This window comes from Numenius arquata, chromosome Z (genome assembly GCF_964106895.1).
Source record: "Numenius arquata chromosome Z, bNumArq3.hap1.1, whole genome shotgun sequence".
Lineage (NCBI taxonomy): Eukaryota > Metazoa > Chordata > Aves > Charadriiformes > Scolopacidae > Numenius > Numenius arquata.
In genome coordinates this window covers 53758092-53900832 of record NC_133616.1, presented here as the reverse complement: position 1 = coordinate 53900832, position 142741 = coordinate 53758092, and the positions used below count along the sequence as shown (strand labels likewise).

The 142741-nt window shown below is 46.4% G+C and overlaps 1 protein-coding gene across 1 annotated transcript; it reads left to right on the top strand.

The window, feature by feature from the left end:
* Nucleotides 1–27524: 27524 nt before the first annotated feature.
* On the top strand, nucleotides 27525–111036 carry PSD3 (pleckstrin and Sec7 domain containing 3). The gene is made up of 15 exons (XM_074166401.1): nucleotides 27525–27559; nucleotides 31315–32382; nucleotides 33784–34176; nucleotides 47467–47673; nucleotides 47778–47858; nucleotides 51019–51131; nucleotides 53714–53772; nucleotides 57523–57612; nucleotides 79706–79749; nucleotides 88197–88390; nucleotides 91015–91085; nucleotides 97250–97407; nucleotides 98282–98426; nucleotides 101672–101815; nucleotides 107945–111036. Exons 1-15 carry the CDS (start codon nucleotides 27525–27527, stop codon nucleotides 108155–108157), a joined length of 3015 nt encoding a protein of 1004 aa, XP_074022502.1. The 3' UTR covers nucleotides 108158–111036.
* The last annotated feature ends 31705 nt before the right edge of the window (nucleotides 111037–142741 follow it).

Genomic DNA, 142741 nt, shown 5'->3' with positions numbered 1-142741 from the left:
AGATGACGCCTTGAATCCTGCACGGGGCTGCCACTTTTCAAGGGAGTTGGCAAGGAAAAGATTTCATGACCTGTCCCTGCTGTGGGCTTATCAGTCCCACCAAAGTCCAAGGAGCTGTGGCTGTTTGCTGGGCAGGGGATGATGTTTTTGGATATCACTGATGGCCTGCTCAGAAGGTACAGACCCACTGCAGATGGGCTGATTTCAAGACCATGCAGCCCTTTGCCAAAGAAAATGACAAAAAGAGAGATTTGCTGGAGATGGGGAAGGGCAAAGGTGCAGGTGACAAAAGAGAGGAGGTGACGGCAGAGACCCAGGAAGTAACTGTGAACCTGCCAAAAGCAGGGACATTCAGCAGGGTTTTCTATGTCCTTCAGCTTGGCTTGGGCTAATAAGGCGATTTCTAAAGACTTGCCCAGCAGGGGAGACACCTGTGCTGTGAAGAGTAGGATATCCCCAAAGTCTGATGGGTGGAATAACAAGCCTCTGAGATTTCCCATCAAATGCTCTAATTTTGGCCAGTTACAGGGCTCCCCAAGCAGGGAATGTTGGTCATTTCCTTTCCTCCCAAGGAGCATGTCAGAAGGAGGAGGGAGTGAAGTGAAATCTCTGGAGACGGAAGACGGAGCATCTGGAAAAATTATGTTTCCTGGAGTCCTGGGCACAGCAAGACCCTTGAGAATTGTCAATGGGGGAAGGAGCAAGACACAAGTCAGTTAACCCCTTAAAGGGAGGTTTGCAGGAGCTTTGGGTGGGAGGTCAACCCAACCTGACAGCCTGCAAGGAAAGAGCCACATGAAGAACAATGATGCTGGCACAGCCTGCAGAGTACCCCTCCTCACAGCAATGCTAGGTAACTAGCCCCTGCGTGCACTAACCCGTTGCCTGCTGTGGCGTTCACCGTGGGCATTACTACAGTGCTTTACTAGCTTTATTATCTTACTCTTCTTCAGAAATAACAGAAAGGTTGTCCTCTTTACACACACCCAGTTGTTTCTTAGTCTGCATCTTATCTCCAAAGCTGCTGTTCCCCTTGTGCTGTTGCAGCTACTTCCCACCCTTAACTCAGAAAGAAAGGGTTCTGATGGTGACTGTTTTTCTGAGTAAAACAAGAAAAAAAACCCCCACTTTTCCCAGCTGTGTCCAGAGAAATCCAGACACACAGAAGAAAATCCAGTAAATTATTAACTCAGTCTTTCCATCTGTGGATAATGGTATTTCTGGTTGAGTTTTTTATCATTATAATTTTTTTTTTTTTTATTGCTAGCCTTCTTCTCCCTCATGGAAAGAGAGAATATCTATTTGATTTGAAATGCGATGTCCTGAGCCGTTTTCTGGCAAGTACCTGGATGATGGCTTACATGTAGTTTTTTGCCTTTTGAATGAAGAGGAATAAGCTGGAAGTGTTTCAGTACTTCTCTCATCTCTCTGTGAGAGGAGAATAATGACCAAGAGAGCACCTTTATAGGCAAATAATTACAGAGTTTATGCATTGGTTATTCTTCACAGACCACTGATTATGATACACTCCTTTTTTTTTTTTTTCTTTTTTTTTTTTCTTGAGGGGTTGGGCTGGTGAGAGAAGGTATTTTCAGCCATGAAAAGGTATTTTGATCCAGACAATTAATGTATGTCTTAGGAAGTGGTGGGAAGAGGCTGGTGCCAGCTGCCTGGAACAGGCACTGACACAGAAATGCCGTGATGCTCAATCCATGCTTCCACCCAGGCGCTGCTCTCCTGGCAAGGGAAAGCACCCTGTGGTACCACGTTGTGACCAAAGGCAGGTTTGATACATGTGGTATGGTCAGAAAAATTGGTTCAGTTTGCTGCCCTGCTCCTACTCTGGTGACCAAGTGTGGGGCTGCTTGACAGGCACACCTCAGCAGCCCGTTGGCACTATGTAACTTACCCATTTTCCTGTTTCTTGACCTCCCGTTTTCCACGCAAGACTCCTTGCAAACAAGCAATCTACCATAATTACTGTTTTGCCTCGGATCCCAGTTTTGCTACATGGCATACCCAAGCTTCCTGTTTTCAGTACCATTACCTAGGCAACCTCAGGATTAGTGGGCCACCACTGGTCTTGCCAGGTTCTGCTCCCCAAAATAACCCCAGCAACTGCCGGTGCAGTTTGGCCACTTCTCACACAACTCCCGCTTGACCCAGCTGTGAGATCCAGCCGTCCCTCGTGGTGCTTTCACACTGCTATCTGCCACGGCCAGCAACTTCTGGCACTGTCTCTGCTTTCCCATGCCCTGTTTGCCAGCCCAGGTCACAACTGGGTTGCTTGCCTGGTGTCGGCTCCCTGCTCCCCATCGCTGCCCTCGGCTTAGCCACTGACCCAGGCTGGACATTCCTGCAGAGCTGAGTGTTTACCATCGTCAAAGAGGCTAACTGGTGGGTGCTTCCCTCTGCCTTTTTATTTATTTTTTTTTTCTACTCTAGGTTGGGTTGTGTCAAAATACATGCTGTACGCTGTACGCTCGAACTTAAATCCTTAAGCAATTCGGAGTGCTCTGTAGATGTGACAAGCCCTCATGACTACCTAGCAAGCCGCCAGTTTTTGTGTCAGCTTTTGCTGCAATCATTTTTTTGATATGACTAACTGGAAACTTAGATCAAGCCTTTGGACAAAGAATACAAATTTCCTTCACAATTGCACTAAAACCACCCCATTTCTCTGCTGATTGTCTGTTCACAGTAATGGTTTTGAGATTTAATACGACCCTCGTGCAGAAGGCGATGATTGATGGTGTAAGAAATACTGCCTTCCCTTGTGCACATCCCAGGATGGGTGGTGCCAAACCCCACCACCCTCCTTTGCAGTGATCTAGGGTGATCTAGCAAACCAACAGCTAGATGCCAGCGTGGCAGAGGCTTGCAGGATCATCCTCCCCCAGGCTAGCAAGTGCTCTCCTCTCCCAGTCCTGGGGCACAGAGCATATTCCTGGCAGCCTAAATGTCTGGGTGACTCAGGCCAGATGCCTGGATCGGAGAGAAAAGGTCAAATTCTTCTCAACTGAACATAAACAGTGGGGAGAAAAAAACCCAAATTGGAGTGCGGTGACTGCAGCTGCCACCCAGGTGCCCAGGGCTGGGAGAAGGGCAGCTGCCTTGCAAGGGGGCAGCATCAACCCTCCCCTCAAACCCGTTCTTGCCTCCCAGCTGCCTGCTGGCCTGCAGCGGCATTACCTCAGCCCTGCCAGGGAGGAGGGAGGCAGAGCACATCACCTCCTCAGAGACCCAGGCGCCGGGTGGATTCTTTTTCCGCTGCATTAGCCAGCTCAGATGTGGCACAGATGGGGAATCTGCAGCCTGTGCCCCTGCTGTGCCCCTGCTGTGCCCCACTGGCTCCCGGTGGCCTCAGAGGCGCCTGAAACAGATGGGACAAAACTCTGCTGGGGACCAAATGTGCTTGGCATCGCAGCCCTGGCTGGGGGAGAGGGGTGAAGCCCTCCAGCACATCACCCTGTCCTGCCAGGGCACTGCAGTCCGTGGTGTGTGTTGGCCACGGACGGATGGGGACAAGGCTGCATCACAGGGAGATGCTCCTCCTGTGGGTGCCAGGCTCAGCCCTGGCAGATGGGGCAGAGGTGGATGAGGCAGTGCCTGCAGGCCTGTGGAGGGACCTCTTCAGGACCCGTGCCAGCCATTTTGGGGGATGGAAAGCCAGGTTTCCATCCAGCTCTTCCCAGAGGACAGAAATGACTGGAGTGGAAGGCTGGTGAGCATGGCAGGAGGTGGATCCTGTGCTGCTCCTGGGATACGCGGGCAAGCATGGCTTGTGGTGCTGGGGAGCAGGCGGGAGGCTTGGGATGGGGAGAGGGGAAGCTGCAGTGAAAGAGCAGGATGCCTTCTAAGACACAGGGTATGGCGGGCCTGGGGCACCCACGCAACAGTGGCAGCGCAGTCTCCTGCAGGGTGGCACAGGTGGAGAGCAGGAACAGCACTGCTCGGGTAAGTACGGACCTGCAGGTGGTGAGAAAGAGGGGGTTCAGGTTAGGGGGAGCAGCGTAAGCTCTGTGTGCCGCAGCCCTCTTGGGAGTAGCACGGGGAGATGCTGGTGGACGGAGCCTCCAGATGAGCCTGAAGGGCAGAGGGATGGTACTGCCATCGCCATCTTACAGCCGAACAGGGAAAGCTCCAGGCCAGGGTCCATCACATTTAATGCCCGGACTTACCTTTAGCTTGCCAGAAATGGATGGTTTTTAATTTTTTTTAAATTTTTTTGTTGGTGCTGGAGAACTGAAAGCGTGAGGCTGCTCTGGGCTGTGAGGCAGCATGTCTCCGGCGGTGAGCCAGGGGGGGCTGATGGGGAGCAAGGCAGGGCTACCCTTTCCTCCCCAGGCGTGGAGATGCTGCCGTGTCCTGGCGTTGTACGCTCATGCCAGTGACTTCACGGCCATGCACTTCCACCAGCAGGACTGCCCGGAGCCTTTCCTAACAGGAAAGCAGCTGGAACAACCTTGCCTTCCAACTAACACGCAGCTTCGTTTTCCAGCGCAGGGGAAGGAGCAAGCATGAAGCGTGTAGCAGGTCCTGGTCCTTGCTCCAGGTTGCTCCAGAAAACCTATCCTCAATTTTGGCAGGTTAGAAAAAAAAAAAGAAGAAAGCTTTTAACTGCTACTCAACAAAACGCAAATATGCTGAAAATACAGAAACTAACATCCTTCTTCCTCCACCCTGTCAGCTACTTGTGTAGCTAACCCCTGTAACTGGGCCCAGGAGATTTGGGGGTACTTTTTAAAGCGCAGCTTCCGACGGGGAAACCCCGCTTTCGTTAGAAAGGACAACTAGCAGAGCTCCTGGTTAGAGAAATCCTGACAACGTGACTGCACGCTCAGAAACGTGACGGCGCAAGAGACCTCCCAGTGAACTGTGAAAAAATCATGAAAAATCAGTTTTGAACATACGGATGGGGTCACTCCGAAGACATCTGTGCTCTTTTGAAGCCGGGCTGCGAAAGGAAAGCCCCGGGGCTGGAAAAGGATTTGGGGTCGGCTTATTTTTTGTTTCTTTCTTTTTTTTTTTTTTTTTTTTTTTCAGTAACTGCGAGCCACACTGAAGGGATTTAGGAGCAGAGCAGAGTACGGCATGTCCTGGCCCCCACGGGCTTGGGACACGTCCCTCCCCAGCGCCGTTGCCGTGGGCACACAGCCTGGCTTGTGTTTTGCACTCTGCTGCTTTCGCTAATCCTGAAATAATTCCTCTTTTTTTTTTTTTTTGGTTTGTTTTTGGGTTTTGTTTTTTTTAAATCTTTTTGAGGAGCACGTGGTGCACTCCCCTTCCCTCCCCTTCCATCCCCCTATCTCCTCCCCTCCCCTCCCGGGCAGCCCCCCTCCCCACCCCGCCCCTCGGGCCCAGCCCCGCCCTCCCCGCACCGCCCCGCTCCGGGTCCCGCTGCCGCCGCGCCCACCCTGCCGGGGCCGCCCGCCGCCGCGCTGCCCGGCTCCGCCGCCGGCGGAGGCTGCGGGCCGGCAGGGCGCCACGGCCCGGCGCGGCACGGCGCGGCACGGCACGGCACGGCACGGCACGGCACGGCAGGGCCTGGCGGGAGGGCGGCTGCGATCCGCCGCGGCCGGCGATGGGAGATGGAAGGAGCCGGCGGTGCGGTAAGGGGCGGCGTGTGCCCTGCGGTGCGGGGGGTGCGCTCAGACGGGGGTACTTTCTTCCTTTCATTTTGCCTTTTGTTTTCTTTCATTTCCTTTTCTTTTTTATTCTGCCCTTTTCTTTTCTTTTTTATTCTTCTCTTTTCTTTTTTCCCTTTAGTTTTCTTTTTCTTTTATTTTTCTTTATTTCCATTTCCTTTTTGTTTTCCCTTTCCCTTCTTATCTTTTCTCTTTCCCTTTTCCCTTTTTTCTTTTCCCTTTTCCTTTTTTCCGCTTTTCCTCTTTTATGTCTTCCTTTTTTTTCTTTTTCCTTTTTCCTTTTTTTCTCCTTCCTTTTTTTTTTTTCCCCTTCTTTTCACGCTTCCCTAAGGGAAAAAAGCTCAGAGCCCGCATCTGCCCTCATTACTGCTAGATCCCCAGAGACACCAACGGCACCAGGGAGGCTGCACTGGGACCCTCACCCCAGGGCTGGGACCCCCAGCCTGTATCACTTAGAGTTGGTTTTACATCTGTCTCCATGTAACTTGTCTGTGTAATAAATCAGCACTGTTGCTGCACTGGCAAACTCTCTTCATCATACCAAATTCTCGAATTAAATACAATGTTGTGAAAAAGCCAGCGTTTTTGGCTGAGTAGCAGCATTGTGCTTTCTGTGGAGGAGTGGGGTTGAGATGAATTCACCAAAGGTGTAAAAGTTTTAGAACACTAAACGTACACAGGGACTCTTCTGTGCAACTGTGTTGTTATCTTCATCCTTGCTACCAGGGACTGGAGCTGTGCTTCGCAATGGGAACATAAACATAGAGTTGTAATGAGCTTGAACTTCACACAAACTCACTGAAGATGCTAACTTCCCATACAGACGCAGTATTTCCATGCCATAAACAACAATTACCTGGCTCCCACAGGGTGCCAGTTAGTACTTTGTCAGGCCGAGCACATCGGTGTGTTATTGAAGTGATTTAGGTGTGTAATAGGCAACTGCAATTACTGCTGCTTTTGCAGCTTCAGTCACGCTTTAATTCTGTCTGTGCCATTAAAACAGAAAGTCAAACGCAGTATTTCTAATGAAACTACTGGTGGTTGCACACGCACTGTTTGAAGCCATTGTAATGGGCTGCTGAGAATCATCCAAGCCTTTCTGGTTTAGCTAGTAGAAAGAAACTTCTTTCTACTCCAAATGCGTTTCCATCAGTCATATCCTCAGTTGATGTGTTTCAGCAGATGTTACCAGTTTAATGCTAGCTGTGAATCTGACCTAGTTCTCTTGATTTACACAGACTTGAGAGTTTGGCTATAGAGATGTTGGTTTTGGGGTATGCCTTTGGTGGGAGAGAAGGTGAGGTTAAACCATGTAGGAGGCCTTGTGCTCCCCTTCAATTTCAGCCTTGGTTCATTGCAGAAAAGAGCATCAGAAAATCCTGTGCGGTGGTGGTAGTGGTGTTAAAAATATTTCCAAGAAAGTTTCACACTGCTCTCTTCAAAACTTGATACAACAAAAAACTTTGGACTTCTTGATACATGAAGAAAATTCTTGCACAACTTGCCTCTGTGAAAGGGGTGCTATTGGTGCTTGAGCAGGTTATCTGATTTACTATTGCCATTTCTATTAACATCAAATTGAGAAGGGAAAGAGCAGTGAGGATCCTGATGAACACACTAGTTGTTTTGTTCAGCAAGAATTTCTTTGCTGTTGTCACACTGCATAGCTGAAAGACCTGGATGTCATTTGAAGCATTTCCCTTTCCCACCTCGTTCCCCAAATGGACCTTTCTATTCTTGCCCGTCTTACTAGGAAAGTTTGGCATTTGTTTTCGCAGCTTTGATTTAAGAGATGGTTTGGGGTTTGATTCCTGTGGGATGAAGCAGCAGTCTGTCTGTGGGACTACTGTGGCCCAGTGCCACGGAGCATCTCTGCAGACAAGTGGTTGTTTCCATGGGTGTGCTTTGAGCCAAGTGCTGAGAGCTTCAGCGTTGGGGCTGGTGGTGAAGGTGGCACAAGTCACACCCCGCACACGGCTGTCAAGACGAAAGATGCTTTGGCCGTGGCTGATAAACTGTCCTTGAGCACGCGACACAGCTGATTGCTTGAAACAATCCCTTCTCCATGGAGAGACAGGCTGGCAGCCCTGGGAACCAGGGTGATTTTTTCTGAGGTGTTGCATGTGTTTCTTTGCAGAGTTCCTCTGTTTAGTTGCAAGGGTCCTGAGAGAGAGCAAGAGCCTGGGGTACTGCTGGGTGTTGGATTAAAGATTAATTTAGAGGTAGCACAATGTAGTGGCTTAGGGAAGGGAGCATAAGGAAAGGAGAGAGGGATCAACATCTGGAGAGTAAGATTAGGTGGGTCCCCAGGGCACCAGAGAGCCATCTGCCAAGCTGCTGTGCTCCAGCTGCCAAAATTCAAAGGTAAGTCAGCCACCAGCCAGAGTATTCCCCTCCACATCAGCTCTGCGACGCGGGTGCCGGGGATCTCTGGGGTGCAGCAGCTGGTAGAGGTGCGAGGTTTGTGGGCTCAACCAGAAAGGGTGGGAGCGGCATCCCTGGGCTCTGCGACACGTGCCACCCGTTCTCCATGAAGGGAACTTCCCTTGCAGCTGGTTCCTCACTGAAAGCAGCATCTAGCTTCTGGCGGAGCGGGGATTCTCTGGCTCTCCCACCCAGACCCGCCGTCTGGCCTGGGGGGTTCATCACATCCCAGTGGGTCATAAAACTGTGTTGTGTGGGTCCTTCCCTTTGGAGCTTTGGCTGATGTGTGATAGGGAGCTGCTCCAGATCATCACCATGTAGAGATAGACAAATTTAGGTCTTGAGCAATTTGTGTCTTAAACATAAATATCTGAATCTCTTTCTGAGAGGATTCTTGTCCTCTGACACTGATGGTAACAGAGGCTATTTACAGTCCTTTTTTTCCTGTTTGCACTGAGATGAGGTTGGTGGGGGGGTAGAAATTGTATTCTTCTGTGGGATGAAAAAGCTGTTTGAGACCAGCTCTAAGTATCTGCCTGATACTTTCAGTGCAGCCCTAAGTGCCCTGTTCCTCTCAGTGATGGCACTGTTTGAAGTACGCTTCTGCAGTATGTTTCCAGGTGCTTTTCCTGACCACAGCCCCTCCTTGCTCCGAGATGCCTCTTGCTGTTGTGCCAGCTCTTGTCAGAGACCACAGGCTCCTGGGATGCTAATGCATTTATCCTCTACATTACAGAGATGAGGAAGGCTGGTCGTGGATGGGGCTTAAAAGCAGGGTGGGGTGAGGGCTAGCCCTCTGGGTGCGGGCTAGGTTGCTACAGAGTTGAATCAGGAGTCAGAGGAGCTCAGGTATTATCTAGCCCTTGAAGCCTGAATTGCTCCTGGATTGACTGTACTTCCTGGATGCAGTAACCAAACAAACCTGCCGGGGCACTGGATCAAGCTGTCCGTCAGGGATCAGGCTGTGAGTCAAAGTAGGAACTCTGCATTTCCATTTCCACGTCCACCGAGTGCTTCGGCCACCAGCTCCAGCAAGTGCGTGGTGCTTGCTCTGACAACTGTATGAAAAGATTTTCAGTGCCGTGACCACTGGGCCAAGCCTAAGGAGACGGGGCTGGAGCTGGCGTTTGAGGGTGGGCTGCTGAGGCAGACAGACCAAGGCAGTGGTCACTGTCATGCTTGCCAAGCGCTTCATGTTGCAGCCACAGCAATTTTTTGGACACCTGTTGAAAGGGCTGAATAAGAGGGCATTGTCTTGAGTTTGTGATACAGTAGCTCGCGAGCAGTAAGAAAACAACCCAAACAGCACAGATTACACAGTGCAAGCCTCCCTTTTTGCACGAGTGGTGAATGGGGCTTGCTTTCTCTTGTGAGTGTGAAATGGCACAGCGGAAGAGGTGGCTCGTCTCCAAAGTGTACTCATTATTTTTTTACAATAGTTTTCAAACAGGAAGTGTCATTGGGGTAATAACCGCATCTCCCAGGCTGAACAAATGCCAAATGTGATGGCAAGATGCACTTAAGCCTGAGATATGGCTGCATTTCAGCGTTAAAGGAAGAACCCTTACCAGGAAAGCCCTTTTCTCAAAAGAAAACAAATTCTGGTACCAGCGAGTTCTGGTTTTCATCAGCTTTCTTGTCTGTGGACTTGCTGTGACCTAATGAGGAAAAAAGTAGTAGTATTAACTTCTGCAATAATGGGACACTAGCCTATGTTGTGCTGCTTCTGGGGGATGTATCACCTTTGGTGTCTTCTGCCTTCCTACCATGGCTGAAACTCCCTGGTGGTTCCTGTCCATTTGTGGGGCTACAGCTGCCTGAGGATGCTGGTGTGGGCACTACTTAATTTGCACTTTCTTAGCAAGCAAGCAAACGGTCTGCTCTTGCAACACCATCTTTTCAACCCCCCAGTGCTTGCACAGCAGGTGGCTTACATGAAATTTGTTGGTGTGACTTCTTCTAGCTTCTGCCTCAGTTGTGCTGGGGAGAAGATGGCTCGGATCACACTTCAGTCAATTTCTGATCCAAATAGCTTCTGTTAAATCTAGTTAAGAACCAGAAAGAACAGTTTAGTTGAAAGCTGTAAAACTAATTTAAATATGTGGTATGAAATAGTCATGCAGAGTCAATGAGCTATGTCTAAATTAGAGGGACATATACTCCCCTTTTTGCATGCTCTGTCACTGTGTTGTAGCTCTACAGTTTGCCCTTGCCACAGATGAAATGCAGGTTTTCACACCTTTTTTTGGATTTTGGATGGTTTTGTTTTGTGGGGTTTTTTTGGTTTGGGTTTTTTTTTTCTTTTTTTTTTTTTTTACTGTTCACAGAATTTGAGGTGCAATGAATATTTTTATCATGTTGGGATACTAGCTTAAACCATGTTTCTAATATTGATTTGAAAAAGGAAGATGAGCTGTCCTTATATCCCATCCTTTTTTACTTCCGTCCATAAAAACAGCACTTACTTAGCTGGACATAGAGAATGTACAGCACATGGGAAAAGATGCGCCTTGCAGGTTCTCAAGTCTTAGCAGATGTTGGCTTGAGTTTTGGAAAGAATTTAGTTGCTTAAAGATACAGATGTAACTCCTGGTAGGCTCATGAGGCACTTAGGCATATTCAAATTTTTGCTTCTGTGGAGTTGAAATCCACGTGGGGCAGACCTGTCTAAATGTTGTTCTGTCATCGGAATTACCTAAAGATGATGGAAGCACACTACTTGCGGAAAAGAAGCAGTCTGTCAGTTTGCTAATTATATTCGGAACAGATTGAACAAAAAAAGTAAATGCAAGATGTCTAGTACATGCACCACTGAATTCTCTGAATAAAATATGCTGTCTTTGTGCAGTTTTTCTTAAAACAGACCCCTGACCTAATGCTGTTTGACATTACTCAGGAAAAATACTTTCACTGTGGCTTTTAGTGTTTTGGATCTTTTTTGCTATCTTTATGTTTTATAGCGAAGTTTATGCGGAGAGCTCAAGCCTAGCTTTCAATTGGCTTGCTTTGATTCTTGCACATACCTTAGAAATAATGCATAGACATCCAGAGGCCCTTACAGCACACACCAAAAATCACTGACTTGGCAAATAGAAAATGCTGAGTGACCTTTGAAGGTAAAGTGTAATCATACAGACTTTGAATTAATATGCTGTTCACATTCACGCAGTTACAGCTCAGACAGTGTCAGCCTTTGCATAATAAAAAGCATTTAATTCAGTATAACAGCTGATTGCTTCCTAACAATTCAACCAAACAGCAAAGCAAACGTTTCTTTAAAGGAGAAAAACTCAGGCACAGGTGTAAAACAAGATGACCAGACTGAAAAAAAATTTTACCTGCAACTCCTTGATACTGCTGCTAAGGCATCCATTTTTTGTCACTGTTCCCATGCCTTTTTCTAAGCGGCAACTCTTTTGCTTGGTTTCTGAATTGAGCCTCTCATCAGACACTGAACTTTTGTGAAGTCTGCCTTTGAGCGGGGAGAGCAGCTCCGATGGTATCTGCGCCCTTTCAGTTTTGCTCTCTCCAGCCTGACTGCTTCCCGGGAGGCTGCTCCTGGTGAACACGTCCCATGGCCCTGGCAGCAGGACGGGAAGCCTGCAGTGCCCCTGTGCCTTTTGGTGAATCCCTGGGGGTGAAGGTGTGGGGTGCCTTGCGGTGAGGACTGAGGAGTGGAGCTGGCTGGGGGTACCGAGCCTGAGGTCTGCTGGGTCCAGGGCCATGCCAAAGCCCGGTGAGCAGGTAAGAGTGGCTGGCTGCACCAGTTTGGACCCAAGGTCACTTCAGCCCAGGAGCATGTATGTGATCGTGGATGTTGGCAGATGTGTGAGAGCTTCATCAGAAGGTTATGTTCAGCTTGGAGCTTCATCAGAAGGTTATGGTTTCTATGTATGTTGTGGATTTGTATCCCTTGAGCTTGTTCACCCTCCTTTTCAGCTCCCATAGGATTTTAGTTTCCATGACATTGCTTTGCAGGGAGGTGTGTGGTTTTGAGTACAAACTGTGTGAGGAACCATCTCCTGTTTGATGTGATGCTGACTCTTAATACCTTCTTTTGATGTCCTCTGGCTGTTGTATTAAAAGAGGCGGTGAATCACTCATTGCTCTTTGCCTTTTTCAGACCCCTTGTGACTGTATGCATCTCTGCCACGTGTCTCTCAGCTGCCTCTTTCCTTCAGCTGAAAAGTTCCAGCTACCTTGGTTATCCTTTTCTATAATCCGAACTCCTCTGCTGGACAATGGCTATAGGCAGTGCCCTCACACAAGCCCCTCTCCTTCTTCCACCACCTTCTCGCTCTCTACACATCTCCCTGCAACTCCTGATAGCTAGCAATTAATTTAAAACCCAAGCTGAGATTTCTTCTCTTCCAAAACCTTTGCTAGCATTAACTTTTGGCAGATTCAGATGAGATTAAGCCATGCAAAACTCCTTTCTTTTGAGTCTTAATATATTTTACTAATGCTTTAATTTAAGAATTGCAATCATATATTAGTGTGTGAGGAAAACACAAACATGGCGTATGGGGTCACAGGGAAGTAAAAACTACAAATCTTGCTAGCAGTCTTTTTGTGAGCACCAGCCCTCTCTCTGCCCCTCTCTGTGCTGTTGGTGCATTAGCTTTCACCAGCTAGCAAGTTTATTTTAACTCCAGTTTTCTGCATTTCATCCTGTAACTTAGGAAAGTGACTTAAGAAAAGCTCAAGAAATAGCTTAAGAAAGCTTAAGCTCAAGAAAGCTTAAGAAATAGTCTTTTCAGAAAAATTAGTACGATGTGTCAAAAGCAGCGAGGCTTGCTAAGCTCTTGCCCACATAGGAATGATAACAGTGCTTAAAAACAAGGACTGGCCACTAGTTGTGCCATGCTGTTTGGGGGGTTGTCCGTCCGTGACAGCAGAGGCAGAGCCCTCAGTGTGCGACTCCGTAAAGACTTGACCATGGCCTTGCAGCTTGACTCACATGGTCCTTTTGCTCTGCTATGAACTTGCTGGAGAAGATTGTAAATCTGTGGAAACCTTCTATCCATCATTCCTGCCTTTTTTTTTTTTTCTCCCTTTTATTTTTTATGCTTACCAGCATTACTAGTTACTGTATTTCTGTCAGTCTCTGAGGGAACTCCTAGGGTGGAGAAGACAAGATGATGGTAGATGTTTAAACTCTTCTTGAGACAATAAGCTTGCTGCGTCAGGGTATATGATAAGCTGCTGAGAGGCATTTGGCTTTTTTTGCTGCTAGAGATGTTGGTGAAACAATGAGAATGGAACAAGCACAGCTTGGGATAAGAAACAGTCCATGTGTGTCTGTGAAGCCCTCCTTAGCTGGTTGTGCTTTACAGGAGTCCTGCAGTGGCTTTTTCTTGCTTCCTTGCAGTAGCGCTGGGGGCTCCTCTGTGGCCTCTGTGGCATCTGCCCACTAGTCTGTGTGAAACCTCCAGAAAGCCCTGTGCCACCGGTGCAGGGGCTGTTGCCCCACCAGCTGCGCAGCTGAGAGTGGGGGTGGTCAACTCTGGGAAAAAGAGCTGTGAACGTGCAAAAGCGTGCAAAACTGGGGCTCCCCTGAGGCTGCCTCATGGCATGGCTCAGTTGTGGCGACCCCCACCCAACTAGCCAGTTTCCTCCAGGTTTTCTAGTAAGCCTGGAAGAACTGGAGTAGCGTTACTTTCTGGCTGTAGAGTGGCTAGGTTTTGTTAAGAAAGCTTGCAGGGGTCCCCCTGAGGATGCTTTGACCTCTCTGTCCTGGCTGATGGCCCTTTGTGAAAGGTTCTCAGACCCCTTCCTGCTGATGTTTTCCTTTAGCATGGCTGGTCTCCTGCTGTCCAGCATTTCAGCTGACTCTTGCTCCCTGGAGGCTCAAACTTGGGCACCCATCCCATTCTGCTTTTTCCCAAGCGCCATTTTCCCAGGTCTCCTGTGGGCAGTCAGTCTGTCTAACAGCATCTGTCCTCTCAGGGGGTCTGAGAAACTCCAGACTGACATTTGCCAGTGAATTATCTGCTCCTTTGAACACTTCCTCCTTATTAGACGTTTTCAAAGAAAACACATGACCTTAAATGTGAATGCTTCAGGAAGCATGAGTTCACACCGGCTCTTTGTACTCAGACTCACCCATTCCTTGTCCCAGCAGCTGTGGACAATGTCATCCCCTTCACTGAGACCCACAGAGATGGAGCCCAGCTCTCCTCTCAGCTCAGCTGCAAATGGTGGTGAGAGAACAAGACTATGACATTCCTCAATTAGTGCTCTCTGGGACGTGGGTATTTAAAAAAAAAAAAAAAAAGTCCCAAGAAGAAAACTGTCCCAAAAAAGGCCCCAGCCAGAACTTCCGCTAAATTCAAAAGAGGATGCTTCAGTGCTTTCCTTCCACAGAGGAAGGAGAAGCATTTGCTTCAAGCTTGGATGACTCTCCATGCCTACCTAAAAACCACAGGATTTTTAGGGGGCGGTTTGAGGGGAACTCTTGACTGGAGTTGAAACCAGAGAGACATTGTACTTCAGGAAAGGCAGCAGCCAACTCTCATCAGGGGCCTGCCTAAAGCCACCTCTCAGGGGTGAACTGTGGCAATGGTTTCTCCTTGCAGCTAGTGGTCCTATCCTCTGGTTTGCACGTTCAGACAGCAGAGTGGAGTTCAGAGGCAGCGTGTGCTTCATGCTGGGCTGACTTATCTGTCCTTGGCAGCTCCTGCTGGAGGAGCAGGATCCCTGAGGTCTTAGCATCATGCTGCTGTTCAGTTCAGTGCTGAGACACAGATTCAGCAGCTTCATTTCCCATGCTAGCCTGAAACCACCACGAGCGCCATGGGCATGACCTAAACAATCTCAGCTCCCTCAGCAAAAGGGACAAAAGCCCAGCGAGGTGGGACCTCTGCTGACCCATGCCAATGCCTTGTGCGAAGTCAAAAAAAACAGGTCCAGCATGTTGGCAGGAGGTCTGAGGGGTGAGGACTGCCATATCCAAGCTAACCCAGCCCTATGGATGTTATACAAAGTTCACCCAAGAGGCAAATGCAGCCTCCCCAGCTCCCAACCAAGAACTGTGACCTAGAGAAGTAGGCTTGATCAAACATGTTCAAACAGGCAGAAAGTACTGCAGGAGTGGTGAATGAATGGGCAGGAACTCACTGCCGCTCTGCCCAGAGCGTAATTGGACTGAAAAACAGTGTGTATGTGGCTCATGAGAAATGTATGGCCAGCTGGGCTGATTTAAGGGGATTGATGCTCTGAGCGAGCGTCACCCTCTCTGGCAGTGACAAACACCAGATGCATCAAAGGTGGTGGTTAAAGCCCTCTGAGGGAAGCAATTATGAAATGAGCTGACCCGGATGCAGATTTCTTTGCCCTTGAGCTGAGGGGGAAGGCTTAAGCAGGAGTTTTATATCCCTTCCAATCTTGATTGTATTTAATCCTTGCTAATGCAGCTTGGAAAGCACCATGAACTTTTGTCCAGCCCTTTTCTGGGCTCCTGGTTTCAGGGCATGATGACTTCTGCAAGGTTGCATGAGTGGCAGATTGAAAGAAGAAAAGGAGAGCACGTGTTCTCTTTCAATTTTCTGGGGTTTCTTGGTTGTGGGGTTTTGGTTTTGGTGTTTTTTTTTTTTTTTTTTTTTTTGTTTTTTCTGTTTGGTCTCTAAGGAAGGGCAACAGTAAAGCAAGAGTCTTAAAAGCCAGCTCTGACCTCATAAGCATCCTAATTATTTCCCCCTCTTGCTTTCTTGTTTTAGTATCTCTTGTTTGGATGAAATATCATAAACTTATCCTGGATCTGGAGGCTCTGAATTGCTTTATCTTTACACATCCTTATAGTGCTCTGACAACCTAAATAGATGTTAGGTTCAGTGTTCCCATGCACAAGCCAGTATCTGTAATTCTCATCAGTGGTGCTGAGCACTTCTGAAAATCAAGTTATCCCTTTCAGATGCCAAGACAAAGGTCTTGCAGTCTCCGCTTAGGCACCAAAGTCTGATAAATGCTGCCTTGTACACTGCAAAACCATTAATTGAGCCATTAATTCCTGCCTGTTACTGGATGATGCAGAAGGTGCTGTGAACCAGACTCTTCTTCATTGCATTACAGTAAGGTACAGGCAAATATATATCCTTGGAAAACGTGCTCAGGGGCACGGAAGCTCAGATGTCTGTGAAGCCTGGAAGAGCATGGCTGAGGGATGGAGGTGCTGTGTCCCAGAGGTGTGCAGATCAGAAATTTCTGATTGCTTAAGAACTGGATGCCTCTGTTCATTTTATTTTCCATTTCATTCATCTGTGAGTGGGATTTGGCACCAGCTAGATGTTTAGCTTTCCCTCCCTTCACATCCATCTAGGTAGGCTGAATTTTTGTCTGGCTTCGTTAAGCTACTCCTGTCCAGGCTATTGCAGACCAAGAGGCCTCCTCCTGTGTGCCCTGGGTCCAGATGTTCCCTTTCTAGACCTTCCTGCCCTGCTTCCTGCAAATGAATGCAGACCTGAGACATGGAGGCTTCTTCCAAGCTCGTTTCATCATGCTCGTGACAGTCATCTTTGTGCTAGAAAGCCCTTCATCTGTTTCATCACATTTTTCCCTAAGTATTTGGTAGGCTACTGTTAGCAGGTTCATCAAAGTACCCATTGGAGGCCTAGTGATGGACAGCTGGATCAGTGAATGGTAAATATATACGAGACCCCTGCAGAGGTTCTACTGCCCACTTATTACAGCGCTTTGTTGGACTAAATCCTGCAGAACTGCTGCAGTGCAGAAAGGTGGGAGAAGAAGTAAGGTTGAAAAGCCAGGAAAACCTGGAGTAAAACACTTCTAGGGCATGGGGCAAAATAGTTATTTGTCAATATGCTCTTGGAAGAAACTGTAATTGCTGGAGAGCTGGCCTTGGAGGTATGTATGGATCTGTGATTCCATCCATCTCTGATTAAAAAGCCTTGACCTTGTGTTCCTTTAAATTACGTGTCTCCTGTACTTTGAGTTTCTGTTTGTAGTTGACGCTTACCCTAAGGTATTTGGTGGAAGTGCATAAAAGTTATTATTGTCCTGGGGGGCAGAGTGTTCCATCTGGCTTTTTTTTTAAAGAGTATTTTTGTAAGCTAAGGCCTTTTGCCAGTGTGAACCATGCAGTGACTTGCTATGCCGTAACAACTGGCTGCCTCAAACATAGGGTATGAATTTAAAGGTCACTGAAGAATTTATAGAGTTAATGATTTATTTCATCTGTCACTTCAGACAGAAGAATTACAGGCTCCGTCTTGCCCAGCTGGGAAGAAACTTAATGCTGACTGCAGACAGTTTTTGCACTACAGTTTATTGCTGGTGTGTGCTTTATCTTGGAGATTTGATTTGTCCCCACCTGTTCAGAAAACTAATTGTAATCTTTGCAGTCCTGCTGCCTTTCTCTCCTCTGAGAAACGGGACCTTTCCTGTGCCAAACTGCTTCTTATGAGTAGGAAGCAGTGGTAAGGTGCCTGTATGGCACTGGGATGCTTGATCTGTCCCTTTGTCCGTCCCCCCAGGTGCTCCCCAACTAGCTGTGGCGACCACCCTGTGCCCACTCCCTGCCTCATGGCCACAGAAGGTTTGACTTCTGTGGTATGGTCATAAAAACAGGTTGGGCAATTGTTCGGATCTAGATGGTGCTAGTCAGGCATGGGCTACCCAACGGGGACCCTCAGACAGCACTTGCCACACATTTGCGTACCTTAGTATCTTTTTTCCCATTTTTGATCATCCTTGTTGTACCCTTGCTCCTCCTTTTCTCAGGCCCACTCTCCTCCCAAAGAAACTGCCTGCCCCATTTATGGTTTTCCCATGGGTCCCTGTTCTGTGACATCCATACTCAAATTTGCTATTTCTGATACTATTCCCTAGGCATTTTTAACCCTAACAGGTATTACTGAGATGGTTGCTCAGTGCTGCTGGCCTTGCAGTGGGTAAACTGACTAAAGATATGAGGGGTTGGGTGCTCCAACATCACTGCTTGGTACTGAACTGCTTGTGTTTGAAGACAGAGAGGTGAGCTCTTCAAAAGCACTTTGAGTTGCCCCATGTCTGCTCTGGGTGATCTTGATGGTGACTGAGTTAAATGAACAGTCTGAAAATTCTACCTGACAGCACACCTGGAGGGATTTCATGTTCCTGCTACTGTTTTTTCACTGAAAGGTAGATAACTTTGTTTATTTTGACTCTACAGGCAGAAGCGCTTGTGTGGGATAATGATGTATCGGCTCACGCCCAGACTGTTGCCAAGGCCAAATATGAGTTTTTATTTGGCTTGGAAGAAGACAAGCCTTCAGAAATGGGTAAGTGCTATGTATTGCTATTGCGTGCAAAAAAAAAAAAATTAAAAAAAAAATCTCTTAAGCCACTCAGGAAAGTTTTGAAAGTTTTGGAGAAGCTGCTCCCTAATGACCCCACCAGGGCTTGCGCACTGTGCTGTGCTGCCCTTCGCTGGACCACAGTGCAAGCACCAGACTAAAGGACCCTGATGCTGTGGCCCCAGAAAATGACAGCGGTTCCCTGTCTTGCAGCCCCACCTTTCTCTTTGGCTCACCTGGGCCACCTCGATGTGACAGTGGGGACTCGTGTGCTGGAGACGCATTGGTGGAGGGAGTCCCAGCACTTCTTTGCAGCGGAGTCGTTTCAGCCACGTGTTCTGCAATTGCGCGTGCTGGAACACGGCCATCTCTGCCTGGAGGTCCTTCCAGGAATGCCCTTCGTGGTCTGCGTTTTGCTCGTCCTACAGCTAGAGGTAGAAAAGATTTTAATTTAGATACTTGAGGTGGTACCTGAACTGCTCCGTTCTCTGTAGTTAGTAATTCAAAAAATCCAGGTGCAGTATGTAATATTATGCCTAAGGATCAATCTTGTTTCTGTTCTTTTCTTGTAAATAGAGGGTGTTTTCTACCTTTTCACAGCCCAAGCTTAGAAGAAAAGAAAGGTAGTTACTATACCTATTTCTCTTGCCCCATCGTAATTCTCAACAATTCCTGCCCTCTTTGCAAAAGTATTTCCTCAGGCTGTTCTCTTTGCACCTTGATCCTTTCTAATTGCGAACTTTCTGGGACGTCATTTTTAATTAAAGAAGACTCCCTTCTTGCTGGAGAAAGGCAGCACTCTGCACAGAAACAAACTGTGTAGGCTCCTCCACTTCAGTGAGGAAAGGGGAAAAAAAAAAAAGCAGAACTGAAGACTGGAAAGTGAGTAAACAGTTTCCCCCTGGATTTTCTAAAGTTTGGTCTTCCACTTGGGAAATCCTTATTGCAGAGTGGAGGGGGAAAAAAACCAAAACAACCAAAATGTCCTCATTTAGGAATTTTAAAAACTTTTACAGATTGCCACAAAATGTGTATCAGATTATTACATGAATCACGATGACCTCATTTCTTGTTTGGAGAGGCACAGTGTGAGAGCACTGTCAGCAGGCATTAGTACATTTCCGGAGATTGGCATTAAATAAAGTATGCTGTGTCTAATAAATCCAAGTGAATCTATTGTTATTACTAACCAAAACAATTATCAAATGTGATGGGTAATCTGAGCTGACCAAGTACTGAGCCCTAAAATAAAGGGTGACAAAGAATAAGCCAGATATATGAGTTTATGTGTGTAGTTTTCTGTATTTCTCCTGTGCTGCTTCTTGCCTGAATCTCCTTCTGTTCCTGTATTAAATCAGAAGCTACCATTAGGGGCTAATAATTAGTGAAATACAAGTGACTTCAAGGGAGTGTTTCCAAATCTTTAGCGGTGGTTAACACATAACATTTGTGAGTTGTACCTGAAAATTGGGTGATGTTGTGCCTACCTAGGCTGGCTTCATGCTGTCACACACAAATGCATCCTCTTCCAGGAAGATGTTTACCCACAATGGATAAATGAGAGTGGTGTGGCCCCTTCTACTTTTTTTTCTTCAAGTGAGCAGGTTTTAACTGCTTATTAACTGGAGATGAATGAGGACAGTGTGACTTGGGGGCACAGTAGTACAAACCCAGGGCTCTGCACACCAAATCCTGGCTTCCTTTGATTTGATATATGTGGACATGTATGCCATGTTTTGGGAGGAAGCAGCTATGCCTGAAAGTCTTGAGGTCCTGCTCTGGGAGGAGTTTAGATGGGGAGGGGAAAAACGCCACCAAAAATCCAGACAAACCCACTATCTTCTAAAGCTGCCTTTGAAAGAAAGAAGACATACTTTTTGTGGGTCCAAGTGTGAAATATTTCAAGCAAATGAGTGACAGGGGCAGGGCCAGGAGAACTACTGGTGTTTAAACTTGATCAAGAGAACAGCTTGTTACCATGGGAAGTAAAGCTGAACTTTAATTTATCTAACCCAAAGCAGTTCACCTGTGCCTTGGCTGGCCTCAGAAACTGAGTGTAACGTGTAAGCTGCTGAAGGGCTTAATTACTTCTGCCTCCTAGTTTATCCTTTCCCTTTCAGCCACAACCATATTACTAAAGCCCTGATGGATGCTCTTGAGGGTATAAATTTTTTAATTGGGTACTAAAATACTTGCATTGGACAAGCCAGTTCACAAAGAAGGAAGAGTAACTGGGGGTGACTGTGGCAAACACTTCTCTTTGCCTAGATGGGAGTCTACAGACTTTGTTAATAAGGTGCTGTGCTGATTTTTACCTTCCATGTTGAAGCTTGTGGTCATTTTTGTAGGTGAGAGGAGGGGGAAAAAAAAGTTAAATGCCTGTAGAAGACCTGTTTCATCGCTGATATTCAAATGCTAATAAAGCTGCCACATTACAAACAATTCCTCCTCCTTTCTCTTCTTTGCTGCTCTCAGTCTGTTTTTCTCTGGGGTATTTGTGATCCCTGACGTGCTCTCATCTTTACTGGGCGATGCCTTTTGTCTGGCTCCTCTCCTCTCTCATCTGTTGCCCATCCCCCTGCCCTGGATACATCACTCGGAGCAGAAGCAGGTCCAGGCCCCCGGGACCCTCAGCGCGTCACTGGAGGGCTTGGAGCCACATGTCTCCCTGCAGACCCCTGCTCATGGGGCTGCTCCTCGCTGCTGTGGGAGCGGGAAGGATGCACCACGTGTGGCCGCACACCCTTGGGCCGACTGGCTGCCTTCCTTGGCCAAACCCCAGCCTTCTGCCTTCCAGCAAAAGAAAATATTTTTCAACGACTGCATTTGTCTGGTTTGGACAGGACGTTTTCTCAGCCTTGTTGACATAAAGGGCACTTGTTGTATGTGGAAACATACCCTCCTCTGGAACCGGCAGTGGAAACAGTGATCTCTATTGAGCAGCCTTATCTTTAGGCTTGAGCACGCTACAGAGTACTGATTTTTATGCCTTTGCAGTTAATACACTTAAATATCAAAAAGACAAAGAAGTCCCAACAACATGATTTAGGCCTAAAAAGTGCTTCCTTGGGGAAAAAAAAAAGGAAATGCTTCAAAATAATTGCTTAAGTAAACATGAAAGCCAAGTACCCTGTAATTCCTGTTACATGAGAAAATAAATCCAAGACAGTTGTTAGGAAGAAAATAGCTTCTTAAGACTTATAAGCGTGTTTTCTCTGATGCTTCTAGGAGGAGAAAGCTTTCACCCCTCCTGTGTAACAGAAGGTTTAATCTCATCCTTCACAAAAAAGCCCTGTACAAATAGTCCCCGGGTTGCTATGCAAATCTGGTCTTTCCCAACAGCTGCTGGAAGAAGCTTGTTTTTGAATTCCTGGTGAAACAAATAGCTTTTTGGAAAGCCTGTCACTTGCTGTTTTGTGTACAGTGAGGTGTCATGAGGCAACTGAGCTCATTTAACAGCTTCCTTCTGCCAAAAGTGATGGTCCCAGCCGCACGCTGCCGCGGATTGTCTCATGCTAGTTCTTGTGCTCATCTGTTTTCTTACCAAGCTCAAGCAAGCAAAAACTGAGTAATAAAAACTTCCAAAACAACGCCAAAAAAACAATTCTAAAAAAAAAAAAAGTTTACTTTCTCCTGGCAACGTGTGCTGAATCATTTCTGCAAGGGGTAAAATAGCGCCAGAGCTGACACATGAAGGAGAATGAAATGCATACTTTAACCCATGCAACTTTCCCATTCCTGAACCTGAATCATGGAAATGATTGCTTTTGCTGTAGAATTTCTTGAACTTGTTTCAGGAGCAAAGGAAGCACACAATGGCTGGGTTTTTTTGTATAAGCAAAGCCTTTTCGTGGTCCTATGATACTGATTTAAGCGGCCTTAAGAAAATTACCCCAGTAACTTTCTGTAAAATGAGTATCACTAACTTACTAGGTCGTCCTTTGCTCTTACGCCTTGCTTGCTTTCCCTCTGTCACTTCAAGTCATGCGTATCCAGCTCTGTTGCACCCTCCTTGCATTGTATGGATGTGGCACCTTCCTAATCCTCACTCTAAAAACTGCCCTTAGAACAAGGTCATTCACATGTTGCATCGTTCTCATGCTAGCCCAGGTTGCTGACTGTAGCCTTGCCCAGTGCTTCAGCTGCATCGCTTTCCATTTTGATGCACCACCCTTTGTCATATTTTCATCTCTTGCTCTTTCCATCTCTAGGCAATCCTGAAAGTTCCTGGTCTGGTATCTTCCTCCCTAGCTCTGCTTTCCTGAAAAGGTGCAAAATAGGATTTTCTGAGGGCCTGATTTTCACATTGGTGTTGCTTAATTACAGTGGACAGAGCCTGTGAGGATAGGTACATCAGATGTGCATTTATGAGTATGTCCTGCAACATTTACAAGAGACACATGCGAAGCTGGAATCCGGAAAGTTCAGACCTGTGGTGCCCTCACACACTTAATTAAAATTCCATCATCCTGTGGTCTGTACTTGGGTCTATCAGCTTTTTTCTTAGTTGTTTTCTAGTGTCCCACTGCATTTTTTGACACACTGAAGACCTGTAGGAGTTTTTAAATAGTAGTGTGTAATAGGTAAGTTTTCTCATAGATATCCCTGCTGTTGCTGTGTTGCTTGTTGGCAACGATGTAAAGAGAAGGTTAACTTTTGAAATTTAGGTCTTTGGGGGTACGGTATTAAAAGGTACTTTTCTGGTTGAGTTTGTGCACTCTAAGCAGTGATTACGTCTCCAGCACCAGCATGTTGACCAGCTGTGCTGAGCGCTCCTCTTTCACGCCAATGCGGAGTAAACCAGGTCATTTTGAACTACTGCTTGGATGCTCTGAGGACCAGCAAGTTCACACAGCCCTGTCAGAAGAGCACATCTGACTGTGCATATGGAAGAATTAATGCCAATGAAGGAGGACCGCTTGTACTGTGCTCTGCATCTCGGCTGCATGAGGTGGAGCTGTCTTTCTGTCTCTCCCTTTGAATTTCTGAGTCCCTCTTCCCGGGGCTGAGTGAAGCTGGGGCATGCTCCAGAACCGTCAGGTGTGGTGTGATGGATGTCTGCGTTTCCAGTCCCAGGGAAAGGAAGACTAAAGGGGCGTGAGGCATTATGCTAAGTCCCTTGCTCTGCAGGAGGAAATTGGATGTCTTGTGACCTGCACTTGAAAGCTGGCTAGTTCAAGTTATCATAACCTACAGCTGCAGGGAGGAGATTACCACATCCTCGACTTGGTAAACAACGAAGTTGTTTGAAGGCCAAGGTTTTAGTACAAATAGTTGTTAAAACATGGGCTGTTTGTTTATTGTTTTTTTAAGGTGCAGAATTAAGCACTCAGAAGTTAGGAAATGCCAGAGTTAAGGCAGTAATTACCTCCCTGTCTGTGGGCTGTCAGCTGAATCCAGGAGCTGCCCTGACGTGAGTGCACAAATATTTGGGGTCCTGGTGATGGTGGCAGCCCCTTGGTGGTGTCTGGCCGCTTCAGACACTCTGAGCACACGTGGCGCAGCCTGAGCTCAGCTGAAGCTGGCAGGGGTCAGGAACACTTTACTGGAGGTGGTCGGGCCCTTCCCTTCTGTCAGGCAGACAAAAAACGACGCATCCAGGTCACTGGACACAACAGGAGAGGCTCAGCCGGGTACAATGGGGCACAGATGTATTTTTTGGGCTCCTCTCCTCTCTTTGGCTTCAGCTCCATCACCTGGTGAGACAGGCAGCATACCCAACACAAGCCCTCCATTGTGGTGTAGCCTCGATTCATCTCTGAAGCTTTCTGAAGGAAAAGATGCATGTTATCCTGGTACGGGAGATGGCTTGGTAATGAACATGGAGAAGGTGTTTAATAACATTATGTGGGTAGATGCCGTTCTGGCCTGGTATCGCATGGAAAAAGTGTAACACAGGGTATGGCAAGTATTTTTCCTGTTCGCAGTTCACCGCTTTAACAAGTGCCTTCTGCTGTAGACCCCCGCGTTGTTTATTTAACTCTGTCCAGTTTCCTGAGGAAGGGAATCTCATTCACTGTGCGAGCTTGCTCAAAAGTTACCATGCAACGTCCAGCTATGCCTTTAGCAGCGAGTACTTGGGAGCCTGGGAGATGCACGTGTCCCTCTGTGCCCTATTTTTGTTTTAGCTGCGTGTGTAAGTTGATATCCAGCCCCTAGGGTGCTTTGAGGACTGCTTAGCAAGCTGTCTCTTAGCCTGGCTAATTGGTCCCAAACCCTGAAATGCAGTAAAGGACATCCTCGATTCTTCAGCAGCTGCTGCGAAGATCCAGAGTTTCTGGGATCTGTGAGTAGTACTGTGGGATTTTTTAAGCCATTGCTGCTTGCTCAAAGTCTGGTGATAAATTTTTTTATCTGAAGAGATCTTTCTGTTTGAAGGACTTCTTGAGGGTTTTAAAAAGATTCTTGAAAAATACCATATTTTAAATATGCAACATAAAGGACAAGCAGAGAGGCTGTAAAGTCTTTCTAGATGCTGCAAGTAGCTGTCACTGCTCCAGAAGTTTGCTCTTTCAGCTGAAGGCTCTTCGGGGGCTTTTAAAGTAACTCTTGCTATCACTGTGTGTATCTACACTTAGAAGATCATTTGTTAGCTGCTTCCTTTCTAAATCACAGCAGTGGAAAAATAGAAAATGTTGGATTCTATTTGAATCTGTCTTTTGAACTTTGCATTTCAGACTTTTCCAAACATAAGTCTTAAACCAAAACTTGCGATTCTTGCAGCCACGTCACTCTAGTGGGTGGGGCTTTAAAGAAGAAAAGTGCAAAGACTCATCCACACTTTTACATCAGGGTAGGGAGCCCAGATACTCCCTTTGTATTCCCTCCTGTTCCCACTCATGCTAGCAGCTGTTTCACTCTATCCTTTTGCTTTCCAGGGTAATGACTCTTGGGACCGAGCTATCTCGCTGACCATCTGTGGCCCATGCAGCAATTTGTAGTGGATAATCCCTCACACTAAACCCTCCTAGCACCTGCTGCATGTTAGTTTTGGACTTTGTCCTGTTCTGAGCTCACTGTAGGCCTGGGAGCTGCTGCGGCAAGGTGCCATCCTTCTTGCAGCTGGAGGAAAGGTACGGGGCTCCCCAGACGACTCTCAGTTCAGTGGGGTTGTTGTGACGCAAGTGCTCCCAAACCCTGCTTACCACTGGAAAATAGTTAAAATGTGTGGGGAAAAAAAATTTGCAACTGAGTCACAGCATTGCTTACATCAGGGTGTCCAGCAGGAACAGGGTTACAAGGTTTGCATTTGTTAAAAAAAACCCGCACACACTCAAACAGACATACAGTGACCTGGGTATTTTACATGCTGGCTTGGTCATTACTTTTGTAATGGGCAGGATTTACATGCTTAACCTAGCAGCTTTTCTCACTCTCTGTTTTTCAATCTGTGACCCCTCGGGCATCACATCACCTCCCGACTCCAGGTGCTGGAACTTGGCTAGCAGAGAGATTCGTGATGAATTTACCTACTGTAGGCATGTGTGTCCAGTGGCAGACTGAAGGTTCACCTAACACAGCCTCTGGTTTCCCAAAAAACCCCAGAATTTAAGGAACTATGCAGGAGCAGCAGTGAGCAGTACTGTTCTGATAACTTCTTCCAGTATGCAGCAAGCCGTAGGTGCATGATTTCCTGGGTGACACACTGCCCCTGAGTGCTTGCAGGGGGATTATTTTCTTCCCTGAACTGGTCAGTTTCATTTCTGGGTAACCCTGTGCTGCCCACACCGCTGCCTCGCTGTTTGAGCACAGTGAGGGGAAGGCAGATGCTGCCAGGTCTGTGTCAAACCTCCCGCTGGCAGCAGCAGGGATCTGCTCCCATCAACTCGTTTTGGGGTGAAGGATCTTGGCCAACGTGGTCACTTTTGCAGTGTAGGCTCTGCCAGGTCTCTGATCCTCTCCACCTTCCCTGCATGTTTGCTAAGGCAGCAGAGGCATTTAACCAGGGCTTATTTTCTAGTCAGCTCTCCCCTCCCTCTTCCCTCTGCTGCCCCCCTGCCTTCGCTCAGCTTCCCCATTTTCACCAGCTTATTTTTACATAGTGCTGGTGTAACTTTGCAGGGATGAAGGCCTGGCTCTGCTTCCCCTGGCAAGCAAACTGCCCAAAAGCCCGGATTGGCTGCAAGCTGCCAAAAACCCTGTGCCCAGTCCAGCATGGACGTTTGCAGTCCGGTAACAAAAGCACCGTGCTTGCATTATGCTAATCCCCCAGCTTTGGCTAATGAAGGACCTCCGCGGGCCAGGGAGGACCTATCGCAGCACGGAGAATGACATCATTTGGAAAAAGGGCTGCTGCGCAAGGCTGCCAGTGATTGTGCAGCATCCCTCCCCTCTCATAGGGGGAGGCCGCTTCGTCTTGGCGTGCACAGGCACTGCCTTATAAATCGGAATAGTTTTAGTTACCACAGAAGTTGTAACCCAAGGGAGCGCTGGACCACGAGACACGTGTGACACACACACCCCCCACCCCCCCTGCCTCTGGCAGGCTGCCATAATGATACAATGGCATAAATCCTGCCATTTGTTCATTAAGCTCTGTCACCTAGCGGTTCATTTCCTCTTAACGCATGCATTGTTTTCACTTTTCCTAATTTGCCTGTTACAAATAATGGCAAGAAATGCCAGTACCAAGAAAACACAACTGGTCTGACGCTGCATGCAGGCTCACCCACGTGCTGCTGGTGGTCGGCGCAAGGAGATGGGGAGAAATAGAATACAAGATTGACTGGGCTGCTTTGTGAAGCCTTCCAGCTCAGTAATGCCGAAACGCCGCCAGGCACCCCGCGCTCTAAAGCTAGCACACGACTCTCAGCATCGCCATTCTGCCCGTTTCTTCCCTTATGGATGCGGCAGCTAAGCGCAGACGTCTCCCTGGCATACCGTCAGGCAGCCTTGCTGGAGGAAATTTTTTTTCCCCCCTGCAAGCTGCCAAGGTGGACTTCTTAGCTCCTGCGATAGACTGAATGAGACTGCAGTTCCCCCATCAGTTTCATAATACTCAGAAAGCATCCATTTACATCATTGTGTGCAGTGCAGGGCAGCAGCTGCCAGGAAATTTGAAACTATTTTGATTCCAGTTGACTAGAACAGCAGCAATTGAATTAGCTGGTATCGCTATAGATAAACTGATGATCTGTGCATTTTATTTCTTTGACCAATGGGTAACTGCTGGAGCTACAGTAACCTCTGTGAGTAAGGAGACTGTTCAAGCAAATATATCTAATTTCTGGAGCTAGCTAATATATATATATATACTGTATAGAGAGAGACACTCACACCATTCTTTTGTAAAATGTACCTGTAAACAAAATGTCTGTCTATGCTTGTAACTTGTGTTTTGCTTCCTAGAATTTCCTTTTATTATGCTGTAGACAAGCTTGCTTGAAATGGAATGGTTATTTACCTATGAAATATCATATCTATGCCTGATTTAAGTCATGAATTCTTTCAACGTCTAGTCATCAGAAAGGCTGCCAACTGCTGTTAGGTTATATTTGCCCGGTCTCAATTTTCTAGCCACTCACCCCCTTTCTCTTTTAGCTTTTTCTCTCTCCATTTAATTCTCTCTTTTTTTTTTTTCCTTTTTCCTTTCCTTTCCTTTTTTTTTCCTTTGTTGAAAGAAGCCACCTTCAATGCAAAGTAGAAATTGGTGTTACCTGAGAGTGTGTGTCCTTTCTTTGTTTGTTTGGTGATGGGTATTTTTTTTTCCCTGCTCATCTTCAGTGCAGTCCTTAAATTTTGTGGTTGCCTTTCTAGCCTTGTTTGTAATGCAGTCATATTGGGGGATGGGGTTGGACAGGATGTGCCAGTAGCTGCAGCAAGACATGATGCTGTGGTGGTGGATGGGAATAAGGGAGGAGTTTTCCTTAAAGAGCTCAAGCTCCGCTAAGCTCTGGTACCTGAAATTAGCTCTCTGAGCAAAGGCAAAGGCTTTGCACCTTTTAGGAGCGGGGAGTTTACTGCACGAAAGTGGAGACCTCAGTCGTGTGCATGGTGGTACCTAATGTAATGGGGACAATCTTCTGCTTTGTTGCCATATGTGAAGTTTTTTTTTAATCAGGCGGTGAATTAGGCAATGTTCCTGCAGGATGTCGTGAAAGCGAGAATCCCGCTGACTTGTGCTCTCCTACGGCAGCAGCAGCAGCAGTCCTTCCAGAGCAGGGCTGCTGGCACCTCACTGTAGAAAAAAGGCTTTAAATTTCTATTGTGAAAGTGCTCCTCTTGCCCAGGTGAAACGTGGCTTGCAAGTGTGGCAGAGAGGAGTACCTGTGTGCATGCTCCCTCCTCCTGCGCGTCTCTCTGTGCCCATATACGCGTGTATGTGCTCTGTACGTGTACCTCTTGAAGAGCCTGCTGGGCTTGCCAGAGGGTAAAGTTTGCTTGGGATGAAGTTCAGGAGGAGAAGTGAATCAGAAACTTGCCTGGGATTACTTACTGCCGTCAGCAGCGGCTGTCGGTGGCAGATGGGGACGCGCAGCAGTGCATTTAGCCTTCACCGCCAGAAACAGGGGCGCCTCTGTTTCCCTCATTTCAGTTCAGAAGCTAAGATAGCAATTAGCAGAGATGAGCCTGGCCCCTTTGGCAGGGTCTGTGTGCAGTGCCTTGTCAGGGCTTGGCCTCCAGTGCACGTTGGCTGCTTCCCAGACCCATGGGGGGCCTGGGGACGATGCTCTGGGCTTCCTTCCAGCGAGGCGGGGTGCCTGGGTTGGAGGGAGGTGCAGGGGGTTCTGGCTCGTCGTGCATCGTCTTCCTTCAGGATGTGGCCGGAGCGTGCGGCCCGGGCAATGCCACGGCCAAGGTGCTGGGGGCGTGAGGCAGTCCCAGCCGGGACACCTTCCGCTTGCAGCTCTACAAGCTGAGGGTTGCTGTAGCTGGAGCTGTGTCCACCTGTGTCCACCAGGAGGGGTTTTCCTTAGCATCCATAGTGGCTGGCTCCCTGTTGGCAGTTCTTCTCTCTCAAGACGTCCTGTCTCTGGACACACACTGAGAGAGCAGCAAGCACTAATGGCGCTGCATTAGAGCAGAGCAGGGCTGCGGGGTGGGGAGCCGGGGCCTTTTGCTGGCCTGGGCTGGTCCCGGTGCAGGTGCAGGGACATTGCAGCCACACAGCATCGTTCCCATCCGTGAGTCCGTCCCGGTGGAAATGTGTCCCTGCAGCAACCTGGCACCTGTGCCATGAAGCGGGTGGGCTTGGGATGCACCTAAGCACTGTGTGGCTGAATTGTGGGCAAAGAGGGCTGTTTGTCTGAGGCTTTGGGCACTTAGAAAAAGCACCATGCCTGGAAACGCTCACATGGGGAGGGGGACCTTGCTCTCTTCTTCAGACTCCCCCAATGTACCCACACCTGTGTGTTGGAAACCCTGCCATGAAGGCAGGCTGGTAATGCAGGAGTGGAGAGGGCATCCATGCTCCTCACAACTCCCTCGGCCCTTGCAGCAAGGAAAAGGTCCCTGCTTTGTCCAGTCACTGTCCGTACCAGCAACCAAGTCATCTAGGTGAAACCTGACCCGCTGAAGTTTTACTATGGAGCGATTAAATCAACAGCATGGAGACATCTGACAAACCTATTGGGGAAGAGACTGTGGTTTGGCATGGTCCGAGTCTGTCACTTTGATTCTGCACCACACGCAGTGATGTGCGGTATTTACCCTGCGGCTAGATATACCGGATAGTGAGCTGGCAGGTGTGAGCTGCTGCTTGTCTTTACAAACCACTGGCAGATAGATAGCCACGTTAGTCTGGTGCTGAGCTCACGTTAAGTTATTCTCCCTTTCACCTTGAACTCAGCCTGTCGTTAACCACAGCTGCATGGCTTCCTCCTCAGAAATAGCTTGTGGCCAGCCTGCTAGGAGTGGGGCTGGGGACCGGTTCGCAATGCAACACCTAGAGATGCACCTCAAGTGGGGCAAAGCATCCAAGTGCAAGTTGGTGTCCAGTTTCAGAGCTGTCACCCCTGACATTTTTCAGAGTAGGTGTTTGGATCTGGTCCCCCTGTTGTTTGTTTTAAAGCACTTTTATACTCCAGGCCAGTTTTTTTCCAGAAGGGTGCAGCAAATGCAGCTGTTGCTATTTTGTTTGTTTTCCCAAAAGCGCAGATCCTCATTGGGCTGTGATATAAGGTGGCCAAGCATCCGTCATTGTGTCATCCATGAGGTCCCTCTGAAGACAGCTGGCTCTCTGTTACCCTATAACAATGGGAGCCACTGGGTGCTCGGCACTTGGAAGATGGGACCATCCATTTTTGCTCCTGCTTTGTTTACATCAGTTGGAAAAGCAGCAGGAGGAGGGGAAGGGTAGCAAGCTTTTTGTGCAGTGGTGAGTTTGCTGCAACAGAATATGTGAGCTGCTCGGCATGCATGCATCACTGCAACACAACCTGCAGTTACCTGAGTTGCTAAAGGAAGAAGGTAGTGCTGGCTGAAAGTTAAATTGCTCATTAATTGCTTTATAATTTAGCTAATTGGTTTTGTCAAGGCTGTGGAATATATGGGGTGTGGCTGATTGTCTTCCCAGTGGTTCATCTTTACAAGGGAAAATGACCTAAATACGTTTTTTTTTAAAAATAAAACCAACATGTATGGCGCATGCTGTGGATGGATATCAGACTTCTGAATATCTGCTTTCTTCAGCCTTTGCGCCTGGCCTGTGGCCTCAGACTGCTCACGGGCCACTGGGACCCTTTCTGAAGTGTAGCAGACATTTCTGGCATTCCTTCCTCCACAGTACACACTCCCAAAGTAGGCCTGCCCAAAAACTCCTGTGTAAAAGGACCAGCTCTGGATAACTGCAGTGTGAGAGCGTGCAGAAGTGAGTTCAACTGAACGGTATTTTCCCTGCAGGGGAGAGCTTAGTTACTCTGTTAGGAGAGGGCTGGGAAGGGAGGTCAGGCTTTTTGCTTCTGCACGCAGTGGATAAACCCACGCTCTCTTTTTTTCTTTGCAGGTAGTGGCCATGGAAGCAACACTTTGCTCCCTCATACCATCATCAATGAATTTCCAGAGTATGGCACGGTAGAGCCAAGTGTAGAGGCACTGAGGGCTCCATCACCGCGCCAGGCAAAGCCTGTGACACGCAGTCCAGAAAGACAGGACGGTCACCACCGGGTACCTGGCAAGACCCTTCCTCAGCGTGCGGCTCCTGCAGACAATTCGAGACCTGATGCAGGGGCAGCACAGCTGCACACCCCAGAAGAAGGTTTGCAACCTGCGGGTAACCTGCCAGAGATTATGAAAATCTCTCGACGGCTGGAAGCAACAAAGGTGCAAGAAAGAGCAAATACTTCTCTTGATTCAGAGACGCAAATGGAAAAAAAGAGCGTTACTGGCAGCCAAAATGCGCAGGCAGCCAGAGAATCAGTTCCAGCAGGCCAAGAAAAACCCTCAGACATGCCTCTTCCATCTGAACGAACAGCTGAGGAAAAAATGCATTTGATCGTAGAGAAAGATCTGGCTGCAATATGGACTGGGGAAAAGCAGTCCGAGTCCTTGCAAGCCATCAGTAATAAAGCTGAGGAGGTCCACGCAGCACAGGAGACGAGCTGTCATAGACCATCTGTGACAAACCTGGAAACAGCCAGCAGAGTGGAGGGGTGGGTGCATTTTGAGGAGTTTTCAGCATACAGTCAAGGCAAAATGCAAATGGGTCCTGAGAGGAGGCTCTCTAAAGAGGCAGCTGTGAGCAAACATGTAGAATTTCAAGGGGTGGAGATTTTATGGCTGCAAAAAGCCGAGGAGCAGAAAAGAAAGAAGCACTCACTGCTGGAGACTGTGTCCGTGGAGAGGAAGACGTTCCCCAAAACGTCCAGCCACCCTGCACCACTGGTGGTCTCCCCAGGCTTGGTCTCCTCACCGGACAGCACATGGAGGGAGGCTTGTGAGGACCCAAGGCTGGGACCTGCTGCCTCTGGAGCTACTCCTCTTGCGCTGCTTGATGAAAGTGGGGAGGATGAAGTTTTTGTGAAGGACGAGAAGTGCGGCGAGAAGGAGACGGCTGTGCTAGCGAGAGGCCAGGGCAGGTGAGATGGCGCTTGAGGGGTAACAAGGGGCAGGTGGGGTTTCCTTTGTCCCAAGTAAGGGACAAAGCTTGTGCCTACCCCTTTAGGAGCTCATGACAAACAAGGAATGTTTATCTGCTGCCTGCAGCATGGTGGCAGTGGTAGCACCTCATGCCTGTTGGTGCCTAGTGCGTGAAGTTGGGACTGAACCCCAGCCACACCACCTTGCTGAAGTTTGAAGTCCATATCAGATTTAGAAACACCGAGGTATCTCTTGCTGTTTGCAGAGTAATGGCCATGTGATGAAGCATCTGTAGCAGGTGTAGTTGGAATCCAGACATGGCATGTAGTTAATTATAGGCAGCATGCAGGCCTGGACGTATGTGCTTGGCCAGATTTTCTGGTTTTGGGCAGAGTTCATGCAAGGACTGTGCGTGCACCTCTGAGAGTTCAGATAATGAAGACGTTTTACCCAAGGTCTTGTATGTTATAAGAGAGTAAATGCTGTGATGAACTTTCTAAGTTATCTATCTATGTGTGTTTATATAATTTTAGCTATATATATTGAAAAAATTGTGTGCTGTTTTTTACAAGACCATCCCGATTTGCTCACTTGTCTTTCCTGATGCACACCTGTAACAAAGCAAAGGGTCCCACCAGTGCTCACTGAGCAAACGGTGCCCGCTCTGACCTGGCGGGCTGTTTGCTGCTGAAACAACAGGGTCTCCGCAACAGAGGCGCTCCTGCATCTGCACCTCGGGATCCGCAGAGTTTTGCCTTGGTGAGCGTGTGGAATCACTCGGGCGGACAGCCCTGAAGTATTTGGTGCAGCAGAGAAGAAAACTTTCCACAGGGAGGATGCTGGACCTTCCCCTCTGCATCTGCAAGCAGGCTGAGTCTTCCCCCTTCAAATTTGGTTCTTCTGGCTCTGGGTTTTCATTTGCATTTACTTCGCTTTGCATTTTGGTGGGATTTCCATCAGCCTTTCCCTGAAGACCCCAGCCTTGGGACTGCAGAGCCAGCAAACTGTCCTCTGGGGGCAGAGGCTCCATCTGGGTGTACGTCTCTGACCTGTGCAGCCTCTGGTGTGACAGTGCTGCTAGCGGAGACCTTACGTGTTTGTGAGTGCTGTTCTCCTTTGCACATAAGCAGCTGATGATATCTTTTAGGCAATATTAGGCTTTCCTCTGGCCCCCCTCTTTTACCCAGAAGATCGTTTATTTTTATGTCCCTAGAGAGAGAGAGAGTGCCAATCATGAGCAGAGGTGGTGCAAGGACAAACCAGCGTTTTACCCCCAGTGTCCTCTCTTGCACAAAGCCACGCTGACCTTTCTGTTTGCAAAGGTGGAAGGCAAGGAGGTTCACCCAGAGGTCTAAACCTTGCCCCCGAGCTGAAATGCGCTGTTTCTGATTAATTTCCAGGGTGATGGAAGAGGGAGAAGCAGCCACGGGAGGATGCGAAGATGTCCTTGGGCAGAGGCACTCTGACGTCTCCACTGATCTGTACAGCTCACAGTTCGAAAACATCCTGGACAATGCATCTTTATACTACAGCGCAGAGTCGCTGGAGACGTTGTACTCGGAGCCCGATAGCTACTTCAGCTTTGAGATGCCACTCACGCCCATGATCCAGCAGCGCATGAAAGAGGGCAGCCAGTTTTTAGATCGGACGCCAGCCTCCGCGCAGCCAGAGTTCCTGCAGCTTCCCGCTGATGGGGAGGTGAAGGGCTGCAGTGAAGGCATCGCCAACGGCTTAAGGGATGTTAGCGAAGCACTCTTCAGAGGAGACGTCACGGAAGTCCCTCGTTTGGCAAGGTAAAAGCACTGGGTGATCTTTCTGTGTGCCTCTGATTTTTCCCCCGATGTCTGTTTACGTCAGTGGACTGTCCTAGAGTGTAGTTTTGCCTCTTTCAACACTGCTCATTTTCTACAGAGAATAATTTCCAGTGTAAAAGAGTGAGCGGCAGGAAAGAAGTGACCTGTCCAAACGTGCCCATCATTAAAAAAGTGCAAGTTTACTTTACGAAGGTTTTGTAGGTGATACTTGTGTTGGTAAAAGGCTGACCGGTATTGTCACATCTTTGGGACCTGTTGCTGGAGGAGTTAGTTACCAGTTACAGATGGACCACATTCAGCTCCTGTTGTGCCTGAATTTGTTAGCAGCAATTTTAGGAACAGTTAACACCCTGTGCTCACAGACGAGTTGTCCAAATGTAGTTTGTGATTTGGATGTTAAAGGTGTATCTCTGGGCATAGCTTTTTTTCTCCTGAGGTCAGTGGAGTTTTGCCGGTTACTTAAGCTGGGGCAAGGTTTTGCTCCCACCACGTTCACGGGATTAGAGAGTGTTAGCTGCTTCTTTCGTTTGTGCACTAGTTACTGATTGAGAGAGGAGGGAGCGTTGCAAAAATGTTAATAATTTCCATTTAGGTAGAGAGATAAAAAAACCTATTAAGAGAAGAGTCATGTGAAAAGCAAAAACTAGTCTAAGTGGTCAGAAAATACTGTGTAATTGTGGAAACTCACTCTATGAGCAAACTTTCCTCACTGTGTGTTGTCAAAGGGGGTGGGGAGAGTGAAAGGCAGTGACAGGCAAAGTGGGGAGTCGAGCCAAAAGCAGTAATCTGTGGAGAGGTGAGGCACCTTGTGACAAAGATGCCTCACGTCTCCATCTTCCAGGGACGGGATGTTATCTAAGAGTCCTTAGACTACTCCTGTAGATGGGGCTAGACTACTCGTGAGTTTTCCTGGGAGTCAGCGGTGGGAGGTCTTTTATCTGTTTTATTTCTTTTGTGCTAGTGTGAAAGAAGTCCTTTGAGCAGAAGTAGCTTTGTTAACTGTATGGATTAAGGTACAGTTTGCCCTTAATAGAACAGCCAGAAGGACTTTGCAGTTTAGAACGGTTTTTTCCATCAATCCTGGAAAAAAGGTGTTTAAGCCTTGTGTGACCCTGAGCTGCTTGGTGCCAATAGGCAATAATTGACTGCTAATCTGCTACAACCAGTATGTAGCCAGAAACTGAGGTCAGTCTTGACACTTGCAGCTCCTTACCTGTACTGAACCCAGAGACTGCTGTGAGACTGGGCAGTGGGGGACATACAGACCCTCCACATACAGACCCTGCTTCTGTTAGCCTGTAGTTGTAGCTTTCAGTATCTAAAAAGTACTGTCAAGTAAGGCCCACAATGGCTCATGGAGACAGAAGTTATCATGAAGACAAAGTGTGCTTAGATAATGCTTAGAGACACTTTAGGTGCCTGCCTAGTGTGGATTCATTAGGAATTAAGTTATGTTTAGCTTAAATTTGCAGCCATAGTAATAAACCAACAGAGGATTTTTAAATTCTTCTTTTTTCCCCTAAATGAAAAAATGAAGAGAAGTGTCCCCAACAGCAGGTTTGTTAGGAAACTCTGCTGTTGTAGTCTGCAGGGGTGTTTTAGGGATGAGCCCCAAAGGCACGCTCTGGTAAGGTGGCTGCCGGTGAAGGGCGTAGCTGCAGCAGTACAGCCAGGGACGGATGTGCCCAACAGGGTAATCCTCCAGATAGTAACCTTATTAACCATCCTTCCCCCCACCCATGATATTCTAATGTCATGTATTGCACGGGGGCACAGGTGACTGACAGATCGTGTGTGCCATAGTCACGGTGTTACAGTGCGTGGGTGAGGATTGCTGCCTGCGTGCTGGGGGCTGCATGGGGTTTATTTGCAAGAGTGGTCAAGACGGTGTGTTGCTGTGATGATGCTCAGGTGAACCAGAAATAGCCACCTGAGCCATGGCTGCTGTTTCTAAGAGTCCGCATGCATAGTTGCATTGCCTGAAGCAATTCCAGGCTTGTTCTGAGAACCGAAAGTCCACATGTATGATACGTTCGGTGGGCACCTTGGTGCCTTCTCTTGTAAATCACAGAATCACGTCAGAGTTGGAAGGGACCTCTAGAGATCATTTAGTCCAACTCCCCTGCTAAAGCAGGATTGACTAGAGCACGTTACGCAGGACTGCATCCCTTGTTTCCTATGTTGCCCCGAACCTGCGGTTGTGTTGGGGCTGTAGCTTCCCATGCCCAGCGCCTGCCTGGCGCTGGCAGAGCATGGAAGGGCTCCCGCTGGAGTGGTCCGGCTCTCCCGGAGAGCGAGGTGGGGACGGCAAGCCCGCCGCCCCGCCGGACGCCGGCAGCGCTCCCTGGCCCCGCATCCCGCAGCCGCCGGCCGGGGCTGGCAGGCAGCAGCTTGCCTGCCATACATCGCCGAGCCACCGGAGGTCTCTCTGCCCGCTGCCGAGCTGCCGGCCCTCCCCGAAGCCGGGGGCTCCCGCAGCTCCCTCTGCCCACCCTGGAGGGTGGGTGCAGGCAGGAGAGCAGCTGGAGGACCCCGTCCTGTAGGGATGGAGGCAGGTGTGGGGTCCCAGCAGTGTGAATAGCGGCAAGTGCAAAGCGCAGTGGGGGAATTTGGGGTGCAGAGGGGCTTGGGAGCAAAGCAATGCAACATTGCAGTGCGGTGCTAGAAGCATACTCCCCCCCCCCCCCTTTTCCAGAAACCACAATGCCAACCCAAGCGAACAAAAACTGAACCCAAAGCCTCAGCAGCTCCCTGTGCCGTGGTATTTTGGCGACATAAGAGACGCGTGGGAAAGCGTGTGGGGAGAAAGTACACTTCCAAGTACCAGTACTAATTTATGGGGGAAAGAGAGTGTGAAACGCTGGCAGTTCTTCACGGTCTGGTACAGAATGGGAGGATGGATTTGAGAGCAAAGAGTTAATGGTTTACACCTACAAATTGAAAGCCGTGTGCCAATTAGTAAATGAGGAGCAGGTGTTCCCTGTGACCATGTCCTCCTGATATCAGGTAGCTGAGCATCAGCACTTTTTGCATCTCTCTGGAGGGATCCTGAGCGTAACTGACACGCGGACCCTAGATGGCGTAAGGTTTTAATGTGTAACGGCAAGGAAACATAGTCTTGTAATGAATAAGCGGGAGGGTAACATCCTTCTCTGCTCTTAGGAAATCACTGGCTCTGGGAGGGGTCAGCTCTGGTATGTGAAGGCTGGTCACATGCCTTCAGAATTGAAAAAAAAAAAAAAAAAAGTAGGAAAAGAAAATTATTAGAGGCTTGTGGGCTGCAAGTTCCTATGGGCTCCTGGGTGTCTGGATGTTTCGTCCCTGCTGTCCTCCCTGTCAGCTGCTGGCCGTGGTTAAACGCAGTAAGTCCTGGCGAGAGCCGTGTGACGTGCCTGCTCTTGGCAGCCACCCGCTGCGCTTCCTTAGCGCAGGGGGACGTCAGCTGGCCCCTGGGTTTTCCTGCAGGACAGGCTGGCTTGCTTTTGCAAGTAGTCTTTTCCTAGCACAGGTTAGGTGCCTTTTGTGTCTGGCCAGTGGAGGAGGGATGCTTGGGAAGAAGGGTGTACAGCTTGCCTTCCTTTGGGAACCATTCCAGCTCTTGATGTCTTTTGAGGGGGTTTCATCTCTTCCCCCCTCGTCCCCACCTCTGGGGGAAAAACAAATTTCTGCAGCTCAAGTAGCCTTAAGTTTCCCCGGGTGGGGAAACTGGGGGAGGAGGGAGAGTGTGTGAGTTTTCAGAAGCTTAGGGACAGCTTCGCTGTGTATAAGGGCACCGTGGGTCTATGTGAAACGTGCGGAGCCACGGGTTGCAAGTGTAATCAAGCTTTGCAGTGGCAATAAAGATACTACACTTGAGCTGCAATTGATCCCCTCGCCTGTTATCCCTGTAGAGGCGTACAGTCCCCACCGTCACACCTGATGTCCCAAATGTTCTGCACTCCTCCCTTCTCCTGCCGGGGCCTTGTGTTGAGATGGAACGAGGCTCAGCCTTCATATGTGAGAGTTTAGTCTTACTCGCAGAGGCAATAAGGAAGACTGCAAGGTGGTACCCAGACATAGAGCCTGAGTTTGCATCACCTGAACTAGGTGTAATCATTTACACCAAATCAGAGTAGGATGAAGGCGATGCATTTCCAAAGCAGTAAGATTTGTCTGAGGGAAAAGTGAGTTATCTTTGTGAGTCAGTTATCTACAGTGAGTGACAGAGCATTGGTGTGTCTAAAACTAAAGTAGGAAGTTCTCTCAGTGATGATCCCCATCTTTCCTTTCTACTTTCAGACTTTAAAGATAGAATTTCTTTTAATCTTTCTTTTTCTGCATTCTTTATAGCAGACTTCCTGTTCCCTTTTCCCTTGTATGCTGCAGTCAGAACAAGAAATTAAAAAAACAAAACCAACAACAAACCCAAAAAAACTTCTGGCATTTCTTTTCCTGAGTTGTCTTGGAAGGTGTGGTCTCTGTTAGTAGGACATCGCCCAAGATTTTTTGAAATCTGGAGAGAAATTAAAAAAATCTGTATTGCAGCTCCTAATCCTCAAAAATGCTAAATATTTGCCACCTGCCATCATCTTCAAGAAATTGCTGGTGCTCAGCAAATCCTGAAAGTCCTGTTATTTTAATATTTTTTTTCCTAGGGATGCAAACACAAATTTAGTCACATATGTATTCTTTTGTAATTCAAGGGGGGAAGAAGACAAACTCCCTAAAGCAATCTGGTGGTTGTCAGAATAAGTGCACAAGAATGTAAACTGCAGTTCCCAATGGCTGCCACGTTTCTCTCAATGGTTTGGGCCTCTCATAGTATTTCCCATAGTTGTATTCTTTCTTCTGCATATGTGTAATTTCCAGCAACTTCTTAGTTGGCACTCTGCTTATTCTTTCTTTGGGACAACAACCTTTGTTGACAGATAACCCCAGTTTTGATCCCTTTCTCCAGATTGATTCTCTAAGTCTCCTTCCAGTTTATCAGTATCCTGCATGCCAGTTATACTTCTGGTTTTCAGTTCTCACTCTGGTATTTTTGTCCAAGGTACTTGTATTTGATTTTCAAGGTAGACATCAGACTCAGTACTTACATATCTAACACATAACCTTTATTCATTCATTTTATTAGTCTGTCCAATTGCAGTCTGGTAGAACTTTCTTCCTCTTCAAAGACCCACCTTGCGACCTGGTTGAATTTTTTCGTTTAGAGTGGAATCTGCCAAGATCCCCGTGTTCCTATGCAGATGTTTTTTGGCCTTTGGACATGCCTCAGCTTGTGACAAACTCTGGGACCTGGGAGAACTATGGCTGTCAGAAGGTGGTCCTTTATATTTGTGGCCATCCATATGCCCAGGATAAGAAAAGTTATTCAGAAGAATGCCAATGGAAGTGTCAAATGCATCTGCAGCCAGTGGGGAGGCAAGCACACATGGGAGCCCATATGCCTGCACGTGGGCTACTGCACCTGTCAGTTGTTGAGCCACTAGTAAGCACGATATGCTGGCAGGGATATGTTAAATCCAGGTAAAGATAAGTGGCACAATACACAAGGGTAAATTTCTGAAACTGGTGGCATTTTGCAGCTGGGGATTTGACCCTTTATCTCACAGTCTACTAACTTCAAAAATGTTGGTATTCACCTTGGTATTCCCTGCAGGAAGGTGGTAACGCTTTGTCAAGGCCCTGGAAGTACAGAGTTTGCCTTTGCTCTGGCTAAGGAGGTGTTTGCAACACCAGTTTAGTGAGAGTTCGTACAACTGCTTCTAGTTCCTAAATAAACCGTTGTTTTAGGGAAAAAAGGGCTGATGACTTTTCGCCTCTTCAGTTCCCAGCCTCCTCTGAAAATTAAACAAACAAAACAAAAATCCAGGAGCTGACAGAGACAGAAAAGAAAATGAAGAAGGAAAAAAAAAGTGGAGCAGCTGATCAGTTCACTGCACAAAGCGCCTCAGTATAATGCTGTCAGCAACTTGACTTCTAAGCTGGCATCTGTTGGCACATCTCCATTAAAGTCAAAGCCATTTAGGTCAGGAAGCCTTCATTCACTGAAACGGAGGTATCTCTGCCAGCTCCGAGTCGGTCCCGAAGTGCAGCCTGCCGTCTCATCCATTAGCCACGACTGGCTGCCACGCAAGCCCCCCTGTCCACGTTATTGCCGGTTAACTCTCTTCTTCCTCCGTCCGTCCGTCTGTCTGTGGGGATAGAGAGAGGCAGAGCCTGGCGGCTGGCAGGGCGTCGTAGAGGCATGTTTAGCTTCGGACGTGATGCGGGAGCACCGGTGGAGAACAGGGCACTTCTTAGCGTGCAGACTCCTTGCTAGCACAGCTGGGTGAGCTGTGGGTTGATTGGTGGTTGGTTTTCCTTTATTGCGGAAGTCTGTCTTTTATTATTATTAACTGTTCTTTTTGAGGACAGGCAGTTCATTTTGCTGCATGATTGCAACGTAAAGCTCCTGTGCAATACTGCTGCCAGTGTTGAAATGCTCCTTCTGCACATCTGCAGGGGAGCCTTAACCAAGAGGCGTAAACACCTGTATTTTCATGTGTTTGTTTTGTTCCCTGCCAGGGAGGACCAGCTGGACTAGCTGCCCTGTTCATATGCACTCCCAGGGCCAGTCTCCAAAGAGTTAAACCGAGCCTGAGGAGGGGGGAAGTACTCTGCTGGCTTCCCAGTTTTGCTGCTCTCCCCCGGGACCCTGCAGGAGCCTCATGGGGAAATGTCATGCTGGCACTGAGCGCAGGGATGGCTCTTGCCACCCACAGCGTGCGGGGGGGCAGGTGGGCTCGGGGGAGAGAGCCCAAGGGCTCCCAAAACACTTGGGGGCTGAGTGTTTTCTGAGCAAGGCTATGGGTGTATAATGCATTCTTTGGGTCTGGTTTTTACTCATGTCTGGGGGCAAGTGGGCCAGATCCTGAGCATGGGACTCTCCTGATGTACCCAAGAGACCGGTTTCTATGCCAATGCATCTGCCAGAAATATCCATTGCGGGGGGAGCCCTTGGACACCCTCTGTGGCAAGGGCCAGGTTTTCACTTTCTAGGCATGGGGGCATTAATGTGGTGAGATTCCCTTTGCCATCGCTAACCCCTGCCACAGCGATGTAAGGCGCCTGAGGTCACAAGGGAATCAAACCTGAAGTATTTTTAGCAAAACATTTGTACTTCAGGTGGCAACAGGCCAGCGTGTCTGTGTAATAAAGGACACACTGTATCTCGGAAGGGTTGCAATGCCCTCCCTGCGTGTGGTGGGACTTTTTGTCCAAATGCTGTGATCCCACAACGATAGCATTTGCATTTGCTGTAATGCAAGCCTACCAGAAATGGCATTTTCTAACGCTTTAGCTGTTAGCTCCCTACTTACGGTCAGCGGGAATTCTTTTAGTCAAAGAAAAAGGCCGATGATTACAGGGAGCAAGAGGTTATTTTTAAGCAGCATCGTGCATTTCAGCCCCTGAAATTGACTTTGCATATGCATTTTATTGATAACCAATAGGAGATTACAGGGCTTGTTTGTTTATTTTTTACTTTGCTCCTCTCTGTGTGACATGAAAAGGCTGAAGTACTTTTTAATGGATCCTCAGTGGGTACTCGGGGTAGTAGAAATCATCCTCCCTTCATGTGTCCTGGCTGATGCTGTGCTCGTGAGACACCCACTGAATCGAGTTGCAGCAAAGTGCAGCTGTGTCAGTCCTCAAAGAGGGATCTACTTCAAAGCGTGTCTTTGAAGAGAATCCATACGTAGGACTTCAAAGCTGCTTAAACCATTCAGAGTAAAATAGCACAGTGAGTCATCTGCTAGGAAAGGGCATTATCTTTATTTTTATTATTTTTCTCCCCTTCCTACAGTGGTATCTTGGAAGATCCCTGGAGCTTCAGGTAACTGGCAAGGTAAATCTTTGCTTGATGTGATTTTGTGCTCTCTCTCTCCTGGCCCTGGAGAAGCTGGTTCAGAACTGCAGCAAGGCTGCAGCAGAGCTGTTCCCAGCCCATCTGTGTGGTCGGTCATTTGTAGCAGGAACTGAGTCACCACGTCCACTGCTGCTGGGATTTCTTCACTTTCTCTGGTGGGGCTACTCCATTCAGAGACAGGCAGTTCAAGCATGGCTTTTCAGCTCCCTGGAAAAAAATTCAGCCTGTGCCACTGATCATTTCTGGTCAGCTCTGAAATGTGGAAGGGTATCACTGGCTGGGCATCCATGTCTCTCTGAAGAGTTGTTGGGCAGGGATTTGTTCCCTCGGGGCAGGACTTTTCACAGAGGGAAGTGCACTCCCCTGCAGTCCAGGCTGGTGTCAGCAGCATCTGAGAGCTTCTGCCTTTTTGATGTCCCTGCCATGCTGCCAGGTGAGAGCTGCTGCTGAGGGTCTGTTGAATTAGAAATAGAGCACGCTTTTCACAGCCGGAGTTGATGGTTATGGTTGACGGGATGGTGTCCTCTGCTTTGGAACCAAGAGGAGAAGAAAGCTTGGTGTGAAGGCATTCAAAACAAGAGGGCCAGCACAGTGCTGCAGAGGGTGATTATCAGCCCCAGCGTGGCTCCCTGGCGGATGCTGTACCCCTGCTGAAAACAACATTTGTTCTGGCCCTAGCTTCAGCGTGCCAGAACGCCTCTCCACCCTTCCTTATTTTTAATCGTTGCTGCGTTTTGCTGTGATGGGCTTTGCTGGCAAATGCCTGACTTTTAGCCTGCCTTGAAGTTGAGTTGATGTTAAAGGTGTGCAGATTTATTTGAGAGAAAAAGTTTGTTTTCCTCCTGTTTCCTCCTCCTCTCTTTCCAGAAAGGCCTTGGAAGGTCCCAGCCCTGCCTCATCCAAGCTCCCCATGTAGTCGGTGCATCCAGTGCACTCCCTCCATGCCAGATGGATTAGTGTTCCATGTGCATCCAGGGGAGACCGTGTGCCACAGAGCGTATGCTGTGCTTCGGTCCGGCAAGAGCTGCAGGCAGTGACAAGCTGGGATTGCTGCTGTGGCTGGGCTGAGGGGACAACACTTGGGCTGAGTTGTCATACCTTGCCACTCAGTGTCAACTCCAAAGGCCTTCTTGTTAGCGGCTGGGGCAGTTGCTTTGTGCTGGATCTGAGCTCTTCTCCCGTAAAGCAAAATGCTAACATGCTTTTCCACCTTGGGACAAACCAGATAATTTTTTTTTCCCCATAAGTTTGCTAAAAATGAAGAATATCCCAAGGTTTAAGGCACCTGAAACTTCAGTTATTCATGCCAAGGTTACCAGTTGCAGCCTAGGAGACTGGGAGAGTGGACCTCTGAGGTATGCGGTGCCTGTATCCTTACCATTATGCTACTGGCCTTGTTCTGTTTTTGTCTGGAAGCTGCAGCCATTCCCTGACCCTACGTTGCTGTGGAGGTTGTCAATTTTGGTAAAACCCAGGATAGGGAGGGTGGGAAAAGTGAATCTAGAATATTCTTAAACAGATCAAGTGTGCTAAGTGCTGAGCACGACACAGGTTGAGATATCTTGGAATTGGGAGCTAAATCACTGTAGACCTGGTCGATAATGGAATAAGTGAAGAAAACGGTATAAAATGTTTCGGACTCTGCCTAGCTCTTACAGTGTGTTAGGGGAAACCAGCTTTACAGATGTTACAGTCTGCCCATGTTTCATATGTGAGTGTGGAGGGATGGCTGCTGCTGTTAGAAGGTATTGAATTTACCGTAGCAGCTGTTTACTGAGTTGCTGTAATTTCTTCTTGGATATGGAGGTCACAGTCTATGTGCGTTCACTGTGAACCTGGGGATGCTTTGGCAGAAAGAGGGAGGATGTGTCAGGAGTGCATTGATGGAGACAGAAATAAGAAGGTCTAAGCACCTGGTTTCTGGCTGCAGCTCATGCACTGTGAGACCAAAGAGGTCTGGTTTGTTGTAGCTTCTGTTTCCTGTGTTTTCTGATAGCAGAGATTAATGTAAGAGTCTCTGGATGAAAATCAGCAGCCGCTGCTGTACAGGCAATTACCAGTAGTATCGTTACAGTCCCTTTTGACCTTGAATCCAGGATTAGGGGGAATATAATCTATTACCTTTTCAGCCTACTTTTGTCAGTGGAGGTGTCTCATTTTTTTGTGATAGAGTAAAGCTGCATGAGAAATCCGTGTCCAGTCTTGCTCTGCATCACAATGCCCTTTCTTGGCTCTGTGTAGCTGATAATGCTGCTGTGGACTCTTTATGTGTAGAAACTGTAGACTGCAGAAGACAGACCTATTTGTAGCTTTGGTCGCCCCTAGCCCTTGATTACAGTCCATTATAAGCACTTTACAGAGGGAGGCAGGTATTATTGTCTGTGTTCAGCACCTGGGGAAACTGAGGCACAGAATGAAAACGGTGCACCCAGAGAGACTTGGAGGTAAGAAGGGATGTCAGCCTTTCCACTGAGGTACACTCCCCTGGATCCTGATAAAATGACCTGTCCAGAAAGCAGCTTGCAGCAGTCATGCACAGAGTGTTTGTATTTCCTAAGCCTTCAGTGACATGGGCACTGAGTCTTCCCACCACCTAAAAAACTTGAGAAATGAAGTCTCTCTTTAATGTTAACAATCTGGTATTTTCTCTCAACAAGAGGCTTATATTACAGCCAACCTTTATTGTTGATTTGATTGCCTTCTCATACCTATTAAGTAATAAGCTGATTAACTGTCAGCATAACTGAAAGAAGCATCCCTTATTCTTTGACCTGATACACGTACAGGCTCGCCACCCCCACCCCCCCGCATCAGGATGAAGTTTTAAATCAGGGGAGGATGCAAGATAAGATTTCTTCCACAGCCTTCTTGGCTAGTTTTGGTGAGCCGGGTAAAGAGCATGCTATCCTTCTTGCTGGGTGTTCTCCCCCAGCCGCAGCTCCAAGCGGCAAAACAGAAACTGGAAGCTGCCGTACTGTTTATTTCACTAACTGGCAGATGCTGGCACTTGCTTTCTTTCTAAACTTATAGTGGTTTGCGGTAACGTTGACTCTTGTAGTGCGCTAGCTCCTAGCAGGGTGCAGATGTTTCTTGTCAGCTTTGGCCATCTTTCAGGGCTATAAATATTGCCTTTAATAAAGAGCAGTGGTGAAACAGGGCTGTGATTTATGAGGGAGGCTCTACAAGTTGTCGTGGCTTTCGAAGCAGCATTTGTACGTGGAAGGCTTCGTAGATGTGTTAGCTCACCTGGTTGTCCTTTGCTCTTGTCAATTGTTAGAGCGGGGAGTTTGAAACCAGTCATGCCTGATTTGAATGGACAAGGTGTTGCTTGGGGCGTGTGTCAGAGGACTCTTGGATTTGGTTTCTTTGCAAGTTTGGAATAGACCAAATTTAGAGAATTTCAGACATTAGCTGGTGCTTTTGGAAAAGGCTGAGGAGGCATTTCCCACAACAGCAGTATCAGGAGGGGCTTTTTTGTTTCTTAGGGTAGATGGTGGTCAGTGGTGTCAATGCTGTTGGAATTGTAGTTGCAGTATTAATTCCCTGCTAGAGCACTGAGACTGAGACCCTTTTGCTATAGCACCTTATTATTTACACTGAAATAAATGCAAAATCAAATCCCCAGTACCTGTAGGAACAGGTTAGATGTCTGTAGCTATAGACATCTATAGCACCTTATTGTTTACACTGAAATAAATGCAAAAGCAAATCCCCAGTACCTGTAGGAACAGGTTAGATGTCTGTTGTCCCCAATACTTGCTTAAAAAAAATTCACTCACAGTGTGGAGTGAGGGGTCTGACTCCCAGGAGGCTGTGGCAGACCCCAAGGTGATACTTTTGCTGTTGTAGCAGCACTAGGAGGATGAAAACGGAGGTGAAATGGGCAAGTCTCCTTCCTGTAGGAGCACCATACACCTCCTTCTCTTAAACCATTCACAGGAAGAGAGGTAGAGCACAGGTGATGATATGTGTGGAAGGAGGCATGCGGAATAGCAAATATTTTTATTTTAAGCTCACATTATATGACAATCTCATCTTTAAAGGGTTAATAAGTGGCTCGCAGACATTTCAGTAAATGGCGAGATAATTGTTATTGGAGCGCAGCGATCGGTTGTTCTAACCGTGTCTTGTCAAGCCTGAAGATTACAGGGGTGTATGAAACCATGGTATGTTGAAGTGTTGTGCTTGAAAACATCTTTAACTCATTCCTCTCATATCTGCCCTGTGCATGACCCCTGCTGATCGTTCATTAGCCCTGTGTAAATGAGGATTCAGGGGAAAGAACTTCTGTATAGTATTTTTTTTTTAAATAGAAATGCTGTCATGCGCGCGCACACACACACACAGAGTTGAAATTTTGCAAGAATTCTCATGCCAGTGTGAGAGAAAAGCTTTTCCAAAGCGAAAAGTCTGCCAGTGTGCAGGGGTGTGTATGTGGGGGAGCACTTTGGGGTGTGGAGGGCTCTTGCCTCTTTGAGGGTAGAAGCAAAGCAGGCGCACAGCTCAGCCAGAGCTTTCCTACTGTAGTAGAGGTGGGAGGAATCTATAAATGCATGATTTATGTAAAGTGCCCTGGGATTGCCATGCTGCACATCCTGACTTTGAGTAGCCGGTGAGGGAAATTGTTGCCACCATGAGAGAGCAGGTGGAAAACAAGCAGTTCTCCAGACTGGCCTGGGTGGCTTGTGCCTCTCTCCAGTTCCCCAAACTGGAGTTCCTTGCTCAGAGTCCTGATTATTCTAGTGGTGCCTCCCCGTGGGATGCCCACTGCTCATGGGCGGCATGGAAGCCGCTGAGACTTCTGTAGATGTTATTTTAGATTTGGGGAGTTGTATTGTTTCCAGGACAACTGGGGAAGAATGAGGAAGGGACTTGTGCGGAATCAGCGTGGAGCTACTGAACACCCTGTCTTGCTAGCTGCCTTTTCCCCTGGAACATGGCTAATGGCCTACTTTTACAGGTACCCGTTTAAGCCAAGCAAGCAATTGAGTTAAAAAATACTAGTGCAAGAAGCAAATGAGGAGCCAGTGTTGTCAGGTGCCGTTGTAGGCTGGTAATAGCAAACAGCTCTCTGTGAAGTGAGCACAAGTTGTGGACACTCAGCACACTCAGAAGGTGAGTGCAGAGCAGAATGTGTTTCTCGGCTGGAAAGCCCATATTTGGGTCTCCATGTTTAACTCTCTTAACCTCTGATGACTGCTAAATAAATGTTCCTGTTCTACACAGTTCCTTCAATTAAGTGGATTTTGCTATATTGTGTAATCTTGCCTCTGTAGCATTAATTGCCTTCTATTCTAAGAGGAATTAAATCCTTCTTGAACCTGTAATGTCATCTTTTTTTTTTTTCTTCTTCTTTCCATATTCTTCCTGTCTCATAGCAATGCTGAGCTGCAGAATATGGTGTTAGACTCCAGTGCTGCCATGGGGAGCAATGAACTTCAGGAGAAAGATGCCACCGGAGCCCTTGGCCATGATCTCAGCAATGGCGGCAGCAGCAATTTGGAAGCAGCCAGGCGCCTGGCTAAGCGCCTCTATCATCTGGACAGATTCAAACGCTCCGATGTGGCAAAGCATTTGGGTAAAAAGTATGTGCCGATATGAGGCCTTTGGCCATGTTGATTTTCTTGCTGGTTCTGGAGGGGTTCACTCTTGAATGATAACCTTTACTTGTTTATCTGTTTGTTTAAAGCAATGAATTCAGCAAGCTTGTGGCTGAAGAATACCTTAAGTTTTTTGACTTCACGGGCATGACGCTGGACTACTCACTCAGGTACATGCCTGTTTGCTGACCTTATGTTCTTGTGTTAGTACTGGTGCTGTTTGCTGTGTTGTCCTGATTGAAGTGGTTGCCCTGTGGGGGCTTAAGAAGGTGAAGAGAGGGATGTGACGCATTTCTGGGATGGAGCTTTTCTCTTCTGTTTGGCTTGGCTTGCTGCCGTACTCCAGAGTCCTGTTGGAGCGGTGGCATTTCCTGGAGAGGGAAGTCTTTGGGAGGACCTGTTTAGAGATGGTCCTTGACTCAGAGGAGATGGAGAAAAATAACCAGTCACTCAGTAAACAGGGAACTTTAGTCTGATAGGTGCTGCTGGGGAATGAAGGTGCTGCTCACAACTGAGCTGGACGGACTTTTTGGCTGATGCCTTGTGGAGCTTGCTCTGCCCAGCTGCAGTGCACAAAGCCAGGGCTGGGGTTTGATGTAGCTCAGCAGCCCCCCTTGCTGCATCTCCCTGAGGCACCCAAAAATGTGCAGAACAGCAAAAGCTTCCATGTGGAAAATGCTGTTGAGAGTTTGGTAGCTGCCAGCGTGGGTATTTGAAAACCCAGCCCTTCAATTTTCCTTACTTTTTTACGCTGCAATTAACCCTCAACAATGTTTGTTTTCGGTATTTTTTTTCTTAGGAGGCAAAACACCAAGTTTGTGTAGTAGTGGCCTGTTAGCGTGGTTGCTGGCATTCTGGTATTTAAAGGAGTTTAAAGTGAGTTTAAATCATCTGGCTGAGGTTACTCAAGTGGATTATTGTTTTTTGCTACTGGTATAAAACCAGGAGGCCCGCAATCACTTGCCAGTCCCCTTGCAAATGCATTTCCCAGGGGTCTGACTCCAGGAGACTGTGGCGGACACCAGGGAAAACCCAGAGTCCTGCCTGCTGAAGGTGGAGGAAAGGAAGCGCACCAGTGGAAGAGTGGACCGCCTGCTCCCGCGGCAGGGTGATCGGAGCCGAGCCGGAGCACCCGCTCAGCACAGGGCGGGAGCAGACAGGGTGGTGGGAGGTCTCCTGCTCCTTCCGGGTTTTAGCAGCCCTGAAGCACGATGCTAAATATACCCATCTTTTAAATTGTGTAATCCAACACCTAATTGCTTTGTGGCACATATTTAAGAGGTCTCTGCTCCCGGTAGATCTCCTGTTAATATTAATAGTCATGACCTCTAAAATATGCCTTGCCTCATGTGGGACTTGGACACCCCGGTGGTTTGCTGGGGTTTCAGAGTAGGTGCAGTGACTGTTGGCTGCAGGCCCTGCATGCACAGCCAAGGCTGGGGACAAAGCATCGTCCCGAGGCATGGGGGAGCCCAGGCAAGCTGCCTCACGCTTGCAGAGAGCGAGAGGTAACCTCCCTGTTGCTGCTGGCTTGCTGACAAGCTGTGGTTTGTCAAGCATTTTGGAGCTCACGGCGGCAGCCCAGACCCTGCTACCCCGCCAGGCTGTGGGAGTCTGTTGTGCAGTGCGTGTCACTGTTGGTGGCAAGTCTGGGACATAGGGAGGATTGTTCCTTCATCGTCCTGCTCTGCTTCCACACCCTGGACCCACATTGCCCATGCATCTCTGGAATGCATCTCTCACATCCTCCACAGGACCGCAGGAGGGGAGGAGGTAGAACCACTGCTTCAGCCCCTCTGAGAGTCCATCCTGGTCCTCCCAGTGGGCAGAAACTCGCCCCAGTAGCCTTTACTGAATGTTGTTTCATCAGTTACCTCTCCAAGCTGGCTTCCAAGGGGGTAAAGGTGCTGAAGAGGTAGAGAGGGTGTAGCTTGGTGTTGCCTGGCATTGCCAGGGGGTGTTGCTGGAAAGAGCCTGGGCTGGAGGAGGAGAAGGAAGAAAGATGGGTAGTTGTCAAAATGTGCCATGGGGGCATGAAGAAGGGAAATGAAACCCTGCAAAGATTCAGTTGTATCTACTTGTGAATAGGGTTATTTGCAATACATTACATGTGAAATTAAGTTATTACCAGGCAGATCACACTCTATATGGGTGTGAGATCGCTGCAAGTACAGCCCGTTTCTGACCTTACATCAAAGAGAAAAAATTTATGTTTATTCGTCCAGGCTAGATAGATGTGAATGTTCCAGCAACATATTCCACGCCTCACAGATCTGGTGTTAGTTTCAGTCTCGTGGGATATTTAGAATTTGTCTATTAGGCACTCATTTTGTATGCCGTCTTTCTTCGGACCCAGAAGATTTGTGCTTTCAGGCTTTTCTTAGAAGCGTCCTGACAAATGAGAGCAGGCTGATACCACTGAGGTCTCATCTGTTGGCTCCAGGGTGTGGGGGTTTTGGGAAGTGCAGTTCTTCTTTGGCTGTGTGGCGAGTTTTTCTAGCATGAAGAGTAGCAGCATGGTTAAAAGGCGGGGTGGTCAATTGTTGGATGAAGAGTCGAAGAACTGCGTGTGTCCCACCCCTTTGCAGAGGCTTGCTGGTTGTGTCTTAATGAGCATTCTGCAGTGTGCACCAGCCCTGTGCCCCAGACTGTCATGAGCAGGAACCCAGGAGGTCTAGGTTGCTCCTCCCGCTGTTGACGCTCAGTGGGAGCTGTTGAGACTCTTCTCTCTTCCCCAGATGTTTTCTGCAGGTCAGGTAGTCACACTGCCTCCTGCAAGGAGACTGGTGTAGTCCTGGCCACTCTGTTAGGTGACTCTCCAGAAGGAGGACCGCACATTTGGTGTGGGTTCTGAGTCTGCAGTGCAGCTGCTTGACTACACCGCCTGGAGTAGCTCCTCTGCTTTGGATGGGAATTCTGATGAGTGTAAAGTTAAAACGTGCAGGGGTGACAGACAATTAGAAAAGGACAGAGAACACCCTGGATATCTGTCATGCATAAGCAACACCTGCTTCAGTTCCTTCCCCAAAGAAAATAAAAACATTAAAAGTAAGAACAGCTCTTTCAAATGGTGTAATTGCTTATTAGTTTGTATATTCCGTGACTGAGACCTGTGGTAATTTAACTCCTGTTTCATTTACTATAAAGTTGAGATTAACTGCACATGGGATAATAATCAGTTTTCCTAGAAAGGCTTCTTGGAACCACATATCTGGTGTGTGCTTATGTACTCCCTGCTCTGAAGTGTATTTTGCTCTGTGCGCTGTGTGAGGCAAAAAAAAAATAATTTATGAGTTTAATTTCACCTTCTTCTGCTCTTCTAACTTTTAGGACTTTCTTTAAAGCCTTTTCACTTATTGGAGAAACTCAGGAACGCGAGAGAGTTTTAATCCACTTCTCCAGCAGATACTACCAGTGCAACCCGAACACCATTTCTTCTCAAGGTAACTTTGTTTCTGATGTGAAGGTCTTTGGTTGTCTCCCTGTTCCTTCATTCTTGCCTTCAATAACATGTGTGGTAGCATATCTGGGAACTGAAGGTGTGTAACTGCCATGTCACATTTTAGAGACTGACTGTGGTGAGCACTGAAACCCTACATGTTCTCCACACGTAATCATGGTAAGGCAGTAAAAAATTTGTATATATCCCCAATCAGGAAAGGTGTTTAGTCCTTCTCGGTGTAGAGCCTCAGTTGTAACATCTCCAAATTTGAATGTCCTCACTTGTAGTTTCTCTTTGGCTTCCAGCGTGTATGGGTACCTGTACTCTAGCTACACACACGTGGATGAGAATAGATCCCATTTCAGGTGTAAAAGAAGCTGTTTGCTTTCCATGCTCCATTCAATGCTTGTCTCTCTGCATGCACTGGCAGCAGGCATGCCAGTTCTTGCCAGTTGTGGGGGTGAATTTTGGGTGCTGTATCCAGACCCTGGCATGGTTTCATCTCGACTAGCTAACATCAGTCGGAGTGCTGCCTCCTTGCCAATGTTTTCAGTCATTTTGGAAATGGATGAGGGAAACAAACAAGCACACGGATCAAACCTCAGAAGGTTGGCATTGGAGAAGGGGACAAACTGTCCACGGGCATAGCTACTGCATTCAGCCAGCCACGCCGGCAGAGGCGTGTGGCCCTGTGATTGCAGCACGGGCTGATCACTCCCTGAGAAAGGGGAGGAGGGCAAGAGAGAAACACAGGCTAAACTGTGCCTTTAGCCTCAAATGTAGGTGAGAAGGAGTTGCTACACACGGAGGTAGTGCCGCACCTCCTTACCCCTTGCTTTGTGACCTGCCGCTGTTGCAGTGAGGTGATGTTTGTCCACTTTGTGCCTGTTCGGCTTTACTGGCTGGCATGCCGGGGAGGGGAATAGGTAGCAGTAAGACAGGCTCTGCTCCCATGCTATTTCTGTCCTCTTCCTAATGCCTTTCTTGTTTCAGGACACCACGGACAGTCAGGTAGAATAGGTGTGTCATGTCCAGGTTGCAGTAATGTCTTGCATGTTGATGTGGTAGCCTTACTCTAGAGTGCAGGAGGGACATTGCCACTTCTGAGCCTGAGTAAGCATTTAGATTAAAGTGATCCGGGCAGACTTTGCCCAGGTTTCTACGTAATTTTGATGCTGTATTTCTACTGTCAGTAACGGAGTACTACACTGCAGAAGTATGGTGGTTGCTCCTTTCAGTGGAAATCCAGGATTACATTTGCCTTTCTCTTTTTCCCCTTTCCCTTTTCCATCCTCTGGATGCATTTGCGGTTTGGAAATGAGAGAATTTCTCTCTAGAGAAATGCATAGACCTGAACTGAAGCACCACAGCCCCAAATTCAAGTGGCTTCAGACTTACTAAGGCTAGTGGTAATAGTTCTTGCATTTCATGCTGTGCTACAGCTTGGGCACATTGCTTGGGTACTGGGGCCTGTACAAATGTCTTAAGAAAACATGGTCCTTACCTTGGGGAACATCTCTTTGTAATGGCTTCATCTTGCACAGATTTAAGCCTGTGATAATCACGTTGAGTGTGAGATATATTTATCCTCATCCCCCACTCCTTTTCATTCACAGCACAGAGGGATTTGTGTGTGGTCATTATCTGGAGTCGGTTACAAAGAATTTTACGTGCATATCCCTGCAGTGTGTGCCTGTCTCATAAATGAGTTTGTGTCTTTAACACCCGTGTGAGAGAAGGGAAGGTGGCACCATGTGTTTACGAACAAGAGAATGGAGAAAATATTTTTCCTAATGTTTGGAAGCTGGATAGAGGCATTTGGATTTTCAGGGGTGATAAATAGCACTATGGGCACTGTCACCTTCATCTGGATTTGTGCACAGCCAATACATTTAGGGTTTTGAAAGGAGTGCCTGGAAAGCGAGGAATATGAAATTGGTGTCCACTGTTGCAAATGACAGTCTACGCTGACTTTCCCAAGCCTGTCACAGTGACTTCAGGGATATAGCTACAGATACAATCTCTCTCTTCTGGCTCATTGTTGCGGATTTTTGCAACAGGACCACCTTAGAAATTGCTGGAGCACACTCTACCCAATCTGGAGCCAACGCAATGTAAATAGCTGACCAAAATACTCAAAACTCGGCCTAATTGAGCCTTGAATGAGGGGCCAGGGGGAAAGGAAAACCAGATAACGTGCTGTATCCATGCTGCACACAAGAATGGGCCTATTTTACTCTTCCCTTCCTGCCCTGAAATAAATGAAGAAGAGGGAGCTGATTCAGGCTGTGGTATTGGTATTACCAAGCAAAGGATGACAGCGTGGTTTCCTGTCTAGTTTGTCTCATCCATGGGTGCTGCAAGATAAGTTTTGACAGTCATTAAAAGATGAAAGAAAGGCTGTTCTGGCTTGGCAGCTGCGGGATGACCTCACTGTTCATTTATTTAATTATGTGTATTTCTTGATAAAACAGATTCTCATTAAGGGAACAGACTCAATTAGGCTATGAGGCTCAGTTTCAGCTGTTCTTGAAGGTCCAGTTGGGGGATTGCATGTGACTCTGGTTATGTCTCTTTCTGCAGATGGAGTTCACTGTCTCACGTGTGCCATGATGCTGCTGAACACAGACCTGCATGGCCACGTGAGTATGCACAGCTTTGTGTAGACTGCTCCTATTGACACTGCGCTTGCAGGGAGTGGTCTTCTGGCAGCAGAGTCCCCTGGCTGGTGGGCTGCACCCTTACAGACAGCAGTGAGAACACTGCACTCCCAGGCTGTTGTCCTGGGCAGGGCTTCCCAGATCAGTCGTGTAAGCCTGGCGTTGTGCCTGGTTTTGCCATAATGTGTGAGGACGCTCCTTGTCCTCAGGCCCCTGTCTTTCTGGTATGCTTCCCATCCTTCCCTGGTTACAGCAGCTGGCCCTGGCCAGGAAGCTGTGGTTGGGATTGGCTTCCCTTTTCTGGTGTGTAAAAACATTTGGGAAGGCAGAAGAAAGGAGGGAGGTGAAGAATTGCTGGAAAGGTCACAAGGGGAAGGTGATGTTTGCAGGCATCCAGTGGCAGAGGGGAGATCTGGTGGAAGTAGAGTTCTGCTCAGCCAGGGTAATGACAAGTGTGCCCAGAGCCAAGAGAGCAGAGGGGGAACACAGGCATCCTGAGTGGGAGCACTGTGTTGCCCCACTGCATGTCTCTCCACTGCTTGCCCAGGGGAAATAGTATTCCAGTTTGAGCCCTCTTAGTCACACTGGTGCAGGGTGCCAGCAGCCCTAGGACATGTATTTCAGCACTCATGGCATAGTACATCTGCTATGTATGGTATTCCCAGACTGATAGGAGACTTCCGCTATCCTGGAGTCAGGATGGAGAGGGAAAAACACAGGGAGCATGGCATGATAGCATGCAGGAGCAGTGGCTTCAGCCAAGTGGCTTTGGGGCTTCTCTCTGGCTGAGACTCTCTGCTGCACAGCTAAGGGCTCTTCCAGGAGGGCCTCAGTTGGGAGCTCTTTTGCAGCAAGGGTGCTGCGTTGGGCAGCAGGAGATGGAAGTGCCTTGGGTCTGTCTCCAAGGGCTGCTTGGCCCCTGTGGGTGCTGCTCTGCGGTGGGTGCAGGTAATGAAGCCAAGGCTTGTGTGTGGTTCCCCAGGGGGTTTGACACCCACCTCCTGTTAATTGAATGCCTTTGTCTGAAAATTGTAGAAACGGGAGGGGGAAGGGAGTTGTGAAGAATTTTTTCTCTGAAGGCTGAGCCTTCCCTGACTGAGGAGCATGTCATTCGCATGGGAGGGTGAGCAAATGTACAGGAACATGCTCCGATGTGCCTTTTAGCATACATAGCTTCTCTTGAGCACACCTGAAACCACCTGCACAGATACCCTGCTCCCCAGAGCAATAGCAGCCTGGGGCACCTGCTCTCCAGCCTGTCTGGCCTTGCAGTCCAGGGAGGGAGACTAAATGGTTGAGCATCATCCTGACAGCATTTCCAAGTTTCCTGTTGCTCCCTGTGATGCTTTAGTGGGCCCTACTGTCTTCATTGGGTGCTTGAGTAAATGATTTGGATCTGACCCATCATTGCTGCTGCTGATTTGCAGCTGAAGCTAGGATGACTCTGGCTGGTGCAGTGTGTGACTTTGGAGGCGTATCCTACTGGCAGCCGTTAGTGTGTTTTTATATGTACGCAGCTGTAATATTTGCCAGACTCCTGCATGTGTCTCCTCTCTCTCCTCCCTCCCCTCCCCGCCCCCCCCCCCCCCCCGCCCCGCTTTCCTGTAATTTTGATCTTCCTCTTATTGCTTTGCATTTTTCCACATAGGTGGTAAGTTGGGCTTTTTTGACTTGGAATGCAGCCCCTTGTAGATATACACTAATTGCCTGTTTCCTAACAAAGATAATGCTCTAACCCATCCTTTGCATGATTCTGCTGGAGCAGGAAGCAAATGAGTCACAGGGCTTGTCTACACTGAGCTGTTTGTTGCTGACATACTGATCATAAGTGCGGACTCTTTTATTTCACAATAAGCTCAACTGCTTGTAGGGCTGTCGTGCAGCTGCTCTGCCTTCATTTCACACTTTCCCTTAACTCTTGTAGACAAACTCTTATCCCTTTACTTATCCCTGCCTTGCCACGTTTCATTATCTTTTTAACTAACGCATTTTTGCTAGTTGTGTCTTGGAGATGTGTGTTCAGTTCTCTGCAGGGAGGTCATCCCCCAGACTGTGGTGGTAGAGACTTTTAAGGTATCTCTAGACTGCCAGACACATCTTCTGGAACATGTTTGGCGCTGTGTGGAGATGTTAGCTTTGGTCCTGGAGCAAAACAGCCATTTGTCTGCAATGCCAGTTATCTCAGTGGGTGAAATGAGCTACACTGCTGTTGGTTTTGGTCAGTGTGGGGAAGCTGCAAACTGCTGCATGGAGGAAACAAACAGAAATAGGCTGAAGTCTGTCTCAGGGAGGAAAGAAAACATTTGCAAGTCTAGAAGAACAGCTCTAGCCTTTACCAAAGACTGCAATTATGAGCTGTCTTCTGCAAGCTTAGCAACCAGAGAGACAGGGTTACAGCCAGACTGTGTTGTCGGGAGCCTTCATGATGTGGGAAGCACTGCATCGTGTGCCCCTCCAGAAGTATCTCCTCTCTTGTGGAAGGCAGTGTTCCTGCCTGCCTTCTTTCTGCTTGTCTGTGCTGGCCACAGGCTGCAGGATCTTCCTTTGTGGCTAGATGAGGCTGACAGCCAAGGTTTGCTGTTTTTCCATGTCTCCCTGATCATACTTTATGGAAGGGAAGTAGATGTGCTGTCCAAGCTGTCATGCAACTGTAACATTGAATGGCCTGTATTACTGACTGGTGCCCTTCTTTGGGCTCCACTCCTGTGTTAATTTGGGCTCTTGCTCCTAACCCAAGTCACTGTCTGTCCACAAAGCTCTTCTGCTGTATTTCTGCAGCCAGGGCATACCCTGACCGTAGAGAAGTTGTCTTCACCTCCTTCTCCTGACTGGCAGCAGTGACATCCCCAAAGATACCATGGTCATCACAGGGCCCTGTTTTCCCTCTGACTTTACTATGTCTCACAGCTCATCCCAAGCTACTTCCCTTTCCTCAAATCTCTCTGGGTGCCTTTTACACCACCTCAGTGTTGTCATTGCTGCCTGCTCACAAGCTTCCCACAGCCAAGTGTGGGACTTCTGGCATCTAGGGTACCAAGTACAGACACCTCTGAGGGGTGATGAAGACTGGGATCCAAGACCTGTTTAGGGCAGCCTCAAGCCTCCAAATGGAGCAGTTTGGGTCCTACATGAACATAGCCATTCCTTTCCAGTTGGTGGCTCAGTTGGGCAACTTTCAGTCTGAGAAATAGATGGAAAGAGAGAAAAAAGAGAATCCTATGGAAGTGTGAAGGCAACCTCAGCCTGTGAATCAGAAAAGGTAGAAGCTGCTCCTGGGCATCTTAATGCAACTCAGGGCAGTTGGTGTTGGAAGGGGGCGTTGGAAATTGTAAGAGAAAGGTCTGGAAAGGGCCTCATTTGGCTGCTTCCTTATGTCCCACAGGAGCATCAGGTAGAGCTTTTTCATCAGAGGCTGGTAGAGCCCTGGAAGTATAAGGCACCATGCAGATATTAGAGCGCTTCATCGTCACTCTCTTCAGTACCCTCCACTGTTCAGCTCTTTTTCTTTTTTGATGGGTATGTGGTGCTTGGGATCCAAATGGACCTACCCTTTCCTAACTATATTCACACCAGAATGCTTGTCTCTGAGTAAGCTTGGGAATGCCTTCTTAGTGCTGCCTGCCTTGGGCTTAAATGAGAGCAGGGAAATGCAATTTATCTGATGTTGCTTGTTTATGTCATTTTGGAAAGCAGCATGTATATGATGCTGTACTTTTCTGCCATCCCTTCCAGAACATTGGGAAAAAGATGACCTGCCAAGAGTTCATTGCTAACCTCCAGGGGATGAATGATGGCAAAGACTTCCCGAAAGGGCTTTTGAAGGTAAGGAATGAACTGCAGAACATAGGTTTTGTTTTTAGTGAGAGATGGTTCAAAACAGAATGCCCTGCTTGCATTTTCTGAATCTAATTGTCAAGCAGGACAAGTGATGGGCATGCTTCTCCTCCCAGAACATATATAATATCTACAGTGTTCATGCTGTTGTTTTCCCTCTTGCCTTCACTTGATTGTGATCGAAACTCTCTGCAGCATGGAGAGGTGAGGCTGAACACTGGTGGGGCTGGCTCCAGAGCCGGGTGTCTTGTAAGCTCATGCAGGCATGCTGTCCCAGAGTGCTGTTTCCTGATTAAAGTGGACAGAAGCAGCCAGTTGATTATGACTATTGAATATGTAAGGACTAATCCCGAGCTCTGCGTATCTGGAAGGCGTATGTGTTTATTCATCAAAGGTGCTTTGGGGTTTTCACATTAGAGCAGGAGATGTAATTTCAGATTAGAATGTGTTGTCTGGCACAGGCTGCTTTTCTTCAGGTTTTGTTCATTAAGTTTGTGCCAGGAGTTAAATCTGAAGAACAAGGAAAGTGGCTAAGCAGGACGAATCTTGTTTCATTGTCAATAATAATGAGAATGTTTCATTTCTCTTCTGCCTGATTGCTGGCATGAAACAGCAGTCTGTTTGAATGAAGAGAGGAGTGCATACACTAGGATTCATAATTTTTTTTTTTTGGTAATGGAAATAAAAATGAGAGGTTGCTGCATCTAAGAGCTGACCGAAAGCCTATTGAAGTAAATCAAAAGAATTGCTGTGTTTTCTGTGGGTTTTATGTCAGGCCCATTGTGAAATGCAGATGTACCTGCATAGTTACAAGTGGCAGATTTTGTTTTCTAGTATTGGTAGTTTCTTCAGTTTCTTCAGCTTCTTCGGAGAGCTTTTTGTTGGGCCCTCCTGCCTAAGTTCTTTCTAAAGAGTTAGGAATATAAACTTAACACTCTTGTTTTCAGATGTAATGTCTTTATTTTTTAAATCTGGCTGCAGAGTATTTATCTGTCAGCAGCAACATTTAATATGTTGGGTTTTTTTCCCAAGGAATCTCATTTATCACTCTGCCATAGAGAGATGTGTTTAGATTAATTTGCAGGCTAATTACAGCCTTTATTGAATAAATAGGTCTCCAGACTGTGTTTAAATAACCTTCTGAGTGTACTGATGAGAGACTTCCACTGGTGCTCACCTGCTGTTTATTTTCCTGCTGACAGAATTACGCAGTTGGGGCTGTATCTTGGTGTTTAGCACTGACCTGCTAATGCTAAGGCTTGCCTGGCTCTTTGCCAGCCCACCCAAAGTGAGGACAGGGGATTGGGATTTTTTGGATGTAGCAGGATGGAGGTAACCTGCTGTTGGTGTCCTGCCTCTTTGAGGCTTTCTGCCCTTTTCTGTGTGCTGCCCTGATGCCTTGGGGACAGAAGTGGCACACCGCCTCAGTTTCTTATCTGGCTTGGCTAAAGATTTGCTGATGATCTGCCCCTTGCTGTTTTAATTTGTCAGTGGAGGGGAGCGGAGTGAGTGGCAGTAACTGCATTTCAGTAGCTACATCACTGTGTCCGCAGCAGCCACCTTGCCACTAGATATGTGATTACAAAGACTTAGCAGAAATTAAATTTGCATTAGTTTCAATAAATTAAATTCTCAGAGCCCTCCTACAGCACAGCGCCAAAGTGCATATGGCTTGCCTGTGCATTAGCAGTGTAGCTAATGATCACTGGAGAGGCTGTGAGCCATCTCCCCGTATCCTTCCCCAGCCGCCTGGGAGAGGAAGGACCATTTCCACAGGGTGGCAGTGTGCCCCTATGGGAGCGAGGTCCTGAGCACCCACTGGTGAACAGTGCAGACTCGGGGGGAAGCTAGGGGCTTTTCTGCCTTGCAGGTCTTTCTGTGTTCCCCTCATGGCTCTGCTGCACCCCTGTGTGAAGCTCTGCAACTCTGCTGAGTCCTGGAGCAAAGCTGACTGGTGCTGGAGGGGAAAGGAGGGGGATTGTTTTCGCAAGTGCTTACATCTTTGCAGGCAGTGTTCACCCAGGGCTTGGGAAGCTCTCTGCAGCACTTAGCCTGGATCCAGTTCACAGAGTCAGGGCTGCAAATACTGCTTGGGCTATCCAGGACTCTCACCAGACAGGCAGAAATCAAACATTACCTTCAGTCAATCCCATTAACCTTATTGCTACTGAACGCAGAGTGTGGCCCGGAGCGTTTGGTTTGTCTGGATAGGAAAATAACCCTTCAAGGGTCAGACATCAACATGTGAGGAGGGACACTTCTGTCTTCTGTGTGATCAGCCTCAGAAAACTTCTGATATGAGAGATCTGATTGCTCCTTTCCACTCCTATGGGGGAGCTTTGTTTTATTAAGTTTTTTCCCAACAATAAGTATGCTTTGGTAAACACCATAAGGCCTTCAGGATGTGATTCTCAGTGTGTCACTGATAGTGCTTTGAGAACAGAGATTTTACTCGGGCTAGAGATAGAAATGAGAAATGCTAGTATGAGCTTGCTTACCTTGTGTCTTTCTGTGTGCTCATTAACACTGAAAAGAGTTTTGCTTTTGTACACCCATCTGCACAAAAACTCATCTCTTTTTCTTCTTCCTCATTCCTTTTGTCAGATCTGAGGTTGCTTTTAAAGTCAGGACCCATAAAGGCAAATATACCAAACTGCGATTAAAAGCATGGTTCTCCCCATGGGATCTGCTCACAGTATTCATTTATTCAGTACTTTGCCAGGTGGGCAGATAGATGTACCTTCCCTTTTATTCTGTGTTAGCTCCGGTTCAACCGTCTGTCACACATCCCATTAATCTGCCACTGGCTACTAGTAAAGACTAGATGTGGAGACAGTAGCCTGATTTCCAGTTCTGTACTGTCAGTGGATGATGACCTGAGAGCAGTGGTTTATACTTACTGCAGGGTTCTTGTATACCTTCAAACTGGGGCAAATTCCTTGTAAATAGGAACCAGCATCCCAAGCTCTGATTCTCTTCTCCGGTGTAAATCAGAACCATCTATCTCTGTGGGTCTGTCTGGTGTAGGAAGTGAGTCAGGTCTGCTAAATCCAAGCGGATTAAAGTTACTGAAAGTGAAACTTCTCAAAGGCAAGAAAACTTTTTGAAACTCCTGTCCTTTGACTGAGTTGTCACGCTCCAAGCACACAATTTTGTATTGTATCAAGCTGTGATCAGGCGAGCTGGTCCTGGATTTCAGCTTTGATCTTATACTTCCCTGTAGTAAAAGTCCCTTTTTCCTGGTGAGCTGAAGCCCTGGAGGGAGTGCTAAATACCAAGAGTTGTGACAGCCCATGTTTTAGTTAGTGCAGCAGTACTCTGCTGTGGATGGGCTCAGTGCTCGCTCCTAAGGCTGTTAGTGAATCACACATTTACCAGCGTTTACAGGGCCTGAGAGAGAGAAAGGCACCCAGCACCGTAGTGCTCATCTCCTCAGAGCGGATGTACCTGACATCCCGGATTAGATGCTGCAGATGCTGCTGCGTATGGTGAGGGAACCTGGAGGAGAAATGCAGCACCACCATGAGTGAGAGAAAGATGAACACGTCAGAAGCAGTTAATACGACTAAGTCCAGTCTGTGGTTGTTAGCCTAAGAGAATCATGACCAGACCGTTGTTCGATTAGTCCTGTAGAAAGGGAGGCCATGGCTAGGGTCTCCCTGCTTGGAAGGGAGACGGCATCAGTCTGCGGCAATGTCAGGAACCTCCTGACTACAGTGTGGGGAGCAGTTCATCTGCAGGCTGGTTCCTTTCTCCTGTGCTCACACCGGCATTAGTCTGGTGCATTGATACCATCCTCACTGATAATACTCTGGGTTTGCATTATTGACTATAGGTTTCTTCAAACCTGGGCTTCATGAGATTGTCTGGAATGAGAAGAGGAGGCGGAGAAGAGGCTTGAAAAGAGCCTAATTTTGGCCATGCACAGTTGCTTCATTTCCTGTAGGCAGCGTGGTCCCCATAAATGAAGTGGCTATTGTGTCTTCCTCTGATCAACTTGTGGCAAGGTGTGTGAGACTCTGCTTGTGCAAGGTGACAGGGACAAGGCCTTTCTTATGCAAGGAAAGAAAACGTCTTCCCTGGCCCACAGAAAGCCTCCAAGGAGTCACCTCTGAGGAAACGGATCCCTGCTTTTGTTAGGCAGCATCATGGGAAGGCTACTCTGTCATTAGGCAGTGTGCTAAGTACCACCTGCCCATATTGTTCTGCATAAGTAAATGCCCTCTGCATCTGCAGTGTCCGAGGTACCTCGTTCACAGAGTCAAGAGCATCACCCGACCTCTGACGTGTGCTGACTCTGTGTTGCCCCGTGACATGAACACTAGGTGTGAGGGTGCTGTACTTGGCTGTGTGTCTCCTGGTAGGAGGTGGTAGCTCTTTGCTGATCCATGATGCTGTCAGGGAGTCCCTCCATCATGCTGAGGAACCTGGGATGCTCCACAGGGACCTGGCTAGAGCCATCCTGGCAGTGGCTGCTGATGAAGATAAGTCAGTCCTACGTAAAAGATCTGCTTTTTCTCAAAGGCTGTTTTTTGCTTAGGCCTTATCTCCTGGAGAAGCACTGTAATGAAGTGACCAAATTAAGTGGGAGTTGCTGGTGCTGAACTCTTCTGAAGAACCAGTCTCCCTTAATTTCCTAAATGATCTGAATTCTTGATCAGGATTGCTGGGATATGCAATTTCCTATAGAAGCTGCAAGGTAGGGTTTATCTCATTTTGCTGTCAGTTCCCTGCACTTTAATTAAGGATATTATTTTTTTTGCCACTGTCTTTCTACCTCCTCTCTTCTTTTTTTTTTTTTTTTTTTTTTTCCCCAGTTTTTTTCCTTTAAAAGCCATGCAAAGTAAACACTCAATTTAAAGAGAATTACTGGCATCTTGCTTCATCCATTCCAATCACTTCAGGTATTTAGCGGAGAGAAGGGAGTGAACATCAGGTGGCTAACCTCCCTCCTCCCCCCCATTTACTCAGAGGAAATCACACTAATCAGACTGCTGTGTACACCCTAATTGCTCTCATCTGCAGTCTCCACACTTCCTCCATTTCATGGCTGAGGCTCTTCGACAAGGAATTCCCACCTTCCTGCTACTGCTGAATGGGGACGGGAGCCTAATGGATCTGGGGAGATGGGAGCATGTGGCGGCGTGACAGAAGGGCCCCCGGAGAACCGCTTTGACTTCTGGAGCACCCTGCGTCTGCGGGCAGAGGGCACCAACTATCTCTGCTCCACTAAAGAAGCCACAGCACTGCTCAGCAGAAACAGAACTTGCCTCCTTGTTTCTCCCCCCAAATGAAGTTTTTCCTGTTAAAAATATTTCTCTTGGGATAATGTTTCTGGGGCAGCCATTTCTTGTCTGTTTGAAATGAAAGATCTGTTACTGAAGGTCCCTTTCAGCTGCTAGGAGACAACAGAGTCTAATCTGGCAGTATAAAAGTCAGGGAACGCAGGATAAAACCATTAATCCTTGTCTTAAACAGTTGTTTGCAAAAGCATACTTTCCTTTCGCTCTCTGAAGAGCCACAGAGCCATAGCGACTGAAGGGAACACCCAGCTTGTCTTTGCTCTCCTCCATCCCCAGCAAGGACCTTCCTGCTGTGATAACCTTTGCTTCCTTTGGCTTGCAATTTTTGGGCTTGTCCTGTCTGAGAGTAATAACCAGTTAAAGCAGGCCTGTGCAGAATTGTGAATAAAATCAGGTTATGATAGCGCGTGCATTGCTTTGGGTCCCATGAGTAACAGAGATTCTGACACCCCCCTGCCTGTTGAAATGCAAATGTATTTTCTTTTTGTGTTCCAGGAACTTTCTTCAATGCATATAAAGAGAAAAAATTCTGAAATCTATGCACTTCTCTCAAGTCAAATAAGCCCAGGTGTTGTGTTGAGGAAAGCAACATAAGATAGTGGCAAAAGCCTAATGCTCTACACCAACTCTCTGTCCCTGAGCAGGGAAATTAGAACATTAGAAAAGGCTTAGAACGTAAAATTTTGTGATGGTGGTGCAGGAATAAGATTTTCTCTGCATGGTCTAGGGGCAGTACTAGGGATTGCTTGTCTTGCTAGGAAGCAGCAATAACAGCATGGGCCTGTGCATATGTGCCTTTCTCTGAATTATTTTTGCTCCTCCAACCTTTCATCTGTTTGCTTTCCGATTGTTAATCAGAAGATCTCACCTTTTGTGTCAGCAAGGACTGAAACCCAAGCAGAGTCAGCTAAGAATTTCCATTACTACTAGCTGCAATTACGTGGCTCAATACCAGGCTCTTAATGAATGTTTAGGGGTTTAATTTTCATCTGTGGAGGCAAGGTCTCCATAGTATCTTGTCCAGGTTGATCAGGTAAGTGAATCATTTGATGTTTAGCTTATCTAGCTTGTCAGATAGCCAAGGCTGTCAGTAGTCCCCTGGTTTAACTGAAATGCTTAGCAGCTCCCGAGGATGAATGTCACCATTCAGAGCTTCCTATTTACTGTACTGTCAGCGTGGAGGATACAGACTGGTAGTCTCCAGGAATGATGCGCTCTGCCACTTTAAAGGAGGAATTTTGGGCTCTTTTCGAGCTGGGAAATCTCTAATACAATGTCACACATACATTTTGGTCCCTATGACATATTACTCCCACCTCCATGTAGGTAGAAAACAAATTCTGAAAAACATTCTTTGATCTTCCACCCACTGATCTGCTTGAAATTTAAGTTCTGTGCTGCAACACGAGGGAAGGAGGAGTAGGAATATAATTTATACCATATTTTTAAAAAAAAAAGAGAGAAGAGGAGAAAACATTGGTTCCACCAGTTTTAGAATTATTGCTGTGTAGATCTTTGGTACTCCTTCCTTCTGTTTGTCACCCCACTTTCCAACTGACACTGCACTATTCTCTTTTGGACTGAGTTACACTGTTTTCTTTCAAGCAAGAGTGCTTGGTTGCTCCTTAAATTTTGATGATTTTTTTTTTTCCTCCTTTCCTATGATGTTACGTGGAACATGTAGTTTCCTTCTGGGGTCATACTTCATTGGGTGATGAAGTATTTGTAAGTTCCTGGTACAAACATGGGGAAAATGCAAGCCAGCTATTTTCTGCCCTGCTGACAGATGGTTTCTGTTGAGAGTCATGACAGTTAGGAAGGATTTCTCCTGCTTTTGGGACAAGATAGCTGGCCGTTGCTTCATAGGTACATGCATTTGTGGAGGAAAGGGATGTCAAAGCTTATGCCTGTTTTCCCCTGTGGAGCTGCTGCTTCCATGGTGCAACGCTTCCAAGTGCAGGTGACACCCACATGAAACCTGTGTGGTTCCCAGTGTGGCATGGATTCCCTTTTTTCCTTCACCCTTTTCCTTCTTGTTGTTATTGTGTTTGCTGTCTGAAATCAGAAAGAAGCATAGTTGTTTTTCTCTTTTTATGCACATCTTTGGCGGAGTGCTGGGTGGCGTGGGGTTTATTTCAGTGATGTTGACTCTATGGAGGAACAGAGGCAGGGGTTGTTTGCAGCTGATCTGAGAGAGTTGGTGGGCTTTGCACCAATGCTTGGTTCGCCTCCCTGTGGGTTTCTGTCACAGCCATGCCAAATTTTAGGGTTTTGGTGCTTTTATGGATTTGCTCAAGGTACTGCGGTTTTCTGTAGCTACATTTGGCAGCTTTAGCTTAAGGAACCTGGTGGTCTGTGTTAGTTGGTGCTTACTATGTGGCTCACAGTTTCTCTCAGACCTGTTGGAAGTAGATGGTAGTTCCTAAAAGAAGCAATGCAAGAGGAGAAACTTTTTTCCCTGGAGACTATGGTGCTTTGCCAGGAAACACAACAGCTAGTCTGTGACACAGAGCTGTTTTCAGATATACTGCAAGGAAAATGAAGATGGGTGATGCCATCTCTTCACTTGCAATGCTAATCAGGATAAAGGGGGCATGGTTTCTTTGCATCCCTGTTATTATCAAAGAGGTGGTCTCCCACCATTCTCAGCAGGACACTTATCTTAGGAGTGGTTTCTTTTAGCTCAAGATGCAGCATGGATCCCAGAGAGGTACAGTGATACCAGGATTGATTTGGTCTTCCACCGGCCAATATGGTTTTCTCTCTCTGCTTGCTTTTAGGGGCTTGCTGATATAAAAAGTCAGTCACTTGTGTTGGTGACCACAAGCCAGCTGGTTTTGGATGTGCTTTTAGCCTGTTAAAGTAAAACATACAGACTTCAGTTGCCCTCATGGGGACATAGGAGCAAAGCTTGTGTTTTTCTGGTGCTATGAGTTGATGTGCTTTGCTTCATGGTTGAGGTGGTCTAAAAGCACATGCTTATGCAGCTACAATAGCCTAGTTGACATGGGATAGCTTTCTAGACTGTAGTAATTTGACCGCTTTCCATTGTAAGGATTACTTTCCGTATTGTAAGAGAAATCAGTCATCCCCAGGGATTCCTTCAGAGCCTATAGCACAGGTATAGGTACTAGAATATAAACCATAAGAAAACGAAGGATTCTTTCTCAAAGACATAACAAATGGGTTTTTTTCTGGTAAATTCAGATTGGGATAAAACCCAGAATTTCTGCAAATGTCTGGTAATAATGTACAGTGGTTGGTTGAAAATAGGAGTATTTCATAGGGAAAGCTAGGTGGATACTTTTGGAATTTTCTGTCAATATCCTTCATTCTCCCACCATACCTGCTGTTACCCTGTTAGGGTTTCTGTTGACCTTGTTGCTTGTGCATGTAGAAACGAAGTGGCTGCTCTAGTGTTTCTGCCGTTTACAGGGATGGCAGTTGGAGACATTTAGATTTAATCTTGATTGTCAACTCCCCATGGGCAGCAGACCTCTGAAATCATTATCTTAATATCACAGGAATGTCAGTTCAATAATGTTACTGTTGGTCATCTGTTCAACTGTAGTTCTGTATGTATGAGTAGCTTATCCAGCAGAATTAACTTCCCCCTCCTTGTCCATTTTGGGGAGAAGAACAAACAAGGATGAAGGAAGAAAGAAAGCAGTCTTATGAAAGATTTAATGTTGTTTATTTAACAAACAGTATTTAATAGCAGCATTAAATAGTGCTGCTTTTCTGTGCTACACAAATAGCAAACTGGCTCTTGAGAGCGTATTTCAGGTAATTGATGTGTGTGTGTTTATGTATTTTGTTAGCTTTTGTTGTTGTTATTTTTGTCACTGGGATCAGGCTTAAATGATGCTAATGGATTCTTGCGGCTTTGTGTGAGGACATTGGAGTTCTTCAGACACAATAACGTGGTCCTTGGGTTTGGTCCCTAAAAGCCAGTATTGATTTCACTTTGAACTCCATAGCTTTTCTTCTTGTGTTGTTGATTTTCTTCTTGTGTTGAATGATGTTAGGGGGACCAAACAAGGAGTGAGTACATTTGACCTCCCAGGGAAACTTGACAGGGCGGAGGAAGAGATGGGAGGACCTTATTGCGCTGTAAGTTGAAAAGATTGCCTGTTTCCTCTATGGGTGATGTAATCTGCCATGGTGCCTGTGACAGGTGAAAAGCTTTTGGGTTGCTTTAAAAGGATGACATGGAAGGAAGAACAGAGGCTCTGGTTTTTCCCACCTGCAACTGTTTTGGTCCAAAGTTTCAAATTCTGCTGCTGGTTTATGGTTTGCTCCTTAGAGGTGCTGGTAGGGAAGGTCTGTAAATAGGAACCACCATTCTTTCGGCCAGCCCAGTGGTGTCACTGGCTCTTCAGACTAAAGACTGACTGAATATCTGCTTTCTGCCCCTTTCCCACCACCTTTTTGCTGGTCTCTGATCAAGGGGAAGATCATGGCTTCTTGACGCACCTGGAGGGTCCCCTGAGTGTGGATGGTTTTGTTTTTTCTGGTATTGCACAGCCGTATCAGCCTCTCTTTAAAAAAAAATCCTTTCTATCCCTCTACTTAGGTTAACAATCCACTTGTCCCTAAGAAATCTCTGTTGCTCAGTTACAGACAGAAATCAATCCTGTGTACATGGTAATTTCTAAAATGGTGGGACTTCTCTAATGTTGAAGAGTGGTGTTTCCCCTGAAGAAGCCAGTCACTGTGTACACAGGGCTACTGGCTCAGTCAGGAGTACAAGATTGTATTAGCATTTGCAGATGAAAATCAGGGGCACTGGTGAAATCTGAGCTACATCCCTTAGCTGAAGACATTTAAGGCTTTAAAAACATGATCTCAGGAGGCTCTCTCTTTTGGAGAGTGTGAGCTGGGAGAGAATTGTTTTCCATACTCCATTGGAGAACAAAAAAAAAAAAAAAAATGAACAAGATGCAACCTGTCATTCTTGGTGTTTTGCCGTACTGCTTGGTTACAGCTGAACCAGACCTGTTCCCTCATGAATTGAGGTTCCTGTCCTGCCTGAGGATCTGCTAACCTCAGCTCAGAGGATGCTCAGTGGAGAGCTGCTGCACTTAGACAGCAGCAATGGTGCTGTGCTGTGGGCAACAGAAGAGAAATGTTGCTGTGATTCAGTCTATCTTGTATTTAATAATGAAATTGCTTTGCGTAATTCACATTGGCCTAGGTCTGCGTGTGATATTTAGGGAATATAATTATTTTTGATGTGTTGAGGGTGCTTGGGGAGGTGGCCTTATAAATCTGAGAGCAAGAATAATCTGCTAGGCAGGGGGCTGGTAGGATAGGGAGTGATTTGTGGCCATTTACGTAGCACCTGTCGGGACCTGCTGCTTAGCTCATCTGGAGCTGTTTGATTGCAGTGAAAATTTCCTCTAAGAAGAGATTTTCTTTGAAAAGCTTTTCCACTAGCAGTGGATAATTTCAGACAGGTTAAGTAGCATAAAACCTTTTCTGGGAAGTGGCACAAGTAACTTAGAGCATGCAATTGCTTGTTGCCGGAGAAAAAGGGTCCTCTGTTCCTTCAGGCACCCCCTAGCAATGACAGGTTTGTGTAAAAAGGTTGGAGCACGCCTGGGATTTGATCTTAATATGTGAGGTTGGGGTGAGGTTGCTAGACCCAACTGTTGTGGAAATGAGAATGCATTTTGCTTTTTTGCCAAGTGGGAAGAAACCTGTACCTCAAGTAGGACAGAGGCAGGGTCTGTGGAGAATCAGAAGTTGGTCACCCCAGGAACACTTCGTGTTGATACTTAGGTCCCTTTTTGCCTGTTCCACTGACTGTGTCCTTCAGCGTCGTCCACACCAATAGCAATCTGTGGGTAGGATTTGCATCTGTAGCATCCGTGGTGGTAACAAGCAAAGGGTGACTGCTGACCAAAGGCCTGCTGCGTACTGGGGAGGCAGCAATGTCTGTTACAAGAAAAAATGCACCTAGAATGATAATGTGGGTGTCCAGCCATTTGCCCACTAAGGATGTAAATCCCTGCTTGCAAGAGGCTGAGAAGGTGTAACCAGGGGAAAAGCCCACTCAACTCATCTGCTTCTTATCTGCTCCTGGGTGCTGTCATGCATGTGATGTAGGGTGGGCAAGCTCTCACTCTGCCTTAACGTAGCTCAGCTGACACGAATGGGCATGAATAGCTGCGGGGTTGGAGCCCCTTCACCCAGCCTTTGGCCAGCTGTGTTTCAGCGTGGGACGTTCATGTCGGTGTGCTAGGGCAGCAACCCTTCGTCCCTAGCCACACATGCAGACTTGCAGCTCCCTGTGCATCGTGGTGGGAGTGGGATGAGAGGCTCTGGTGTCCTTCCAGACCGTGACCCCACTGCTGCTGGCCTTGCCCTGCCTGGTGGGCTGGTGGCACGGGGCAAGTTGCCAGACCCAGTGTTAGCCCGTGGTGAGGTCCCTGTGCCGCAGAGTCTTTCAGCTCCTCATGCTCCTTCTGCACAAGCTGTTTGACCCTTCTGAGTTCAGGATGATGTCCCCTTTGTCCACTTCTACCATGGTGCTTGCTTGAGCTGCTCCACCTGCCCCGGCATGTGCCGGCAGCTGCCACGACCCCGTGCCGAGCGGAGCAGAGATCTCTCTCTCTCATCGGAGCAGGTTGCCATGGCAATGCACAGTCTGCTGCGCTCTGGGTCTCCAGGAGCCAGAAATGATGGTGCTTTTGCAACACTGAGGTAAACATCTCTTTTCCCTTATATAGCACATCCACCCCTGGTAAGAGGGCTGGCTGCCGATGGCACAGGCCTCCCCTCACCCCCTGCGTGGGGGGGGAGCAGCTCCAGGCGCTGGGAACACGCCTGACCTGCAGAGCTGGGCTCCTGTAGGTTGGAGCAGTGCCTCTGGCGTGCGTGGGCCATGGCAGCGGCCCTCCCATCGCTGGGTGGTGTGGGTTTCCCACTGGTGAGGAACAGGGTACTGCTCGGGAGCAGCATCGCTTGTGGGGTCAGCCGCTGGAGCATGGGGTTTGCTCGTGGAGGGGTACCGGCTACAGCTCTCCTAGATGCCCAGGGGGAAGATGGGTCCCCAGCTGCTTGCTCACAGCTCTGCCACTGGTTTGCACTGCCCACCTTGGGAAAGTCATCTCGTTTGTGCTAAGCATCTCTTAAAGTGTGGAAGTGGTCTTGCTCTCCCTTGCCTGCTGGAAAGGCACCCCAAGGACTCTGGCTAATGAGTGCAAATGCTTAGAGTTGTGAAAATTTGCTGGGGGATTTCTCTGGGGCTTGCTGGAACATCGTTATGGTGCTGTGGGCTTTCACTTGTTTCTCCAGTGCTTTGGGAATCCATCAGTATTTCTCACATCCAGAAGCCTGTAACTGGCAGGTGATTGAAGACTTTTTACAGTGTCCTTTGTTATTGCAGGCAGTAATGAGCATGGCAGGCTGTTGCAGGCAGGGAAGTGTGGCCGTGTGAACTGAAAACGAATCTCTTGCTTGATCTGCTGGCATTTGTTCCAGCATCTTTCTCTCCACCTCTCTCCCTCTCGCTGTTGGTGTGTGTGTGAAGGGGGGAGTCAATGCTGGAGAGGGGAGTGGAGCAGGGGAGGAGTTTCTATCAGCTTCTTCTTTTCCTTTTTTTTTTTTCCTTCCCTTTTTTTTTTTTTCCCCCCTGTCCAGTGACGTGAGCAATGCCTGGAACAATCAGGCTGGCTCCAAACAGTGTGCCTGAAGATGCTGGAGAAAACAGCCTAGTGCGCTTTAAGCAAACACTGATTGCTTGAGCCTGGGCTCTCCAGACGTAACCTTTTCCAGTTCCTCTGCAGGGGATTGGGAAGTGCCATTAGCTTTCTTCTCCTCCATCCCATACACTCACTTTTGGAAATGATCGGAGTTAACAGTGTTCAGAGCACCAGCAAAGTCCGGGTGAGAGCCACAGGTTCGGTGAAATACTCCCGAGAAGAATCTCTCTGGCGACAGTCCCATCGGTCAAAATCTATGAAAATCTCCAACTCCTCTGAGTTTTCTACTAAAGAAAGCAAGGTAAATAGCTAAATATTCATAGTGTTTCTCTTTGTTATGAGTGGAGGTGGTGGTCTTGAAAAGGTTACGCTCTGCAAGAATTAAAGGCTCTGGATGATCTGCAGTGATCACAGAACTGCTGTCAGGTCAGAAAAAAGAATCTGTAGGCTTGAGGAGAGACTTGAAGGTGAAATAGGTCTGGTGTGTGATAGCAATCAGGTCTTAGAGGAATGCCCTATCACCAACTGAGCTTGGTGCAATAGTAAACAGTGAAAACTTGCTCTGCTCTCAGGAAAGGTGCCAGAGTTGGCAAGAGATGTCCTTGCGATTATGTGTTTAATGGGAATGGTTTTGCGTAGAAAAATAGTTTTTGCTCCTTCTCTACAGCTTTGTGGGTTAGTAGGTGTGGGTGGTAGGTAAAACTATCATCTCACTTGCATGCATGATTAAATATTGCCATCAAGTATTTATTAGTAAGGCATCACTGGTGCGTTTATAGGAATACATTAGTGTGTTGTAGTGGTCGGTAGCACAGGCTATGCCCAGCTGCTACAGTGGCTGTGCTGCATCTCCTTGCTCAGCCCAGCCTGGTTGTTCGGTTCCTAGGCAAACAACCCCCACTCCATGCAGTATTGCTTCTTTCCTCATTCCTTCCTTCTGCTCAATAACTGAGAGGCACCTGGGAACCCCCGGCAAGAGCCTTAATAGCCATCTTCCTCCCAAAGGTGCCCTGTGTTTCTAAAGGTTGGGTGAACTTTATTTAGTGACCGAATGTACCTTTAATTGATTCTGTCTCGGGATTCGAGGATATAACCATTTGCAAAGGTGTGTTGAATGAGGCTGAAATATTGCAGAGCATCAGCCAAAAGGTGTTTAACCATGTCTCGTGTCCGTGTGCATGAAAACAAGCAGGTACATGCATGGATCTTTCTTTATTGTCCCCTAAATCTCATATCTGTCCTGAGAGAAACCTCCTCTGCTATGGTGAAAAGATCCCGATACTGCACAGTAGTTCCTAGCAGATCACTCTCTGCTGACTTACAGGTTGTATGGTATTTCAGAGCCTCAGCTGCAGGGTTTTAATCACAGAGTAATGCAAATGGAAATAGATATTTTGTTCAGTTCAGTTTCAGGAATCTCTGTTTTGAGGGCCTTATTGACCATAATTGAGAAATAGTGTACTGCTAAGGTTGTGGCAGAGAAATAGCATGGCCATCATTCTCAAGCTGTTGCTGATGCAGTATCTGCTACTCCAGCAAATGCCAAAGTAAAGGCTGCATCTTGCAGGTGCTCTGAGACCCTGCTCTTGTGATCACTTGCATCCTCTGCATGGGAATAATCACGGTATTCAGTGGGAGAATTTATGTATGAAAAGTCTCAGCACATGGTGGAAACGTGTCTTTTGACACTGGGTGAATCACTTAATCTCTGTACCCTCTCCCAGGCTTTGTGTCCATTGTATATGCATGGTGTAATGTCCTCAGGGCAAGGACTTTCTCCCAGGGAGGTGTCTGACACAGTTAGTTAGCTACTGCAGTAATCGACACTCTGTATTCATCCCTCCGTGGGATTCACATTTCTACCTTCTGAGTGCTGTAGGTTGTTGTGCGAGAGACACCCACTTCTCCTGCCTAGCCCAGTAAGTTGGGAAGCATACTGCAGCTTTGTTTTTGTTAGTAGTGCTATTTCCATGTTTCATACAAAGGTATTTGTGTCTGTGGAGCATTTAAGACCTGTAAAAGCTGTGTTACGGAGGGCTGAGAAGATCCCTACGTGCCCATCAGTGATGCCTGCCCAGTTGACAAGATGACAAGCAGCTCTTCCACTGATTGGTATTGTGATTTTGGGCAGCCCTGTTCTTTCCATATGTCTGTTCCCCTTCTGTTCTTTGTCTGCTGATCTATTTTGCTAAGACGTCACTGATTTGAAGAACAAATTTATATTTGAGCTTTAGTTCTTCTGTTGTGTTGGTGGAAGACACTTGGAAGTTCTTGCCAATGTGTAGCATTGCAAAGGAGGTCTTTTTATCAGTATAAGCCTGAGTATGTGCTTGTGCATCACCTCTCATGAAATATCTTCAGTTCTAGGCTGGGCTTTCTGGACAGTGGTGCTGTGTAGATCCCCTTGGTGTGAAGCAGGCCTTTATGTGTAGACTTGTCCTCTTCTGTATTTCTGTGGGTGTGTTTCCCCTTTTGTGTCTGGACTGCCTTGCATTTTATCTGCTCCACATACAAAGTAATTACAATGCTCAAAACCTGTTTCTGTGATGGCTTCAGCTGATTTGGGGCAGGAGACAGATTTAACCCATTTGTGCCTCAGCAACATACTTTGCACTTACATGACTCAGCCTGTTTTGCTGAGCTAGAGAGTATTACATACCCTCATGCTCTAGCCAGTATGAACAAGGCACCAACATGGTGCCTGCACATGAGGTCTGCCTGCTGTCGGTGTCAAAGAAGACAGGCAGCCCAAGGACCATCATCTTATTGAAAAACGCCAGGTAGTGCTTCTGCGCACATATATATACACCCATGCACCTGTAGGTACGTATCCAGGCTCCGCTGGGTGGTGCATCCCGGGTGTGTACTACAGGCAGGTATTGCAGCCTTGGGCCAGCAGGAGAACCTGCGAAAAGGATACTGTGGATTGATGTACTGTTGTTCTCGGGACAGTAGCCTCAAACCCAGGCTGCATGCAAGGTGAGTCAGAGGACCTTAGGGTCGTCCCTGTGACCCAGCGTGCTCAGCAGTCTCGCCTCCCGAGAGGCTCTGGTTTCCCGCAGCCATGGGCTGAATTGCAGAGTGAGTGCCTGTGCCTGTCCTGCCTGCAAATGCGCAGAGCCAATAAAACAATTTCTGAAATGGGCTGTGTAGGTGCTCCACTATCAAAAAACACTTCTCTAGCCTTTTCTCTTTTCACCCATAATAATTCAATATGCTGCCTTTACCAGTAACACTGATGAAACACTCCACCAAGTACAGAACAAATCTTTTCTAGCAACCCCCATGTATCAATTTTACAGAGGACGCGTTTCTTGTGTGGCATTAATTTCTTGGCTCTCAGGAGCCCCAGCTAACCATCCTTTTCTATTTTATGATGATATATCTGGCACAATCTTTCTTTCCTTTTTTCTTTCTCTCCCTCCCCCCTCCTCCTTCTCCATACAAACCAGATTTTTCACAGAGGAGTTTCTCTTAGAAATGTTCTCCTCCAGTTGGTGACGCACTTGAAATTCCCTGGGTGAAATGATCTCCTTTCCTTCCCCCTAAAACATTCCTATCAACCCTATCTCCACCCACACCAAAACAACATTCATCGGTTCCATATGCTGCTGAACAGCTCTGTGCTGTTTTATGAATAATGTATGCCGGCTTGTTAGGAGAACGTTTGTTGTACAAACCAGTAGAATTTGAAATTGAGAGTGATATCAGCAGACATGCCATGCCATGCACTAACCCATGGGCTTCTTGGGGTACTACTTTGGCATACTTGCTGCATCCTCATCAGAAGGGGCAAAATGTGTGAGACACTGGGGACGTGGGCTTTGAGCCTGACAAGGAGCTACAGGCACTCAGTGATCAGAGCCCTTATCCTCGTCTCACCAGGTGTTACAGATCCATGCATGAGGAGAGGAGAAAAATTTCAAGATCTGGATTTTGGGGGAGAGTGGCAAATAGGAGGTGGTGAAGTAATGTAGATCTGTATGCACGCAAGAGTTCTTGGGGAGGGTCAACCTAAGCAGCAAATGGGGAGTAGTATATAGCAATGTGGCGTCCAAACCTGGCACAAGGCAATGATACAGAGACACAGCCGGGTCCAAAGGACAGGCACATTAACACCTTTCAGGACGGCATGCAGACGCTGGTGATGTCTGGTATCCGTTGTCTCTGTAACCTGGTTGGTTGTGGGGGTTTTTTTGTAGGGTTCTGATTCTTTTGTGGTTTTCCTCCCTCTAATAAACCACGAATGGTGGGAGCTGTGGGTGGTGCCTGCCTGCCTGCTGTGGTCCCAGGAGCAGAGCTGATGGGCTGGTGCTGGGTGACTGGGGGAGATGCAGAACTTATGACTGAGCACTTCTTACTGCAGAGACTGAGGAAATCTTTGCCCAGAGGTGTGACTGGGGCTTCCTTGGATGCCTGGGATCAACCACGCCACTACCAGCTGGAGGTGAAGAAGAAATGCGGCCAGGCAGGGCTTCTTCTAACAGTGGCTGCAGGGTCCTGGGTCCTGAGCACAAGCGCATTCCTGTCCTGGGGGCTGCATAAGCCAACCAGGGTATCTCCTGTAGTAGTCAGATGGTCATTCCCCCAACAAATGACACCAGAAATCAGGGTGGGACTGGGAGTGAGCAGGGAGTCTGGAGAAGACAGTCTAGGTCATCCCTGCTGGCTCTCTGAACTCGGTTTTGATTTTGCCTGTTTACCTGCTCACGGCACGCCTTTCTGGCTCCTTCTCTTTTCTGCACGGAGCAGGTATAAGAAATACCTGCCGTGTATTCCTTTCCGTCTTGGCTGGTGTATACAGAAAGTCAGTAGTCTGGTTCAAGAGCCAGCCTTACGTTGCCTTTCAGAGGAAGGGTTCGCACAGTGCCCTGGGACCTCTTGCACCCTGCTGGCCAGGCTTTGGGGACTCTGTGTCTACTTGTGACCTAGATGATGTACTGAGATGAGTATCTGGGTAATTTGTTGTGTCTCTGTCCCTGTGTGCACACCTGGTTGTGCCTTTCTCACGTTTGCTGCTGCTGCATGCAGAGGCTGAATCACAGCGTGGCCGGCAGTCGGCAGGTGCCCAGAGCAGCCTGTTTAAATGGGTCCAACGACTCATGCCTGTGGACAAGGTTTTGAGGGAGGCGAGGATGGTGAGTGACATCTTCTTCTTGGCAGCTTTGTGAAATAAACAGGAGTTCTCAGAAGCTCTCCCTGCATAGTTTTGCTTTTCTTTCCAATTGGAATAAAAGTACCAAGTGGTGAGAGCTTGTCAAAATGTGGACTTTTAGTTGCCGTACATGTTCACCAAAGGGAAAATGGAGATGGAATTCAACAGCTTCTTACAGAGTTACAGGCTTCCACTTAAAAAGGGTTCTCGGCCCAGTTTATGAAAAAATACAAACAAATCCCACAAATGCATAACGAATCCCATTGTTTTGTTATATTGCTGTCTGCTAAGGGTCAAATTGGGGCTGTAGAAAACAGCATTCGACTTAAAATAAGGAAGTTGTCTAGGATGTTGCCTGCTACTCTGTTTTATGCAGCAGTTAATTTCTTTCATTCTCCCTTCAAAACTGCATTTGTTTCTCCAGGGAGGTTAGAGCAGTGCTGGGCTTCAGGTGTAGTGGACCTAGAGATCAGCAATTCTCAGAAAAGCAAGAGCTGTAAGGAGTGGGTTTCTGTGCTCTGGGTAATAGAGCTTAAGAGGTGAAGCAGTGAAGTTGGATACTGCTGAGTAGTTGGTAGCTGGGGGGTTTGGATCCTGCCTACAGTAGCCTTGGGTGCCAAAAGAGATAGAAGTCTCTCCCTGTCCAAGTGGTATCACTCCAGCTTGGAAGATGAGACCTGTGCAGTGTTCGTTCTGGCATTCCCTGCTGTAGTCCAGCCTCCAGTTTCCTGGCTTAGGTAGCAAATTTGCCAAGCACTTCCCAGGCTAGCAGGTAAGAAGCTGTGATTGTTGTTAAACTGTAACAGTGCTTTAAATCAGAGCTGCTTTTTTTTTTTTTTTTTTTTTTTTTCCTTCCGTTTACCAGAGAGAAAACGTGGGTTAATAAAACCTGTCCTTGCGGTTAGTTAAGTACGGTGAAAGTCATGTCCTCACCATAATCTCTGATCAGTTTTGTTGTAATTTAGTGAAGCATTTAACTGCTTGTCTCCAAGTTTGTTTGATTTAATCATACTCTGGAGAAACGTCTGCTGAAAAGAGCTGCTGTCTGAATCGGGGCCTTGGGAAACAGCCATGAAATAAATGATAGAGCAGGTGCTGGGCTGTACACGTCTGCTACTGGTTGCAAAACATGGGAGGAGGAAATTTTTGTTCTCCAGATCATGCGAGAGCCCAGTAGACATCAGGAAAATGTTAAAGCATAAATTGCTTTGGAGAAGGAGCATAAAGCAGCTCTAAAAGGCTGGTGAGTACAGTGGCAAGTGCACAGCCCGGCAGCAGTCTCTGCAACAGAGGTGGGCCAGGGGCATGAGAACTCATGTGTCTCCACCCCTTGAGAGGTCTACGCAGTGAGGTCTCACTGAACATGCTTGGTAGATGCACCGAGCATGCCCTGTATACAGCTGCCAAGACTCTGGGACCCCTCTAGGGTTTTCTCTTTCATTTTTGTAAATAGCAGAGACTTTCTGAGAGGCTATATTTGATGCTTTGTGGGGGACACTCTGTCCTTTGTCAGATGTATGCCATATGACTGGGTTGGTATCTGTTACTCCCTAAAGAAGGAAGATGGAGTCTGGCTCATTAGTAAAGATCGGGGCGAACACATGTCACTTTCCACAAGGCAAAAGCCTGGGGCATTTGTTGTTCCTGCACCAATCTGGAGTGCTGCTTTTGTATGTCCTGCTCTTTGGCTGTAGTGATCCCTTGAGAATTCCTTAGCGGTAAAATCCCATAAAAAGCAGTACCGCACCGGGCAGGTGTTCATTTTCAGAGGTTGTGACTCAATCTTGTAGGCATTTAGGCCAGAGAGTAACAAAAGGCATTTCTGATACCCCAGGCCAGATTATTGCTATGTTTCAAAAGCTCATCCAACCAGCTGGGGAAAAAAATGCTGCTTCTGAAAAAAATGGGGAGGTAACTGGGAAAAAATGTAGCCTCTTTGCGTTATGTGTGGAAGTTGTTCCCTGGCTCAAAATGCAAGAGAATATTTTAATCATAGTAGGAAGAAAAAGACAAGTCAAAGAATAAGAGGGGGCTTTGGCCAAATCGTTAGAAACATATTGGCTTCTAATAGAACATACTGGGTGACCCCAGGGAATCAGTGTCAGCATCAGCTTTGCAGAAAAATGAAGGTGCGTCTACTTCTGCTGGACCGCTGGCTGCATGGTAGGAGAAATGTTAGCCCTTTCTTTTGCTTTATTCCTGCAGGGTGGTCTTAAAATCTCTTCATAGCTCTCACCTGAAAATTAAGCAAAGTGCATACAAACTGCCAGCAATGCCCTTTACCTTTTTCTGACTGTTTGCCTTTGGATCAGAGCTCCTTATACAAGTTTGGAGAAGACAGGATAAATAGAAATAGACAGTGAAAACTCCAGAATTGGAAATATTTTATCTTATTGCTGTGAGTAACGCAGCAAGCCCTGTTAGCAGTGGGGACCTCTCTCTGTTAGCTCACTGTAAGTAGGTTGTGGGGTGATTCCTCCTGGTGGTCGTATCTGTAATGTTGTTTTCAGAAACCTACTTTTATGGAACACTGACTAAAAGTTGCTGCATGTGTAGCATGAGGCAAGTTGTAGCAGTATGTTTGACCTGCTTGTGTATGGTTCAAGCGAGCCAGATTTTCACTGAACTGAATATTAAGGATCTTCAAATAGACCGTGCAAGATTCGGAAAGGAACCAGTGGATCACAGGATGAGCAGCGGTATACTCTCATGGGATTCTTGTTGCATGTTTAGCTGTGGCATATGCAGAAGACTAGTTTCAACTCTTCAATTTTCCAAATTATTTTTGTTTTGGGTCAGAGTTAAGGCTATTTAAATGCTAATGTTTCTGTTGAGTATGTCATAGCTATTATAGTATGTGATTTTCAGGCTTGTTCATACTTGATGTGCTACTTTTTTGTAATCATGTGCATCAACAGTTCTTCTACACGTTAACATATTTTGAGGCTGTGTAGGAGTTATGTGCCAGAGGGAGTAAATCTAGCTATGTATATAAGGTAAATTACAAATGTGGATTATAAGTGTGAGAATCAGGGACATTCCATACCAAAATACTTCACTTGAGTCAAGTGGCCTATTTGAAGAACTCCATTAGCTTGTAGTAATAGCAGGCATTTATCCATTGTATGCATCAGATACTGCAGGGCTAAAATCAGACAGTTATCCAAGTTTCATACCTAGTCCCTCTCAAAAGAAATCCATCCCAGCTGTCTGATATGCACCCAGGCTTAAGTCAGCCTCCAGACCTTTTTTTTTTTTTTTTTTTTTTGGAGGCTGGTGTCAACTACAGAATTGTGACCTTTGATGTCAAACCTACTGGCATCTTTCCTATGAATGGAAAGAGTAACGTTATTAGCTGGCAGCAGTTCAAGACATTGATCTTCAAGCATGAAAGCTGCTTATTGTTCATTTTCTGTTTTCCATGTAGAAATGGAACATGTTTATGTTTGGGTGTGTGACTGGGAAGCGCCAGGTGTCTGTTAGGCTCAGAGGCTTTGTATAGCTATTGTGGCATAGTTTTACAGGTAAGCCCCTATGGTGAAATCTGAAGTCAGTGATCAAAAAAAAATAATCACTGACTATCAGGAATTAGATTGAACCTTGAATTCTAAGTCTGTAATCTCGTGACTTTTGCAAACTTAACAGGGTTATTTTTAAAAAAAACCAAACCACAAACTCCAAAAACCTGCCTGAGAAAATGTCTGTAATCTCAAACCCTGCATTCTGGTATTTTTTCCTTATGAGATGATGATGAGATGAGATTTCTGCTCAAGACTTTTGTATTACCATGAGCAGATATGGTACTTCCTTGATCAGAGACAGCTTGCTTGCGGTGTTAGTTAGGTAATTTTCCTCAGCATATTAATGTAACAGGGGTCACACAATAAACCTATCTCATTTCTCTCCCTTTGCAGGCCCTCTACAATTCAATCAAGAATGAGAAGCTGGAATGGGCAGTGTAAGTATACTGCGTAGAAATTAGGAATTTAAAAATAGTACCTGTGTAGTAATCTGTTTATACATCCTATGTCACCATCTGAGTGGGCTCCGAAGCCTGTAGAAGATAGCCAGCGTACGTAATGAGTTTGCTTTTCTGCTAATGAATGACCTGGCAATGCTGCCTCATCTGTTTCGCCAGCAAGGGGAGTTGTTAATGATAGGAGCCAACTGCGTTTGTAAGGAAAGAGGACGTTTCATTTAGTAGGAAACTTCAGCCTGAAAAGAGAGAAATTAAATCCTCCATTGTTATATGACTGCATAAATAAAACAGAAGTTGACTTCTCCCTTTATCTTTCAGTACATTGTGTCAGAACCACTGAATAGAAACACACGTCTTGGATTGAGTTTCCTGCTGTTGGTTTATTGTCTTGGTTTGTCTCCTGATTAACTATGGATAACTTGACAACAACCTAATATGAAAGATGATAAATTGGACAAAGTCTGATATCCCCTGTCCTTAGCTGCTTTCGACAGGCTAACACTTGTTAACTATGGAAATACTGCAGACCAGAAAGAGCTTCAATTTCTGATTGTGTTAAACTGACATTTCTCTGTGCTTAGGTTTTATGTGGTCTAGGAATGCCAGCAAAGAGTAGGTGGGGTCTGCTTTAGATTTTGCCTCTTGCAGAATAGTAGATTTTGGTGTGAAATTAAAGAATGATGTCTTTTATCTATTTTGGCTGTACAAGATGTTCACCTGCATGAATTTACATATCTGAAACCTCACCTGTCTGGGATGCATGCTCCTGCACCTTTTATGCTAGAAGACCTAACAACTGCCATAGGTCTTGCAGGCCCTTTGGCTTCTGATCTTCCTTGTTTTAAGTTCATCATCTGCAAATGAATTTCTTGTCAGAATGTGCATCCTCATGTACAAGGGCTGCTGATCCCAACTGGGATTGCAGCCCCTGTTCAGAAATGCGTGAAATAATGTCATAGTAGTGAGGAAGGTGTATCACGAAGAAGTTCCATCTCTGATTGATAAGCCTCATAAAGGGTATGATGGGAGACATTTTCCCAAACTGTGTCTTGGACCTGAAATATACTGTGGGAATCTTACACGTCACACCACCACAGTTGTTTGCAAGATGCTCTTTCACAGGCACTTTAGACATAGCAGAATCCATTATGTGACTTTCTTGATGTCAGAATTTTCTTCCAGCTCTTGGCAAGAGACCGTACTGTTTCTAATACACTTGGGCAGCCTCCAGGTGGGAACTGGCTCATGCCTGGCTCTGCTCCCATGAGCTTCAGTCAAGGTGATTTTTGAGATAGCTTATTCCTGTATAGGTAGTAACTGCTTCAACGTTTACATAGTACAGTCCATATCCATTGCTAATGAATTGTTTGGGGGAAAATTGTAAGCAGGCTGGAAAAGGGAGAAGTCAGAATCCTCCTTAAATCAGGCTTTGTGATTCTGCCTTCTCCCAGTAGCTCAAAGTAACCAGTTGTCCATTCCAATCTCAAACTCGGACATATAGCTGGGACTGATAGGACAATTACATAACATGCTGTGAAACCAAGCTCATGTTGGGCATAGTCAAAGATGTTGTGCCTTTACCTTTAGGGCTGAGAGTGCTGGCTGGAAGAGAGAGCATGAAGGTGTCTCTCCTCACTTTTACAGAGATGTATGGTTGGTGTAATCACCTCAAGGAGCCCCAGGATTGCCTGAGCTAGAGGGAGGAGGCACAACGCTGTCTTACTCTGCTGTCGTGATCTGCAGAGAAGGGTGGATAGGAAGGGGACATAGTTGGTTTTGTTGTGAAGGGACTGAGGAAGATCCTCTCTCCTTTCCAAAAAAGTATCTCTTTGCTTCCCTGATGCAGTTGGCAAGGGAGGAAGTAGGAAGTAAGGCAAAGTTGGAAATAGTGCTGCAAAACGCAACATAAGCTCCCTCATGATGCTGGCATGTGGAAGGAATGCCTTTCCTTTAGCCAGAATCACTTTGAGGATCTAAGGCTCTCTCTTATGAGGTAAGAAACAGTGTAAGAGCTTCTCTGGCAGTATGTTATTTGGTGGATTATGACTGTCAGTAGGTCCATAGGCAGGGGAGGGTAACAGTGATAGATAAAATGGGGGAAAACTGCTATAAGATCCTTATATTACTAGTTGCGAGCTAGGTGAGTCATCATCCTAAATGGTTTGCTGTCCATTTCCTGTAGAATTACAGTCTGATCCGAAGCCCACAGAAAGAAAAGGCTACCATTGATTCCAATGTTGTAGTCAAGAGAAGTGGCACCTTAATCAGCAGATGTGCTTAGAGACTTTCAGTAGGAGTATTCATTTGTCCTTTATGATCAGGGAAGCACAGGTACAGCTCTGGAAGAGAGAATTGATTTTTCTGCAGTAGTTCCGGGTTCAAGTTCTCTGAAAGGTTAAAAGCAAATCACATACCATGATCTGCAAAATAAACAGATCTGACCTCAAATTTACCCTGAACTGGTGGATGTGGGATCCTCAATGCACACTGCTACTCCACACTGCGGCCCCTGAATTTTGGGTTACTTTTCACAATAGAACTGCCAGAAAACTCTCTGCCATTTGCTTGGCATACCTTTTACTTTGCTTGCCGCTTCCTTGTGCGGACCTTGTTGTACAGTGTCCTGAGAGAAAAGAGAAAAGCAGTAGGGGAAAACTAACCATCAGAAACATCATTATTCTGCCTTTTGCCCCATTCCATATTTCGTCTCTACTGCTTACAGTTCTAGATCTCTCCTGTCTGTTGGACTGTGGTTCATTTCTTTGAACAGCGAGCAAAACACTAAGTAGTGATTGGACCTCACTAAAAGTCATTAGCAGAAGTTCCTACTGACTGCAGTGAAGTTACGTACTGTTTCATGCAGTTAGTCCAATGCATCCTGTTTCCAGTGGGCTGAAGTCACTGGAACCACCCCAGTAGTGCATGTAGCCCCAATAATCATGTCATAATTTTTCATGCTGCTTGAATTTCCCTGAGGGATTTGATATTTCCATGAGATTTTTCATACTCAAATGGTAAACTTTTGGTCTTAAACTCTGATATCACCTGTAGGACAAAATGAATTCAAAATCCTGTGAACGTGAGTAGTGAGATTCAAAGAACTGGGTTTGTTCAAGTGGAAAGGGAGCACTGAGGAGAGGGACCCGAATGTATTTTTTTTCAGTGCGTAAAGGCTGTCGCAAAGGAGAAGGGTGTGAATTATTCTTCTCACCCATTGTGGATGGGCTTACATTTGAAACAAGGGAAGTTTGGGTTAAACATTAAAAAATGCTTTCTAGCAATAAGCTTTTCAAACCAGGGCATAGGTTTGCCTGGACAAACTATGGAAGTGCTTTCAGAGGCGGTTTTTGTGAACTGGTTAGTCTCTCCAGAATGGTTTAGGAAGAGTGGATCCAGCCTTAGAGGTATAGAGATGGATTAACTGACCTCTTAACATCCCTTCAGGCCCGTTGTCTATAATTTTATGGCCCAGGCTTTACTAGGTATTTCTCATCCTTTCTCTTTTGCAAGGATCGTCATCAGTTTTAAGCTGAAGAAGAAAAATTAGTTTGATTTCAAAGGCGCCAGAGCTAAATATGTTTTGTTTGCATGATGTCTACATGGAAACGTAGTGGTGAATGTTATTTTTCTCCATTGTTTGTAACATTATGTCTACTTCCTGTTTAAGGTGATCGGAATAAAATCATTGTCTTAAAATAGGCTGAATGGTGATCTAGAATTAACGTACAAAATCCCAAAGTGCTGCTTAAAAAACTGCAAAAACCAAATGGCTGCATTTGAGTCATTTGTATCCTGAAAGCTTTCTGTCAGCAGGATAGTGTAGTTTTCAGGAGAATCGCTTGGTTTTTGACTAGTTGATGATGCAGGGTTTTTTTTCCAGAGAATTTTAGACATGGACACAATATATATTTTTTTGTTTTTCTGGACTGCACTGAAAAATGCTCTCCTCCCAGCCAAACCAAAATAGGTCTTTGAGACAGTGATGGTGGGAAAGGGCCGCTGCCAAATCCTTTCTGTGTTTCCTGCGGCAAACTCTGACGCTGAGACCGGGGTGATTATAAAGACGTCTGTGCTGAAGCTCACCTTTTTCTAGGTCAGACCCAGAAATCTCTCCCCATTATAATTAACTCTTCATCTCCTAAGTTCTAGGATGTTTCTTCTTTGCAACTTCATGATTGGTTTTAGAGAGGGGGGTCAGATGGGAATCATCTGGTTCTCCTTTCTTCTCTCCTCCCTTTGGGAAAGGTGCCAAAACTTCTCTTCACTGGTTTCTCAAGTCAGTTTCTTAACACAGATGCTATGAGTTCCACAGATTCATATAATTATTTGTTACAAATCTGAATATATTTTTAAATGCCAATTTTTAAATGGATAAACTCAGCCTTTTGCCATGTTATGTACATTTTCTATTTAAACAAATGCAGAGAGGAAGCATACTTTTAAAAATGAAGAGCTTGACCCTGTCTTTTCAGCTTAGTGATTTCGACATTTTCCAAGGCAGAGGCTCAAATCAGGCCACAGACCATACAGAAATGGTTTTGTTACTGAGAGAACTGGATGGTAATTTTCTCCCAGAAGACAAAAACGGGACTTTCTTGTATAGGGTCTTTCTGGGGAGAGGCAAAAATATATTTCTTCATCAAAATGGCAATATCTGAATTTTTGCACGTGTTTCAAATCTGCGTGTTTAAGAATAAGAGGCGAACTCTTTCTAGTCATCAGTGATCATGCATTTGGGAACACAAACAGCGCTGTGTCTTCAAGTGACAGAGCAAGCAGATTCTGGCTTTGGTGTGCTAGTTCTCATGGGCTGCCAGTGCCCTGGTTACTGCTCTATCTGCAGGTCCTTTTCCAAAGAGACAAGTTAAGAGAGATGGAACTGAAGCTCCTTGTCTTGGGAAACCTTGAAAATATCACATGCCATAAGCAGACTCTTGGAGAACCTCTAAAGGTGCCAGCCATTTCCTGTCACTATTGCCCCGCAGAGCAGAGACTCCAATACCTACAAGAGGGTTCACAGTCATCAGCCCCTTTCAGTCGTCAGAGAGGGTTCTCCAGAGGAATCACTCCCAGACCCAGAGCGAGGAATGATCTCCCTCTGCTGATTGAAGACAGAAAATCTCCTAAGACTTCTCCAAACCTAAATGGACCCTCATTATGACGTTTTGCTGCTGAAATGTGTGTTGGAGCTGACATGGTGGGTTTTTTTCTCCAAAGGCACAGGTACAGGCTATTTCCTGTACCAGATGGAAAGGAGAGATGCCAAGCCTGCCCCTGACAAGGACCTTAGCTCTTCCCGTGTGACACTAGATCCATGACTCTGAACATATCTGCACAGAGACACCACCCACTGACTCTTACCTCTGCATCACTGGAGGCCTTCTCTCTGGGGATGTTACAGGATTTGAATCATCTGTGACAGCCATCTGAGGATGAGGAAGTAGCTGCACCCCCACACGCTAGGGTTTCAAACAAAGATCAGTTTTCAGGTGTAGGTATCCAGAGGCCAGCTGAATTTTCTGCAGCTCTTGCTTCTTGCAACTGTACCCTAAAGGCTGGTAAGGAATAAGCTCAAATTGTTACATCCTTGATAAAGCCTATGCAGGTCCTATCTATTCCTCCAACACTGGAGGGTATGTCAGCAAAGGCTAATACCTGAACTGTTTTGCCACTTTGAAACTCCTCCCAATCACCCTGCTTTCTTCTTGTGCTTGACCACTGAAGCAACATGGAGTATTTGAAGAGGTGAGTCCTAGATACCGTGGTTTTATTCCCACTGGTGTTTCACATTCAAGATCAGAGGGAGATAGAGGCTCCTTTTAGTTCTATTTTCTCAGCTGTTCATTCATTTCTTGTTCTCTGTAATGAGTCCCCCCTGCCTCTCTGGTTCCCTTCGTTGCATCTTACAGACTGGCTCGTGCATCTTGACCTCATGAATCTTGTCAGAGCACTCAGCTCTCACAAGTGCCTGAGTCTCAAGGATGTCCCATTTTCAATGACAGATGAAAGGACCAATTAAAGGTTTGTTCAGTGCTACTAGTAGTCATGACAGCAGATGCCATTTTGTCCTTGTCTGCCCTGTGTCTGCATTTGTCTTTTGAAGAATTCCTATTTAAGAGCTGCCCCAGAGATGCTGAGTTCGAGAGCATTGTCCCCAGCACTAGTGGTGTCTAGGATGCCCAGGACTGCTCATTACAACATATGTGGCTGCTTGGTTAAGGGCACAGGTACATTCCTACAGGACAGTTGATCAGTATAAGATAATTCAGTCCCATAGCTCCAAAGGAGATAGCTTATTCAAAAAAAGTGCTAAGCCATTTATTGCAGTAGGTCTCTGCTGACAAGGAGAAATTCTCTGTGTCCTTGGCTGAGATCCCAGAATTCACAAGGCACTTCTATGTGACAAATCAGCCTGAGTGCTTGTGCCCTATGAGAGGATTTAGTCTGGATTATGTACCACAGACTTGCGTTGAGAGAATTTACTCCTGGAATGGACACATATCTAAGAAACATGTCACACAATGGTCCAGACTTGCCAGCAGCTAGTAAGTGTGGGAGACACAGAAAGGGTGGGAAGAAAATTGCTATACTTTTTCAGTTAAGAGAGAGCTTCAACCAAAGCATGCATGAAGAAATCCTTATTGCTTTGACCAACAAAAAGTTTTTTGCAGATCTCTGTTCTGGCATGGGAAAGTACTTATCAGTAGGTTGAAAGATGCAAGGACTGCTCTCCCTTGCAGGAATCAGGTCTTCAGGTAAAAGTTTTGTTCCTCTTATTCAGGAGACCTTGCAACACAACACCATGATGGTATGATGCACCACCTTAGCTATATCTCTTGCAACTAAATCAAATGTCTGTTGCCTCTGTGTTACTCTCAGGCCGAATGTTGATGTGTAGCATCTGTATCCATACTGTTGAAAAGTCTTACCTTCCAAAAGAAGATGCTTGCCTCTGTACTGCCTGTTGAGGTGGTCCGTGACTGTGCTGATCCCTAGTGGTTGTTCAGAAATTGTTTGGAACTGTGCTGGGCTCAGATCATGCCAAACACAAAGTAATATGAGGTGGTCAAAGTCAAATGCTCGGGAACATTCCCTGGCACTGCTGAGCTCACTAATAAATCCCCTGTGTCTCTGGATTTGGGGTCCTTGTTGTCACACCAGTCTATTATCCTTGTATCTCCTCAGCCTAAGTTATTCCCTAGAAGACCATTTCAGCAGAGATCAGGATAACACAGATTGCCTGCAGTTCTAGAGTGACATTTCTTTAGATGTCCCATAAAGAGACATGGTTGCAGTATGCCCCAAAAGGAGCTTTTGGACCGACATAACCTTGCTAATCCTCATCTGATATACACCTTTGAACAGGTCTGCCTGAGCTTGCTCTCCGCAGATCGTCTGGATCCAGTGAGGTGCAGCAGCTTGAAATCCACCCCCACTATTAGTAATAATTACACTCAGATGATAATGATTTTTTTTTAATCAGGTGCTGCTCTTAGGAGAAGCATTGCTACCATGATTTTCCAATGACAGCCTTCATCCTCCCTGACACCTTTCCCAGTCACGTGGAGGGGAAGGTGTGGGGACTTCAAAGGACACAAGGCTGCTTTGTAATCTGATGCTAGCTGTGGTTCCTCCACATTCACCATCCACTCAGATTCAGTGGCCTGTTCTCTGAAAACCATCATTCTACTCTTGTGATGGACACCCTTTGTTTTCTAGGTTGCCTAGTCCTTTTTGCTTTTGGCTGTGACGTGCAAAAAGGCATTTATTAGTCAGGCAATGCTTGTGACTTGCTGAAATGGGTTGCATTGTTGTCCCCGAGAGCTGTGTTGAATACATTGCCCTAATAAGTAACATTTTGAGCAGCATTTTGTTTCTAAAATACAGATAACATAATTCACCTAGTGTAGTTTTTATTTTTAAATTACTACTTTTATGTTAGTCTGCAGAGGAAAATAAAGAAAAGGAGGTAGAGTCTGTGTTTCATATGCTAAGTTAGGGGGTAAGCCACAGTGATCTGTAGTAATCTAATTCCTTTCATCTACATGTGAACTCATGAAGAAATTGGAGATTTTTCAGGAGAGCCCAGCAGGCAAATATTTTGCATTTTAGCACTCAAGTAAGTGGAATTAAAAATAGGTGAAGTTGGAGGACACAGAACACACTTGAAATCCTACCTTTTGAGACAGTTAAAGGGAACCTTGGGCTTTTTCGAAAATCTGGTTCCCATGTCCTGTGCTGGTGAAGTAGATGAACTGAAGCTTTGCTATAATCCAACTTTGTTTTGGTACATGTCTAGGTTTCTCTCTAAATAGGGCCCCCTATAAAGAGAGAGGTGTGTTTTGACAAGGCGCATGCAAGCATTACTGAAATGAAACTTTGTTGGTGAGTCCCTCGTTCATGCTTGGTTTTCACTGCTTTTTAAGGGACGAAGAAGAGAAAAAAAAGTCTCACTCAGAAGGTACAGATGAAAAGGATAATGGGAGCCAGATGAAGGCTGTCAGTCGAATTGGCAACTCAAATAACCCATTCCTGGACATCCCTCATGACCCCAACGCTGCTGTGTATAAAACTGGATTTCTGGCTCGGAAAAGCCATGCAGATATGGATGGAAAGAAAAGTGAGTATCTTTTACTCCTAACATCTCATTTTCTTGTTATCTCTGCACAGTGCCACTTACGATAAGCCCATGTGCTTCTCAAGGCAAATAGTGCTGCTTCATTAGGGGAAATTGCAGCAATAACAAACAACGCAGCAATTGGATTATCACACTCGCACTATTAGGCCAGGATTTACAATGTTCAGTCCCATTTGCAGCAGCTCTAATGCTTGAGCATAATGAGTAATGTGAAAGAACAAAGCAATGTGAATCTTTTGTGCTAAAAGAAAATGGATCTCGTGGTTTACAGAAGATAAAACAATTTCAAGTGAATTACAGTAGCTGTTCCATAGTAGTTTGGTAATTCTCCTTTTCCTTATGTGACACCAGGTTGTTTCAAATCTGCCCTCCCCTCTGGGTCTGTCTTTAAAGAAAGGCTGTTCTTTATCTCTACTTGGAAGATGCTGTAACCGTTCCCTTCCCTACTTTCCCAGCCTCGGGTGACATACCCAATGAAATTCAGCAGCTTTTGGTAACAGCCAGATTTATGCCATGCAGTTCCTCCCTCCCCCTTCTTTGTAATAATCCTGCTGTGACTCTTTCTTACTTTAATTATCCTCTTTCCTTCTTGTCCTACTTACATTTGTGGTGCACTAATTATCAAAGGCTTCTGATCCACCCGTGTGTGTTTTGTTGTTTGGACATCTTCATTTGTGTGTTTTCTATTGATGTTCTTGGGAGCAGCAGAGGCTACTCAGAGCATCTGAATTTTCCCCGTTCATTGCCGATGATCACCTACTTCTGGTTCACACTATTGGGCCAAATCCTGAAGGCAAAGTCTGACTTTGTGATGGGTTTCTAGTAACTGCAGCTCTCTCCTAGCTTGGCTAAGCTCTTTGGCGTTCACATGTTTTGCTATTATATTTTAGAAGGTACAATTGGAAGTGGTGTTTCCAAGCCAGAGGCTGACAGCTGGACAATTAAAGCCAGAGATGTTGAAATCAAACTGACCTCATTCTTTGTGATGACTGGATGCTCTGAGTTACTTCATCTTTATTGAACTTCTGTTTATTTAACCTTAATAAATAATAGTATCAAGTTGCCTTTATTAAATTATTTCTTTAATTATAAGTAATCAGAATTGCTCATTATTCAGTACACTGGATGTTGGCATTTTGGGGATGACCCTTTTATGAGTAATGTAAGTAGGGACATGTTTTCAGAAGCGTCTGTACATCTTAGAGGTCTGTCTCTCATTGTCGTGCAGCTCTTGGAAAAGTTGCATTCTGACTTTCCCATTGCAAATAAAATGGAACTCATTTTTTTAAGGCTAGTTAGACCTTTTCGTATTTCATTTCCTAATGGCATTGTTGCAGGGCAGAGATCAGCTTGTGTGGGATTGATAATGAAGTGATGTGCTAGCATGCTATATGTAATTTCTCAGAAAAGGAGTACTGAGGTCTAAAACACTTAGGCAGTCTAGAGGAGAAGGATATATAGCAAGGGCTGATGGCTAGAAGCTGAACTGAACAAATGCCAGTTAGAAATAAGGCCTGTTATGTGAGATGAAAATGATTAACCTCTGGAGCAAAGGACTAATAACCTCTTCACCATCACTTGCTATCTTGAGATCAGAATAGGATGCCTTCCTGAGGGTGATGCTTTAGTCGTGCACGGGTTATTAATTTCAGTGTAAAGGCAAGTGGATGCTGGTCAGTGGTGCGTGCTTGGTGGAGAGTGAGCTTAGATTCAGCCTTCTGGTCTCTGGCACTGTGACTGTACAGCCTGTGCCTTCTCTCCCTCTATTGCAGCTGAATTTCAAACCGGAACCTTTATGCTGAATCCCCTTTCCCTTTCCCTTTCCCTTTCCCTTTCCCTTTCCCTTTCCCTTTCCCTTTCCCTTTCCCTTTCCCTTTCCCTTTCCCTTTCCCTTTCCCTTTCCCTTTCCCTTTCTTTTCTTCTTCTTTTTTTTTTTTTTTTTTCTCCCCACTGCTGGTTTCTAGGAATTTGTGGGCTGGATATGTTGTTTCTGTTACATTCTTCAACCTCTAACTGACTTTAGGTTTCTTGAGGGGTGATCTTTTTTTCCATAGGATTTTTTTTTTTGGGCTTCCCTCTCCTTCCTCTTCTTCGGCTTTCCCAGTGGCTGCAGGAAGAGGGGAAGGGACCAAGAATCCATCTGACTAGTCAGTGCCAACTCGGGTGTGCAGCAAGGGGGAAGGATCCTCTTGAGAGAGGCACTGCTTTCTGAGCAGTGTCCCGTTGGTCCCGAGCAGTGCCTGTGAGCCTGCTGTGGAATGGAGAAAGGGTGTTTCCTCCTGAAAACCCTGCCATGGCACAGAGCTCAGACCTAGCTGTGTAGGGGCAGTGTCCACCTGCCTGCAAGAGCACAAAGACTGGATCTCTCTGGCCTGCTTTCTGCATTGCTGCTGTTCCCTTCTGATCCGGTCCAGGGCTGTCGTCAGGGTTGTTTTATTACTCTCTCACACAGCAGGTATGTGCAGGCACAGTGCTGAATTGCATTGTCCTTTGAAAAGGAGAGTACAAAGGAGGTTTAACACAGGACTAATGTAGCTCTCCTGTTGCCTAGACAAAGTGTAAAAATGGATCTGAGTTAAATGGGTTTTCATTTGTTTTCTTTGCAGCTCCCCGGGGAAAGCGAGGCTGGAAAACCTTTTATGCTGTGCTGAAGGGAACGGTCCTGTACTTGCAGAAGGTAGGGGAAATCACTGTCTTTTGGAAACTAATTAAAGAGGGATAAAGAAGCAGGCATCCTCTCCACTCTCACAGCCCACCTCCAGGCTCCTTTCCCTCCAACACACAGTGTAGCTGCTCTCTTTGCACCCCCCCCCACATTCGGGCATGAATCCTTTCATTGACACCCTCCCCCTTTTACACTTTCAAGTTCAGTTCCATTGTCTCCATCTACATGTGCATCCTTATCAATTCCAGTTTACATCATTGCTGTCACTCAAGGCTGAAAAAATAGCCAGCTCCATCAGCAAAGACAGCATAATCTCTGTCTTGCTGCATTCTTCTAGGCTGCTTTTAACATTGATTTCATACATATGGCTTCCCCTCCTGTAAAGCTGTCCTCCTTTCCCATCTTTTCATAGTATACTTATCTGCAAAGCCTGCAAGGCCAGCTGCAAAACAATTGAACAGCAGCTTGACCTTATTCGGAATCTGCAGCTTCTACTCCATAGAAAAATTGAAGGATAAAAGGATACTTCTTTTTTTTCCCCAAATCAAGATGAGACACTGGTTTCCAACAAACTTTACTCCCTGACAGCAAGAAGTCTAAAAAGAAAAAAAAAAAAAAAAAGGCAGCTGAAATCCTTCGAGTCTTTTGGCACAAGCTTAAATATATTATAGTACAGTTTTAACTATTCCCTTGGAACATGAAATGCAACATGTGAGTGAGAAGTGTCAAAATCAAATAAATGGTAGCATCTAAGTAGATTGTTAAGGCTTTTTGCCCCCCAGAATAGGTGAAATATTCGTTAAATAGGTGGTGTTTGTCTGAAATGCCCCGTATTGTAGAATTACGGTCCTTTGAAAGACTTTTTACATTTCCACTATATTTTGCAACTATCAGGAGCACAAGTTCAAGTGCATACTGCCGTTTCCACCTTCCCTGCTGTAGCTTTCTGAAGTTGTTGGTTTCATTGAAGCCAACCTGGGTAGTCTGTGAGAAGAGAGTGGCATGGATTGAATTGTTAAAGCGTGAGGTTTATAAGGTGGATGCTTTTTGAGAGGGCTGAAATCCTGAAACAAACAAAACAATCTGCAGTCAGGAGGAAAGATTTGGGCTGACAGTTGGATGTGACATGCTCAAAGCCAGTGCAAGAAACTAGAACCAAGCCTGCTGAATCATGACTGAGCCTTCCCTCTGGTCCTCTTGCTGGCAGCAGGTTCAGATTTTACTGAAGTGGCCTTCGTGGCAGGTTTGTACTTGCCCTTTCCTGGGTGAAATGGAGTCACCTGCTTTGATTTCTGAAATAAGTCCTCTTGAGTGTTCACCTGAAAAGACTGCATGGTTCTCTAGGAAGTAAGAAGGCTCCTTGTCCATGACACACTAATTAATTTCTTATTTGATCTTTGAGGGGGAATTAATAGGCTTTCAAGGGAAAGAAATTGAGATGCTATCTATTTCAGAACTTAAATACTTTTGAGTGTCACCGGCATATTAGTTCAAAACACTTTCTGTTTGACAATATGTAGAGATGGTGATGTAGCAGGCAAATTTTCTACAGAATGTTGCTCTCCCCACTCTCACCCTCCATCCTTTGGAGAGCAAGACAGTAATTTCACATCTGATTGCGTCTTTGCAAAATGAAATGCATTGCTGGAGTTGTTGGTCTTATTTGTTTGTTATTTGTGTGTCTTGCTCTGTCGCAGCACTTGAATTCAGTGATTACAGGGTGGTTACTCCGCAAAGCTGCACTCTCCCACTGGGTCCTGAAGACACTTGTGCTGAAGCCATCTCACTGTAGCACAGTGACAAGCAAGACTTTTACTTTAGTGCCATAAAAGGTTGCCATAGGGTTCTGATGGGAAGTGACTCATTCCCAGAGTGATGGGGCAGCTGTGATCCTCCCCAGGGTGCCTCCAGCCCCTGCTAAGCCAGTGTGCCTCATGCTGCAGCTGTGAAACGTCCTCTGACTTTTCTTCACTGCAGAAGGTCCAGCAGGGCTTTGCTTCAGCCCTGAGATAAACTTTGCTCTGTTAGGGATGTGATATCGCAGAAATTGAGGGTGCCAGGGTTTTAAAATACACAGCTAGACCAAGCTGTTTTAGTAAAAGTTGCTGAGCTGTTGTTTCCTTTTGCAATATACCAGGAGACTGAAATCATCCTAATTTGAGAAAGTTCAGGAGCATTTTAGAACAGCTTGATTTCTTTGTAGACATGCATAGCTCTGGCAGTAGTCATGGCCAAAGGATTTCCTTGCCTCTGTTTGCCTTCTCTCCTGATTATGGAGTGCTATAAAGCAGGGTGCATTCGCATATACATACTCGTGTTTTCCCTCTTTCTTTAATTATCTGTATGTATACCCGCCTGGATGCGTTCCTGTTCAACCTGCTCTAGGTGAACCTGCTTTGGCAGGGGGGGTGGGACTAGATGATCTCCCAAAGTCCCTCCCAACCCCAACAATTCTGTGATTCTGGGTCTATGTATCTGTGGAGGTAACATCTGTGATGATGGTTTCGTTGCACTGAGTGCTATTCAAGCAGAGGAGAGAGAAATCTCACTGTTCTAGGTACTGTATACACACAAACACATTTACAAACCTCTGCACTATTGCTGTCTGTGTTTATCTGTAACTCAGCTGTTCCCTCAAGACAGTGCTGTAGTATAAATATGAATTGTTTGTAGCAGCTGTGATTCCCCCAGTGGGCAGTGTGATCCCAATCTTACTGTCATTCTGTTTGTATACCAGTCCAGTTCTCCTTGTTTTGATGTCAAAACCATGTATGAGAGTGGTTTGTAAATGGTGGTCACTTGAGATTTTCTGGGGAGTTTATCTGGGCAGTCTTGTCTCTTTGCCCACATTTTTTTTTTTTTTTTTCCATTGGAACTGTTCCAGTGCTAATTCCTGTGCTGCATATTGTTTTATTTTTAAATGAGTGATATAAGAGGGATGCTTTCTGAATTAGCAAGCACAGAGGCCACTGGAGGGGCTCAGTGGAAGCATTCACAATTAGCCAACTAAACATGCCTGTGCAATATTATATAAAATGAGAGGTTTGACATGATTGGGATGTTGGCTGTGTCTCTGGGCACCCTCAGGCCAAGGTTAATTTCCTGCCCTCTGTTCATAGCAAGAGGAAATTGCAAAGTAGGAGTTCGACAGAATGTCTGTTCACTAGACTGACATGGGATGTGATGTGCGTACAGAAGAGAGGTTTATAAGGAGAGGACATAAGGCTGACCTCACTTTCTTGCTAGAAATTGCTTCTGGGCAAGCAGTGCAGGACATGGACCTTCGGGTTTTGTGAGGTTTGCAACATATTTGCTTTTTGGTGTGGCACTTTATAATCTTGCAGGCTCTCAGGTATTTTTACATAATGTTTCTTAAATGGGCTTTCTCTATTAAAATACAAAAAAATGAGAGAAAGGCCAGAATCATGTAAAGTGTTCGGTGACGAGACTTTCTGAGAGAGAATTTTGCAGCCGTCACATGCATGAGCAGAGATAGCCACCCACGGTACACTGACTGATAAAAAGCCAAATGCCATTCTCTGGTCTATCAAAAACAGATTTAGAAACATGCTGACTCCGGGTCAGCAGGATGTGGGAAAGTCATTCTCCAGGAGTCTGAGAAAGATGAATTCAGCATGTTGTTGCGTTGTGTGCAGCACACACATCAGCCTTCTTCGATAGAGAGGTCACAGTTCCTTTCTGGCTCCTCACGTATTTCTTGCCGCTGCCTTGGTCTAGCTTTAGATAGGTGCCCTCCATTTCAGCTCAGCCTCTGTGCTGACACCAGCACATCGGAGCGTGTGCTATCCTTGATGGCATAGGAGATATGGATGTTCCTCCTCTCCTAGCATTCCCTGCCAGTTGAGAAAAGTTGGAGGCCTTAGGAGAGGAATTTTGACAGCACATTCACATCCTTCCAGCTTTCTCTGAGGCTGGCCAACTATGTGGAGACATTTCCGGTATGCTGATCAGTGCCTTTGGAGAAGCTGGCAGAGCCCCAGCTGTCAAGGTAGATTGCAACCAGCTGATCCGGTGGAATTAGCAAGGATTATTGTGAGTGCTGTCTGTTGGTAAGGAGGGCTTCTCAGCCAGGACTGCTTCTGGGACTGCCCAAATGTGGAGTTCTTCTGGAACAGGTTTAGACACCAGGGCGGGTTGTGGACATTGGATGCATCTCCCAGAGGAAGCTGGGACACAACAGGCAAGGCTATAGATGACACTGTCTCTAGGCAGTAACTTGAGGAAAGCCAGAATATCATGTTTCTGAGGCCTACATTGATTTCCTGGCCCTGAAGTTTTCTCAGTCTCCCTGAACAGTGCAGCCATTAATTTACCCCAAAACTACCACCAAATAAATCAGCTTTTGAACCCCTGAAGGAAGGGGCTTGACCTTGGGGTTGGCTTACTCCATCTTCAGGATGGGGCTGGGCCAGATGTTGGACAGCCTCCTCCAGTTCTCGTCCTTCAGCTAGGGACTTTGCCAAATCTTCCTTAAAGAAGGTTTAGAGAGTGCCCTACATGGGAGCAGGCAAAGTCCATCATGATATGGAGATTGCTCCAAAGCTTGCTGGGACTCAAGCTATGAGAGAGAAAGGACATCTGGCTTCGCTCACTACCAGACCATGAAAACCCCTTATGTCAGAGATGTTTAGGCTGAAGGCTACCCTTTGGTCATCTGTGCAGCAGTGCTCTGCCTTTGTGCTAGGCCTGCCAGATCTGTGGTGTGTGTTTTGCCCTTGTCTGGCCCCAAGTGGAGGTGGTGCTGCAACAGTATTCCTGGTTAGCTGCATCTCTTCTAGCAGAGGTCCCTTCCGACCCCATATTCTGTGATTCTGTGAAGTATCTGAGCAGCAGCAAGTTCTGGGTCTGCCGTAGCTGATCCTCTGTGAGGAAGGATGAGACATGGCAGAGGAGCGGGACGCTTTGTCCTCCCTTCTGGGAGGTGGTCACCACAGCTGGTGACTCCTCATCCCCTGAAAGTCATCTTGGAGAGCCCCAACCAAACCCAGCCTGGCTGAGAGCACAGATGCCTTCAGCAGCGGTGTAGTTGCCTCTACCTGCACCCCTGGTCTGTGTGCTGCCAAGTAAGCCCTGTAAACCAATTAATGCAGGTTAACCAGCTCTCCTCTGGGATGTGTTCCTCTCTGGGTGCTTAAGCTAGTGCTGTCCCTGCATGTGCTCTGCGACCCCCACTCTGTTGCCTGCTAAACCGCATCTCGTAACTCTTGTGTTCACGTGGAGTGATCAATAGTTATCATGCCTGCAGGGAATTATTCCTCTGTTTTGCAGTTGTCACACCCCCTCCCTTGGTGGGTGTTTCAGATGAGACTGATTTCGGTGATGTACTCGTGGGGAGAAATGGAGTCAATTGCAGACTGCTTTGGCCTCTCCTTCAGAAACTCTGCATATGCAGAATTGCTGGCAAGTGACTTTTCCTTGAAAAAGTTCCTGGCTTTCTCAAGCCATTTATAGTCAGGTGGCCTTTAAACTGAACTTGTGGCTACACTGTGATTGTGCTGTCATGCAGTTTCTGTCACTCAGGAGATCAAAGACTGCTCCCAGGCTGAGGCTTGCAACACAGAGGAGTTTGACTCCCTGCTATTGTCATTTGGTGTTAGGAGTGGTACTGTTGTTGTGTCAAAAACCTGGATGGTGCTGTGCTTGCCATTTGCAGACCCTGACCAGAGAGATTTAAAGGAGTTTGCTATATTTGCTTTGTGGAGACTGATAAGGAGGCTTCTCCCCTATGTGAGCGCCTGCCTAGGAGGACATACAAAGGTACTTGTTTGAGAAAAACAGCAGTGGAGGCTGCGAAACCAAGCAGGACCCAGCAGCTGGGCAGTGGAGGTGGGGAACTGGTCATGAAGGATGCCTGAAATGAAGACAAATGTTCCACAGCTGTTGTGGTCTTCAAATACTCCCTGCTTACTCCTCTTCCTGTCAAGCAGGTAGAAGAACTACTTCTCTTCCTTGCAAAGAGATCAAAAAAGAGCAAGAAAGAAAAAGGAAAAGATGTTAAAAGTAGTGGAAACCACAGGTGCTCAAGTCAGGTTGCGTTTGGTTCATATACTTCAGTACTATTCATGACTATGGAGTAAGATTTTTCCCTAGGTTAGGGAAAAAGGAGTAGCACATGGAGAAATAAGATGCCATTTTCCCCCTGTTAACTCCTACAGGATGAATATAAGCCAGAAAAGGCTTTGTCGGAGGAAGATCTGAAGAACGCAGTTAGTGTGCATCATGCGCTGGCATCCAAGGCAACAGACTATGAGAAGAAACCCAATGTCCTCAAGCTTAAAACAGCAGATTGGAGGGTCCTGCTTTTCCAAGCCCAGTAAGTGCTTTCTTCAGATTGTGCCAGTCATTGAGGAAAGAAAGCAGTGCTGAAGGGAGGGGTAAATTCATGCCTGGACAGGTTAAAGCAGAGGCTTAAGAGGTTCAATCTGTTTATTTGATCAGAAATAAGATTAAGTGGTGATTTGATTAGGGTGCGCAAGTAGTTCATGAGAAAGAAACATCAGATTTTAAGAGGCTTTTTAATCTAGCTGAGAAAGGCGTAACAAGATGCAGCAGCTGGAAGCTGAAGCCACAGGAAATTCAATTTGGAAACAAAGCACAAACTTTTAACAGTCAGGATGATTAATCATTGAAACAAATGTCCAAAGGCAGTCTTGGATTGTCTGTCTCCTGATGTCATCAGGTCCTAGCCGGATGTCTTTCTAGAAGATATGGTTTGGTCAGAAATAAAGTTACTACTTAATACGAGAATAATTTGATTAAGTTCTTCAGGCTCTGATAGCCAGACAGAACAGATGACCTGCCTTTTGCTTCTGACATTAAAAACCCGTGCATCCGTCTTGTGCCTGAGCCTTTTTCTGCTGAGATCCATGTGAAACCACCTAGGGATCTGTGGTGTCCAGCACAGCTCAGACCTTAGGACATACGTCTAAATCAGGTCATTGGTTGGCTCTGTTGCCTGTGTCATTTGGATTGGATTAGGAAAAAATGTGTGCTAGGGTGAATTGTGGACCTAATCACAAGCCAGCCAGTGACTGAGATACCTGGCACTAACCACTTGCAAAGACAGACCACAAGACTGAGCAGACTCTAAGACTTGTCCCATTCTGGTTATTCTCGCTTTTAAAATGCTGTTGAAGGGGTGGGAAAGAGGTGAGTCAACAGGTGCTTAATACATGTTTCTTCCCCAGGAGCCAAGAAGAAATGCAGACCTGGATCAACAAGATTAATTGTGTGGCTGCCGTCTTCTCTGCACCACCATTTCCAGCAGCAATTGGCTCTCAGAAGAAGTTCAGTCGCCCACTCCTGCCAGCTACCACAACGAAGCTATCTCAGGTGAGCTGTTTTTATATAGAGGGTAGGTGATGGCGATTTCTCTGGCTGGCTGGAGACTGGATGATGGTCCTTGGCATTGTTTTGTGGCTATCGCCACTAGCATTTCTAGGAGAAGGCTTGCACTGTAAATCTCTGCTTGCTTCCTTATGCAAGATTTGAAATGGGGGGAGAGAAGGAGCAGACTTGAATATAATTGTTTTATATTTTTGAAGAAAAGAAACAATCACTAGCATTCCTAGTACCAGATATAGAATTTTCATCCTGCAGTTATGGCTCTGCAGAGGACATTTCAAATACTGTCTGACTGCTGGTTTTTTGAATTTGAGTGTTTATTGCCACCCTTTTCAAAAGAAATGGACGTACTCCTGGTCTTTGGCTTATTGGGGTGATAAAAGGTGAAAGCTGATGCATCAGGCAAGGATCAGTTATATTTCTCCCACAGTACTTTTCCAGACTCCAACTGTTATCAGCTCAGGGATTTCCTGTTAATGTATATTTATAAACTGCCTCTTACATGAACATCTTTGGTCAACCCTTGTGATCACATAAGCTATTAGCTTCCACAACATCCCATGGCAGGGAGTTTCACAGCTCTACTACTTCTCGCATTAAAATCACCTGCTTCTGCTTGTTTCAGACTGGCTGTGTCCGATGCTTGCACCTATAGCTCTGTTTACTTTGGGAGCTGTGATGCGTGACTGCGATTCCTCCTGCACTGGCAGGAACACAGTATTGATTGCGTTGATCAGGTTGACGGAGTGGCAGAGGTGATAGATCCCAATCCTAGCTGTATACTTTACGAGTAACCTCCTGTAGCTTTTAAAGTCATCTGCCCGTGCTGAATTGCTTCATTTTTTTGCCATCTTTATAGCTTAGCAACGCTCCTTAGAAACCACTATGTCATAATCTGCATTTCTGTAAGGGGGTGGTTTTTTTATGTTACCCCTGCTTTTTCCTTCTCTGTGGCAGTAGCCTTTCTTCTTACAATGTGGTGATCGACTTTCCATCTTCTATTCTGGGTTAAAGTTTAAAATATGTCTCGTACAGAATAATATTAACTTGTCTTATCCTTATGGTTTTACCTTTTGCTCATGCATACCTTTTTCTAAATATTTCAATAATTTACCCCCAGTCACCAAAAAAAGCTTTTTTACTCATCGTTGTTCTGTGTGATTGTTCCATTTAGTACGTTATTTCCTAGTCTCATTGTTTCTGTTTAATCTGGAATGGAAAAAAATAGAAAACAGCCCTGTGGTTTGTATCTCGAAGAAGGGGAGACACGAGAAGTGGAATAAGATAAGCTGTTTTAGCTAAAGGCAGAAGAATGTTAAGTGTTCAAAGCAGATAAATTCAAAGGCAAGCAGAAACATGTCTGCTTTTATCTGTCAGTGTGGAAAAGCTGCCAGCAGGCTGCTTCTCATTTGGCAGACAAAAAAATATGAATTGTCAAATCCCTGTGGCTGCTGTTTAGGATTTTGTGGGTTGAATCATGATGGACAGTACTCCTTCAAAGGGCCTGTTCCTGGTCAGGCAGAAGTCGGGATGTGGTGAGAACCTAACATGGGTGAGGAAGAGAGGTTGGACATGACAGGTTGTACAAGATCATTGTACCAACTTTGCTTTCAAAAACAGATCAGGGTCTGATCTTGGTTAGTCCAACCAAAGAGCAATGTGACAAAGCTATATATAAAGGAACAGCCAGTCTAGAAAAGATCTTCTAGGGTGGTTTTTTCCCCTTTTTTCTGTGAATGTGCATGCACACACAAAAGCTCCAAAGGGCTGCTGCCCTGGAAATTACAAGTGCCAAATTAATAGCTGCATAAAGACCACCTGTCATCAGGCTGTAGAACTCACTGCAACAGGGTGTCACTGGGACCAGGGATTCAGCACAATGTGAAGAGTGGTTGGACTCTAATATAGAGAGAAAGCAGATCCAGGTTAGTTACTAACAGCATCAAGAATTTTTGGCAGCCAATAGCGAGTGGTTTGAGCCCTACCATATATAGGCACAGGCAAATTATGCCACATGTTTCTTTCTTCAGTTCTCTTGCAAAAGAGTTGAAACACAAGATTAGCTGGGGCTCAGCTATCATCCTCTGTAGAAGTTTCCCCCCTTTCTGCTTTTTTCCACTGAGCTGAGAGGCTCAGTCGAAAAAAGCAGAAAGGGGGGAAACTTCTACAGAGCTGAGAGGCTCAGTCCCTGGTGTGACTTACAATGTGATGGAGACATATCCGAGCTGGGCTTGAAGCTGCAAGCTGTGCAGCCACACCACTGGGGGACAATGAGGGGCAGCTATCCTCTTCTCTGAGGCTAGGCACACACGTGGGAGCTGAGCTGGGTACTACCCGCTGTTACGACTCCTGTTAAGTCACTGAGATCTGCATGATCATGTCTATATTTTGGAGTTACCTAATTCAAACATAATTCAGATGCAAGCATAGAAATGGCCAGAAGGCCATGCTGCAGGAGCTGGAAACCTTCTGAGCTGAGGGAAGGTTAGCTGACAGATGGACTGGAGGAAGTGAGTGGGCTTGGAATGATGATAAAGGAAATTGCCTAGAAAGGGAGAGTAGGAGCTCCTCGCTTTCTCCAACTGCACAGTGGGATAAAAGCTGGTAGCAACTTAGCAAAATGATATATCTTTTGGGGATTGGACAGTCTTTACTCTTCTGGATGCATTGTGTTGTTCTGAACAAAAGGAAACCACAGACCAGAGCATGATTGGTAGTGCAGAAATGGAAGGAAGGGGCCTCACTCGATGTCCTTTCTGTCCTGGAAGGAACTACTTTTACTTTGAAAGGACCTGAGGCAGGGTCTTCACCTGTCTCATTCTGCACTTGGTCTGACTTGCATACACAACAGCCCTAATTAATTTGCCAAAAAATGCATTAGAGCAGAAGTGTCATGTTGTCAGTAATGCTCTGCAGCAAGCTGCTTCTGTTGCTCTCAGCAAGGCGACGGATGACAGGTTTGCTATCCTTCCCAGCGGCATCTGCTAGCTGCTGAGTTTTTCTGCGAACTTGGCCACTTTGCTCGGGTGCCTTTGAGAGAGCTGTTGGGGACAGAGCTCTAGGATACCAGACCTTATCAATCTAATTAAAATTAGTTAAAGAAATGAAGGAGAGAAAAAAAGAAATAAAGAAAAAGAAGCTGCTTGGTATTATTGTACAGGGATCTCTCTATTTTCCTTTGCGTATCAAATATTTTAGATTCTGTCACTTAAGTGCCTAATGTGTTTCTGAAGGATGAACAGCTGAAGTCCCATGAAGCTAAGCTGAAGCAGATCTCCACTGAGCTTGCTGAACATCGCTCCTATCCTCCTGACAAGAAGCTCAAAGGCAAGGAAGTAGATGATTACAAACTGAAGGACCACTATCTGGAGTTTGAGGTATGTATGGGAAACATTCTTACTTTTGCTTTTCGGGTCTGGATGGGGCAGCTCATCTTATAGTTGAGGTACCGTCCTGGAGTTCTGCTTTTTTCACCCTGTTTCACTAAGGAGTATGTTCTTGTTAGGCAGATATGTCACAGCAACCCCAGAAGTTGGGACGTGGCTCCTCTTTCTGATAAGGACTTCCTGTGACCTTAGCCATGACTTTAGCTCCTCATCTGTAAAATGGAGGATAAAAATGTGACCCTCTGTCCTTGCCTGATGTATCTATTTGAAGATATAAGGTCTTCAGGCAGAAACTGTCTCTTGTTGTAAGACTGTGTATTGCCTAGTATGTTGGCACCTCAGTCTTTACGGAATGACTGCATTCTGCAGTAATACAGATCATGATAATTGTCTTGCAAGGGTATGTTCTGAAGGAACTGGTCTCCTAAAATTGTCTTAAGCATGCCTCATCAGAACCGTTTGTGTTGTGTACCGGTCAGCTGGATGTCAGGATGAGCAAGAAAAGGGTAGAATTAAAGATCACAGGACTGAGTGATGCAGCTTGGGCAGCTGCATGAGAAAATTGTTCTGAGTGCTGGAACAGCAGATTTTAGCCATCATGGTGTCTGCCACATTGCAGGGCTATGAGGGAGGGGTGAGCAACCCAGCAGATGTGTGGTATTTTTCATGGCTGCGCCTTTGAGCTTTTTCCCCCGGAACTGTGAGTCAATGTTGCCTTGGGTCTGAAAGGATGGTCCTTTAGATAGGCAATCCCTGGCAAGGAAAATCGATAGTCTGGACAAGAGAAAGAGCAGATAAGACAAAAGTCAGAGGGACCACCAGAGGAGATGCTGGAGGCAACACAAGCCTCCAGAACTGAAGTAAGCCTCCTGCCATGTGTTATATGAGTTTCTTTTGGAGGAGCTCTTTTTACTCCTGGACTTGACTGGTTTTTTACTGTTGTGTTTGCAGAAGGTTGTAATCACTATGTTGGATTTGACTTTGCTGTAGCTCTGGGCTGCATCACATACGGTGAGCTTGAGGTGTTTTGCTATTGTTTTGTGTAGGGAACGCAGCCAGTTTGTTCTTCCACATCCCACATACCTGAAATGATCTGACCAAAAATCAAATGAGGAAGTGGTGGACAGGGCTGCCAAGCAATGAGTACACAATGATGTGAACGGGAGAGACTGCGTAATGAATAAAACAGGGCCAAAGTGAGGTGATGGGAGAGCTTGCATGACTGGAGTGCTGCCATGAACGGTTACAGGCTTTTTAGAAATGAAAGGAGGAGGGAGGCACCCTTTATGTGAGTGAGTAGCAGGCAAATATCAAACTTCACCTAAGGAAGGGGTGATGAGCCAGCTGAGAGCTTGTGGATGAGGATTAGCAGGCACACCAAGATGGGTGTCGGTGTGGTGGCTGTCTGCTAGGCCTTTTTCAAAGAACTGGAACAAACCTTGTGTTTGCAGGCCCTGGTCCTCATGCGGAACTTCAGCCACCTCTGTATCTGCTGGAGGGACAACATAACAGGGCACAAGCAATCCAGGACATTTCTGGACTGCATTGACAACAACTTCCTCACACAGGTGACTGAGGAGCAGACAAGGAGCGGTGCTTTGCTGGACCTGTCACTTATAAACTAGGAGGAACTGGTTGGGGATAAGAAGGTGAGAGGCAACCTTGGCAGCAGTGACCATGAGATGTTGGACTTCATGATCCTGAAAGGAGGGGTCAAAATAAAAAGTAGGATCACAACCCTGGACTTCAGGAGAGCTGACTTTGGCCTGGTCAGAAAACTGCTTGGAAGAATCCCATTATACACAGCCCTTGGGAAGAAGAGGGCTTTGGGACAGCTGAACACTTTTCAAGGATCACCTCCTTTAAGCTCAGGAATGGTTCACCCTGACAAGCAAGACACCAAAGAAAGATGGCTGAAGGCCTTCATGGATGAACAAGTTGCTCCTGGCAAAACTCCACCATAAAAAGAAGCGTGGAGGAGGTGGAAGCAGTGGCATGTGACACAGGAGGAATAGAGATACTGTCCAAGCACATAGGATTGCATTTAAGAAAGCCAAAGTCTATGTAGAGTTGAATCTGGCAAAAAATGTGAGGGGCAAGAAGGAAGGTTTCTACAGTATGTTAACAGCAGGACAGCTAGGGATAATATGGGGCCAAGCTGAGACCCATAATGGGGCAGGGGACCTAGTCACAAAGAACAGGAAAAGGCCAGGGTATTGAAATGTCTCCTTTGTTTGGGTCTCTACTGGTAAGACCAGCCTTCAGCAGTCACAAGCCCAGTGGGAAGATCTGGAGCAAGGAACACTTACCCTTGGTGAAGGATGATAAAGTTTGGGCATATTTAAACTGGACATATGCAAGTCCATGGGATCTGATGGGGTGCACCCGTGAGCGCTGAGGGAGCTGGATGATGTCATGGCAAGGCCACTCTTGATTACCTACCCTGATTACATGGTAATCAGGGGAGGTTCCTGAGGACTGGGGGAAAGCAAACGTCATTCCCGTCGTCAAGAAGGAGGAAGTTTCAGGGAACTACAGGCTGGTCAGCTGCTTCTGCATCTGTGGGAAGGTGATGGAACAAATTCTGCAAATCACTTCCAAACACATCAAAGACAACAAGGTGATTGTGAGTAATCAGCATTGCTTTACAAAGGGAAAATCATGCCTGACCAACATGATAGTGGTTTACAGTGAGATGTCTGGGATGGATGAGGGGAGCGTAGTGGATGTTGTTTGTTCTTGACTTTAACAGGGATTTTGACATGGTGTGCTCTAACATCTTCATAGACAGGCTGATGAACTGTGGACTAGGAAATCAACAGTAAGGTGGTTTGGAAACTGGCTGAACAATCGAGATCAAAGGGTTGCAGTCAATGGCACAATGTCAGTTTTGAACACAGCACTCGGATGCACAGAGCAAAGCCACACACTCACTTTGTAGGGGTCTTGTGCAACTTGGGAGAGCAAAGAGTTTCTTGGCTTTGGGTCCTTGACCCAAAGTTTATTTTCTATCACGTCTAGAAGCTCGGTCCTTGACACAAAGTTTATTTTCTATCACATCTAGAAGCATGGTGAGTTGGGATGAGATGTAGGCTGGAGTGTTTAGAAGATTTTAGAAAGACTGATGGAGAAGGAGATCGTTGTGGGTTTTTTCTGTTTTCTGTCCATTTTATCATGGCAATCTTTAGAGAAATATTCCTTGGGTACCTCAGTACAAAGTGGAACCAGGATAGCCCAGGAAACAAGAGATATCTTCTTCCCTAGTGAAACCTTGGACAGTAGTTGAACTGTGCAGTTCAGATATGTGATCAGCACTGCAGGAACACCTGTCTAGGCAGGCAAGTGGTGGCACCAACTTCAGTTGTGTGCAAGAGATGGTGATTCAAGGTGCTACTGTGCAATGCCATCTTACCTTACCAGAAATTGGCACAGATTTCTCAGGTCATGTTGAACCATCAAAAGGCAGTGTGGGGAAAAAAAAAAAAAAAAAAGAAAAAGGTGAGCTGTGTGAAGATCCTGCATGGAATCTCCCCGGGTTTTGGGGTTTCTTCACCTTCCCTTCAGAACAAAGTCCTGTCAGGATCAGGCAGGAGCTGGTGACAGACCTTGCTTCATGGGGTCAAAGCAAAAGGGCAAGAGTCAGGTGAGGAGGTATTTCGTACATGGCTCTTTCAGGCTGAGACTGCAGACCAGATTTTGCATCCATGTACAAAGGGCCACGCTGATACATCTCCAGAATCACATCAAAAGGGCCTCTGAGTCCCAAAGGAAGCAGCGTAGTCCCATTAGGAAGGAAGAAGCCAGACATGTTCTTTGTAGGCCCTTGTAATTCCTTTTTGTTCACCCACCAGCGTTCCCTTCATTCTTGTACCCGATGAAAGACAAGTGAGATGGTCTTTCCTTCTGACAGGAGGTGAACTAGGAGGTGCCTGGTGCTTGTTCAGGGATGCAGCCAGGCACGTTTCTTCTTCCAGGTGTCCTTGCTTGTAGACACCAAGGAAGGAACATTTCCTCTTTGCTTGCTGAGGAAGTACTGTTCCAGATAATGGCTGTTCATTGCAGCAAATTTATGGTTTGAGAGAGATCTTTTGAGTGCTGTCAAGTGAGAGGTGAAGCCAGAAATTTGATGGATGGCTACCTCATCTCCTTTTTATTATGTGCATTTAGTCTTCCAGGATAATGTTGCAGAAGTTTTTAAATTGTTTTAACTTTTGCGGTTTTACTTTCTTGACAGAATTTTCCAGATTTATTTCTTTTAAGGAAAAATTTCCACCAGCTGTAATACCTAGCTTCAAATGTCAGATCACTAAAAAAGCAAGTTTGTTGTGGTTGAAAGCAAAATAGGATCTTCCAAATGGATTGCTTAATTGCAATAGAAGTGATGGGCCCACAAAGTCCAGGGCAAGATAGCCACTGGCAGACATATATGGCAGAAACTGGTCCTGGATTTCCATTCTGATTGCTGGGTCTTGTGACCCCAGTGGTGTTTACTGGACCAACAAAAAGCAGAAGTCCATATGGCAGTAAAGTCCTTCTCTCCTTTGATGAATGCTACGCTGATCCCAGGCTTAGAGCACCGGCTTGCCTTCTCTTTTGCAGAGGTGTCCCGTTTGTTGTGCAATGAGTCATTCATCAGCCCAGTGCATTGTGCATCATCATCAGGGCTCTGCTTGCTGTTTCTCCATTTCCTTTTTTTATTGAATGACACATCTTACCTGCTTCATGTGTTTGTCTCTCGCATTGTGGAGCTGGACCTCCAGATATGGAATTGATAAGAAAGCTTTTTTATTTAATTTTAAGGTAGAGTCTTTTATGATCCTCCTCTGTGAGGTTTTATTTATTCAAAGGAATCTTTGGAAACCCAGTCACGTTCTCTCCTTTTTTTTTTCCCTTTATATTCCACACTTCAAAGCAGTTACCAAGCTTTTTGACTTCCTGCCCTCAAATAAGTATTATTACCAGAAATTTATTACTTTATTATAAATGGGAAAAAAATTTTGTAAACACTTTTTCCTCTGTCAGAAACATAATAGTTTGGTAACTGTTTTGCCACTCTGAAATATAAATTAACAATCAATATGGATGTTTATGTCCTCCCTCCCTGGCCCACAGCCCACTGAGATCACCTTAATTACAATGCCTGCACGACATTTTTAGTAGATATGTCAGGGGCAGGTTATTGAACACATCTTGGTAGATGGGTTACTCTGTTCTCGGGACCTCCTGCCCCAGCTTCTGGTTTTGAGGCCCTGCAGGGATCTTCTGCTAATGTACGTTCATTTTGTTTGTTGCTGAGATGTTACTGTGGCACAGGGAGCTAAATCTTCCCGCTGGAGAGGGAAAGCTCTGCTCCAGACAAGGAACAGAACAAGTGGGCATGGGGCACAGTGAAGTGAACTTTTTCCATTTGAAAAATACAGAGAGCAACCTTCATCATTCACCATGAGTGGCCCCATCAGGGGAACATGCCATGCTGCTGTCATAACCCTCTCATCTGCTCATTTTTGTTAAGGTCTGGCTCTTGCAGAGCATCCTCTCATGGGCTCACTGGTGGCCAAGCTGATTCAGTCTGAGCTTAGCAGGACACTTTCTCCCCTGTGGGCTCAAGCAAGGAAAGCAGGACCTGCTGGTGGGAGCGGAGGGTTGCAGGGGAGAGCCGTAGCCACCCAGAGCGGGATTTTTGTTATCCCTCAGTTTGCTGCACTTCTATCTCCACGCCTTCGTGTGGCACATAACACCTCAGTGTGTACAAGCACAGAATATGACCCGGCATGACTAAGGTCAGCAAGCTCTTGCTCGATGGTGTTACTCGGAAATCACCATCCTCTCCAACTACCTGGGCGCCAGTGTTCAACAGAGCACCAGGATTTGTGTGCTGCAGAACTGAGTGCCTCTAATTGCACGGCACCCCTGGGCTCAGCCTGCCTGAAATCCTTTTTGTACAGTGTAATTTACATTAGCCACCATTGTTCATGTCCACATCAGGCACTGTTGTTTGCATCCATATTAGGCTCCTGGCTTTCAAGGCCAGCATAAACCATTAAGTTACCCAGACGGTCTCTCAAGTGCTTCTGCAGAGTTTCTTCCAGACTGATCCAGGCCTTTCTTTTCATTTCCCAGAAAAATCGCTATGAGATTTACGTTGGCCTCCTGAAAGAAGGGGTGAAGGAGCTGCTGAGTGGAGGAGAGAACGATGCGCCAGGACTGAAGAAATCCCATTCGAGTCCCTCGTTGAATCAGGAGTCTCCAGTTAGTGCCAAGGTGAAACGCAATGTCTCGGAGAGGAAGGACTACAGGCCAGAAACACCCAGCATTAAGCAGAAGGTCACTTAGGGTGGAAATAACAACTAGGGGAACAGCCATGCAGCAAAGTACCGGTGGTCAAAATTTTTTCATTTAATAACCTGTCATTCACAAAAAATAAGTGCATCTGCCTGAATGGGGTGTTAGTGACATTTTCTATTGTATATTTTGCTGTTTCTGTGCAGATTGTGGGAGATGTCTTTGCTCCTGCTTTGCTTTGCTTCGTTAATTTGTCATTTAGCAATTGAAGCATCGGGACTTTTTTGTGTTGTTCTGTTTCTAAAGGAGGTGGGGGAGGGGTAGAGCGCTGTGAGGTATATTCTGTCTCTTCCCCGTTTATCTCCTCCCATCGGCACGTGGCTTTCATCTCTCAAGTCACTTGTCACTTTATTTACGTGGTGGGTGGGAAAGTAACTGGACAAATGCTGCAGTGCTGTGAATGCGAGCTGTAGCTGTGAGAAACGGCTGTGCAAACGGGCAGCTGCAGAAGGCTGGCTAGAGCCGGGAGTGCTGGGAGCACTGGTTTCCTGACAATGCAGAGCCTGTTGGTACTGGTACTTAGCAGCAGATGCTACAGTAAGTAGTCACTGCTGCTTATCTTATTGCATTGGCCCTGGACCCACGAGCACAAAGGAATGAAACCTGGAAACCTCTGGCAATGCTGGCATGACAGCATTGGAATAATTTGTTTGCTTCTTTCCAAGCAAAGAGTCTTCTTCTGAGTTAGCAGGCTGGGGGGTATCTAAACCCATACCCATGCTGTCTCTGCGGTCAGGGAGATTAGGGGTTACCCAGTGGGAATGAACCTGCGCTTTAAATTTATTTGCGGAGGAGGCTGCTCTAGGTGTCAGCCATTAGCATTGTATTTTAAAGACAAAGGGCCTCTGTGTAGTTTTTAACTATACGCTCTCACTTAGCTGCTATATAGAGCCTTATGGATATATTGTGCCCCGATGCTTCCCCTTCCGGGAGTTTCCTTGTTGGTGTGCACATACAGGTGTTTGCAATTTCTCTGCTAGTGACAAAGCACTTTGCCTTTTCTCTTCAGGAAGGGATTCTCCTCAGCTCTCTGTTTTCCTGCTTTAGCTCACATACAGGTGGAATAGGCCGGTGCAGACCGGAGAAGGGGACAGACCTGTCCTTGCTGTGGGGCAGGGTTTCATGCTGTCCTGGCTACTCCATGCCAGGAGGTGAGCACAAGAGGCAGCCCCAGGTTTGGCACACCCTACCCTCCACCTGCAGGGAAACAGGCTGCCTTGTACCCCCTGCGTACCCCGCACCAGGCTTTCAGAGGGGGGAGCACAGGACAGGGAGAAACCACTGTGGGTAGAACTTTCCATATCGTCAGTGGTGCCCAGCGACAGGACAAGGGGCAGTGGGCACAAACTGGAACACAGGAAGTTCTGTCTGGACGCGTGGAAAAACTTCTTTACTTTGAGGGTGACAGAGCACTGGAACAGGCTGCCCAGAGAGGCTGTGGAGTCTCCTTCTCTGGAGATGCTCAAAACCTTCCTGATGCAATCCTGTGCAACCTGCTCTAGGTGAACCTGCTTTAGCGGGGAGGGGTGGAGGGGTGGTGCTCTAGATGATCTCCAGAGGTCCTTTCCAACCCCTGCCATTCTGTGATTCTGTGAAAGGCCCTGTTTGTGCCACAGACCAGTCTTCAGGCACAGGGAGTAGAAATATGATGTAGAAATCATTTTCCTGCTTCCCAGCCCCTGTCGCTTTGGCAGCATCATGGCTCTGCAGAAGAGCGCTGGCTCACCTCTTGCTTACTACCCTGGGTTTTAATCTCGAGTTTGATACTGACCTGCTGGGTGAGCTTGGGCAGGTCTCTTCCATTTTGTTTTGCCCTTCCCCTATGCAGAGTAGTATAACCAAACTGGCCTTTCCCACAGAGCACTTTGGGAGGTAACGTTGAGGGCCAGTTGAAAATTGTTTGTTGCTGTTATTTTTGTTGTGCCTGGCACAGGGCAGCCTTCCTGATGGATGTAATTCTTAATGCATAAAGAAACGTCAAGATCAACGCAAGGACTGTTTAGAAATGTGCTGGTGTTTCCAGCACAAGTTGTTGAAGGGCCACACATCAAAACAATTACCACCTGGGTGGATTTGTGCTCCGCCAGACTTCCCAAAGGGTCCAAGCCAATTAATATAGTTTATTGAACTGCCAGTTCAGTGGGCAGGACAGGGAGCGATCAAAGAGAAAAGGACCTTAACAGGCGCCTTGTGACTTGCTTCCCCCACTGAGGACCACCGTGCAGCAGCTTTCCCGGTGTTGTGCTCACTGTTGGCTGTAATGAAGCTGCTGTGCTGTCGGATGCTGGGGGGTGTTGGAGCGAATTGATCCTTGCAGCTGCAGTCTGGCACCAAAACCAGATGGGACTGTTTCCACATGTGACATAGGGATGCGCGCACATCTGGCATCTGCCACTGAGAGTGGCCACTCCATGCCAGAACTCAGGAGGTCAGCCCCTACCCCTGGCAACGTTGCTAAAAACTACAAAGTCCTGAATAGAAACCGTCAGTGCTTCCCAAACACTGGGCCTTTAGAAATTGTGCAGGCTTACAGTGGGGGCAATGCTCAGTCCTCTTCCAGGAGAAAAGAGATGCCTTCTGCTGCTGGAGCCAAAGTGATGTGGTACAGTGTGCTGTGTTGGGAGACTCTGTGTAGACAGGTGCATGATAGTGCTCATTGGGAGGGATTTTTTGAATTAATCAACATTGATCAACAGCTCATGGAGGGGAAACAAAGCCAGGAGATTCCTGCAGCTGTTCATCATGCTCTGGTGGTTTAAAACAAACATGCAGAAGACAGAGAAGAAGAAATTCATTTGGGGAATGCCAAATGCACATTTGAGAAGAAAATTTGTCTTGTCTTAGATATGGTCTTTGGAAGCACGCAGCAGAAACAAAAAAAAAAATGTGCAGATTTGTAAATGGGCCCTGCTTGGCTGTCAGGCCAGGGTTGTCTAGATGAGATTTTGAAGGCAGGCAGGAATATGCCCAGCAAACCTCTTGTGATTATGGAGTGCAGTGCTTTTAAAGGCAAAGAAGGTGACATTTAACTTTTTTTCCTGTCTTTTTAAAATATTCTGGTTGCTTTAGACTGCAGTTAAATTGCTGAGCTCAAAAATAAATTATTCCTGTAAAATGCGTTTCCCAGCTTTGACACAGAAACTGGATAATTCCTCTTCAAAGTCATTGCAGAAGAGATGATTTGAAGCAATAGGAAAAGTCAAAAAGTGAACTGCAAAAGCGTTTTTTTTTTTTCATTATTTATTCTATGTTTTCATGTATACTTCTAAATGGATTAGGTTATATTTTTAAAGTCTCATCTGGGCTTAACAAATGCAGTTTTCACTACATTTTTTTAGCCATTAAACGTTTGTTGAGCTTGGAGCACTCTTGGGGAGACTGCTGAGGCGTGCAGATTAGTTTACAGAGAATTTGTCAGGTTCTGCTCAAGTTTTAATTAATGCCATTTTGCTCCGTTGCTTTACAAATTCTACACATCCCAGGCACCCATGTGAAAATGCTCATTTCAGACGCTGAGAGAAAAAGGTGATCCTGTCATGAATGCCTAAGGCTGCTGGACTCCCTTCAGAATAGGATCATCTACCAAGCAGTACTGCAATTTGCTTTTTTTCCCCTCAGTGGTATTGTAAGGGGTGGAGGCAGGTTCACAGGAGGTCTCAGCGGTGCTTCTTCTTGGGTGGCACCACTGGGAGTCTGGCCAGATAGCTTTGTGTGGTACCTGGTACCCTGCCTTTCTTTCCTGAAATGTTTGCTTTTAGCAGAGATCAGTGCTTGACCTCAGCGACTCAGGAGCTCCTGTTGCAATGTGTAAGCACACTCTGCTGATTTCCAGCCCTCCTCTGGGACCCACCGTGCAGCTGAACTCAGTATCAACAGAGCAGCCTGCAGCTTTCTTGGGGGTCCTCGGTGAAAGCAGGAGTTACTGGCAGACCACCACGAGCGTGCGTGCATGCAAGCCAGCCTTTTGCATTGGTGCTGCAGGGGGGTGTCATCCTTCCCTGTCACCCCCCCCGCCCCCGATGCAGCAGGCAACCGTTACTCAAGCAAAGCCTCTGCCTGTGTGTTGACAGGGGGGATGCAAGGTGCGGAGCAGGATGGGGCCAATGGCTCCTCTCATCACCCCCGCTCAAGATGCAGACAGAGGTCCTGGAGGGACACATTCTGCTCTGAAGCGTTGCTGGTTTCTCCCCCCCCGAGGGGCTGGACCGTCTCCCCTCCCTGGCTGAGGGAGGAGAGAGGACCTTACCGGCTCTGCACCTGGTGGCAGAGAGGTGAGGGAGAAGGACAAAATTGCCTTCCCCTCTCCCTGCTCAGCAACCAAAGCAGGTGAGATACTCTCCTGAAGCTAAAACTGTGCTCTCCGCTGTGAGCCAGGAGGGTGCAGGGGTCTGGTTGAGATGGTTCAGCAGTGGCTGCGAAAGAGACTCTCTGGGCCAGCTCTGTGTTTGTGTGCGTCTTGCAGATAAATCACGCATGGACCAGTGAACATGACTACGGCTTTTTAATCCAGTATTTATGTTGTGTCTTTAATTGATGTAGAGAGATAAGTCAGCCAGCAGAGTGATTAATGCAGCATTGCTGTGGGGGAACGTTGTTCAGCTGCGATGCTGACTCAAATGGTTTTTCATCTATAGCCAGCCACTTGTAAATGGTTATCAGAAGCTTTCTAAGGGCTTGTAACAGCTCATCCCTTAAGTGTTTTCCCTCTGATCCTGCCTGCTCCCAGGGTGCAGTCTGTCCATGTTTTGGGGCTCTTCTGGAGAGCAGTGCTCAGTGCAGCCCTGCTTTGAGAAGGAGTTTGGAACTAGCAAACCTCCAGAGACTGGAATTGTTCAGTGACTTTTTGCAGCTCCAATGCCTTCTGGTAACAAGGCTGGTTGTTCTTCTGGCTTGAAACAGCCAATATTTTTGCCTTTGGTGAGGGAGTGAGGTTCTCGCTTGATTAGAACAGCTCCTTCAGTGAAGGTGGTTGTGGCAGTGGAGAAAGTCAAAGGTGGCAGGGTTATCACTGGGCTTCTGGAGGCATTGCATGGTAATGTTCCTCCTGAAAGCAGGAAGGCTTTCTCTGCAGACAGCGTACTGCTTACCGTGTCTGCGTTCTCCATCCCTAAATCAATTCGGGCTTTATCACGGTTAGTCTGACAGCTCCTCCTCCTTTTCTGTCAAGCTGCTCCTGTCTGTCATCTTAGCACCTCAGCTGCTTCTGTATAACAGGTCTCTTTCCTTCCATGCTTGCAGAAATCCAGAAAATTTGTCTGTCCCATCTTGCCTTGAGAAAACCTGCTCTGAAGCAGTGCTGTGTTGAATGGATAACCCTGGGAACAGCTTTTTCATTCTGCTTGTTGGGAGCCTGTGTTTCCAGCCACAGTTATATCTGGGAGGTGTGAGACAGAGTCTCAGACTGCCGTGATTCTCTGCCGTTACGCTGCAGGGATGCAGTGTGCCCCCTCCTGCACTCAGACCAGACACTTGTGACATTCCTAGTCTCCTTTCCAAAAGTCTTGGAGACAGAGGCAACCCATGCTGTGGGGAAACTTTGAAATACTATTTTGCCAGCAGTTGGGTACTTCCCAAATCAGGCCATACATTTTGCATCCTTCTGGGGAGCCGGTTTTTTAATAAGTAAATAGAAAGAAAGCAACCAAAAAAACCATTTTCAACCAGTGCCCCCAAACACAGAGAGATGGTTGTTGGAAACACTGGCTTCTTCTGCAGAGGCGAAGGCAATGTACACATCTTATCTCAAGCAATCTTCCAGCTTGCTGCTTGTTAAAACTTTCCCCAGTATTGCTCTCCCGAGGCTCTGGGAGGTCACATCTTCTCTGAGAGGGCAGTTGTGAAGTCTACGTTTCTCCCCAGAGCACAGCCAGAGCTCCCCAGCGTGTTTTCCCAACGTCTGATATCTAGGCTGCCTACAGGGGTGAGCCAAAGAAGCTTTCTCAGAAATATGTTTGAAAGAACTGGTCTCCAGCTTGTGATTTTTTTAGAGGATTTTTCTTTATTGCATGTAGGAGCAGTGTGCCTGGCCTCTTCTCTCTCCCAGCTGCACCTGGAGCTTCGCTGCGTGTAGGACTCGAACACACACTCTCCTGTAGGAGCCTACAGGAGAGCTGGAGAGAGACAGGAAGTGTAGTGACAGGACAAGTGGTAATGGTTTTACATTGGAAGAGGGGAGATTTAGATTAGATATTAGGAGGAAATTCTTTACAGTGAGGGTGGTGAAGCACTGGAACAGGTTGCCCAGGGAGGTTGTGGATGCCCTGTCCCTGGAAGTGTTTAAGGCCAGGCTGGATGGGGCTTTGAGCAACCTGCTCTAGTGGGAGGTGTCCCTGCCCATGGCAGGGGGGTTGGAACTAGATGATCTTTAAGGTCCCTTCCAACTCTAACCATTCTATCATTCTATGATTTGCTCCAGCTAGAAGAGGATTTCTCTGGAGGTTAGCTTCCAGAGAAATGGTAACACCTAAGCTGAGCACCAGTGCACGGGACAACGATACTATAGGAAGACAGAAAGCTAGTGCCACCCTCTCAGCTGCCACCCTCAGGTCACCTGCTGGAGACTGTGTGCTGGAGCATTACCCTTAGTGCTGGGGGTATTTAGAAATGCTGGTTTCCTTGTCCACCTACACTGTGCTGCTTGATGAATTGTTCCTACCACCTGCTGCTTTTCTCCCTTGTGACAGCAGCACCCTCATCCAGGGGTGCCACAGTCCCATTGTTAGGAGGCTGGTTTAAATAAGAGCAAGGAGGACAGGTCACAGGAAAATGTGCCCAGATGCCCTCTGGGAGTATCCGCTCTCCTGCTGGCAATATCCAGTTGAACAGTGAACGGAGACAGGCTCAGCCCTGCCTGAGACAAGATACCTTGCTCGTCAATTTTGTTAGCTGCGTTGAGGCCATATTTTAATTTTCTATTAGAGCACTTCCCTTAGCAAATGCAAGCAGCAGCTTTCCCAAAGGCCACACCATTGACCTGGTGCTCCCATGGTCAGAAGGAGCACATTTAGGCCAGCCCAAAGCGTCCTCTGTCCTCCCCTTTGAACAATGAACTACTCTGTAGAAATTATAAATGTTTAAACAGTGAGGGACCTCCCATGGCATCTGCAGTTAAATCTGGGCCAGGAATCAGTGGGGGTACAGGCCAAAGGTTTATTTGGACTGAGAAAAAGTACATCACGTAGCAATACAAGGATTGAAAGCACTACAAACTACCAGAGCAGGAATTTTCTCTGACATAAACCGTTTAATTAGTAGCCACCCTATAGGAGTGGTCCTGCGTGTAATTCACCTAAATGAGCCCAGCACAAGAAGATATTTTTTGTCTAAGCAGGCAAGGTTTCAGCTTTGCCTTGGGCCAGTGAATATCCTGGTGTAACCACAGAGCAGCCGAGCTGCCCTGGAGACTTTGACACAAAATCCTCTGACTCCCCTGAGGCTCTTGCTGGGAGAAGGGAGATCGATGGTACCCACTCTGTGTCACTGCACAGTGAAAACTCTGTTGGTGATATAAGTCTTAAATCGCTTACACGCTTATGAAAACCTCATGCTTAGTGCTGTCAAATTCTGAAACGCTGTAGGATGAGAACAGGGGTGGGCTGTGTGTTTGTTTTTTTTTAATGTGTACATATTCATGAGAACTATGTCCTCTTACTTGAGGCTGGGATTATAACTTGGCTAAAAGAACAGTTTTTTGGCAGTTCGAAAAATTTAAAATCACTACTCTCTGTGAGGTACAATCTGAGGCTTACCTTACTTGGTGAACGTGTTTAAGTGATGCCTATAGATGTGTGTGTGTATTTCGTAGGTATAGTAAGGCTTGTGTGGCTCAGCACTGCAAAACCTGCTATTCTTTTCTGAGGCTTATTTTGGTCAGAGCACTTCGGCAGCTGCAAACTTTGTTAGGATGCTTGTTGTTCTAGTTGTTCTCAAATTAGTATAAACAGTCATCAGAGCTTTCACAGATTTAGGGTATCCCTTGAGCTGCCTTGATCTCCATGTGTTTGTCCACCAGGGGCTGCCTGTTGTTCTGCATGTCGAAAGCAAAGTCGTGTATTTGAGAGTCTAAGAAAGGATTACTGGGTGGGATTTTCTACTAGCTCAACAATGGGCTAACACTCTCCCTGTTGATGTCAGCTGATGCCTGCACCAGGAGCATCCATGCTGACTTCTTCTGAAAATCACGCTCTGGGGATCTAATACACAGCTTTACTTCTGAAAATGTTGACCTCGCTCTGTGAAAATTCAGCAAGGGGACGTCAAAAAAAGTGTCCAAGCAGGACAGGTGCCTGTGATGTCTCCTGCAGATGCAGCCGTATAGCAGTAGTGAGGGTTTCTTTCTGCAACTGCACAGATTTCCAGAAGAATGTCTGGCTCGTTAGCAGGGAAGAGCAGCAGGGCTGAAATCTCACTCTCAGCCATCTCATATACCTCCCAGAGGTTTCCCTTGGGAGGTTTAACTAACTTTTTAGCAAGTTGCTGGTCTAAGTAAAAAGACATAAGGAAACCCAGTGGGTTTCCTGTTGCACTCTAGTCAGGGTAACACTAACGTTATCTGCATTATCCCTGGAAAGGGGGAGCAAAGCCTGAGGGTGGGATTCTTATCTGGAGTCATAAAACTCTTATTGTGCAGTTACCTTGAAGCACTTGAGCAACCTCAGTGAAGCCATACCTTTGTGCTTCACTGGCTGGAGTGACCGTGTCTTGCAGGATGGAGATGTGAATGGACTGCAGCTCAGGATGAAATGAAGAGGGACATCCCCATCACCTTGCTTTGGGCGAGCTGTAATCCTGTAATCCTTTTTCAGGCTCTGAGCTTCTCTCTTGGGTTACCTGTCTCCTGTGGTGATGTAGTGGGAAGATGAGCGTGAGCACTGTTTCACTCAGAGTTGCAGTTAGGAAATGTTGTTTCCCCTCCATCTGAGCTGTTGCAGAGTTGTTTTCCCTCAGGCCAGGAAAGGGGACTGAATTTTCAGTTATTATTGTGTGGTACCCATATGGGAAGAATAACTCTTGTAGTGGTAGTGCAGAAAAACATTTTGCACATGCATGTGCACACACCCTGTGCATCTCTTGTGCGCAGACCTAACCGTGCAGGGCCCGAATGCAGTCCTTGCAAGACCTTTCCTCTGGGTGGCCTCCTATCCCTTTCACCAAGTGTAGGAACCTTCTTTCTGATAACCCTGAACTCGATTTACTCTCATCTCTGAATTGCCGAAGTGTTTTTCATGCAACGCGCTAGAGACGCAGTCCCGGTCTCATGGCTTTGTGGTAACTCCTTGGTCTGCTGTGAAGCAGCATTGAGGTAATCATTAAATCTTCTCCAGCAGCGTGAAACTTGCTGTTCTGATTCTTGAGGCAGTCATTGTCTCAGGTTTGAGGCTGTCCTACCACCAGGGCACCCTGTTTTGTCCCTAGGAACGTGCATGGCTAGAAAGCATACTCCTCAGTGGTCAGAGTCAGAGCTGTGCAGACTTAAGTCAAGTCCTGGTTCATGGGAGGTGTTTCCACGTGCTGCTGATGTCCGTAAGGACTCAAACATACTTGCTTACACAGAGATGCGTTCCTGAAGCAGAGTTGTCACTCTTTTCTACAGGTACCACAGGATGCCCTCCCTTATTCTGCTTCGTGTAACTGGTACTAGAATGATCATTTCCTGATAAATGAAGGCACTTAAATCAGTCCTCTTCGCCTTGGAAGAAGGACTTTTGGGGATATTGTTATATCATTTAAAATAATATTTTGGAATTTAAGTTTACATTGCTTTATTTTTCACTTGAGGTGACTGTATATAAATATTTTCCTCTATTTTATCATTGCTGATAAAGTAAGCCTACGGTATACAGACAAATAATTTGCCTTTGATGTATTGAAACTGTGAGATATAAAGTAGACTTCTCTCTTGTGTCCATGTTTCTGACTATAACTCTGTTCCTCTGTGTTTTTATAAGTTGGAATAAATGTTGCTTACGGGCAACAGAGAGCCTGCAAGCTTCCCAATAATTTTTATGTAATTGAAATCAAGCAACCCTAGTGAAGGATCTCACATATGTATAATGATATATGTATATGTACAAACTTTAGAAAGAAATAAACCAAATGTATTTCATCTTCTGCAGTTGAATGGTTTTTTTTTTTTTGAAGCCCTTACCGTTGCTTCCTACGAGTAAGAACATGAAGATGTCTTCACCAGCTCATACGGTAGCCTCTGGCTGTCCTGCTCAGGGAAGATGCAGACCAATTAGCTGGTGCAACCCTTTCCCCAGTGCACCCTTGTGATTTCTGGCAGTCAGCAGTTCCAAGGATTCCTGAGCTGGAGAGTGCATGTGCTGCCTGCCTTACAGAAACGCAGTCTGGACCTGAGTACCTCTGCCAGGGCAGAGGCCAGTGTGGCCCCACACAAATACATAGCAAACGCTCCTTAGTGAAGGAAGCAGGAGGCAACCAGCGGAGCCAGTGGTACTGCACGCACACTAGTCCTGTGCAAGGGCAGCTGGAGCGTGTCTCTTGTCCTTCTGCACCTCTGCAAGAGGTGACTTCGCTTCCAGGCTGTTACAGTGTGTGAAGCCTGCAGAGTTACCACCAGTTAGCTGTGAAGACATGCCAGGAAGGGGATTAACTAATTAAAAATGGGTTTGCCAGCACATGGGTTGGAAGAGGAAGGCTACAGCAAACAGCTGTTCCAAGATGATTGGGAGCTGACCTCAAAATTTGTATGAGGTAGTTTGTTTGAGGGCACTGTCGAGGTTGGGAATTGCTGTTGGCCTGGTGAGTGAGAAGCGAGGACCCATGAGAGCCAGAAAAGTTGGCACTGAAGGAAAAAGGGGAGTGGAGAAAGAGGTGGAAGTGGGCAAGAAACGACGGCTATGCAGAGTGAGAGGAAACAAGCTGCACAACACACAGAAAGCAAACAATCTTGTGCTTACTGCACATGCTTCAATGTGGGAAGATGGAATACTGTATGGGAAGTGAGTATCAGGGCAAATGAAGAGGATGTGGCCAATACCAGGTGGGGCATGGAGAAGCTTTACAGCAGGGCTGGGACCTTGTATTTGGAGACAATAGTAGAGAAGACATGTTTTTTTTACCAAAATCTCTGTGAATGTTTAACTATCTTGAGATGATTATTTCTTTGTCTTTTTTTCTCCTAGAGGCTGAGCCTGTTGCCTTTAGATGAACGGCAAGACCTCCAGCACTTGAGATAGTCACGCACATTTTTTTTTCACGCTATGCCATGGGATGTCAGATGTTTTCATTGCTGTTCCATCCTGGTTACTTCAAGGCACTCAAAGAGTTTTTGGTTCCAATGCATGCTCCTGGATTAGTATGTCTTTTGTGAAAAGACTAAACAGTGGTGGTGAGGATGGGTGGGAGTATTTTACAAAGATGTATTAAATGCCTCCTCTGAGTCCAAATGAATGTTCTAATCATGTCTGAATGTTAGTGTCAGTGCTGCTCACCACATCTTTTCCTATTTCGTCTTCCTAGCCGACAAAGTCAATGCTGAGCATTCTCTGGTGATCCCTTTCTGCCTAGAATCATTAGTCTCATCATGTTGCTCACAATGCATTAAACTAGAACAAAATGACAGAACAGGTGCAAAGTGAAAGACAGATGCATTTATATTCTCTTCATTGTCCATTTTCAGTTCAAGTTTCCAACTACAGAATATAACTATCAAGGGAGCCTGAAAGTATGCAGGGTGAAACCTCCACAAAAGCTACACATCTCTTTGGTTATTTGTAAATAAGGCAGCATGAGCGAGTGACTTAGCCCAAAAGTAAAGCACAACTTGGTCTGAAATTGTCATGGGTATTTCTAGATTAGAAAGATCTAGAAGAAAGGTCTTACCCAGCAGAGCACTGATATACTTCAATGGTCTCCTAAATGGCAAGGAAAGGGCAAAGATACCCAGTAGCTTTTAAGGTGGATCTTGAAAAGGAATGATATGATGATGACCCAGGTTTTTGTCTGTCAGGCCATTGCATGTTCCAGCTCGCTCTTTCCATATTTGCTGCTAAAATGATGTTTCTCAAAAGAAATTATGGCAGCTGCTATACTAGCCATTTCTCCCAGAAAAAGGGCCATCCTAGAAAAGTGCACAACGTCCTAGAACTACTGCACAACAGCTGCACAACACAGGTTTGCTGTCATGGCCATGTCCATTTCAGGGCATCTCTTCTGGTCCCTTTCCACAGCTAGTCTTTGGGTGGATCAGGTAAATAGATCATGTGGGTCTCTGTTTTGCTGGTCTGCTCTTGACAACAGGAAGCAAAACCAAGGAACGTAACCGGGATGAGGTGGAGGAATCAAGGCTAAGTATTCTGATTTGCCTCAGAGAATGTGTAAGGTAATGTGTTGCTATTATGAACTGGAAATTCGTGAGATTTTTGGCGCCCGGTACCCAGGCAGGGTGTATCAGTAATGCTGTATAAGGCTGAGTATCAACTTTGGAAACACCAGACTTTGGTACAGATGTTGCTGAACTGGGCCAGCGAGGGACATGTCGTGTCTTGGGGAGGAGCTTCAACAGAGAAAGGGAGGTACAAGAGTGCCTAAAAGTTTGTTTGAGAAATAGAAACAATTAAAAGGTGGGTACAAATTTTTTAGAAGGGCCTGTTGCAATAGACAAGGGGTAATGGTTTTAAACTAAAAGAGGGTAGATTTAGACTAGGTATAAGGAGGACATTTTTTATGATGAGGGTGGTGAAACACTGAACAGGTTTCCCAGAGAGGTTGTAGATGCCCCATCCCTGGGAACACTCGGGGTCAGGTTGGATGGGGTTCCGAGCAACCTGATCTACTTGAAGATGTCCCTGCTCATTGCAGGGGGGGTTGGACTACATGATCTTTAAAGGTCTTTTCCAACCCAAACTATGCTATGATTCTATGAATAAGGTAGAAAATCAGGTAAAGAACAAAGGACGGGAGAATCTTCTGAATGGAGTGCAGGTGCCTACAGATGATAGGGATGGTGACCTGCAACCTCGAGCCGGCGGGACTCCCTGTTGGGCTTTCCATCAGGTCTGTCTCTGAAAAACTGGGCGAGAGAGGGTGAGCTGCAGAGGGATAGAGTTCCACCCTGGTGATAGGTCATCTAGGGAGGGAAAGGTGGTGGATTTGTAAGTGAATAGTAGCTGTGTGTGATTCATAAGATTTAAGAGTGTTTGATTAACAGCTTTATAATTGGGTGTAATAGGGTGGGAAATAGTATAATTGCAATTATACTATTAGCAATAGTGGTGTGTTTATTTGATAATCAGCATATGGATAACTTAATAGATTGACCAGTTTCTTAGTAATGTGTTTCTTAATCACTAAACACTCTCGTTTCCTGAATCAATTACATCTTGATCTTGCAATCTAAATGTAGGATTTGCTTTCTGAAATAAGAGTTACACAGGGAGAAAGGCTCCAGGACAATTCCTACCTAATCTTAACTTGCTTCAGCCACAACAAGTTTCATGATTTAGACAACTGCAAGGATGTTTGTAAGAATATTTGAAAATATTTGAATTATGCAGGAGCTCTGCCAGAGACCACAAGCCACAAGCTAAAAAGGATGAGTCTTGAGAATGCAAAAATACCAGTAAAAAGGACATATTGGGAAAGCAAGGTCTGGGGATTAAAATCTCAGGGACAGACTTCTGTAATGCACAAGCATCGTGTTTTCTCAAAGAACAAACACTACTTGTCTGCATGTGTAAAGGCACCGGTGTGCCTTTATCTGTGCAGTCTTGAAATGTAGGTGAAATGTACTGTACAGATGGCTAGAAGACTGCAGAAGAAAGCAGAATATAGCACCAGAGACTGAAAACTCTGTGGAAAAGAAGATGGCAAGGAGAATTTGCCCAAGGGGAGAGCAACCAGGAACTGTTTGAAAGCCAGAGGCAAGAAGAAAACTGAACAAGACTGCAAAGAAAAAGCATGGGAGGCAACTGGACAGTACACAGATTCAGCTATCACTTGGAAAAGGCAATCCATTAATAAGAAAAGAGCAGCCACCTGTGAAGGTTGTCTAACACCTCCCTTTGTCCAAGTGCTCTTTCAGTGAAGAGTTCTCATTCCCCCATTGTTTGCAGAGGCGCTTGGAACATTGTCAGGGCTGCCATGGGGTCAGGAGAGTATGCTGTGTGCTGGCCTTCAGAGAAAACTGGTCAGAGTTCACCAAGATATATATTCCTTCCTGTGCTTTGTAGCTTGGAAGACAGCAGCATCCCTAGGTCTGTGCACTGTCTGCTGGATGGGGAGTGGCTTTGCTGGAAAGGGCAGAAAAAAAACCCCAAACCAAACCGAGCTGAAGCCTGTTTCCCCCTCACCACTCTGCAGAGATTGTTCAAAATATGTGGGCTTGGGTGGGTGGTTGTTTGTTTTATTCCCCCCAAAGAAAATGTCTTTGTTCAGCCATAAATCATCTTTCCGATCTGCCTCACCTTTTGATGTTGAACTCAGAAGTGCACAGTAGGGATGCTCTGTCACCTCTTTGGGAAGGTGAATATTTTTAGTCAGCTTTAGCAATGTCCTTCTCTCTGCCCAGGTGCCCAATGTAAAAAAGCACACTTTGTCTTTCCAGGGTAAATCCAACCAGGACTTGTTAACAAGTTGTGTGTCTCTGGACACTTGCTGTGGGTACAGTCTTCAGCACAGACACATGCCCTGCCATTTGAAAAGTGGTTTTGATCAAGGTGATGACGAGGATGCTGCTGTGAGGGTGGGTGTGGAGAATGCTCCTGTCAAGCCAGAAGTGCATGTGTGATACCGAGCTCTTGTTGCTCACTGCTTCCTATCCCATCCCATCCCATCTGGGGTTGAACCATGCTGGGCACCCCATAAATACAAGTACTGGGGCTGGGGTGGATGGAGCTAGGGCCATTACTAGCATAATTGCCAGAGTAATGAAGACACCAGTTACTGCACCCATGGCTTTTCCCAAAGAGATGCTCACTGTGGCAGGAACTTGTAGTGGGCTGTGCCTGGGGCGGGAATATTCTCCATGTCTGGGCTAAAACATCCTGCTGGGACAGTTTTGTGGGGGCCTTGCAGCCAGCCAATGATAGCAAGCACGGTGTAAAACCCAAGTCCCTATTACCACAGCCATACCCACGCTGCGTTTCTCAGGCAACTGAGGTGTGGGCGGCAGTTAGAGGTTGTAATTGTTTTTGGGGAAAAAAAACCACCATACACACACACACAAAATCACAAAAAAAAGAAAAAAACCAACCAAAAAAGAAGTGCTTTCTCTGTTTAGCTGCAATTGCTGACTGCACTTTAGACAAATTGTCAGAATCTGCATTCCTGTTGGCAGGGAGCCAGGCTCCCTGGCAAGCTGATTAAACTGTGTGTGGGCAAAATGTAGGCAGATGATGGGGACCTGGTACATTGAAACCTCAGAGAGCTTTGTTTTCCTTTTCTGATGCTTTCTTCTCTCCAAACTCTTCGCAGGCTAGTTTTCTGACCACCCCTCGTTGGATCTCTTTTGGGGCCTGAACCTCCAACTCCGGGAGCTGAGAAAAACGGTGAAGCCACGAAGGCAGCTGCTCATGGTGCATAACCCCTAGCTGCTCGTTCACCTGTAGGTGAGCAGGTAACCCTCTGAGTGCAGTGAGGGTACTGGAGAGGCTGAAAATGTTGTGCTACAGCAATATAAAGGGAATTTTTGCAGGTGGATGGGAAACCCTCTTCTGCAAAGGGCACAGCAAGCCATCGAGGCACGTGCTCCTGGTCAGGCTTCAGCCTCCCTGGGAGCTCCACCTGCGATGGCTCCTCTGAGGAGCATGGCTTTGCTTCCATGAGCTATGCTGCACTTCTCCAGCTTAGGGCACTGGGCTCCCTCCAGCTGACACCACAGGCAGCCACACTGGAGTTGGGGAGTTTAAGGCACTGGCTTCCTAATCAATCTGCTGCTTAAATCTCACAGCTGTAGCATTTCCACTGCCTCATGAGGGAAGATTAGGGACTGTTGCATCATTCCCAGGATATGTGTCTGTGTGTCACGGTGGGTACCCTTGGCTTGTGCTGACTTGCTTGTTCACTAACTTTTCATTTGGTCTCTCATAATTTCTCTTAGGGCTTGTCAGCATACAATCAGGAAGGTAAGATGAGTTGACCAGCCTTGCATTGGGTGGAGACACTGAAAGAAACTCAACGGCTGAACTCCACTGTGATTCAAGGCCCACTTCCACCTGGGAAATTGATGCCCCACAAAGGGCTTGACTGGATAGCTACACCTCAAGTGAGGTAACTCTGCTTTAAAATGGGTGACCTGCATTGCAGTGAAAACCTGTGTAGGCATCCCGATTCAGAGGCAGGGTGGCCTTCATGCAGCCTAGCTTCTGGAGTGAGGCAGGCTGAATCCCCTTTTTAAATCCCACAGCAATTAGATTCACTTCTTTAGCTAATTCCTCTTGAACTTTCTAAGAGATCTGGCACAAACAAGTCCCTAGAGGTATTTTGCAGCCCTCCAGGCTCTTGTCGCATGCTTGTGATTCATCAGATGTGTCTTGATGTTTAGCTCAGCGTGCAGTCTGACTGACGGGGCCTCCTTGCCAAGTGTTGGAGCTGCAGAAGTCCTGCAGGGACTCGCAAGGGCCCACTGTGCAATCTGGGGCTCAGCCTCCCACAATTATAGAGAAGGGTCGGACCCTCCAGGCGGGAGCTACCTGGAGGCTGAGGTGCCAGCTCCAGCACACCCCCTCCGTGATCTGCCTCTGTGCCCAAGAGCCAGGAAGGTTTCACCCTCAGTGTCCCCAGGAGCAGACTGAGACCAGAGCTGCATGTTTGCACGCAAGTTCTACCTATACTATTTAAACTGCAAAATCTCGGCAGGGGCTTCAGCCATGTACATTCAATAGTAATAAATATTAATCCTTATGATTTGCAAACTGCTTGGCTTTCAGAGACTGGTATGACTTTAATGCAAAAGACAAAAGGCCTGGCATGGTGTTTTATGAACCTTGGGGACAGTTTAGCTTGTTTGAATATGTACTTGGCTTTGAGTCACAGATATGATCAATCAAAGGAGCAGTCTTTTCCCTCTGACTCACCAAGGCTGATTCCTTGAATTTGAGGGGTTTAAATATCCACTTGATTCAAGCATTAAGGAGTTTGACTTGAAAAATTCTGGATGCTGAAACCACGGTGGAGGCAACTGACCCCAGATCCAGCAAGGTGAAAGAAAGATTACTCAGGTGCTAAAGGCAGAAGACATCTACTGGCTTTCATCAGCTGAGAACTGACCTTTGTGGGCAACAAACTATAGATTCACTTGGGTGCCAAACCTAGAAAGCTTGCCCTGTAAATTTGCTCTGATCCATCTCTCATCTAAATGGCTTTAAAAAACCGAACAAAACCAAATCCACCGCCATGTAATGGGATTTTCACGTTTGTTATTCCATTCCTGGGAATCCTGATTTTGCCAAGGGACACTAAAATGGGAAGGGGTAAAAAACCTCATGCCTCTCCTTGTCCATTCAGGTACCTCCTGTTGAAGTACAATTTTTATTCCACATTTCCTCCGCAGGTATGCCCTCGGCCTGGTGAGTTTCAGCAGTCCTTGCACTGTCACACCTTGAATGTTGAGATGCTACTACAGTTATTGCTGTTCCTCCTTTGGCTGTGATGGGTGTGAGAAAACACCAAATTTGTTTGGCTGCTACTGTTACTTGTAGCACTGTCTCATTGCAGTGTGTCATCCGTTGCTTATCTGTGCCCCTCAGAGCTTTTGTCATTGTGCCAACTGACCGCATCAGTTCCTATCCTTCTCCCTATGCTACTGTCCTCTAGGTGGAAAATGAAGCACAAAAAGCCAAAGTAACTCGGTCACTGAGAAAATTGTGAGCACATATGGAAGGTGAATTCCCCTCTCCCAGAGAAGGCAGTGTATGGCTTTGTGTCATGCTCCCTATTTAGCTGCCTTGAGTACTTTGACAGCTTCACCTCCTTTATGAAGATCATTCCTTCTTGGTCTTATCCTTCATTCTTGCTGTAAGCTTGTTTAGTTCTGAATTGTCATTAGAGAAGACTTCACAACTGGCTGAATCTCTGCAATTACAACTAACACCTCTAGCACATCTGCTGCTTTTTCAGCTCAGTGCAGAACCCCTTTCAGACAAAGCAGTAGAAGTGGGCAAAGGTATTTGCGGTTACTTGTACAACAGTCATCAACTGAGTTCAGAGAACTGCTATGCTAAGCAATGTGTAAGCCTCCCAGGCCTCCAGACTATGGCTTTGATCCAAAGGTTTATACCCTTATACCCAAGCTGAAATTCAGAGGTAAGAGGTTTATTGGACTTTTTGCCACCACATGCTAATAGGGTCAGGACGCACTGTCTGTCTGCAGAGCATGAAGATTAGCAGACAAAATAGTTAGGAAAGACAGATAAAGAAAGCCAAAGAAACAGGCACACTGTGGCCATTTGCTCATTGTCAGAAGATTGTTACTGTTAACTGTTCTTAAGGCTGTTGTTATGAACAATAAACAAAAATAGGGGCTGCTTGGATTGAGGGTGAAGGTTAGCTCTGCCCTGGCAGAGGCTTCCATGCTGCCAGGTGAGAAGAGGAAGGCACAACTTCAAACAAATCTAAGCACTAGCCCTTGTTTTCCTGCTTAAGCACAGCATAAATTATATAACACTGGCCAAGTTTCCTTATTAATTTCACTCTGTAAGCAATCATAAAACATTTATTTTTAATATGAAATATTCAAGTTCCACTCTGATTGTTTTTGAATTCTTTATGTATAATTTAAAGAACTTGCTAACACAGAAATTATTAAACATAGATATGTCAGATTACAAGAAAGCTAAAGAGGAGAGACAAGGATATTGAAAACCGAAGGATTTACCAAAACTGTAACAAAAATTTTTGAGTACAAGATTTTTCCTTGGGTGATGAAAACAAGAAATAGTTCCTGATTTTAAGGCTCAAAATGACCTTGTTGATAATGTGCTAGAGCCAGTGCTGCTCAGTCTGCAAATCATTGGATGGGGTTATTATTACTGCCACTGAGCTGTCATCACACCAGATGAGTTCCCTGACTTCGCTGTGCACTTTAGTGTGGTGAGTACCAGCTTTTGCAAAGGGTGCTCCAGAAAACATCACCCTGTGGTTCCCACACATCTGAGCTAGGAAAGCCCTGATGGAAAGATTTCAAGGAATCCACCTTGTGCCTAGGTAAACTGCTTTTCACTTGCAAAAATGGTACCATCATGCTTGCTGTGACGTTGTAACCCCACCATGTGCCGTGTAACTGTAAGGTATTTATACCATGGTCAAAAACAACACAAGAATTCCAACAGGATGAAAGTGCATTGTTCTCATCTCTCCTGGTGTTATACACTTCCTGGCTTTCTAGGTGTGACCCTAGACTGCCTCCCTCAAAAGTGGGTGATGGCAAGGTGGGGATGCAGAGGGAGAGCTTTCAAGCTGGAAGTCCCCCTTGCTTCTTCATGGACCTGAGCTCTGTCTGAAACCCACCAACTTTTCCAAGTCAGATTTCCTCTCTGACTCTTTCCGAAATGCCACTACCCCCATCTCTGTGCCTGTATGCCCCCAAGAACATCCAGGTTTTGTGTGCTTCTGCCGTTCCACAGCATGCCAGTGTGCAGCCCTCTGCTCCAAAACCCCGAGCTGCAACAGGGTGCAGTGCCTCTTTGCTGCCACACTCCTTACTGTCCACCTGATGGCTTTCCTGGCTACCTGGACTCTCTCTCTGCCAGTCCACGGCTGTTGTCTGGTCTCATCTGAGCCCAGATTTTCAGGGTGCATCCTTCTTGATTCTCTAGCTGTCAGTCCCCACGTTGCTCCCTGTCAGCTCTTCCATTAGCGGCACCCTTCTGGCACCCTGATCCAGGCAGGGCTGTGGGGAAATCTCCCCCATACTCTGCTGGCAGCTGGGGAGAGGGTGCATGACCTGCAAGTCCCCTGCCAGGCACACGCCTGTGCTGCTCTGCCAGTGCTGCTGGAGGAGTCAGAGGGGTCACAGCAGCACTGAGCAATGCTCCCCAGAGGCAGCGACAAGCTCATGTCCCGTCTGGGTGGCCACACAGGCCTGTCTGGCATGGCAAGGATGAGGGATTGGTGGCTGAGGCCATGGATTCCCTTGGGGAGAAAGGGGAAAAAGTGTGAGCGCCACCAACGTGCTGGAGCAGAGGTCAAAATGTCCTGCCAGCATGCAAACCCCTCTGTTACAGCCCAAGGGATGGTGGTGCTCTGGGAGAGAAGCAAAGAAAATCTGCTGTGGTAGGGCTTGAAAGGCAGAATGGGCTGAAGGGCTGAGAACTGGGGAAGAGCAGAAGCTTGGTGCTCTGAGGAAGTCTAGCTCAGAGAAGCCTGTCAAGTGCTCCTGGCTTTCAGAGGAGGAGGGAGTGGGCAGAGGGGGGTTCATGAAGAATGCCGGGGCAAGAGCAACCAGAGGATGCATGGAAGAAACACCGGCATCTCCATCCCTTGCCCCAGGCCTTGACCTCGAGGTCTTTCGCTGGTGTCAGCATCAGCAAATCATGAATTTTTTTATGAATTCTCAGGGCCTGAAAACAGATCCCACAATCACTTCAAGCTTCCCGCCTGATTGTCTAAGTTGTGACGCAGGGTGGTGATGGGGTTGGCAAAATAAGAGAGGGGGCAGAACTTGCTAGATGGAGCTTGATGCTCTCTTCTTTGGCCAAAAAAAGTCACTGCTATGATTATTCACCCTTTCCAAGGCTATTAGTGGGCTGTAGGCATATAGGGTTTCAAGAAAAGTGTTATCCGTTTAAAAGCCAGATAAAAAAAAATCAGCAACCAACTATGTTTCTGAATAGAAATATGAATTTCTGGGGAGCCAAACACCTATTTCTTATTACTGAGAAGCCAAGTACTTCTGAAAAACCTGGCTTTTTGTTGCTTCTTGTAGTTTCAAATCTGATGCAGTTGCAGGTGGGGACAGTTCAGTGGTGGGAGCACAATAGTGGATTTGTAGCACAATAGGTACAGGAGCAGAGGGAACAGTTTGTGCGTTGCATCACGGCAGCTAAGAAAGGCATATGTGAAATATCATCCCCCATCAGCCATGCAGGTATACGTCTCAATTCTTTCTTCCCCAACTGGCTCCTGCTTCAGGGGGAAATGAGGAATGGAGCGCTATGTTGGGAATGCAATCACTGATTGTGGAGGAAAGGGCAGTCCTTGGTGAAGTGGTTATCATTCAAGCCTTGTGCCTGCTCCAGAAGAACCCGGACTTAACATTCTTCCTGAGCAAAGGGAAAGGAAGGATGGAGTGGGGCAAACCACTGTGCATTTTAAACAGGTTTGATTCTGAGTTGGGAGTTTTATGTTAAATACCATGATTCATCTCTATTTATTTTGTTAAGCAGTGAGCAAGCAGAAAGTCTAGCAGCTGAAATGATGTGCCTGAAAGACTCCTGGCAGGCAATCCATCAAACAAGTATTGATTAGTAATGCCACAGGAGCCATTTTGCACAGCAAGACCTTTATTCTTTACTCTGACAAATGCTCACTTAGATGTAAATTAGCTGGTGTCCTTCTCTCACACTGTAGCGCTGAACTGGGAATGAAGGTTTGCTCTTGTAAGAGCATAAGTGTGGAAAGCAAGCAAGAGCCATGAGGAAAAAAATATGGCTAAGATTCCAGGGCTCCAGGAGATAGTTTTTTTCCTTTTAAAATAGGAGGAGAGAAGATAAAACTAAAAATTCCCACGAGGGAGGTAGCATGGTATAACTCAAAAGTCCTCTAGTGGGCTGAAATGGCTAAACAGAGGCTTGCTGGTAACAGTGCTACTGAACAGCCTAGCCTCACTCACCTCCCGTGGAGCATAATGTGAAGGAAATCAAAGGTGAGAAAGGTACTATTATACCATTTAGCCTTACATTACAGGTAGAAACTTCCCCACATTGCCCCTGTAGTGTGCATGTCAGTACAATGGATGAGCCAAGCTTTGCTCTCCCAAAAGGGATCTAAAGATGCTGCCCTTGATTCCTCCCACCAAATGGTTAGATCCTCCTTAATTTTACAGATATTTCTAAACTCAGTGTAAACACCTGACTTCAATTTCCAGCCACTGGTTTGCATTGTACCTTTCTCTGCTTGATTAAACAGCCTTTCAGGATCCAGAATTTTCTCTCCCGCAGAGGTGCTTTTGCACTGCAATCATGGCCTATTTAGTTACTTCTTGAAGAGCTAAACAGTCTGAGCTCTCCACTTCTCTCAGTACTGGGCATCTGCTCTGATTCTAGCCTCAAATGCCCATTCTGGTTTTCTAAATGACCCTATTCATGGACATTTCAAGTACCATTACAGGACACTGTGCTCAGACCTTTGGTTTCCTTCACATGGGGTGCCAAAACACAATCACATGCCTTGCCCTGCCCCTTGCCTCTCTGCAGAGGCTTTGCAGAGGCACTGCTCGTAATACCTGGTGCTGATAGCCAGAACAGAGCATTGCATATTTCCTGGGCTCCAGGGGGCCCTCTGGATAAATTTGCTTGGGATGGATGACCTGTTGGGTTTTAAGCTCCCTGAGTTTCTTTTTGCCCCCAGCTATGAAAATAGGTGGTAAGGTTATTTCTGCTGGCACCACGTTGAACTAATTTTTCACTGTTTTCCCTAAAGAACTAGGGTATGCAGACCTCGTTCTTGCGTTATAACTGAAACCTTCTCCCAAACTCATGAAAAATACATGGTAGTGAAACAATCAGTATGAGCCCATGCTTGGCTGTTTGTAAAGGCTGGGTGTTTTTTTGCCATTTGTGCCTGGAGAGATCTCTACATGTATGATTTTCAGTCTCTCTGTGGGCGACATAACTCTTGATAGCTTGCAGTTAATGCCATCTCCCTCCTGGAATTGATTTGGTGTTGCCAGATCAACAGTGAGTTCCCCAGTGGTAGGACTGCAGACAATTGCAGTAGGTGATGTGTTCAGTCTGTCAGCAGCTCAACACACCCATAAACACCAACCCAACAAGGTGGTGTATTGGAAAGCCTCACAGGTGAGCAGGAGTTAGTAGGCTGTTGAGTACAACAGCTGGGCAGAGATACTCTGTGGGGAATGTCCTGAGGTTTGGTCCCCATAATGCTATAATGAAGCAGACTGTGCTTAAATGCCTGCAGCTTGTGGCTAAATGCTGTCACTGCCTGCCCTGGGGATGGGTGTGTGGCAGGTAAATCACCCCCAGGTGAGAGATTTTGACTCTTTCTCAGGTGTAATGATGTCCCCATTGCTCATGGAGGTCTTGGGCTGAGGGTCCTCCTGTACTGTATTACCTTAGTTCTCATCTTGGCATTATGCAAACACCTTGCTAACCCATGATCTCTGTGTGATACGGATTTAGTTTAGGTCTGGGTGACTTAAGACATTACTGTAGTCAGATGCCCAGCCCATCTCTTGGAAAGGTGTTACTGGAACTGAAATGAAGCAGTACATCCATGTTTCATCTGAGCATGGTTCAGCTTGCACCAGCAATGCACCCGAACTAGGCTATGAGGTACACATCCTATTATGTCCCAGAGTGTTAGGTCATGCAGGAAATACGGCGGCAGAGAAGGAAAATGAACCAGTCTCTTCCAAACCCCTGCCTACATCTACTTTCTGTCTTGGAGAAAATATTTTATTACAATGCTTTTGCTACACTGATTCTGAACGACTTCAACTCCGTTGGCTTCAATGCAATTTTAGCCCTGTCTAAAGTTAAAGCTGCATAGAGCCTGTACCTAAATGCATTTTGAACTGAGGCTGTTGTGAAATATAACAATCTTAGCAAAGCTGTGACTTGTAATTTTTCAGATTTTATGGTTTTTGTTTGTTTGTTAATTTTTTTTTCCTTTGCAACTAATTATTTCAGGAACAGGTGGCAGGGGAGAGGGTGAATGCATCTATGCAGACGTGTTCAATCTCAGCCATTTAAACAGCAATTAGTTGTAATCTCTTCTAATTTATTAACTTGTGCAGGGTCTGGTATCACAAAGTATTAATAAGAGCTGGACAGGGAATTCAACAGCAACAAACTATCTGTATGCATTTAATTGAGTGTTCAGTTTATTAAATTGTAGTGATAGTACAATTTGATGACACTCCACTGGGTAAACTGATGTGACCTCACCTATTTTACACTGTGTTTATAGTCACTGAGGACTGTCAGTACTTCTCTGTTCTTGGGGTCCACTTTTTACTTCACAGTTCAGGTATTGATTTCAACTATTAGGCGCAGGCAGAAAAATCATGGAGAAGCACAGGGCAGGATCCAACCAGGGCACTGAAAGAGGAAGACCTCTCTCCCTGTAACTATGAACCGTTGGTGTCTAATTCCACCATTAATGTTGCAGGAAAGGGATCAGAAGGCACACCTGCAATCAGACGTACACACCAGCTGCAAGGATTGATGCCCCTTTGCTTTGCCTTCATGGGACTATGTCTTCACAACTGCTCGATGCCTTTCTTTGCTATACGCATTTCAGGGCTTCGTCGTTGCAACACCTCAGGGTTTTTCCTTCCACATGTGGAAGGAAATGTTCCAACAACCATTAGCAAGATGATGTACAGCTGGTCCTCCTATATGGCTGTCTAAAATGCAACAGGAATGATTTTCCAAGGACCTAGCAGCACCTTTACTGATTTTTCTAGCTGTTCAGTTGGCCAGCCCCTGAAAAATGGGGCAAGGAGGATGCATGGGGGGAAACCAACAGAGAAGATGGAGCAGCCCTTGAAGATATATGATCATATGTTTCACCAGCAGTGCTATTCATGCTGTGAGCTCTCAGTGCTTAGTGTATGGAAACCTTTCAGGAGGCAAGACCCCACACCTGGTGGTGGTAGTACACCACTGTTGGCTGCTGCTTGAGTCCAGCTGTTTAGGCATCTCCGAAAATGTTGCCCTGCTGGTGACTGCGTCAGAGGGCAGTAAGACCTGGAGGCACTGGAAGGATGGTGGCCACCCGAAGGGCTCCTTGGGAGCAAGGAACTCTGGTGTGCTGTGGCCAGTGCTGATGAGCCTCTGACTGCGAGGGACAAACACAGATCCGTCCTCTCGGGAGCTGGCAGGCTCTGCTCTGCGTTCACCTCTGCAATAGCCTGGTGGCAGCTCCAGGGTCACTGCAGCCCCTTGCCCTGTCTGTCTCCATCTCTCTCCAGTGTTTGCAAGCTGCACGGTGCTGCCTGCCTCTGTTTGAGCCTGAGGCAGAGATGGGGGGTATGGCTGGGCAGCATGAATATCCCTTGTTTTAATCCACTCACTGAAAACCCTGCTCTGTGACGTCACTGAAGGAAGGAGACAGAGAGCAGCGTCTCCTGGGAGATGGGAAATAGGCACGGAAGAAGCCCCCTTTCTAGACCTGACAGTCATTTTCTTGCATTAAAAACTGGTTGGATATCTGCATGCTTTCACCCAGCCCCGTTGCCAGAAGCGAGAGGTAGGAATGTAGGAGCTAGTCCAGGACCCATGGTACACTGAGCCTTATGTCTGACTCCAGCTGTGACGAGGAGCGAATGCTGCAGAGGAAGGTGGAAGAATCCTTCCAGTGGTTTCTGGCTCAGTCGGAGACTCCTGGAGTCTGCAAGGCTAGTCCTGGGCTGTGCTATACTTTTGCTGCCACCGTGCTCCTTCTCTCCTGCAGCACTTGTCCAGAGAAGCCCAGGAGCCCAGCAGAGGCTTGTATCTTGTCTCTGTGAACTTTGTCTCGTTTAGCCTGTGCAGCAAATGTGACTGCCAGCGCCTTCAGAAGGACCCATCCTGGTCCTACACTCACATACTTACTTTGTGTGTGTCCCTGCTACAACTCGACTGTCCCTGCCCCGGGGCATGAAGGAGGACAGGAAAGAAAACCTTGGCAAACCAAGGGGAAAGCCATTCTTGGGTGCAGTCAGGGACACAGGGCTGGCTCTGGGGTGGGTGCCTGGGACAATATCTGTGCATGCAAGAGCAGGGGCTGATAAAATGGCCACAGTTACCCTTTACAGAGTCAGGGAAAGGTGGGCTGGTGGCTGCTGAGGGAAAAGTAGGGGGGCTGCCCTCCCAGGGCTTTTGCTGCAATGCCACCTCCTTCGCCCTGCCAGGGGACACAGCTGACCCTCTCTGGCTTGGCTCCTGGCAGCGGTCTCTCAGGGTTTTTCTTGCCCTACTCCTTGGAGGCCAGTGTACCCTCTGGAACAGGGGGAGGTGCACACTGCGACACCCGACAGCCCTCTCATAACTTCAGATGGAGCAAGGCTGGGAAATAATCAACATCCTGGAAATACTCTCCCACTGATGCGTTAACTGTTGTGTTAGTGCTTACCTTAGTGCACTCGACCTCTGAAGGTGGGGTGGGGGAACCCACACAAACAGTGGTAGTCGCCTCAAGAATATCCTGTACTAGGAACTTCTGTAGTTTAGTTACAGGCTTTTCTATTTCTCTTTGCATGCTTTAAGCCTATTATTTGCAGATGTTTCCACATCCATGTGTTCTAATGAGAGTGGAATTACCCAGCTGCCCGTCCACCAAGCCAGTCTGTATTTTAGGCATAGCCTTAAATTTCCGTTGATGAAAATGCCTTCTGAAATGAAGTTCTGATTCTTCAGTCCCTGAAGGTGCCTGAGATTCTTGCCTTCCTCAGAGGCTTTTCCTACACCCAGTTTGCACTCACCTGCAAATATTGCTAGTCAAGGGTGTAATTTCACCTAATCACTGCATGTTCACCTCCTAGGGAAGTTCAGCGGCTGCCCTGGCACGCTGGCTGCACATCAACACCAGGTCTAGTTGCTGCTTTCCTCACTGTTCATTCTCAAATGGTGAAACCAAGTGAGTCAGCTGCTAAATGTTTCCTACAGAGCTTAACCGGGTAACACTTGTGAGGAGAAAAGCCTCCACCTCGCTTTCAGCTGCAAAAGACCATCTGAAGAACAGTGACAGCCTTCTCCTTTATGATCTTTCCATCGCACCAACCCACTGGAGTAGTTAAATCTTCCATTTTGGTGCCAGTAGGTGGCAATGCTTACTCTCTTAAATGCCTGAAAGCTCAGCAAGACATTCGGCCTTGTCTTTAGAGGTACCCTGTTGGAAAGCCTCACAGCCTTTCCCAACACTGCAACGGCATCCAAATCCAGTGTCTAATTCTAGGCTGGAAATTAGTCTAGTTTCTAATCACCAGAGGAATGAAGTTGTGTGAACACTTCCCTGCTGGAACTACAGGGGCAGAAAAAGTAGGTAGTTTTATGCTGTAACATGATAGATTTGTGAACAGAGTGGTGTAGTGTGGTTACCTGTGTTATGGCCCCGTAATTTCTACAGGGGTATGCTAATGCAGTCTGCTCAATGGAGCTGGGCCACTGGCAATTACAGCACCATCTTGCACTAGGTTGCAACCATGATTGCAGTCATGTTGTGTCACTCCATGGCATGGACTGCCAAAGATGTGTCTGTGCCATCTCTCTTCCCAATGGATAGTCATTTCCTGTCCTGGAAATAAAGCACATGGGACACCATCTCTCTATCATAAAAAGACTGGAGTTTTCCAAGTGAATGTTGAAAGTTCCTGGTTTTGGCACTGCAAATGCAACTTTGCTGAGAATCAGCACTCCAGGAAAGCAAACTTGGCAGGCTAGGGACAGCTATGGTGCCATCACAGGAGATGTCTCTCTACAGGCTACTGGGAAAGGAGGGGCATATGAGGAGAAAGGCAAGCAGCACAAAGGCAATTGGAAGTCTAAGTGATGAACACGCCTTAGGGTTGTCCTGCATCCAGGAAAAAATACACAGACACATACATGACTCCAGGGAACTCTTGACTCTTCGTGGGCAAGGAGTCTCCTGGAAGACTCTACCAGCACTCAGCACCACTGAATTAGACTTATACAAAGAAGATATTTCCTTGGTCCACTCATGAGGGGACTTTGAAACAGACAGGATATATTAAGTGACATGCCCAAGATCACCCTGGACACCTGTCTCTGAAGCAAGGGGCCATCATGCCACTTATCCTGACTCAGGGAAGTAGAGGTCCAAGCACAACTTTTTATCCAACCATCTCTGTGTCATCACATCTCAGATCAATGACACAAGGTGTCCCATTGCAACGGTTGATGTAGTATGCTTTGAGCATGAGGATAAGAGACTGTGTGGTTCACCTGCTTCTTCTGAGGGGATGTTCTGGGCAGAGGACAGCCTGTACAAAAATATCGAGCAGCTCTCTGAACTAGAGGTCTCTCTTGAATTAGGTTCAAGTCAGCCCTGGACTGCTACACAGTACAATCATGGAGCACGGGGAAGGTTTTATGAGCTGGTCAAAGCACTGTTTTGCCCCCTGTCAGGTTGGTCTGCTTCTTGCTCTCAGGATGGCATACTGCACATGCCAGTGCCTTAGCTCCAGTACCCAGGATGACTCTGCCTTTCTTTGCACAGCAAGTAGACCGCTATTTTCTCAGCTATGCACGGCATCTGACACAAATATGGGACGCATGTGAAACATCATGCAAGCTGACCATGGCAAAGGCAAACAGGCCGCTCTTGGCTTTACAGTGATCTTCTGCTACCGTGTGCTGTCCCTATCTTCTGATTAGGAGAGGCTGTTGGGGTGCACATCTGCTCTTTCAGGAACTGAAATAGCCCTAATGGACCAGGCCCTATATGGTCTTTCCTGTGCAGATGGGATCCTTCCTCTACACCACTGAGATGCCACCCTAGGCCTTGATGGAGTAGCAGTGGGTCTCATCTGTCACAGGAACCTTAGCCATGTGGAAGACACCACATCAGCAAGACCTCAGGACAGACAGTGACTTTAGGCCCTTTCCCTCTTCACCCATACCTGAAAGGTCCTACGTTCTACTACATGCCTCAAACTGCTGACCAGAGCTGATGATTTTGGCCCCCAAACACCAGTGGTGTAGCAAGACCAAGGCCTGGAGAATACATTTCCTTATCAGATGACCATTATTAAATACCTTTCAGTTTGAATCATAATATTCCTTTGTCCCAGACTGAAGACTCCTGAATGAAGAATATAATTAGCATCAGACGATGTTCACTGTGAATTAAAAGACTTTGTATTCCATTGTATGTTAATTCTATGGAGCCTACTTAGATTACACTTTCATGATTTATTTTTAAATTGCGGCAAAGCACTGGAGTCTATTCTTCTTGGAAAGTGACGTATGACGAGCTGTGGGATGTTCTCCTGGGTGGAGTCAGATTGTCTGCTCACATAGTGACTTTACCATTTTTGGTTGCAGAGCCTTACAGAAAATTTGAGTGTGATTCAGGTTCCTAAACACATGTACCCAGCACCATTTTAGACATTCCTGGGGTGTGCAAACCCTCCACCCAGAATAGGCAGATCTGGTATGTTACCTGTGAACCCACAGGGTTTACAGACTATTGACTGCAAAGTACAGCTTTGATAGCTGGCCCCTTTGTTATGCAATATAGATTTTTGCTTGCACATTCACCTGTCAACAGAAAAATAGTGTTGTTCTCTAATACTGGAGGAGTTACGGGGGAATTAGCCACTTGGGCTAATAGTCAGCTCATCACCTGCTTGTTGTACATCATGCCCAGAGTATCTCAGCCAGAATGGACTTGCATAAGAAGGGGAAAAGAGAACAGGAAGGGCTTCTATGGTAGGAAATTGTGGTTTAAAATAAACCAGTGAATGTACAGCTTGTTCACTTGACAATAAGAAATTACATACACTTCCCTTTCACTTGTGCAATCAAGGAGCTGACAGCCAAGTAGAAGGCAGTCCATGCTTCAGCAGAGCGATTTTTTTTATTTTGGTAAAAGATGCCTCTGCTTTCTTTTTCTCTGCAGTTAGGAAATCCCATTTCTCCACCTGTGACCATGATGACCTTGGCTGCAAATTTCGTGGGTCAGGCTGACCCGGACTGGTCTGTTCCTTCGATTGAGAGAGTCCTCCAGACGAAGCAGCAACACAGAACACATGGTGTCTCCTCCTCAGACTTGGCTGGGGCCCTGCTTTGCTGTTGGCAGCCCTTCTTCAACTCTGCCTTTCATCTTGCAGGGTATATCATCACTGCCGTGATATCCACTCCTTGGGACCGAATTAGCCCTGAAGCAGCCTGCTTGGGCACATACTGTGGCAATGCTGTGATAGCCAAAAGCTGAGAACAGTTTAGACGCCTGAGTGTGGGTGGCTGGTGAATGTGGTGGTCCTCACAGTGGGCCACTTACCCTAGGTGTGCTGCTTCTAGAAGTGTTTCAGGCTCTGTTACAAGAGTCACAGTGGTTGTGTTGACTATGGTATGGGAAGGAGGACAACAACAAAGGAAGAAAATATGACTCCTCACTTGCTCACACTGCACACACCTGTGAGTCTTGACTTCGGAGAAGAAGAATCCTTACTGAATAATAGAAAAATAACTTTTTTTTTTTTTTTTTTTTTTTTTAAAGAAAATGACACTGTTGTCTTTCCTGCTACTTGGGACAAGCAAAGCCTGTGATTTAGTACCAAAACGGATCACTTGTCCAGAAGGTTTTGGGAGATTTTGGATGCTGTCACTGACATGGGTGCAGCAGGCTCCTCCAGAAAAGGAGGGCCATGGTGAAGGAAGGGACAACGCAAAGCCTCTGAAGGATGACAGTGATGGAGAGGCATGTTGGCACTTCCCTCTAGCACATCCAGAGGGAATGAGAAGGCATGTAAGCAAGTGTCAGGGTCTTTATCTAACTGTCTGTAGGGCCTTCAAAGACCCATCAGGATAGGAAGGATGTGCCCATGACATACAGCTCCTAAGGATCGCTCTTGGGGCCTGAAAGCTAAACAAACCATCCAGAAGCACAAGAGGGCATAAAATGGCAAATTCTTCTAACATTCCACATGTCCCTGAAAGGCTGCAGGACTATTGCATTAGCAGCCAATGGATATCTCTTCATTAGCGAGGAGACAGAGTAATAAGGTAGTTGGAACATGCCACAGACAGAGTGGCCTTGTGTTTCCTTGTAAGTCTAGTCAATGAATCCCAGAGCTCTTTTCTTCTATTTATACCCCATTAGCAAGCACCGGTGCTAACCTGAGGTGTGCCGGATGCTGTTAGTTGTGCTAGGCTGGAACTTTGAGGTGCCGCCTGAGACCAGGTCCTGCTTTCTAGGACCTTCATGTCCCAGGCACATAATGAAAGAGTTTTTCAACCTCCATGAGGTCCAGTGTTACCGGAGTATAAAACCTGCTATGAGATGCCCAGCTCCGTGAGCAGGTTTGAACTGGATTTCAGGGGTCTTCTCCTCCGGTTCAGGAGCAAGTCATTCCAAGGCCGTATCCATTATTGGCAAGGACTTTCCATGGCTGTGTTTGGCAAGGAGCTGTGCACTTCTGAAGCAGTGCAAGAGTGCACATTGAATATGCCTGTGATTGCTCTTCTCCTAGAAATACCAGTTGGCCAAGGTCCTCAGCTGTGTAGTGCTGTGGACTTCAATGTGTGTCCTGCAGAGTTTGGCAGATGAAAGACCCAAGGGAGGAAACTGAGGCATAGCAAACTGTTTAGGCTCTTTTGATGGTATTTGTAGTCCCAGAGTGGGAGAAACCATTACAAGATCTTTTGTCCATGACAAACATTAGCTGACCTCCATGTGCAAGGGTTTTGAGTGACCGATGTCTTTCAGATGAAGTTTGAAATTGGGATTTGCCTTATGCCTTCCTTTCTTCTTTCAGGAATCATGTCATATAGTCTTTTAGCACCGCCTTCGGACTGCATAGTTGTGTTTCAGATCTTGGGGGTCACAATTTCTTTAACAGCTCACCACAAAAAGGTATTGACTCACAGGCCACATCTGTTCCTGCCTGGGGACCTGAAATGTCCATGCTTGAGGCCTGCAGGAGATGCATCTGAGAAAAGATATGAGAAAAAATTACTCCAGATAGTTTTACAATCTCAATATTGAACATGATATCTGAACTGAAGGTAGGAACGGGGATTACTTGCTTTACGAGAGGGGTTGCTTGCTTCAAGTATCGTTATAACTTAAACTCTGTCTTATTTGCAGTGTAATCAGCTGTCTATGGTCAATTTGCTGATGGTGAGAACCTGACAGATGAAAGAGAGCTACAGGTTAAAGGTATTGATCTTCTATTGATTGAATAAATTCTTCTGCAGCAAGCGATCTTTCCTGAGGCAAAAGTGTATTAAGAAATATTTCTGAACTTCTTAGCTTGCATTTAATTTCAGTAAATAATGAAGAAAATTTAAAATAGCAATATGTTTCATAATTTGCGTAATACTGTCTTTTTCCTAACTGTACACTAGGGATGAATGGTAGGAGTTTATGTCCTATTGCATAATTAACCAATTCATGCTGTTCTTTCGTGATTTTTCACAACAGTTTGGACACTTATGTAGCACAATAATGGTCTTCTCTCTGGAGATTTTTGTTCTTCTTTCCCATTTCACTGCTTGTGATACAAATTTATGGGATTGCCTCCCATACCCCTTATGTTTAACTTTCTCTGTCTTGTCAGTAGCCCCCAAGAGGCTTCCTCCTTTATCTTTTGTATCTACTGATGTGTGTGTTGGAGGTGCAAATTCTTTTTCCCTTTTTCATATTTTACCTGTCCTCACCCGACATCCCAGAAATGCCCTTGGGTTCCCTGCTGAGGGCACAGGAAACCAGTATTTGGTCCTTCAGAACTGTGTGTATTTTTAACTCTCATATCTGAAGACCCAACCTGGAACATATAGGAACTCCCATACTTTTCCTGCAGACAGTTTCCTCTGTAATGGTTGGTTTGCTTTTGATACTGTCTACTAATGCAGAGTTCTTCCAGAATAATTAATGGATTTGGGTGCCCAGTTTAGAAACAAATGGGTGTCAAGTGTTCCTCTAAGAAACTTTGAAATCTCTTGGCCACAGCATGAGATATAAGTCTTGACATCCTTTTTTCAGACAGCATGCAGTGACAGCAGTTTCTGAATTGGATCAGGCCCTAAAACTGTTTGGTTTTCTTGTTCATCGAATTCTATATGTCATCCAAGAAAAACAACTGGAACTTTCCTCTGGCTGAATTAGCTGAACAGCTCTTCGAGCTTGTGTTTGACTTTCTGGGGGCTGAATTGTATTCTTGAGGGATAGGGAGCAAGGGAAAATGTAGAAAGTGACTACCAAAAGTTGGTGGTAGGGACTTGAGTAGGTGGAGGGATAGCAACAGCATCATCTTTGTCCCAGAGAGTTGTTCCAGTTGACTCTCCTGGGATTTACAGGGCTGAGCATGTGAGTGGGAAGGGCTGCGATCCCAGCTGTTTGCCATGACACTCTGAGGCTTGGAGGGACTTAAAGAGGTGAGGGACTTAAAAAGGCCCCCCTTTACTGGGGGAGAGGGGGCAAAACATACAAGATGTTACACTTAGACTCTCTTTTTCTACTTGTTTCTCAGCAGACTGCACTGTGTGCTGGGTCTTCAGTTAGCTGAAGTCTTATGAAGGTAATGTGTTTCCAGTTAGTTTACTCCTAAATGCTTCAGTGTGCTAAGTCTGTGGCTGCTCAGGGCATTTCTGTGTAAGAGCTTAATGCACCTTGGATGCCCTGCTTGAAATCCATGACAAGGTTTCACTGGGAAGGTATCAGATAACCAAGTTAGTTTCCAGCTGAACACCCTCTTTCTTTTGTATATTCATATGTGGAGACAGATACAAACACCTGATACAACCAAGTTGCACAAATCAAAGTAATGAATGAGAAGTCTCAGAAGGTGGTGAGGACATGCCACAGCTGTATTCAAGGAGTAGTTTTACAATGGAGTGTCTTCAGTTCTCAGTGTGCACATCAACCTTGCATCAATACCTGCCCCCAAAGCTGCACCAACCCCCATATTCACTGCAGACAGATGGTGTTTGCAGGTTGTAGATAAGCATCTGCTGTGGATGTTGAGCTGCATTTAGCAATCACTTGGTTGGGCTGGTTGCAAGGCAAGTTCAGTTAATGCAATTTCAGCTGTGTACTCCCTCCAGGGCATTGTGTCAGACAGGAAAGGCCTCTAACTTTCAAAAAGGTCATGGCTGGACTGCCCAGGGACTTAGATTGCCCTTCTCTATCCTTGGGGAAGAGGTTCATTTTCCAATGGGTGTGCATGTAGAGAGAGAAAGGATGGTGTAAGGTCTTGGAACAAAACAGGCTGGGGTTTAAGCAAGTTCGAGGCTAGAGGGGAATGGGATTGATTCTCCTCTTGGGTTCTTAGGCAGTGATTTATTGACATGGTTTGCCCACGTGCAAGGACCCTTAAGCTCAAGTTTGATTTCACTGGGTTGAAAGAGAAAGCCATGTTCTCAAGTGAGAACAAGGCAGAAAAGTGATCAACACAAGAAAAAAGTTTAGAGAATCACAGAATATTTTTGGTTGGATGGGACCTGGTGTATTCATGCAATACAGACTGCTATGAGGACAGCTGAAAGAAGAGGCTTGTCACATGAGACCTTATCAGTAGAAGAGCACTAGCAGCATCTACTTCAGCTCTACAGTTTGGAAGGTTGGGTAGCAGTGTGAGAATGAATAGCCACCAAAGAAAGAGAGGACTGATCAGAAAAAGAAATTAATAACTGGATTTACAATTTATGCACTTTTATTCTCAGCAGGTTTTTTAATTTTAGCAAGAAATAAAGTTTTGCTTTGTTT

What these genes read in the sequence shown, in the direction of transcription:
- PSD3 (XM_074166401.1), top strand. Translation starts at nt 27,525, where the DNA reads ATGGGTAACTGCTGGAGCTACAGTAACCTCTGTGA. An exon ending in GAAGTCCCTCGTTTGGCAAG is followed by an intron (nt 34,177 to 47,466) that starts GTAAAAGCACTG and finishes CCTGTCTCATAG; the next exon opens with CAATGCTGAGCTGCAGAATA. An exon ending in ACACAGACCTGCATGGCCAC is followed by an intron (nt 53,773 to 57,522) that starts GTGAGTATGCAC and finishes CATCCCTTCCAG; the next exon opens with AACATTGGGAAAAAGATGAC.